This window comes from Mirounga leonina, unplaced genomic scaffold, assembly GCF_011800145.1.
Source record: "Mirounga leonina isolate KUSES-001 unplaced genomic scaffold, KU_Mleo_1.0 Mir_366, whole genome shotgun sequence".
NCBI classification, from domain to species: Eukaryota; Metazoa; Chordata; class Mammalia; order Carnivora; family Phocidae; genus Mirounga; species Mirounga leonina.
Genome location: NW_023270709.1, coordinates 10,243,260 through 10,387,438, shown reverse-complemented (window position 1 = coordinate 10,387,438; position 144,179 = coordinate 10,243,260). Strand labels below are relative to the sequence as shown.

Here is a 144,179-nt window from a genome sequence, read left to right as displayed (position 1 = left end):
AAATCAAAAAGGCTATTAATGAGTGCAATCAAATATGGGGGCGCTAACTGCTAAGATAAATGAGGCAGAAGAAAGAATCAGTGATCTAGAAGACCAAATGATGGACAATAAAGAAGCTGAGAAAAAGAGAGATAAACAACTACTGGATCACAAGGGCAGAATTCGAGAGATAAGCGATACCATAAAACGAAACAACATTAGAATAATTGGGATCCCAGAAGAAGAAGAAAGAGAGAGGGGCAGAAGGTATAATGGAGCAAATTATAGCAGAGAACTTCCCTAATTTGGGGAAGGAAACAGGCATGAAAATCCAGGAAGCACAGAGAACCCCTCTCAAAATCAATAAAAATAGGTCAACACCCCGACATCTAATAGTAAAACTTACGAGTCTCATAGACAAAGAGAAAATCCTGAAAGCAGCTCGGGAGAAGAGATATGTAACCTGCAATGGTAGAAACATTAGATTGGCAACAGACCTATCCACAGAGACCTGGCAGGCCAGAAAGGACTGGCAGGATATATTCAGAGCACTAAATGAGAAAAATATGCAGCCAAGAATACTATATCCAGCTAGGCTATCATTGAAAATTGAAGGAGAGATAAAAAGCTTCCAGGACAAACAAAAACTAAAGGAATTTGCAAACACAAAACCAGCCCTACAAGAAATCTTGAAAGGGGTCCTCTAAGCAAAGAGAAACCCTAAAAGCAACATAGACCAGAAAGGAGAACAGACAATATACGGTTAACAGTCACCTTATAGGCAATACAATGGCACTAAATTCCTATCTTTCAATAGATACCCTGAATGTAAATGGGCTAAATGCCCCAATCAAAAGACACAGGCTATCAGACTGGATTAAAAACAAGACCCATCGATATGCTGTCTGCAAGAGACTCATTTTAGACCCAAAGACACCCCCAGATTGAAAGTGAGGGGGTGGAAAACCATTTACCATGCTAATGGACACCAAAAGAAAGCTGGGGTGGCAATCCTTATATCAGACAAATTAGATTTTAAACCAAAGACTGTAATAAGACATGAGGAAGGACATTATACCCTACTTAAAGGATCTATCCAACAAGAAGATCTAACAATTGTAAATATCTATGCCCCTAACATGGGAGCAGCCAATTATATAAGCCAATTAATAACAAAAGCAAAGAAACACATCGACAACAATACAATAATAGTGGGGGACTTTAACACCCCCCTCACTGAAATGGACAGATCATCTAAGCAAAAATCAACAAGGAAATAAAGACTTTAAATGACACACTGGACCAAATGGACTTCACAGACGTATTCAGAACATTCCATCCCAAAGCAACGGAATACACATTCTTCTCTAGTACCCATGGAACATTCTCCAGAATAGATCACATCCTAGGTCATAAATCAGGTCTCAACCAGTACCAAAAGATTGGGATCATTCCCTGCCTATTTTCAGACCACAATGCTTTGAAACTAGAACTCAATCACAAGAGGAAAGACAGAAAGACCTCAAATACATGGAGGCTAAAGAGCATCCTACTGAAGAATGAATGGGTCAACCAGGAAATTAAAGAAGAATTTAAAAAATACATGGAAACCAAATGAAAATGAAAACACAACTATTCAAAATCTTTGGGATGCAGCAAAGGTAGTCCTAAGAGGAAAGTATATAGCAATACAAGTCTTTCTCAAGAAACAAGAAAGGTCTCAAGTACACAACCTAACCCTCCACCTAAAGGAGCTGGAGAAAGAACAGCAAGTAAAGCCTAAACTAAATAATAAAGATCAGAGCAGAAATCAATGAAATAGAAACTAAAAGAACAGTAGAACAGATCAACGAAACTAGGAGCTGGTTCTTTGAAAGAATTAACAAGATTGATAAACCCCTGGCCAGACTTATCAAAAAGAAAAGAGAAATGACCCAAATCAACAAAATCATGAATGAAAGAGGAGAGATCACAATCAACACCAAAGAAATACAAACAATTATAAGAACATATTATGAGCAACTCTATGCCAGCAAATTAGATAACCTGGAAGAAATGGATGCATTCCTAGAGATGTATCAACTACCAAAACTGAACCAGGAAGAAATAGAAAACCTGAACAGACCTATAACCACTAAGGAAATTGAAGCAGTCATCAAAAATCTCCCAAAAAACAAAAGCCCAGGGCCAGATGGCTTCCCAGGGGAATTCTACCAAACATTTCAAGAAGAATTCATACCTATTCTTCTGAAACTGTTCCAAAAAATAGAAATGGAAGGAAAACTTCCAAACTCATTTTATGAGGCCAGCATTACCTTGATCCCAAAACCAGACAAAGACCCTATCAAAAAAGAGAATTACAGACCAATATCCCTGATGAACATGGATGCAAAAATTCTCACCAAAATACTAGCCAATAGGATCCAACAGTACATTAAAAGGATTATTCACCACGATCAAGTGGGATTTATCCCTGGGCTGCAAGGTTGGTTCAACATCTGCAAATCAAAGAATGTGATACAATACATTAACAAAAGAAAGAACAAGAATCCTATGATCCTCTCAATAGATGCAGAAAAAGCTTTTGACAAAGTACAGCATCCTTTCTTGATCAAAACTCTTCAGAGTATAGGCATAGAGGGTACATACCTCAATATCATAAAAGCCATCTATGAAAAACCTACAGCGAATATCATTCTCAATGGGGAAAAACTGAGAGCTTTCCCCCTAAGGTCAGGAACGCGGCAGGGATGTCCACTATCACCACTGCTATTCAACATAGTATTGGAAGTCCTAGCCACAGCAATCAGACAACAAAAAGAAATCAAAGGCATCCAAATCGGCAAAGAAGAACTCAAACTCTCACTCTTTGCAGATGATATGATACTTTATGTGGAAAACCCAAAAGACTCCACCCCAAAACTGCTAGAACTCATACAGGAATTCAGTAAAGTGGCAGGATATAAAATCAATGCACAGAACTCAGTGGCATTCCTATACACCAACAACAAGACAGAAGAAAGAGAAATTAAGGAGTCGATCCCATTTACAATTGCACCCAAAACCATAAGATACCTAGGAATAAATCTAACCAAAGAGACAAAGGATCTGTACTCAGAAAACTATAAAATACTCATGAAAGAAATTGAGGAAGACACAAAGAAATGGAAAAACGTTCCATGCTCATGGATTGGAAGAACAAATATTGTGAAGATGTCAATGCTCCCTAGAGCAATCTACACATTCAATGCAATCCCCATCAAAATACCATCCACTTTTTTCAAAGAAATGGAACAAATCATCCTAAAATTTGTATGGAACCAGAAAAGACCCCAAATAGCCAAAGGAATGTTGAAAAAGAAAAGCAAAGCTGGTGGCATCACAATTCCAGACTTCCAGCTCTATTACAAAGCTGTCATCATAGATCACATAGACACATAGATCAATGGAACAGAATAGAGAGCCCAGAAATGGACCCTCAACTCTATGGTCAACTCATCTTTGACAAAGCAGGAAAGAATGTCCAATGGAAAAAAGACAGTCTCTTCAACAAATGGTGTTGGGAAAATTGGATAGCCACATGCAGAAGAATGAAACTGGACCATTTCCTTACACCACACACAAAAATAGACTCCAAATCGTTGAAAGACGTCAATGTGAGACAGGAGTCCATCAAAATCCTGAAGGAGAACACAGGCAGCAACCTCTTTGACCTCAGCGAAGCAACTTCTTCCTAGAAACATCACCAAAGGCAAGGGAAGCAAGGGCAAAAATGAACTATTGGGACTTCATCAAGATAAAAAGCTTTTGCAAAGCAAAAGAAACAGTCAACAAAACCAAAAGACAACGAACAGAATTTGCAAATGACATAAGACAAAATTGACAAAAGACAATTTGCAAATGACATATCAGATAAAGGGCTAGTATCCAAAATCTATAAAGAACTCATCAAACTTAACACCCAAAGAACAAAGAATCCAATCAAGAAATGGGCAGAAGACATGAACAGACATTTTTCCAAAGAAGACATCCAAATGGCCAACAGACACATGCAAAAGTGCTCAATATCACTCGGCATCAGGGAAATCCAAATCAAAACCTCAATGAGATACCACCTCACACCAGTCAGAATGGCTAAAATGAACAAGTCAGGAAACAACAGATGTTGGCAGGGATGCGGAGAAAGGGGAACCCTCCTACACTGTTGGTGGGAATGCAAGCTGGTGCAGCCACTCTGGAAAACAGTATGGAGGTTCCTCAAAAAGTTGAAAATAGAGCTACCATATGATCCAGCAATTGCACTACTGGGTATTTACCCCAAAGATACAAAAGTAGGGATCCGAAAGGGTACGTGCACCCCAATGTTTATAGCAGCAATGTCCACAATAGCCAAACTGTGGAAAGAGCCAAGATGTCCATCGACAGATGACTGGATAAAGAAGATGTGGTATATATATATACAATGGAATATTATGCAGCCATCAAAAGGAATGAGATCTTGCCATTTGCAATGACGTGGATGGAACTGGAGGGTATTATGTTGAGCGAAATAAGTGAAGCAGAGAAAGACATGTATCATATGACCTCACTGATATGAGGAATTCTTAATTGCAGGAAACAAACTGAGGGTTGCTGGAGTGGGGGGTGGTGTGGGAGGGATATGGTGACTGGGTGATAGACACTGGGGAGGGTATGTGCTCTGGTAAGTGCTGTGAATTGTGCAAGACTGTTGAATCTCAGATCTGTACCTCTGAAAAAAATAATGCAATATATGTTAAGAAAAAAAAAGAAGAAGGTAGTAGGAGGGGAAGAATGAAGGGGGGGGAAATCGGAGGGGTAGACGAACCATGAGAGACGATGGACTCTGAGAAACAAACTGAGGGTTCTAGAGGAGAGGGGGGTGGGAGGATGGGTTGGCCTGGTGATGGGTATTGAGGAGGGCACATTCTGCATGGAGCACTGGGTATTATGCACAAACAATGAATCATGGAACACTACATCTAAAACTAATGATGTAATGCATGGGGATTAACGTAAGAATAAACAAAAATTATAAATGAAGAGAGTAACATCAGCAAGATGGCAAACAAGGAAGCTCCAGGGCCTTGTTCACCCAGAGAAAACATTGGGAAAACAAAAACAAAAATGGAGATGGACTCAAATAACTTGATAGGAAAACTAGTCAAAGCTATAACCACTAAGTAAATACTCAGCGAAGAAAAAGCCACATTCAAAATAGCATTTTACTCTCCTTTGTCCCACCTTCTGCCCAGAACTGCACAATCAGAAAGAAGAAGCAGAATAGAATTTATTGGCAACATGTCTGTTGGTTCAGGGGGAATGATTTCTGTCTTGTTAGAATTACAGTTTTCTGATTCTGTATCAATAGGTTGCCTCTCAATCCTCAAAGAAAAGCTCAGAAACAGATGGCTTCACTGGTGAAGTCTACCAAACATTTAAAGAAGAATTAACACCAATCCTTCTTGAACTCTTCTTGAAAGAAAAAATCAAAGAGGAGAAAACACTTCAAAATTCATTCTATGAGGCCAGCATTATCTGATACCAAAGCCCGACAAAGACACTACAAGAAAAGAAAACACAGACTCGTATCCTTAATGAATATTGGTATAGAAATACTACCTAACTGAATACTAGCAAATATGTTCAAGAACACATTAGAAGAACTACACATCATGAACAAGTCGGATATGTTCCTACAATGCAAGGATGGTTCAACATATGAAAATCAATAAATGTAATATACCACATTTGCAAAATGAAGTAAAAAAACCCACATGATCATGTCACTTCATGCAGAAAAAGCATTTGGCAAAATTCAACACTCTTTCATGATAAAAACACTCAACAAACTAGGAACAAAGGGAAACTACCTCAACACAATAAAGGCCATATATAAAAAACCCATAGCTAACATCATCCTCAATGGTAAAACACTAAAGGCTTTTCCTCTAATATCAGGAACAAGACAAGGATGCCCATTTTTGTCACATCTATTCAACATAGTATTCAAAGTCCTACCCAGAGCAGTTAGGCAAGGACAAGATATAAAAGGTACCCAAATTGGAAATGAGATAAAAGCATTTTTTCTTATATGCAGAAAATCATAAACTCCACCCAAAAAATCCATAAAATATTAAAACTAATAAATGAATTCAGCAAAATTGCAAGATACAAAAAGTTGTTTTTATACACTACTGATGAACAATCCAAAAAGGAAATTAAGAAAACAATTCCATTTACAATAGCACAGAAAAGAATAAAATATTTAGGATAAACTTAACCTAGAAGGTCAAAGACTTGTACCCTGGAAGCTACAAAACATTGCTAAAAGAAATGAAAGTAGAAAAAATAAATGGAAAACAATCTATGCTCAAGGACTGGAAGTCTAAATATTGTTAAGATGTCTATACTACAATGCAATTCCCATCAAAATCCTAATGATTTTTTTTTTCAGAAATAGAAAATGTCATCCTAAATTTCATATGGAATCTCTAGGGACCCCCAAATAGAACCAACAATCTAGAAAAAGAGGAACAAAGTTGGAAGTCTCACACTTTCTGATTTCAAACTTACTGCACAAATATACTAGTCAAGTGGTGCCAGGGTGATGCCGTCAGTTAAGTGACTCTTGGTTTTGGCTCAGGTTGTGATCTCAGGGTCATGAGATCCAGCCCCACATCAGGCTCCATACTGAGCAGAGAATCTGCTTCTCTCCCTCTCCCTCTCCTTTTGTCCCTGCCCCCCCCCCAAATAAATAGATAAATCTTTTTTAAAAAAATTACACTAGCCAAAACAGTGTGGTACCAATATAAAGACATATATAGGCCAATGGAATAGAGAACCCATAAATAAATGCTTACATATATGGTCAAATGATTTTTGACAACGGAGTCAAGACCTTTTTCAACAAGTGATGCTGGGAAAACTGGATATCCACATGCAAAGAATGAAGTTGGACTCTTACATCATATACAAAAATTAACTCAAAATGGACCAAAGACCTAAACTAAGAGCCAAAACTATAAAACTCTTAGAAGAAAACAGAGGAAAGTCTTCATGACATTGGATATGTCAATGATTTCTTGGATATGACACTGAAAGTACAGGCAACAAAAGCAAAAGTAGATAAATTGAGCTTCATCAGAATTTTAAAACTTTTGTATATCAAAGGACATAATCAACAGAGTGAAAAGACAACCCATGGATTAGGAGAAAATATTTACAAATCATATATCTGATAAGGGATTAATATCTAGAATACATAAAGATCTTCTACAACTCAACAATAAAAAACAACTCAAATGAAAAATAAGAAAGGGCTTGAATGGACATTTCTCCAAGGAAGACATACAAATGGCCAATAAGCACATAAAAAGATATTCAACGTCACAAGCACTAGAGAAATGCAAATCAAAATTGCATTGAGATACCACTTAACATCCATTAGGATAGTTATTACTTTTTTTAAAAAATCTTAAAATAACAAGTGTTGGTGAGGATGTAGAAAAAAAATGGAACCTTTGTGCATTGCTGATGGAAATGTAAAATGGTGCAATTGATGTGGAAAATGATATGGTGGTTCCTCAAAAAATAAATGTAGAATTACCATATAATCCAGCAATGCCACTTCTGGGTATATACCCAAAAGAATTGAAAGCAGGTATTTGAACAGATATTTGTACAACTATGTTCACAGCAGCATTACTCACAATAGCCAAAAGTTTGACACAACCCAAGTGTCCATCAACAGATGAGTGGATAAACAAAATATGTTGTATACATACAATGGAATATGATGCAGCCTTAAAAAGAAAGAACATTCTGACATAGGCTACAACATGGATGAACCTTGAAGACGTTATGTTCAGTGAAACAAGCCAGACACAAAAGGACAAATACTATACGATACCCTTATCTGAGAAACCTAGAGTAGTCAAATCATAGAGACTGAGAGTAGAAGGGGGTTGGCTGGAGGGTAGGGGGGCAGGCAGTATGGGCAGTTAGTGTTCAATGGGGGCAGAGTTTCAGTTTGGGAAGGTGAAAACATTCTGTGGATAGTGGTGATGACTCCACAGCAATGTGAGTGCCAGCCACATGAAGGCACCGAACCGTACACTCGACAATGGTTAAAGTAAAAAAATTTAAGAAAGAAAAAATAATAAAAAAGATCTGAATCCTTTTCACATTATCAAAAATACTAACCATATGATAGTAACTGCTGAAAGAAAGTTTGTGCTATAGATATTAAAAACTCAAAAGATGAATGGATAGAGTCTATCCTACACGCAATGGTGTGCACCATTCCTGGCCGACAGTATCTCGCTGAGTTCAATGGTCATACCTCCACGTTTCATATCTCCATAGTTTCCTCCTATTTTCAAACATATTTTACTAAACCATTGACCTGGAGTAAAAACGAAACAAAACAAAACAAACAAACAAACAAAAACCCCTCTACACTGAAGAGCTAGGTAGCATTAAATTATTAAGATCAGAATGAATTTGCAGAATTTGTCATCTTGTAATCAAGTGGAATCATGAGAATTCAGCCCTAAAACAATCAAAATTAGCAGACCATTCTGCAAAGAAAAGACAGATTCAAGTTTTAAAGAATGTGATGCTAAAGGAGCAGCACCTGGGAGTTTGGAAGTTTATGGAAATGGTTTTCATGTGCTTGTGGTTGCACGAATCTCTGCATGTGTTAAAATTCATACAACAAAAAGGAGTCAGTATAAATGTTTTCAACAGCATAGATCCCTGTGTTTAATTTAATCATTTCTGTCTTTTGCATTTTTCTTTCAGTCATAGAATCCACATCCGAGGCCTCTCCATTGGCCACGAGAGTCTACTTGTACTTCTGGAGGATAAGCGAGAATAGCTAGTAACCACCCTCAAGTACTAAACAAACACTCCACGATCTCTTTAAGCAACTGAAAGAAAGTTAATCTGAATTAAGCATATGATATGACATTCCACTCTTGGTCTCTCCTAGTTCTTGAGCTCTCTGAAGCTTCAGAAGTGTGCACCCCATAAATATTAACCACCAGACATAGACCAGCATCTCCCTGTTCCACAATATGCCTCTTGTCAGCTCTCCTTAGGATATAATCAGACCTACATTTAATATACTTGTAACAATAGCAAAGCGCCTCTGGGATATGATGTGAAAAGTAAAAGTCAGAAATCATTTTTGCTTTATTTATTATGCTGTCATTTACTGTCATGTGGTAAAGGCCAAAGAATCTAATTCCCTTCGCTACTGGGATTATAGCAGCTTGTCTTTTTTTAATGCAGATTTCATATTTGAAAGATGCTTAACTGGGCTCGCATTGTTACCTGATATTGGTGATCTGGTCTTCCCACTGTCTGGGTCTTACATAGACAAAAGTGAATTCAGCCCGAGTCGTCTTGCTGTACCTCATCATCTCTTTTGGTGTCTGCCTGAGACAAAACTGAAATATAGCATTTTTATGTGAATATATTTACATCCGTGCCCTTCATTAGATGCATTTTTAAACTTAGCTGATTGTTCAGATGTTGACAGCAGTACCATGCCAGACCACGCTGGGGCAAAAGGAAAAATTGGTAATGCTGAGCCTGTATTTAAAATTTTGATATTTTTGGGGTGCCTGGGTGGCTCAGTCATTAAGCATCAGCCTTCGGCTCAGGTCATAGTCCCAGGGTCCTGGGATCGAGCCCCGCATCAGGCTCTCTGCTCAGCAGGAAGCCTGCTTCTCCCTCTCCCACTCCCCCTGCTTGTGTTCCCTCTCTCGCTGTCTCTCTCTCTCTCTCAAATTAATAAATAAATCTTTAAAAATAAATAAAATAAAATTTTGATATTCTGTACACCATGGCTTTCTTACATTAATTTTAATCTTTTAAAAAAATATTGGGGCACCTGGGTGGCTCAGTTGGTTAAGCGACTGCCTTCGGCTCAGGTCATGATCCTGGAGTCCCCGGATCGAGTCCCGCATCGGGCTCCCTGCTCAGCAGGGAGCCTGCTTCTGCCTCTGACCCTCCCCCCTCTCATGTGCTCTCTCTCTCTCATTCTCTCTGTCTCAAATAAATAAATAACATCTTAAAAAAAATATATTGCCTCAGAATGCTATTTACCTTAATTGTTGAGTTTTTGGCAGCTGAGTAGAATGCCAAGTTACTCCCCTCTCTCTGGTCCCAGATGGCAGTACAAAAAATTTAGATGGAAAGTCATAGAATTTCCTTAAGAAAAAATTCAAAAGACTGAGAAACATAACTTCTTGATTCTGCCATTCAGAATTGTTTTACCAACTATATTCTTTTCCTAGGGCTGCCATTACAAAGAACCACAAACTGAGTGGCTTAAAACATCATAAATCTATTGTCTCATGATTCTGGAGGCCAGAAGTCTGATATTAAGTTATCATCCAGGGCCTTGCTCCCTCTAAAGCCTTTCTAGAGAGACTCCTTCCTTGTCTCTTGGCTTCAAGTGGTGGCAGGAAACCTTTGGCTTTCCCTGGCTTGCAACTACATCACTCCATGTTTCATCTCTCCCATCACATGGCCTTCTCTCTATGTGTCTTCATATCATCTTATAAGGACACCAGAGGTATTGGACAAAGGCCCTACCATCCTCCAGTATGACCTTATCTTACCTAATTACATCTGCAATGACCTTATTTCTAAATGAGGTCCCCTTCTGAGCTACTGGAGGTTAGGTCTTCAACATGTCTCCTCAGAGGACAGATCTCAGCACATAACACCCACCAAAACAGTTGATAATTTTTATGTAACTACTTATTCAACCTGCCAGCACATCAAGTTGCTTGGTGGGATTTGTGTGGGATGTGGCAGCGTGCTGGTGGCCAACGAAGGTCTCCTTGGCTGCCTGATGGTCCCACTCTACTTTCTCAATCACTAAATACACTCCCTCCACACCCCCTCCTGCTCGCTTTTTCCTCTTCTCCCTCTCCGCTCCTACTTGCTGCCTGTTACCACCTACCCTCATCCACTCTGTTCCCATTTGCAGTCCAGCTCCCTAATATCTTTTCTTTTCCCAGGGCCCCATGGGTGCAGAGCCTGTAGCCTGTTCTCATTCAATTGACCTGAGTCTCCTACTCAACTCAAGTGCCTAAACTTTGCTCAAGCTAGGTTGTGCAGACCTCATGTGAGGTGATTCTCATGCATGCTGTTTTCTAATGACTTCTTTTCCTCACCACATGGGGAGTCTCCCAAACTCCTCACGCCAGCCACCATCAGACTCAAGATTCCATGAGGGTTTGGGGGAACAGGAAAAGAGAGAGAGCCAAGACAGAAATGCAACATTTGTCTACCAGCCCCACGCACTGGTTTTCTATTCTTCTTGGACGGCCACTACCTAAGAGCAGTAAACCATTTGTTTAATCACTTTGCTTTTCCCCGACTGCTAGTAATGAAATGCTGCCCTCTCTAAAATAATTTCCTGACTATTTGCTAAGATTCATCTCTGACATTTCATTAAATATGATCATTTAACTGTACAAGTACAAATGCATTTTTAATTTAGCTTACTGCAGATATTACAGATGTGGGGAAATGAATTAGTATTGCTCTAGGACAAATATATCATTCACATATGCATGCGACAAAAGAACAAATTATTAAAAATTACTGAAACTTCCATGAAGATTTATATTTAACTTTCCCATTTTCAATCTCCATGTCATTGTGAAAACATATAGCATGTCACTTTGTCAGACATGATTCTATGAAGAATGTGGGGGGGATTCCATAAGGATCTTGATCAATAGCCTACATCTCTGTCCTTGACACAGTGTGGTATTAAAAGAGATGGAGACCAGTTTCAAGTGTGAAGTGATGAGGTTAGTAGTCTTATCACTAAAGCAGCGGTTGTTTGCCTTCTCTACAAAAAAAAAAAAAAAAAAAAAACAGCAATAGGAAGTGTGTCTCCTCTCCCGTGGACTGTAAATCAAACTATCATACACACTAAAGTTTTGTTTAGTAGGAAAGTACTCAAAACGTAAACTGACATTCTTGGGGCGCCTGGCTGGCTCAGTTTGTAGAGCATGGGACTCTTGATCTCAGGGTCATGGGTGTGGAACTTCATGCTGGGTGTGAAACCTATTTTTAAAAAAATGTGAACTGACATTCTTGAATGTCTTCTTGGTGTCTCTTGTCATTGGACTCAAAACTGACCAATGAAATGCACAAGGTTGGCTTTTTTGGCTTCAAGCTACAGAATCTATCACTTAAAAGTCATGAGCTAACAATCGTTATCCCATAGGATGTTCAGTGTTTCCACAGAATGTACCTTTATCACTGTGGAAAGAAATAAGCTTATTTTCAAAAATCACTGTGGCATATTTTAGACAGAAGATGAAAGCAAAATAAAAGAGGTTTGAGGCAGAAGAAGAAAATTGTTTCCAAAGTGGGAGTTCGAAGCTTGTCATTTTCAGATATCAAAAAGCTAAAAGAACTCAAATAATCCTTCACACTTAAGACACCAATAAAATAAAAATAGTTTCCAAATCATCTACTAATTACAAGATTTGAAGTTTGGAAGGGACCTGGGAGATCATGTAAATTATGCCTACTTGGTTGTTTTATAAATAAGAACAATGAGGCTCAAATAACTTGCACAGACACACAAGAAGTGGGTGGCCGAACCGAAATGAAAAGCCAGGGCACCCAGTTCCTGGTCAGCACATGATCCTCAAGGAATTCCTAAAGGCCACACAGGCAGGGAATGTAAGCCTCACTTTGTTTGAGGATAGGAAACTCTACAAGCAAAGGACCAGTATGCAGCTGAGTGATCAGCCTTCAACTGAGTGACCTGTGGCTCACCCACCCACACTGGCAGGGGTAAGAAAGGTTGTGTGATAACAGGGAGTTAGAAGAATTTGCCTCATCAGCCTAGTGAAAAAAGCTTATCTCATAGACCTCCTGATTACCAGTTTAGTACTTTGTTAGTTGATGCCTGTGATAGTTATGTTTATATGTCAGTTTGACTTTGTGTACCAACCATGCCATTCTGGGTGTGTCTTTAAGTGTGTTTCTGGACAAGATTAACATTTGTATAGGTAGACTGATTAAAGCAATTTGCTTTCCCTAATGTGGGTGGGCCTCATCCAATCAGTTGAAGGCCTGACTAGACCCAAAGGGCTGACCCTCCCAGAGTCATAGGGAATTCCTCCCATCTGATTGTCTTTGAACCAGGATATCGGCTTTTCTCTGCCTCCAGACTCAAACTGAAACATCAGCTCTTCCTTCAGATGCTATACCATTAGCTCTCCTGAGTCTCCAGCTTGCCAACCGTAGACCTTGGGATTTATCAGTCTCTATAATCACACGAGCCAATTCCTTACAGTAAATCTCTTTCTCCATATATATGAATCCTATTGATTTTGTTTCTCTGGAGAATCCTGCTACAATGTTCCTGGCATCTTCCTTTTTTAGAGAGAGAAAGAGACAGTGCAAGAGAGGTGGGGGGATGGGCCAAGGGAGAGGGAGAGAGATTTTTAAGCAGGCCCCATGCTCAGGGCTCAATGCGGAGCCCCATGAGGGCTCAATCTCACGACCTGAGAGTCTGACCCAAGCTGAAATCAAGAGTCGCTGCTTAACTGAGGGTTCTAGAGGGGAGGGGGGTGGGAGGATGGGTTAGCCTGGTGGTGGGTATTGAGGAGGGCACATTCTGCATGGAGCACTGGGTGTTGTGCACAAACAATGAATCATGGAACACTTCATCTAAAACTAATGATGTAATGTATGGGGATTAACATAAGAATAAAATTTAAAAAAAAAAAAAAAGAGTCGCTGCTTAACTGACTGAGCCACACAGGCACCCCTCCCTGGCATCTTTCAATTTCACACTATTTATAATTGTGTTTTTTTTAATTTCCAAGTCTCCATTCAGAAGAAACTTTAACTCGGGCAAACACTGTAGCAACCCAATGCCCAAAAGAGTTTGCAGAAATACAAAAGCTTACATACCAGGGTTATTGGATTATAGTTCTAAAATTGATGCCACATAAATATCACATGTAAAAATTCTCCCTGTGACCATGAGAACACTGTCATTCTCTGGCCTCTGTTGAGTGTGAAACTGACCAACCCAACCATCTTCTTTTGCCAATGGAGGGGGTTTTGCAATATCACACTGAGTGATCACACTACTTGCAAGATTACTAGTCCTGCTTCAGTCACTCATATTTGATTTGGTTTTTCTCCCTTCTAATGAACAAAATATTTTTTTTCTCCCTCACCAAGCTGTGAAGGGGGATGTTTCCAGGCACAGTGTGTTAAAATGCAAGTTCTCTTACTTTTGAGTGGTAGCGTAGGATCACCTTGTTATGTGATGAAGCACTTAAACCTGCCAGGAAGAGCCTCATGCACTCCAGGCTGGTAAATACCATCATTTACAAGTGTTATTTTTCTGCTTCAGTGACGGCATTGAATGAGACTGCATCCTGTGAGGACTTTGCTCATTGCCAACTAGGGGGAACGAGGGGCGTAGGAGCATCCCAAAGTGATAAAGTTGAAGTGAAATGATCACTGACAAAGATTTTTTTTTAACACAGGAACAAACATGTCAGTTTTCAAAAGCTGAACCACAATCTGCTAATTCAAACAGATATTTGCATGCGACGTGTCAAAACATGAAGAGAATAAGTCTGTCTCTTCAAGACTTAGCACACAGCTGGACCCAAGATAGAAGTGAACAACTCTCCTCCCAAAAGTGTTTGTTTTCAAATATTTGTAGCGCGTAAGGCTACTGCTGAGTGTCACAAGCAAACACATACTAGTGAGGGCTTGTACCCCACCTTTCATGGAAGAAGTCTGGTGGCAGTCTCGTTTGGCTTTGATGAGAACAATAGCATTGCTGCCATTAACTTGTAATGTGCACAAGGAAACTGCATCCTCTAATTGCTCAAACAGAAATTTTCCTTTTTATGATGAGTGGTAAGGAAGGAGCTGCTGTATTCTAATGGAGGTGGGAATAATAGAAATGATCCACTCACCTGAAATGAGACTTAGCTGTAACCCCCTATAGCGATAACCCAAGGGGAAGTAGCAGTAGGCTTATCTTGACTGCATTTTCATCCTCTCTTCCTAAGAATTTGGAGTGCCAAGCAAAGCCTTATATGGGATAGACAGCTTGACCCCATCACCAACCCCATTCAGCAGCAAACAAGCCTTCTGTAAAAGGAATGCCTGCAGTTTCCCAATCCTGATGCAGTTTGGTCCAGAACTGCCACATCTCCTCAGTTTGATCCCATACATATCTTGACTGTTACAGATGTCTACTGTTTTGTCAATCACACCTTTGGTGCCCTCCCTCTATCCCAAGCTTGATGTTAAAATTTGCTACCCACACCCCCCCAGCCCTTTGAATTCTGATCTCTTCTGTCCCCATATCATGAACTGATAAGACTGATAATGACCTCACTGTTGAGAATCAACTTCCCCACCTGGGTACTACTCTTGCAGGTAACTCCTTTTAGAAATGAGTCACGCTTTGGATGCATATGAGTGGTCACAAGGTAGAAGTTAGTGGGCTCTTGAAGATAGAAATTGAGCTTCCCATCCAAACATAAATCCACACGAGCTTTCCCCACCCATTTAAGCAGGTCATCCCAACCTGGAAAATGTACAGTATCAGCAAAGTTCATCTCGATAGGCCCAGCCTCCCTCTTGTGTGCTCCTATTCATCCTCCAAAGCCCTGCCTCTCCCCATCCTCTTGCAGGCATCAAGACTTTCATTGCCTTTCTGCTGGTCCTGCAACTTTCTATCAGCTTCCAATTTCAAGAAAGGATGTACTATCAATTCCAAGCACCCCAGTGTAAAATCAAGTTGTGTTGCCCCTAATGATCAAACAATTATTTGGTGCCCAGGAAGTGCACTGTTCTGTCTAATAAGAGAAGCAGTGGGTGGAGATCAGACTGTACCTGCTCAGAGTCCAGAAACCTGAGCACAAGCTCAGCCACACTAACCAGTTCTGCAGCTTTGCCTTTGAGAACTTCAGTGTCCCCATGTCTTAAACAAGAGCACTGGCCTAGGCAATATGTAAGAGATCTGTCCTTCTGTGTCCCTGTGGACTTACTCTGCACAGTATTTTATACTTTTCAACATATTTTCACTTATATATTCAACATATATTATCTCATCCTTAGCTTCAAAACAGCCTGTGGGGTAGATTGGGAAGGTATTATTAGTAGTAACTCCCATATTATAGATGGGAACTTTAAGACTCAGTCTGATTAAATGGCTTCTACTAAGTTATGTCTCTGAAGAGACTCACTGTGTAGTTAGAATTCATGCAAAAAAGAATAAATAATAATGAAATGTAATATGTTTTGTAAGGCATGAATACTGTGGGAATTCAGAAAAACCACCCCACCCTTTCAAACCCCAAGTCTCATGAGGGACAGCTTTAGTTGGAAAAAAATACCTCCCAAGGGGAAGGACAGTCTGCGCCAGACCAGAATGGAAAAGCAGGTTTTAGTAAATGATGGTGATCCAAAAAGGCATTTGTAGTGAGGAAAACAGCATGAGCAAAGGTCTAACGCGTAATTATCATTTTCCTAGATGTATACTTGGCAGAGGATCTTCCTTTCAGTTCTACCAGGAAACATGTTGATTTCCAAAAGGTAAGAAGTAATTAAAAGGCTATTTCTGGACCATAAGAGAAGTGCCCACCGAGTTCTAGAGTGCGGTGGCACTTAAGATAAATAGAAATCAGGAGGAGAGAACATATTCACTGACCCAGATGAAGTCAAATACCTTGCCATGTATCAAGGGCTACTTTTGATCACCAAAGAAATGACTATCCCCAATTTACCATGACTGCTGTCCAGCCAAAGGAAATAATCCCACTTTCATAAAAATTACTAAGATAATTTTTAAAAAGCTGTCAGTGCGGCTGAAATACCCTATCAAGTGAGACATCTGTTTCCCTTTTCCAAAGCAGTTCCTAAACTAATGCCCCCCTACCACTTCCCTAAGTCTCTCTTCAACAAATTAGAGGAGGGATAAAAGCATTCTACTGCCACCCACTCTGGATAAAGTACACAACAGTTGGAGTTTTCCTTCACTCCTCATCCTTTAAAAAAAAAAAAAATGTTATATGTAAAGGCAAGGTTTCATTTCTGCAATCTAAGCTCTTGTTTATTCTTTATTCAAAATGTAACATTTTATTGTTAGCCTATGCATGAATCAGTTGCCTTGAATTGCATGACCGAGAGGCAGGACTGCATGCATTTATTTCCATTTTTATGGCATTCCTAGTGCTACTTCACATACACCAAGTACCTAGTGGCAGTGCGAACACGGACAATGCTGGTGAAGACAATGCTGGGGCAGAGGAGGAAGAGAAGGACGAAGAGGTTTACAATGATTAATGATAAAGTCTTCCTCTTTGGTAGCTTCTGCATCCAATATAAGCCATTTTTCCATAGGTTTTGAATTTCTTTCCTCCTTGGTGACACCAAGTTTCACTAAAAGGCTTTCACCTGCCCTTCAGGATGGAAATGGGAAGGCGATCATCTTCAGGATGATTTGGTGGGACAAAAGAAAATAAGAAGTTGTCCATAACTCAGAAGAACTCCTGCTTCATCACCAGGGAATGCTGCAATAAAACATGTCAAGTGGGATAAAGGAGAAATTGCAGAAGAGAAATAAATCAGAACGAGCCTCAGATGACCTTCTCTGAGTAAGAGGACGATCAAAATAGAACAGCAAATAATGCAGCAAAAAAATGCAAGAAAGTTAAGTTTTGCTGATAAATGTTTGAAACTTGAGCCCTTCTAAGGAGATGCTGGAGGCAAAGATGCCATCGGATAAGAGCGATAAGAGCACTGGGTCTGAGGAGGCAGGACAAGTCCACCTCTTCCCATCAGGCAGGGCCAGAGCTGATTAGCTGTGACAGGTAGCTTTGAATAATTGCTCTAATCGCTTCAGTGAGCTCTCTACCTTGTCCTAGCAGAGGAGTGATGCTTTAGTCAGCTTCAGAGGCCAGACGCCCCTAAACCTGACATCTCTAACAAAGATGCATTTATTTTAATGCAACCATTACTTGATGTCGCTCATCAGAAGAGGAGATGCGAAAGAGTTCTTTGGAGACCTCAATGTTGGGTATAGATACAAGGGCCTCATTAAATGACTCGGGAGTTTGTATTTGCAAGTTGACCTGATGTGATGACCGGTCAGCGGAGACTGATAATAGCAAGAAAGGCAAAAAGATGTCACCCAGAATTGGCTTGTGGATTCAGCTCTTCCAGAGAGTAGGGATAATTAGGGCGGTGTGTCATCAAAACTTTTCATGTCAACTAAGGAACGCACTCGCTCTAAACAAGAAACTGTCAGATCTGCTTAAAGCTATGAGCGACAGAGACTTAGTTCCAGACTATACCTTCTCTCTAGAAATGCCAACTTACTTTAGAAGGCTAAGTGGTGAGATGCTTCACTTGTTTCTTGGTCTCCTGTGCATTTGTCTGTTTTGTTACTAAACAAAACACAAATAATAAAACTTCTTCACCCTTGAGGAAATTGAGTGTCTATGGCTTTCCCTTACACTGAAGCATTTTTGCCTCACTACCAAGATAATTTTTATAGAAGCCTAAATAACTGATTCTGAATCTGAGCAACAAATTACCCCAACCGTCCATCCAATGGCGAGGAATTTTCGTGGGGGAAGAGCATTGTATCAAAAGCTCTGTAATGTACTAGTGACTCTTGGAGCTCAGGAAGCTTCATCTGAGTAATCTTTGTAGTGTAATATCACCCATCCGCTCACCAATGTGCAGACTCTTCTTTATTTCAGAACTTAGTATATCTTATTGGAGATAATTATTTTTGTATCTGTTTCCCCACATGAACTTGAGCTCCTAGAGGGCTGGAACTAGTCTGCTCACCAAGTAATCCCTGGTGCCTACCCCAGCAATTAGTAGGTGCTAAATAAATGTGGCACAACCAATTTTTCTTTAAAGCCTGAATCAATTACTTTGGTTAACACGATACCACATAATCATTTTAGTTAAACTTGTGCTTCCAAACCAATTTTTATGTTACGTTGACACAATTCCTTTATTCTTTTTTTTCTTCTCTTTTTTCCTCCCTCTCTCCCTTCCTTTTCCCAGGGTTTCATTCATTCTATCTCATTCATTATGAGGCGAACATGAGATTTTCCTTAAGGGAAGAGTATGTCAGAGAAGAAAGTGAAAAGGAATGGATATTTATTGAGTGACTATTATGTGTGATGGAATGCTAAATGTTTTTACACTTTATCTCATTCAATATTGACAAAAAGAGAGGTGATTAATGCTATTTCAACTGAGAAACTGGGTCTCAAAAAAGACTGAGAATTTGCCCTGTGTCTATTCCAACTCCAAATGGCATAAGCTTTTCCCTGTACCAAACTGCAAGGAAATAAAATAGGAAAGTTGCTAACTGAAGTAGGGTAAAACATGTTCTAAAAAAAGGCTCAAAGTTCCAGTGGATTCCTTTATTATCCAACCAAATTTTCTATACCTCTCTTCTAAGGAAACTGAATTTTGGACCAACCAAAGCTCTTCACATCTGCCTTAAGCCTTACTGACTATATAAATGTGGAAGCTCACAGCATCTGCCACATAAAAGAACGTTTTAGAAAATACACATCTACTCATGTAACGCCTCTGCCCTTCTTTCCAGGAAACCTATAAAAATTCTATGTCCTTTTATAGAGGGGAGAAGGTAAAAAGGCACGAAGAAGTGCAATCCATCTGCAGATTAGTTAACATCACACTTTGAATTGTAGAAATGACTACTGGTAGAGCATACCCCTAAAATTTGATTATAGCTGCTTTTACAAGTATAACACATGGTAAAAAAAAAACAAAAAAAAAAAAAAACAAAAAAAAATGGATTCTATTTTGGTAGTGAAGAAAAATAAGTCATTTTCACTATGAAACATACTGTTACATTAAGAGCTTTAGTCAAGGGGTGCCTGGGTGGCTCAGTCGGTTAAGCGGCTGCCTTCAGCTCAGGTCATGATCCCAGGGTCCTAGGATCGAGCCCCGCATCAGGCTCCCTGCTCAGTGAAGAGTCTGCTTCTCCCTCTCCCTCTGCCTGCCTCTCTGCCTACTTGTGCTCTCTCTCTATCTCTCTGTCAAATAAATAAATAAAATCTTAAAAAAAAGAGAGAGAGCCTTTAGTCAAGAATTGGAAGGCCTCCAATGCACATGAGTTGACACAGGGGCTGTGTTCTCATGGAGACCAGCATCACAGGATTGCTTCCCGGTTGAATGCAGCCAGGCTGCAGATCCGCTGGAGCGTTTGGTTCATAACCTGACAGTTATCTGAAAAACAGGACATTAGAAAACATAACCTTGAGTGAAATAACTGCATTTTCTCTTCAGCACCGAAAGACTACCTGAAGGCCCCCTAAAGCCGGGAGACACAAAAGTCACACAACTCTGGGCTTCTATGTAAACAAGAACCTTTTTAAATTTTTTTAAAATATTTTATTTATTTATTTATTTGAGAGAGATAGAGAGAGAGGCAGAGACAATGGGCATGAGCAGGGGGAGGGGCAGAGGGAGAAGGAGAAGGAAACTCCTCGCTGAGCAGGGAGCCTGACACAGGGCTCGATCCCAGGACCTGACCTGAGCCAAAGGCAGACGCTTAACAGACTGAGCCACCAACCTTTTATATATATATTTTTTAAGATTTTATTTTTTAAATAATCTCTATACCCAACATGGGGCTTGAACCTACAACCCTGAGATCAAGAGTTGCATGCTCTCCTGACCGAACCAGACAGGTGTCCCTAAATAAGAACGTTTTTATGGGGATTTTACTCCAATTGGTGCCCAGCTCTCCTACTTTGACCCTGTACCACAAGGAGAAGGCACAAACTTGTAAGCCACTCTGACTGGCATTCTGATGAACAGATTGCAAGCTATTCTGCCTTTCGAAGATAGCAGTTGGCTTTCTTCATCTGTGCATAACCTCAGACCACGTCCACTAACATTTAAAAAGACATGAATGTATCTTTTACAATTCTTATGCCATGACCACGTAGGTTTTTTTTTTTTAATCTATAGGCCAAATATTCAAGAACTTCTTCAAATAGTTTCAGGATGATAAGTACATAAAATATCTAAAGATTTGGAAATGGAAAGCAAGATCCCTAGGAGAAAACATGCCTTTTCCGTGACACAGGAAAGACGATTCCTCGCATGCCATGTTTCCATTCCATAAAATCCACCATAGACTTCCCTCTAAAGAACTCAAGGAAACCATTCAATCTCCCTTATAAATCTATGGAATTATACATAACACGCAGCCGTAAACTTCTCCCTCTAATTTTCTCTCTTACTTACAGCAACTAGTGACATTTGCCGAAAAGACAACCCTTCAGCTTAAAGATTCATGATCCCAAATCTTCTTTTCTGATTCTCTCAGCAACAAATGTTCAGGCCTCTTTTCTGCCTGCCTTCACTACTTTTTGGATCAAAGTTCCAGCTGTACAGACCTTGCTTTATAAACTTACCACTGCTGCTATCCCCCGAGCTAGACCCAGGCCACAGGATCAGAGCCCGTGTCTTGAGCTGCTCCTTCCTTCAACTACTCCATTAGCGTTCCAGACATAAAACAACACAGCACGTGGATGCACGGGAAGGCACAAAAGGGCACAAAATAAGAACAAACATTTTATAGTCACCACCAAGAACCAACTCACATAATAAGATAGCCGTAACTGCCATGCAGGGAACTTTAACAAACAGGAAACCAAACCTACCCATGCAATCAAAGACTGGAATTTAAATGTTACAACTCCTTAAAAAGGACAGAAATATTGACACATGACCCCCCCCCCAAAAAAAGGGATGCATATTATTTGCTTGAATTTTGCAGACTTTCACTAAACCGTTCACGATTGTGTCATTTGAGCACCCGTAAACTGGATGCAGATACTCCCCCTGCCTATGGTACAGAATCTGTAGACAGATAGGCATCTTAAAGCAAAGTGCCTGGGTGCTAACTTCATGTCAGTCCATTTATCGAAAGCAACAAAGTCATGCATTTTCATGGGGAATGCTTCCAACATATCTCCCTCTGAGCTTAACTAGGAATGAGCTAGGAAGCTGGAGGGAAAGGGAGATGGGCAAGGAGGGTAGCAGCCTCCAGATACAAGGGGAGGTCTGAGAGGGAGGTTCCCTGGGCCACATCTTGGTCTGGAGAAAGCTCTCTCTCCTCCTCTCCCTGGCTAACCTATCACCCTCCGTTTTCTTGTGATGGCACACCTAAATGCCTGGGAAGCATCCGTTTTCATGCAGAAGCCAAGTTAATCACTGTTTTCAGATTTCCCATCTCCATAGGAAATGGAGATATTTTAAAGCTCCATATTTTAGATAATATTATTTTATGATGTAATAGAGTTATGTCCATCAGAACAGGTTATGCTGGGGTAACAAACTGTACCCCAAATCTCAGTGTCTTGCACTGATCTTTTGATCATTTTTGGTCCACAACATGTCACCTAAACACGGGGAGATTATAATCCCACCAGATTTTAAATGTATGTGTTTTCATCTTTAAGTCATTAACCATTGAGTGTTTTTGGTATCATAATTATTCTTTTTTTAAAAAAAAAGATTTTATTTATTTATTTATGAGAGAGAGTGCATGAGCAAGAGAATGAGAGAGAGTATAAGCTGTGGGGAAGGGCAGACGGAGAAATGACACCCCGCTGAACAGGGAGCCCAGCGTGGGGCCCCATCCCAGGACCCCAGGATCATGACCTGAGCCAAAGGCAGACGCTTAACCAACTGAGCCACCTAGGCACCCCTCATAATTAATTTTTCAATGGAGCATGGGTAGGAAATAAACCATGGAACATATAGAATTTCCAGTAAGTTGAAATTTTCTGATAAAATTTTAGTGTATGTGGGCGCCTGGGTGGCTCAGTTGGTTAAGCGACTGCCTTCAGCTCAGGTCATGATCCTGGAGTCCCTGGATCGAGTCCCTCATCGGGCTCCCTGCTCGGCAGGGAGCCTGCTTCTCCCTCTGACCCTCCCCCCTCTCATGTGCTCTCTGTTTCTCTCATTCTCTCTGTCTCAAATAAATAAAATCTTTAAAAAAAAAATTTTAGTGTATGTTAGTGATTTCTAGTTTTCCAGGAAAAAAAAAAAAAGCAATTGTGTTTAATGATGTTGGATGCCAACCCATGACCTGAAAGGGGATTTCGCTGAGCTAGTTATATGTTTCTTCAAACAAATGCCTCGACCAATGCAACAGACCCCTTTGATCTGTCCCTTGCAGGACAGCCCACAGAGACCATGTGACCATGTTACTCATCTGCTTACAAACCTTCAGTGGCTTCCCAGCGCTCTTAGACCACACTTCCTGTGGTTGCTATAGCCCATCTCACGTGGTCCCAGGTCCCTCCTCCAGCCTCATCTTTTGCTGCTCCCAGCTCCACCTAAACACACCTTACTTCTACCTTACCTCCCTCCACCTCTGATTTGCACATCCCCTGATACTCAGTACTTCCTCTACCACAGCCCTTATTAGGCTTTATGCAAATTGCTTCTTTAATTGTTCACCTCCTTCAATAGACTCTTAAGGGAAAGTAGTAAGAGAACCAATAGCCCATGGAGGTCTGGGGTCAGTTCAAAGGGATCTCAGAGTTCAGGGATCACCGAATTCCCCAGCAGGCACTAGGAGGATGCCCAAGGCCCATGCAGAAACTGCCATATTTCAGCAGATCCCTGTCAAGGTACAAAGTGGCCAGGAAGGAGTGGACACCTCAGCGCCCCCAGGAGGATTTATGGGCTTCTCTCTTCATTCAGATGCCATCTGGAGAAGAGTGAGTGACAGGAGAAGACCCTGCAAGGGAATTTTAAGTTTTTGCATTGAACCAATTTATCTGAAAAGGACTATTTTAAAGAGAAAGAGACCATTATATTTAGTTGTCAAATGTAAGTGTCTTCTGGGGTGTGCCTGGGTGGCTCAGTCAGTTAAGTGTCCCATTCTTGATTTCTGCTCAGGTCATGCTGTCAGGGTTGCGAGATTGAGGCCCGCGTCAGGCTCCACAGTCAGTGCAGAGTCTGCTTGAGATTCTGTCCCCCTCTCTCTCCCTCTGCTCCTCTCCCTGCTTGCTCTCTCCCTCTCTAAAATAAATAAATTAATAAAATCTTTTTAAAAATGTGTCTTTTAGCATCAATGAGAATAGGGCTCAAGAGTAATACACATTTAAGTTAAAAACAATAAAGACAACTACATTTTTTTCACACATCTACAGTATAGTGTATTCAATTTGAAACTGCTTTATCAACAGGTAAATTATCAACTAAACACTTCTGACCAAATTATTATATTTGAACAGTACAGATGTGTGAAGAGTAAGTAAATTCACACTTTTAAGAAATACTCATCATCCTTAAGGAGGGCACTTGTTATGATGAGCACTGGGTGTTGTATGTAAGTGATGAATCACTGAATTCTACTCCAGAAGCCAATATTGCCCTGTATGTTAACTATCTAAAATTTAAATTAAAAAAATAAAAATAAAAGCTATCAGCCTCAAAAAAAGAAAAAAAGTACTCCTCATCCTTAACAGAAACTTCCTTATTGTGATCAATTCATGTGATATATTTAGAATTCTACAAAATATAACATTTACTGGGTGCTTACTATTTCTCAGGACAAGCATTTTCATGTTGTAAATGAAGAACTTGACGTGGGGGAGGGGTAAACATACTGCACAAGGGCCCACAGTAGCGTGTGGACTTTAAGCCCCGATATGCTCAATTACAAAACCTGTGCATGTTCTACTTTTTCCAAAAATTTGTAACAGGAGTTTCTGTCTTTAAGGCATGAGGTTAAAAACATTTTTTTAACCTCTAATACAAGATTTGAAGTTCTATAAGTACGGAGTATCATCTATATAAGTAAACAGCATGATTTTCTAAAAAAAAAAAATAGAAATTTCTATTTTAGGAATCAAAAGCTTGACTCTTCTATGGATATCTATGTGACACCTTGGACAAGTGATTTAACCATTTTGAGTCCAGTGTTTCCTCAGTGGTGAGATGAAAGGAATGATACTGACATCAAAGGAAGGGCTTGAGGTATAGTAAACATTAATTGACTCTGCCCTTGAACTCCTCCTTTCCCTGGGGGAGTCAAGAGGAAAATGAACTTTGAAGAGAATGGCTGTGGATCATGATGTGTCCATGGCTTCTTCCATCTGACTGCACCGTGCTGCTCAGGTTGTTGACATGGTTGGTGTTTCCGTGGGAAAGGCAGTCCTTGATGCCCTTCCCTCTCCTGTCCCTCTTTAGCAGCAGGAGCACCAAAGATGGGCTATTTCTCCCCACCACTGGTTTTGAAGCTTATAAAGCAAGAGCAGAGCTTGGCTCCATGTCCATAGGGTCAGAATTACAGAAGAAGCCCTTGTACACGTGCTTCCTCATCTTCCTGCTGCGGTTCTCAATAGACTCTCGTTCCGTGAGCGACAGAATGCAGGACCAGAGAGAGAGGACAACCTCACTACGGCACAGAAGAGTGCAGCACATTTAATGCTGCCATCGTGATTGATTAAACCTGTTAACAGTATAGTGATTTTTATGTGGTCTTTGTTCACTGTTGAGAACATACTTTCCCAAAACTTCACATTAAATTAGGCTGATCTGGTGATAAAAACGTGGTTGTCCAGATGATATTAACCAAGCCTGGGCTATAACAAATACAGTTGACCCTTGAACACCATGGGTTTGAACTGTGTGGTCCACTTATACATGTTTTTTTTCCCAATAAATATAGTACAGTACTATAAATGTGTGTTCTCTTCCTTAGGATTTTCTTACTAACATTTTCTTTTCCCTAGCTTGCTTTATTGTAAGAATACAGCATTTAATTGTTATATAACTTACAAAATATGTGTTAACCAACTGTTAATGTGATTGGTAAGGTTTCTGGACAACGGCAGGCTATTAGTAGTTAAGTGTTGGGGGGGAGTCAAAAGTTATATGCAGATTTTTGACTGCATGGTGGGGAGGGGTTGGTGCCCCTAATCCCAGTGTTGTTCAGGATTCAACTGCATACATTCTTCAGGATGGCAGGCACTGTCTGTTGGTTATAATCCTACTGGCTGGTATTAATAGCAAAGAAAGAAAAAGTCTTTTAAGCTTAAAAAGAAAAGTCACTCATGTTTAAATCAAGAAATCAATTTTTTTAAATAAAATGAATAATCAGACAACTTATGAAATATATTATTTTATATCTATTATTTTCAGGGCTTTTTAAAAATGCAAGTCATAGTCCAACACATAGGTATCACCTTACCATCTTATACATGTTTTAAGTAAAAATCAGAAGCAGTTCAAAGAAATTAAGTGTAAAATAGAACTCCAGAGTTAGAATCAGGGCCTTTGTTGTTAAGAATTAAGGAGGAGGTTTTCCCTAAACATACACTTGAGTTTGAGGGATGTTTGACAAATAATATATTATTTGCAATAGGAAATAAGTAGAATAAAAACAACAACAAGGAAGTTTCCTCATAAGTAGAACCAACATTTCTAGAAAGAAAATTAAGTGGTTGTAACGGTGATGATTTAAGTTTTCCTACATAACCTCTAGGTGGCATGGTAGAGACCAAGCTTTTTATTCAATGATTATGACCTAAAATCTACTGTAAAAAAAAAAAAAATTACTTATTTACCTCAAAGCACTGATTTCACTTAAAATACAAAGCATTTAAGAAGGGGTACACTTTAAGCTTTTATCAGTCATTTACCACTTAGTATAAGTTATCTCCTAAAAGCAAGTGTTGACAGCAAGAATGTGTAGGGGAAATAGGGCAGGTAGAAAGATGGAATGGGGTCTTAGAGGCAGTAGGTCCTTATAAGGTGATGTCTAGAACACTAACCCAAAAAAAGGAAATTTACCCAAAATGATGTCTACCTCCTGAAAGCCAACTTCTTCTATTTAACATTTTTGCCAAGTCCAAAGCAAATGCTGAAAGAACTAAATAATCCCCAAGTAACTTTAGTGAGAGGCAACTCAAATCCATTTATAATGTCCATTTATTTCCTTTTTGAATATGGCTCAAATGACGACAACTATTCACACCCTTTCTGACATACTGCACATTAGTTTTTATCAGTTGAGCAGAGGAAGCAGAAGGAACCAGGGAAAGGTCTCCCTGGATAGATGGGGAAAAGCTGGATCAGTACTCCATCAAGTGTTGCCCTCTGAAGGAGGGTACCATCTCTGCCTTCTTCAATCCTATACTCCCCACACCAAGCACAGACCTGGGGCATGGTCCTCAGTAACAGATCATATGAATAAATATGTTTAATGCCACCATTAAACCCCTATAAAATACGGAGGGTAGGTATGATTTGGCCAATGAGGATACTGAGACTGAAAGAATTTAAAAGATTTCCCCAGAGTCACCCAGGACAAAAATACAGGTGCTCCTGCTTCCTCCTGCAAAACAGTTCTATCCAACTGGGTGCCTCTCTTAATGGACTGAATGTTTTCTTCCTCCCAAAGTTCTTATGTTGAAGCTCTAAGCCCCAGAGTGTTGGTATTTACAGATGGGGCCTTTGAAAGATAATTAGTTTTAGATGAGGTCATGAGGGTGGAGTTTCCATGATGGAATTAATGACCAGAACGCTTTCTTTCTCTCTCTCTCTCTCTCTCTTTCCAGATACAGCAAGTAGGGACCTTTTGAAAGCCAGGAAGAGGACCCTCCTGATCAGGAACCAAGTCCAGATTTTCAGGTTTCTTGATCTAGACTTCCAGCCTCCAGGACTGTGAGAAAAAAAATGTCTATTATTTAAGCCACCAGTCTGTGCCATTTTGTTATAGCAGCCTGAGCTAACTAATACAGCCTCCAAATTTACCTTGAATTTATATGAGTGACTTATTACTACCTGATACAGCACCATATTTCATAGAATCTAAAACACTATTGAGACATGCACCAGGATTTTATATGTACCACTGAGAGAAAAACTACCTCCATTTCCACTAGGAAACACTGCTTCCTTACCTCACAGAAAGTCATTTTATATTCATTGAGAGAGCTTTTTTAAACCAAATCAGGCATAGATTTTATCAGCTATTTCTTTTCCACATACGTTTGTAGAAAGTGAAATAAATTGGTTGATATCACTAAAACTTTTTCATAGAGTGCAAATTTTTGTATCATTTTTTTACACAGACCTATCCTTTTATGTTTTAAGTTTTTATTGAAAACCCAGACCCGGGCGCCTGGGTGGCTCAGTTGGTTAAGCGACTGCCTTCGGCTCAGGTCATGATCCTGGAGTCCCGGGATCGAGTCCTGCATCGGGCTCCCTGCTCGGCGGGGAGTCTGCTTCTCCTCCCTCTGACCCTCCTCCCTCTCATGCTCTCTGTCTCTCATTCTCTCTCTCTCAAATAAATAAATAAAAAATCTTTAAAAAAAAAAAAAAAAAGAAAACCCAGACCCATCTTATGTTTATGTTTTGCTATGCAATGTCATCTTCAGTGCCTTAAAGTCTTTGGCCATGGGCACCTGGGTGGCTCCGTCGATTAAGCGACTGCCTTTGGCTCAGGTCATGATCCTGGAGTCCCGGGATCGAGTCCCATGTCTGGCTCCCTGCTCAGCGGGAAGCCTGCCTCTTCCTCTGATCTTCCCCCCTTCTCATGCTCTCTCTCTCTCTCAAATAAATAAATAAAATCTTTAAAAAAAAAATCTTTGGCCATGCAACATTTCTTAAAATAAATTCATGGGCTGGGGTGCCTGGGTGGCTCAGATGGTTAAGCCTCTGCCTTCCGCTCAGGTCATGATCCCAGGGTCCTGGGATCGAGTCCCGCATCGGGCTCCCTGCTCCTTGGGAGCCTGCTTCTCCCTCTGCTTCTCTCTCTCTCTCTCTGTCTCTCATGAATAAATAAATAAAATCTTTAAAAAAAAAAAATCTTTGGCCATGCAACATTTCTTAAAATAAATTCATGGGCGACCTTAACTCATTGGACCTGGGCTCCCACCCAGCTTCGTATCACGCACTGTGGGCCTATTTTGGACCCTTCCTCCTGGAGGCTGCTTTACATTGCTCAGATTCATCACTGTTCCAACTCCCACCCCATGACCATCCATTCACAGAGGTTAAAAGACTGATGATACCCACTGTCTCTAGAATTTTCTTCCAAGCTCTTGACTCTCATTGTGCGGTCTCTGATGTCACAAGTTTCAGGCAGTGACCAATGCAAATCAATGGTGACTATAAGATGCAACTCAGTATCAAAGATATTTCAACAATTATATGCATTTGGAATCAATGAAATACACTTTTATGGATTTCCTCTTTGCTCTGTGCTTCCTCACTAGAACGTGAGATGAGGGATTTTGCCTATTTATTTACAGCAATGTCTCCAGCCCTAACACAGTCTTGGTGTGATCAGTGCTCAATAAATATTTAATGAAGACATGATTGAGTTAATTTATTCGTACATTCTATTAAGTTACCAATTTAGGAGAAGCTTCCTTCTTTTCAGTTAAGATTTGTTCTTTGTTGGAAAGCAGTATTTATAGTATGATCTCTTCAGAGAGAAATAAAGAAAAGATAAATAATCCTATGTTGAGTTGTAACTGATTTTTCTTCCTTTTATTTATCTATACTTTCTAAACTTTCTAACATGGTATTATGCTACTAATTTTATAATAAACGTATAATATCTGCACATTATTTTAACTTGCATTACTTTAATTTTGTTTAGTAAAAGGCTAAAGTCATCTATACTACAAAGCAAAAGCACAATCTCAATTCAATTGTTCTTGCATTAACTCTATTTTCTTTTTTTTTTTTTTAATTTTATTTATTTGACATAGAGAGAGGGAACACAAGCAGGGGGAGTAGGAGAGGGAGAAGCAGGCTTCCAGCCGAGCAGGGAGCCCGATGCGGGATTCGATCCCGGGACTCCAGGATCATGACCTGAGCCGAAGGCAGTTGCTTAACCGACTGAGCCACCCAGGCGCCCGCATTAACTCTATTTTCAATAATTTAAGTTTTAGAGCATCTTGGTATAGGGTTCCTAAAAAAATGCATATCTATAGCCTGAGGATAAATGGAAAGAGTCCAAGTTAAGGTACTTTGGGATCAATCAAAATCTCATTATGAACCCCAGGCCTGAGCCTCGGCTCCTAGTGGCTTAAGCAGATCCCTGTTGTCCCAGGTTCTGTGGTCTTCAGGGGGATCCCTGGACATCCAGAGGTTCCCTGAGATCTCATGGTTGTGAAGAGGCTATTGGCAAGTCTATTCTATGCTACTCAAAAAGACATAAAGAAGCTAAGGAAATTGGGAAACATATTTCTGTCGAATCATCAGCATCCCAGATGAGTAAGGGGAGTGGAAAGAGTATTATAGGCTGAACTGTTTTCTTCCCTCAAATTCATATGTTGAAGCCCTAATCACCAGTACCTCTGAATGTGACTGCACTTGGAGACCTGCCTTTAAAGAGGCGATTAAATTAAAATGGGGGGCCTTGGGGTGGGTCCTAATCCAATCTAACTAGTTTCCTTGTGCAGAGAAGAAATTAGGACATACAAGAGAGACACCAAGGATGCTCACCTGTACAGAGGGGTGGCCACGTGAGGACACAAGGTGAGGAGAGGAGCCTCAGAAGGAACCAATCCTGCCTGCGTCTTCATCTTGGACTTCTAGAACTGTGAGAAAATAAATTTCTGTTGGTCAAGGCACCCAGGCTGTGATACTTTGTTACAGCAACTCTAGCAAAGGAATGCAGGAGGTGTGCAGTTAGTGACTGTGAGTCAGTAGGACTCTTCTTTTAATACAACTTTAAACTTAAATTTGAAGTGATCCCCTGCAGGGGCACCTGGGTGGCTCAGTTTTGTTTAAGCATCCAACTCTTGATTTTGGCTCAGGTCATGATCTCAGGGTTGTGTGATCAAGCCCCACATCGGGTGCAGAGCCTCCTTAAGATTCTCTCTCCCTCTTCCTCTGCCCACGCCCCTCTCTCTTTCTCTAAAAAAAAAAATTAAGTTAAATTAAAATAAATAAGTAAATAAAGTGATCCCCTGTGGCCTCTGAGAACCTGTATATGATTTGTCGGCACGGATAGGAAGTGATGACTCTAAGTAATTCCAAAACTCTTATTAGCTCTTCCTCTCAACCTTCCCCCATACCAAATCCCCATGGTTTCTAAAACTTTGTGACCAAGAGACTGATTTGAAGTCTCAAGTCCAGCTGGGACTCTGTGATAGCCCAAATAGATCAAGGGCAGGCACAGAAAAGGATACAGGACATAAGTCTAGAAAATACACCATCCAGTTAATCAGCCCCTTCATAGATAGTCCTAAGTTAGTTGTATCTAATGATGGAAATGAAAGCTTATAGCGTAGGAAAAAGAAACTGACAGATTATTAGCCTGACACTCTCCATTTGCTGAACAGAGATAATAGATTCATTATCTCGGCCCCCTCTCCTTAACAGTATGGGTTTGATTGCCCTCTTGCCTACAGGTAATTCTCCATCAAAATTAAATCCGTCAGCTAGTTCTCAATTTTATAAACTATGCAGGCAGGGGGAGAGAGGAGGTCGGGGCGGAAGCTGGCACTGGGTGGGAGGGAGGTTATCTTTCCCGGGGCGACTAGAACGCCAACCCAAAGTTTCTCTGAACCAAGGGTCTTGAAACCAGCCTGCATTCACGGTCCCATAGTGACATCAGCTGGTCAGATCCCAAACAACACCCTAGCTACGGAGGACACGGTTCAGGAACATGTTTAATAAAAGTCAGCTATAGCCAGGAATCACTGGGTAAACATATTTTTTTCAGCACCAGCACATGTGCTAGATTTTCATATTTCTTCCAGATATGTACGGGCAGACCTCATTTTATTACACTTAGCTTTACTGTGTTTTTGCAGATACTGCGTTTTCTACAAATCGAAAAAAATGTGGCAATCCTAGGTCAAGCGAGTCTATCAGTGCCATTTTTCCAACAGTATTTGCCCATTTGGTGTCTCTGTGTCACATTTTAGTAATTCTCACAATAGTTTAAATCTTTCATTAGTATTATATTGGTTATGATGATCTGTTATCACTAATTATGACTCACTGAAAGCTCAGATGATAGCATTTTTAGCAATGAAGTATTTTTAAATTTAGATATGTACATTGTTCTTTTAGACATAATGCCATTGCACACTTAACAGACTATAGTAGAGTGTACACATAATTTTTATGTGCACTGGGAAACCAAAAAATTCATTTGACTTACTTTATTATGACACTCACTCTATTGCGGTGGTCTGGAACCAAAACTGCAATACCTCCTGGGTGTGCCTGTAATATTAATAGCTGGTGGTAAGTACAAATTTAGAAGCCAGCTCCTAGAAATGGGACTTTAAACCTTCCAGTGACAACAGTATGATAATAAGTCCAAATTAGCTACGTGAATTTTATGGATCGGGAATGATTTTTAATGTTATGATATTGAGTGACACCTGAGTGCAAGTGAGCTAGGGTCTCCGACAATGGTTTGGGGTTTTTTTTAAGATTTTATTTATTTATTTGACAGAGAGAGACACAGCAAGAGAGGGAACACAAACAGGGGGAGTGGGAGAGGGAGAAGCAGGCTTCCCGCGGAGCAGGGAGCCCGATGTGGGGCTCGACCTCAGGACCCCGGGATCATGACCTGAGCTGAAGGCAGACACTTAATGACTGAGGCACCCAGGCGCCCCTCTCTGACAATGTTAAGACACAAAATGACTCCTTTTGGAGAGTTGCATAGCTCAATTAGCCCAGGCCCAGTTTAAAATACAAGAATACTAATGATTCAGGGATTTGGCCATAAGAAAATATAGCAGAGCCTATCTTAGACCTCTTTGATTGGTTTACCAGAGGAAAGCCTTTGGTAGGAATTTTGGCACAGTGCTGATAATTTCTTAACCCTGTGGTTTCCTTTTTTTTTTTTTTTTTTAACAGTACAGGAGATTCTTTGGTTGAAGCAGAACTAGAAGGCAAGGATGGAAGAAGAATCTAGAGCGCTATGCTTATAATTCACAGTGGGGAGCAGAGGTGAGATTAAGAAATATTCTTGGTATCGACAGAGCACAGTTTGAAAACAACTGTCTAAAACCTACCAGTGTACTGAAGAAATGAAATCAGGTGACCAAGTATTAAATGAAAGAAGCTAGGCACTCAGGAAATGATTTATTTCTTAATTCACAAACTCATTTTAAAAGTAAAGGAAATATATTGTTAAAGAAAGAATAAGGAGATTGATTAAAACTGGTAAAAGCCTTCAAATTTAGATATCGGAATGTTGTGTTATTGTAAAAACACAACCAATAATTCAATCATTTGAGTTGATTTTCTTATGCAGAAGGTAGCTAAGATCTTACTTGTAACTACTGCTACAATAACAAAGATTTCTTGCTCACTATCCATCTCAGACACAAATCTGCACTTGTTCTGTTCTATATGCCTCCTTCATTCAGATTCTAGGCTGAAGAAGTGTCCTGTGTCTAGGACATGGTAATCTTGTGGCAGAGAAAGGAGCTAAGATCAAACCATTCAATGGTTTTTCAAGTTTCTGCTCGCATTTCATTGACCAAAATAAGTCAAACATCCACCCCTAACATCAGTGGGGTGGGGAAGTATAATCCTCCCATAGAGAGACACTGCAAGCCACATGGCTACAAACAAGAATATATAATGCTCTTATAGAAAGAGCAGAAAACAATTAGAAACAATAATGTAATCCACCATTCCACAAAATGCCCAGTGTCTAACACAAGGTCTTGTGCAAAGTAGATGCTCAATAAATGCTTTGAATTAGTGTGTGAATGACTTACCATTGACAGTGACCTCACACTAAATGTAGATAAATTTATCTGCTCTGGTACAGAGTTTTATCCCATGGAGTGTTACAAAATAAATTCCCCTTTTCTCCCACAAATGTCCTACTAGGAATGAATCTCACAAACATAATGTTGAGCAAAAGAAGCCAGATGCCAAAAAGTACTTAAGGGCAGGCACAGAAAAGGTGCATGGATAAAGAAACTCCAGTATATCCATGCAAACAGGTGCATGGATAAAGAAACTCCAGTATATCCATGCAAAGGAATACTACTCAGCCGTTACAAGGAATGATCTTTTGATACACCCAACAGCATGGATGAGTCTCAAAATAGTTAAGGGGAGTCTAAAACAAAAAAGAAGAGCACATTCTGTAAGATTACATTTATATAAAATTCTAGAAAATGTAGACTGATCTGTGGTGACAGAACATGATGGCCTGGGGAGAAGAGAGGTAGGGCTGGGAGAGAGAGTGATAAGGAAACTCTGGGGATGATGGATATGTTCATTATCTTAATTGGTCTCATAAGTGCATTCATATGTCAAAACCCATCATATTGTACACTCCAAATATATGCAATTTATTTGTGTCAATTATGCCTCGATAAAGCTTTTAAAAGAGAACTTGTCATATGATTACATTTATTTGACATTCAACAACAGGCAAAACTAATCTATGGTGGTCCCTCTTGGGATAGGTCATGACTAGAAGGGATGCAGGAGATCTGGCTTCCTGATCTGGATGCACATTCAAGTTACACAGGTGTGTTCTACTGATGAAATTTCATTGAGCCACATGTTTATGATTAGTGCACTTTTCTGTAAGCAAGTTGTGCTGCTATTCTTTTAACAAATAGTAACAAATACCAACCATATTTTTTTAAAGATTTATTTATTTTAGAGAGAGAAAGAGAAAGAGAGAGTGTGGGGGTGGGGGAGGGAGAGGGAGAGAAGCAGACTCCTTGCTGAGCGTGGAGCCCTGACATGGGGCTCGACCTCACAACCGTGAGATCATGACCTGAGCCGAAATCAAGAGTCAAATGCTCAACTAACTGAGCCACCCAGGTGCCCCCAAATAGCAACAGTCTTAAAAATATGAAAGAAAGCCACTCTCATCAATAATTTATTTATGACAGAAAAATAATAGTTATGGTAATTGCATTCAGTTATCATCTACTTCTGAAATTCAATTCGAGCGTGGTGAGTGGATTTTTTCCTGCAAGTCTCCATGATTGAAGACAGAACAAAAAGATTTGTAGGCTATAGACAAAGGGACCAGTGGGGGAATGCATCAGCATGTTGACCGTGGGGGCAGTATCTGTCCCCAAAAATGTGTAAATGCTCATGCTTCTGCTCTCTTTTGTGTCACTAATTTTAATTACTATCACTTGCACTCTCTTTTTATGCAGAGACATGGGGAAACTACATATATACACAAATGGTGCACAGGCACCCAAAACAACTCAAAAAGCAAGTGAGATATATATATATATATATATATATATATATATATATATACACACACACACACACATATATATATATATATATATATATATATATATATATATATATATATATGTATGGGATCATACTATTGCAGAAGGCGGAGCTAAGATAAGAAATGAAATTTTCCAGACATTTTTATGAACTCATCCTTTTCACCATTTAATATATTTAAAAAAGAAAACCTCATTCCCACTGATTGATTACTTTAATGAATAAATATAATGTAGAGTCAATGGTCTGATGGTCGAAGTGGATTAAATTCCACTTCCTGACGAGAATGAGCTTAAATAAAAATGTATTGAAAATTTATCATTTTCAGCAACCCCCACCTCCCAAACAAAGATAGAAAATCAGTCTGAATACCAAGTGACTCTGATCTTTGTATTTATTTTATAAACAATTACCTGGTCACTGTGAATGCCCCTATGGAGTAAAAACAAATTACAGTGTCTCAAATTGCTTAAGTAATTTTAAATTACCTAATAATTTGTAATAAGTAATTAGTAATAAGTAATTTTAGAAGAAAATTTTTCAAAATGCCATTGATCTGTTGTAAAAACTACTACACTCTTCTCATGCATAAAACTTTAAGATAAGCTCCATCTAATAAAAGAAAAATGAAAATAACATAACTACTACAATTATCACTAAAAATGTGAAAAAGACAAAAATAAAGAGCTCGCAATTCCATTCTGCATCAGATATCCACTACCTACCAGGTGCTGTGCTGTGGATGACATGGATAAATTACAAACTGATCTGGGTATGCAGAAGTGGGGTACTGCCCTAACAAAATCCTAGAATATATGCAAGTTTTCAGGACAGAATGGTTGGTAGAAGTCCTGAAGGCCAAGGGGAGGTCCTTGAGCAGAATCTTATCGATGGCCCCAAGGAGGCAGTTGCAGAGATCTCAAAGGAAAATGAAGAAAATGTCCTAAGAAGCTAAGGGAAAGGGAATCTTCAATGTAGTATCAGAAAATTTAGCAATATTGTTGCTATGCAAAGGTAGAAATGTGTGTCTGAAATGGATAATCTAGGTAAGGAGATACCAAAGCATAGTACTGAGAATGCCACCTGCCTCTATTCACAGTGTAGAGTAAAATGTGAGTACAGAAATAAAGTAAATTAAATAAACTAAAGAACTAATACATATAAAGGATCCAGGACTTGCTAGGTACAAAAATAACACTCTTGGGGCACCTGGGTGGCTCAGTAGGTTAAGCCTCTGACTCTTGATTTCAGCTCAGGTCATGATCTCAGGGTCATGAGATCTCCAGCCTCACATCTCTCTCTCCCTCTCTATAAATAAATAAATAAATAAATAAATAAATAAATAAATAAATAAATAAATAAATTTTTTTAAATAAGAAATAAAAATAAAACTTTCCCATTCCCAGCCTTTCCAGATGGCAAATGATGATAAGACTAAGAAATACCTTTTGGACAAAGATTGAATCCAAGGCATGATCAGGAAAACATAGTCTAAAGATGAAGCCAAGGTTGTGACTGTAAAGTCTTTTGTTAAGGTCTCAGAAGACTTTCAAATAGGGAAAAATCTCAGGTCTTAAAAGTCATTGTCCCTCAGCTTCCTTTCAGGGAATCTAAGCTGTAGAGGGATTCGTTCAAGAGATTTGGAGATCAATGGAACAGAATAGAGAGCCCAGAAATGGACCCTCAACTCTATGGTCAACTAATCTTTGACAAAGCAGGAAAGGATGTCTAATGGAAGAAAGACAGTCTCTTCAACAAATGGTGTTGGGAAAATTAGACAGCCACATGCAGAAGAATGAAACTGGACCATTTCCTTACACCACACACAAAAATAGACTCAAAGTGGTTGAAAGACCTCAATGTGAGACAGGAGTCCATCAGAATCCTAAAGGAGAACACAGGCAGCAACCTCTTCAACCTCAGCTGCAGCAACTTCTTCCTAGAAACATCACCAAAGGCAAGGGAAGCAAGGGCAAAAATGAACTATTGAGACTTCATCAAGATAAGAAGCTTTTGCACAGCAAAAGAAACAGTCAACAAAACCAAAAGACAACTGACAGAATGGGAGAAGATATTTGCAAATTACATATCAGATAAAGGGCTAGTATCCAAAATCTATAAAAAACTTATCAAACTCAACACCCAAAGAACAAATGATCCAATCAAGAAATGGGCAGAAGACATGAACACACATTTTTCCAAAGAAGACATCCAAATGGCCAACAGACACATGAAAAATGCTCAACATCGCTTGGCATCAGGGAAATCCAAATCAAAACCTCAATGAGATACCACCTCACACCAGTCAGAATGGCTAAAATTAACAAGTCAGGAAATGACAGATGTTGGTGGGGATGTGGAGAAAGGGGAACCGTCCTACACTGTTGGTGGGAATGCAAGCTGGTGCAGCCACTCTGGAAAACAGTATGGAGGTTGAAAATAGAGCTACCATATGACCCAGCAATTGCACTACTGGGTATTTACCCCAAAGATACAAATGTAGGGATCCAAAGGGGTACGTGCACCCCAATGTTTATAGCAGCAATGTCCACAATAGCCAAACTGTGGAAAGAGCCAAGATGTCCATCGACAGATGAATGGATAAAGAAGATGTGGTGTATGTATACAATGGAATATTATGCAGCCATCAAAAGGAATGAAATCTTGCCATTTGCAACGAGATGGATGGAACTGGAGGGTGTTATGCTGAGCGAAATAAGTCAATCAGAGAAAGACATGTATCATATGATCTCACTGATATGAGGAATTCTTAAATCTCAGGAAAGAAACTGAGGGTTGCTGGAGTGGTGGGGGGTGGGAGGGATGGGGTGGCTGGGTGATAGACATTGGGGAGGGTATGTGCTATGGTGAGCGCTGTGAATTGTGTAAGACTGTTGAATCACAGACCTGTACCTCTGAAACAAATAATACATTATATGTTAAAAAAAAAAAAAGAAGAAGAAGAAGATAGCAGAGAGGGAAAAATGAACGGGGGAAAATCAGAGGGGGAGATGAACCATGAGAGACTATGGACTCTGAGAAACAAACTGAGGGTTCTAGAGGGGAGGAAGGTGGGGGGATGGGTTAGCCTGGTGATGGGTATTAAAGAGGGCATGTACTGCATGGAGCACTGGGTGTTATAAGCAAACAATGAATCATGGAAAACTATATCAAAAACTAATGATGTAATGTATAGTGATTAACATAATGTAATAAAAAAAAGAGATTTGGGGTGTTGTTTTTGTCTAATGGAATGGATTATAAACCAATTCCCCCCCAAAAAATCTATGAATTTTTTAAAGGAATAATATTAGCTTGAATTGAGGGAGATAGACAGTACAAAATGAATGCTAAAACTTGCACAGTTAGGATGTAGACTGAGGAATTACTCAGCTTCAAACAAGGGCCACATCTGATGGACAAGGAAAGCTATTTCAGAGGACGGTGTCAAGAGCCACAGTGATTCACTCCCAAGCATTAATCATGGAACTGGTCTTAATCATGGAACTGGTAACACTCACCCAACTGGATTTCAGGATTGTTGTGAACCTGTAAGGGTGGATGTATCTTCACCTTTCTGAACAGGAATGTCTACAATGGTTATCCCATTTCTATTCCATCATTGCATGTTGGGTTAAGTGGGATCTAGGTAATGTATTACAGTATTTACAGGTGTTTCAGTTAAAAAGAAGAGTTCTCAAGGAGTTGTTTCAGATGTATAATGTTCAAAAGCCTCATCCTCACCTGGATAAGACTTAAATGATGGGATACTGGACATTGAGTTGGAGCCTGTGCTCCAGGAGAGGCTTTGGGGCAAGTGTAGTTTCCATACAAGGAAGACTTGAATTATTGTGGCCAGAATGGAGACTAGTAGATGGCATTTCCAAAAATGGCTGCAACAATAGTTTTAGTCCCACATGCTCTTCCAGAAGTTTGCGGCTACTCTTCCAGAGGTAGAGTCTATGTCCCCTGCCCCTGAGGCAGGGCACCCCTGATTAATAAACTGAGCCGCAGGCAGACGCTTAACTGAGCCACCCAGGCGCCCCCAGCTCTTTGTTTTTAAGTCTTTTTCTAATTCTCATTTTTATATTTACATTTTATACATATGTTCTTCATTTTTGGCTTCCTTTCACTGTAGTTGTCTATTGTGTACTTCACTGGGGTTGTGGTTGATATGTTTGATTTTATTCTATCGTTCATCTATTCTTCTCTGGGCAAAATGACTAGAAGGAGAAATTCACAACAAAAGAAAGAACCAGAGGTAATACTCTCTGTCATAGATTCAATCAATATGGATATAAGTAAAATGACAGAATTCAGAAAAATGATTATAAAGATACTAGCTGGGCTTGAAAAAAGCATAAGAGACACTAGAGAATCTCTTAATGCAGAAATAAAAGAACTAAAATCTAATCAGGCTGAAATTAAAAATGCTTTAACTGAGATGCAGTCTAAAATGGACACTCTAACGACTAGGGAAAATGAGGAAGAAGAGAGAGTCAATGACATAGAAGACAAAATTATGGAAAGTAAGGAAGCTGAGGAAAAGAGAGAAAAACACTTACTAAAAATTTACACTTACACTTACTAAATACTTACCATTTACATTGACATGGATCATGAGGGGAGGCTTTGAGAAATCAGAGACACCATAAAGCAAAACAATATTAAAATTATTGGGGTCCCAGAGGGAGAAGAAAGAGAGGAAGGGACAGATGGTATATTTGAGCAAATCATAGCTGAGAACTTCCCTAATCTGGAGAAGGAAACAGGCATTCAAGTCCAGGAGGCACAGAGAACCCCCCTCAAAAATCAATAAAAATAGATCAACACAATAGATCAATATAATAGTGAAGCTTACAAATCTCAGAGATAAAAAGAAAATCCTGAAAGCAGCTCAAGACAAGAGGTCCTTAACCTACAAGGGTAGAAACATTAGACTGGCAGAAGACCTATCCACTGAGCCCTAGCAGGCCAGAAAGGGCTGGCATGATATATTCAGGGTACTAAATGGATACTAAATGAGAAAAACATGCAGCCAAGAATACTTTATCCAGCAAGGCTGTCATTCAGAATGGAAGGAGAGATAAAGAGCTTCCAGGACAAACAGAAACTAAAAGAATTTGTGATCACTAAACCAGCCTGCAAGAAATATTAAAGGGGATCCTGTAAGCAAAGATAGAGCTCAAAAGTAACATAGACCAGAAAGGAACAGAGACAATATACAGAAACAGTGACTTTACAGGTAATACAATGGCACTAAATTCATATCTTTCAATAGTTACTCTGTAAATGGGCTAAATGCTCCAATCAAAAGATATAGGGTATCAGATTGGATAAAAAAGCAAGACCCATCCATATGCTGTTTATAAGAGACTCATTTTAGACCCAAAGACACCTCCAGATTAAAAGTGAGGGGGTGGAGAACCATTTATCATGCTAATGGACACCAAAAGAAAGCTGGGGTAGCAATCCTTATATCAGACAAATTAGATTTTAAACCAAAGACTGTAGTAAGGGATGCAGAGGGACACTATACTTAAAGGGTCTATCTGACAAAAAGATCTAACAATTATAAATATTTATGCTCCTAACTTGGGAGCAGCCAATTATATAAACTAATTAACAACAAAATTAAAGAAACACATTGGTAATAATACAATAATCATAGGGGACTTTGACACCCTACTCACAGCAATGGGCAGATCATCTAAGCAGAAGATCAACAAGGAAACAAGGGCTCTGAATGACACATAGGACCAGATACTTCACAGACATATACAGAGCATTCCATCCTAAAGCAACAGAATACACATTCTTCTCGAGTGCACATGGAACATTCTCCAGAATAGATCACATACTGGGTCACAAATCAGGTCTCAACGGGTACTAAAAGATTGGGATTATTCCCTGCATATTTTCAGACCACAATGCTTTGAAAGATGAACTCAATCACAAGAGAAAATTTGGAAGGAATTCAAACACTTGGAGGTTAAAGAGCATCCTACTAAAGAATGAATGGGTCAACCAGGAAATTAAAGAAGAAATTTAAAAATTCATGGAACAAATGAAAATAAAAGCATAACTGTTCAAAACCTTTGGGACTTCATCAAGATAAAAAGCTTCCGCACAGCAAAGGGAACAGTCAACAAAACTAAGAGGCAACCCATGGAATGGGAAAAGATATTTGCAAATGACATTACAGATAAAGGGCTGGTATCCAAGATCTATAAAGAACTTCTCAAACTCAAAAGGAAAGATAGAGCTCAAAAGTAACATAGACCAGAAAGGAACAGAGACAATATACAGAAACAATGACTTTATAGGTAATACAATGGCTCTAAATTCATATCTTTCAATAGTTACTCTGTAAATGGGCTAAATGCTCCAGTCAAAAGACATAGGGACTTCTATCTTGTTTATCGGCCATCCTCCAAGTGTGGCTTCCTCCTCATGGTCCAAGATGGTTCTTCCAACACAAGCCATCTATATCTGCATTCCAGCAAAGAAGGGAGAGCTCCTTCATGTGGCACTTTAGCTTAAATCATTCTAGCCAGAATGTGGTCTCCCCTATATACATGAGAAACTGGGAAATGTGGTGTTTATTCTGGACAAACAAATAATCCAGTTAAGAAATGGGCAAGACATAAACAGACACTTCTCCAAAGAAGACACACAAATGGCTAACAGACATATGGAAAGAATGTTCAACATCACTAGCCATCAGGGAAATACAAATCAAAACCACAATGAGATACCACCTTACACCAGTTAGAGTGGCAAAAATTAACAAGGCAGGAACCAATGAATGTTGGCGAGGATGTGGAGAAAGGGGAACCCTCTTACACTGTGGTGGGAACACAAGCTGGTACAGCCACTCCAGAAAACAGTATAGAGGTTCCTCAAGAAGTTAAAAATAGAGCTACCCTGTGATCCAGCAATTGCACTACTAGGTATTTACCCCAAAGATACAAATGTATTGATCTGAAGGGGCATCTAAACCCCAATGTTTATAGCAGCAATGTCCACAATAGCCAAACTATGGAAAGAGCTGAGATGTCCATTGACAGATGAATGGATAAAGAAGATGTGGTGTGTATATATACATACACAATGGCATATTACTCAGCCATCAGAAATGATAAATACTGGGGCGCCTGGGTGGCTCAGTTGGTTAAGCAACTGCCTTTGGCTCAGGTCATGATCCTGGAGTCCCAGGATCGAGCCCCAGATCGGGTTCCCTGCTCAGTGGGGAGTCTGCTTCTCCCTCTGATCCTCCCCCTCTCATGCTCTCTGTCTCCCATTCTCTCTCTCAGATAAATAAATAAAATCTTTAAAAAAAAAAAAAGAAAGAAATGATAAATACCATTTACATTGACATGGATGGAATTGGAGGGTGTTATGCTAAGCAAAATAAGTCAATCAGAGAAAGACAATTATATGGTTTCACTCATATATGGAATATAAGAAAGAGCACAGAAGATAATAGGGGAAGGGAGGGAAAACTTAATGGGAAGAAATCAGAGAAGGAGAAAAACCATGAGAGACTCTTAACTATAGGAAACAAACTGAGGTTTGCTGGAGGGGTGATGGGTGGGGAATGGGGTAACTGGGTGATGGGCATTAAAGAGTGCATGTGATATGATAAGCACCAGGTGTTGTATGCAGCTGATGAATTATTGAACTCTACATCTGAAACTAATGATGTACTATATGTTTTCTAATTTAATGTAAATTAAAAAAAAAAAAAAGACTGGGTGGGCCCAGATAAATGAGAGGCAATCTCCTCATATAGTTCACTGACAGAAGGGACAGAATGTGATCCATTATTATAACACAATGTAAGAAGAGCTATGAAAGATGCCCACATACAATGCTTTAGATATAAAATAGGACAACAAATAATTCTTTTTGAAGAAGACCAAAAAACACTAGTTTCAAAGAGATTATATCTGAATTAAGTGTTGAAGGATGAATAGGCATTTTCCAGGTGGGCAAAAGTCATCCACATAAAGGTCCTGAAATAATTAGGACTAGGTTTCACTATGTGTGTGACAGGAAAACACACAAAAAAAACAAAAATAATTTGGCTTAACAAAACAAAATTTTATTTCTCTATGACAAAGAGGCATCTGGAGCTAGTACGGTATCTCTATGATCATCAGTGAGTTGGACTTCTATCTTGTTTATCTGCCATCCTCCAAGTGTGGCTTCCTCCTCATGGTCCAAGATGGTTCTTCCAACACAAGCCATCTATATCTGCATTCCAGCAAAGAAGGGAGAGCTCCTTTATGTGGCACTTTAGTTAAATCATTCTAGCCAGAATGTGGTCTCCCCTATACACATGAGAAATTGGGAAATGTGTGGTTTTTATTCTGGACAGTCATAAGTCCAGGTGAACATCAAAGTTTCAATAACTGAGGGAGAAGAGGAGAACACTAAAAGATCTAAGAGTCTCTGCCACAGCCATGGAGAAATTAAGGTGTGTGGCCCATGGAAGGAGCTGAGAGAAATTCAGCATCTTAAAAACATAGTGAATGAGAAAGTTAAAAAGGCAGCTGGAAGATAGGTGAGGGCCACTGATGATGAGTTCCTGGCTGAGCTAGGGAATTTTAGAATGGCTCTCTAAACACCGGGGAGTAACGTGGAGATGTTTAAGCAGATAAATGACACGATTAGAGCATTGTTTTATGATAGCTGGCAAGAGTGAGGTGATGGCTCTCAAAGTGAGAGAATACAGGTAATATAGTACATATTCATCACATGTGGCCAACTGGTATCTCCGAACATCTGCCCTACATTATGGTAATTTCTCTAATTATGAGTTCCACCTTCTCAAAGTAGAAGCCAGAAACTCTCAACCCCAAACTCCCTTGGGGCTGCTAAGTGGAATCCAAGTCCCAACCCTTGTGAAATTGAATCAATCTATGGATGGAAGAAATTAGTTTAGGATCTGGGAATGCCCATGAGGGTATCCTGGGTATGTTCCTCAGGAAGGGTATAACTTCTGGGAGAGGGACAAGTCCTTGTACTGACAGGCCAGTCAAATTTGAATTCAATTTTATCTTTCTTCCTTTTGTTATAATTCCCTGTACTTGCTTTGACCTTTCAGTAAAATCAGGTGGTATGAAAGAAAAAAAGTAAGAGACCAGAAATAGTTGTGGAGCGTGCCTATCTTCACTCCTCCATAGGCATGTAGAGCGGAAGCAAAATTTATCAAAAAATTGTATCCAGCAGAGAAATGAATAGATGTCCACAGGAAAGATGGGAGCAGAGATGAAGAGGACCAATGGCCAAGAGAACAGCTCAGGAAGAGTACAAATCAAAATCTTCTCATTCAATTTTACCAAGACACTTCAAGACAGGAAAGCTCAAGTTGCCTGTAAAACTGAATCATGGGAACTTGAGACATCACCCAATCCAGCAGTTTCTTAATTCACATTCAGTGGCAGCACCTCTCTTCAAAAGAAATGTTATTGTTGAAACTGAGGGATTGGTAATTGGGATTCTTTATATTATTCTACTTGGTGTATGTTGGAAATTTTCCATTAAAAATATTTTAAAGAAATATTGCATTGAAACATAATCTACAAAGCAAACTGAATGCATGCAGCTTAAATACTGTCAAATTATGCTTCCAAGATTCAGCATACTTGCTAAGAATCATTTCCAAGGTGGTCTACCATATACCAGAATGATAAGGAGCACATTGATTTTGAGGCACTCAGAGTTGGATAGCTCTGCTTGTCAGAAAATGCTGATATTGATCCAAAGTATGACCTCTTGTAACTTCAAATGAGAACCAGACAGTTCCCCCATCAAGAAATTATATTTACCCTTTTTGCTGCATTCAGTGCATTTTCAAATAATCCCAAATAATGGGCAAAGTTTGATATTCTGTATCACACTAATACATGCTACAAAGTCTGCTAGAGAGATGCTGAGGGCCATGTTCCAATCCTCTGGGTTAAAGAGATGTGAGCAAAATATTTAAGTTAAATTAAGACACCTACAGGCAAAACCTGACAAAGTGTTTTACATTGTGCTACATAACAGATTGAGATTTTTTTTTTTTAATATCATGGTACTCTCCATCTTCACCTACCTGTCAGCTCCACATCATTTGTTATTAATCTAACACCAGAGAGCCTGGAAAGAGCTGCAAGCTAGTGAGGGCACACAAATCAGGAGCAAAGACGGCAAAGCCTCTCTGGTGATTCTTGTTCACAAACTTTAAGGGAATTTGAAAAATGCCTCTCAATTTGGAAAATGCTTGATATGAAATCAAAGAAAGTCTAGCAACACAAGTTTCAGTTGCTTAATCTAAATGCATCAACTGAAAATAAAGTATAAGCAGCCAGGTCATCTGTGGAATTCCAAGACCACTGTGGGAACACATATTTGTCCTCCTGATTTTCTTTAGCATCTCCTTCCTTAATTACATGGACCTATTTCCCAGACCAGCTGATTCTAAGCCAGGGACATCTCTTGTGCATCTCAGCTTGGAGGATGAGTTGGAGGAAAAGATGTGTCTAGTTTTCAGACTGATCTTTATAGCAGTGCTCCTTTACTAAGAATCACAGTTGGCCTTACACTGAAAAATTATATGAAACATGCTTGTCCCATGTCCAGTCTCAGGTGAGTGGTGTTCATTCCAATACATGTCTAAATTCCAGCCTACTCTCAAAAATGTTTTAAAGGAAATGACACATTAGTGTCAAGTACATGGAAAAGACCCATCTCTATTAAATTTCCTAATCGAATCCTATCTACTTAGGTTGGCATGCATATATATCCATATATGTTGAAAGTCAAGGATAAAATCTAAAGGTTGGCACTGACCATCATGGGATAGCAACTGACTAAATGTTCAGCAAACCTGTTTCCTCTTCTGCTGTCAATCAGGATTCTTGCAGGAAACAGAACCCAGCTCTGATGATTCAAGAAACTTTGATGAAAGAACTATTTACAGAGGTGTGGAAATGATTAAGAAAATCAATAAGGGATGCTGAGGCACCCAGGGTCTAGCAAGAAGAGAAAGTCATTACCACTGCTAGGTTGCCAACTGCTCTAAGATAGCATAGCCTGTCTTCTGGTCATCCCATAGACATAGGATGGACGACTCCTCAAGGCTGGCCATCTTGACTGATGACACTTCTTCATCCACCAAGAGAGCTGGAAGGAAGTCTATTACTCACACCCAAAGGACTTCAGGCGAGAGAAAGGTAGGTGCAAGGTGGTCTAGAATAGCAAGAGCAAAGAGCAGAGAGTTGCTTTGGCCATGATGCCTAGGGTATCAGAGTGAAGAAGGGTTCCCATGCCCAAACTAGGACTATGAGGTTCAAACTTCCCATTGATGTCAAGAGCTCAAGGAGGTGTGTGGAATTTCCTTTTGTAAAGTACCAGATGTGTGCTGGTAGGGAAGAGTTAGCTAGAAGCCTAAAAGCTGTCAGCCATCAAACATCAAAAATTGAGCAGACTTTATCAGACAGCCAAATAAATGCAAGAAGGGAGTAAGACATAGAAACTCCAAACTCTAACCCTTCAATCCCCTGCCTGTGCCTCCCACACTGAAACTTTCTGGAAGCCAGAGGGTGAGAATTCTTGGGTAATGTCATCCATAGGGTTATGTCACTCTTCGGGGGCCCAGAGCAGAGCTAAAGAGAGTGGAGAATGGAACCTGGGGGTAAATGCCAAAGAACCAACAGATACACAGACACCATTATTCAGCCTCTCCTCAGTTAGATGAAACTTCACAACAGACTTCTAGCCAATAGCACGTGGACAGAAGTTGATGTGTGACAATTTCAATCCTAGCCCATAGCTCTTGACATGGCCCTCAATGTTCTTCCAGTGTTTTCATCTATAGTTCAGATTGAAAGGGTCCAGAGAAGGATTTTGAGGTCTTCAATGATCATGGAGCTACTAGACTAGCTGAGCCTGAGTTTTTAAATGACTATCAATCCCAGAGACCCACACTCAACAATGACATGAATGAGAAATCAATTTGCATGTGCTAAGCTTCTGAGTCTGTGGAACTGTTATGTAGACAACTGTAACCAATACATACATGAATATTGTTGGGAAAGAAAAAGTCTAAAATGAGCTGAAGTTTGCAAAAGAGACTTAAAATAACTTTTTAAAATCCATTCTAAAAATTATTAGCAATAAAGGACCATGAAATAATAGGTTACCTACTTGGGGCCAAAATGATCAAACCTTTGGTTCATTAGTTTTGCCTCTGTACTTTCTGCCAGTATTATAGAAGGTGTGCTCTATTGTATGGAAGAAAAGGAAGGAAAATAGCTTTGGGGTAGGAATCCAACCATATCTGCCATAAATCGGGACAAGTGGGACCCTTCAACACCAGCATGTAGACTGCTAGTCCTTGCATGTGTGTATAGTTTGGACCACTGTAAAGCCCATCTTCTTTCTTCAATGCTATTCTGTCTCCCTAATATTTCATTCCTAGGATGACTATTCATTTAATCTTCATTAACTCATTCTAGAAACATTTATCGAATGGCAACTCTGTGCCAGCCACCTTCCCAGTGACTTAGTATCTACTTGGAAGAGTCCTAGATGTGAAGTGTAGCAAGTGCTTTGTTGGAAGGACCTCTAGGGTTCAGTGGGACCCCAAAGGGGGGATGACCAGCTCTGCCTTGCTCAGGAGCAGGGGTATGGATGGATTAGGAAAGTCTTCAGAGAAAAGGTGACCCAGAGCAGGGGGAAAGGAAGTAGCTATATGGGCACATGTGCTTCTAAAAACCTGTGCTCCTCTTATGAGAAAGAATTAGCTTGCCCCAAGAGATGGGTCCGTGTATGCTGGTCACAGACTAACTCTTCACTTTAAGGGTAGCAGAGAGGACACGCTTCACCTTTGGGCCTTCCTCCAGAGACGTTGGGCAGATACTCTGCTGCTACAAATCTTGTGATTATCTGCATCATCGCCCCGGGGCTGAGGTTGAAGCTGTGCCAACAGCTCTTCCCTAACACATTCTCAGCTCAGCAACAATGTTGGCACCAGCAGCAGCTGCTAGAGGGCAGACAAGCCACCACTGCATAGCAGTGACCCCTGGATGGCTCTCAGGCCAAGCTCTAGCTGAGTTCTAATGAAGTGCTATCCCCAGGAAGAACCTAGAGCTTCATTGAGTTGCCACTGAGTCTGAGAGGTCTGAAGCTGCAAGGAACCCATCCAGCAGGGGTGGGCCTCAAAACCTAGGGGAAATTGGATTCTTTCATTCTTCTAAGGTACTTCCCTCTCTGAATGCTCTGAAAATGCATTTTCTTACCTTCATTGGAGCCTCAATTTTCTCCTCTGTAATACAGGGTTCATAATAGTATTTGCTTCAAAGGTTGTTGTGAGGATCCACAAGCTAATACGAGTAAGGAGCTTAGCGTGGTGTCTGGGGCACAACAGTGAGTGACAAATGTCTGAAAGTCCAATGATGAGTATGACAGTGAGATGGGGCTGATGAGATGATAAATGGCCATTCCTGAGCCCAAAGAAGGTGGTTCAGGTGATCAGTAAATGAGTGATTGGGGGCCGCTGAAGGAAATGATTTTTCCTTGAGGAAACTGCTTGCCAACTCCCAATTTGTAGTTTTCTGAATCATTTTATTTGCACTGGCCTACTGATCACATATGGATTTCTTGCTTTTGGGTTTTTAACACTTACTTAAAAGCAGAACTCTACCATATCCTCACAACTTGAGTTAATCATTTGACCCATCAGCCTAGCTTTCCACATCATTCTGTACCTCCATTTTTTCATTCAACAAATGAATTTATCCCCACTACTGTCCTGAGCCTTGTGTCAGGTGTTGATGACTCAGCAATAAACAGGACAGAGTCTATGCCCTCAGAAGTTTTGCTGGTGGCAGGCAGAGAGACAAGAAAGTGGTTTCAGTGCAGTGGGGTACTTCTTGTGGAGGGAGCATCCCAAGGCTGCTGTGAGAGCTCAGAGCCCAGCCCTAGATGAAGGCAAGAGTAGGAGGGCGGGGGCATTTCTGGTGGGGACAACCACAGATGCAAAGGCTCAAAGGCAAGAGGGCACAAGGGGCTTTCAGGACTGTGAGGAGACAGGCAGGGTTGGAGAAGACAACATCAGGCAGGAAGTGTCAAAAGATGAGTCTGAAGAGTCAATGATGGTCAGGACCTTAGTTGCTGGGCCAAGGAGTCTGGACTAAATTCTCAGGCCTTAGCAGGGCACTGACAAAATAGACAGGTAGTTTAGATAGACGTCTAGAGCTGTAGAGTTGAGGACAGAGGGAAGAGGACAAAATGGATACTGGGACCCCCCAGGCAGGAAAAAAGCTCCCTAGGTAGGATCTACTCCAGGTAGCTAAAAAATTTCAAATGGTCAATGTTGGTGATCATAAGATAAGGCATGAGTAATGAGGATGGGGAACAGCAGAGCAACATTCATGGGGTAACAGTGACCAGAAGGCAATCTGGGCCCAAACACAGATTCATTGTAGACCCTCTTAGCCAGTCTGCCTATGCTGCGGAGGCAGGAGAAGGAAGATTGTCTTGGGCCTTGAATCCACCCTCTGTTGCCCACATGGGAACATGAAGGAGAAGTAAGTCAGGGATGGCACCTGGACTTCTGACTTGGCCAAATGTTTGCACGTCATTCAGTGAGATAGAGATAGGAAAGGAGTATCCCTGAGGAAAGGGCAGGAGACAGTACAGTGAGCTCACTTCAGACATGCTGAGTTTGAAGCACCTAAGAGACTTTGGAGTAAAGACTTCTGAATGCAGCTTACAAGGCCCTTCTGATCCAGCATCTCTTACCTGTCCAGCCTCCCCTCTCATTACTCATCTTGGGCAGTTCCTGCAAAGAATCATGTTCTCCTCACATATATAGCCTTTGCACATGCAATTCCCACCACCCAGAACTCTCCCCCAACACCATGCCACCCTACCTCTCTCCCAAACGACCTGTTCATCCTTCAAGTCTTTGCTTGGGTACCAGGACCTCCTGGAAACTTCCCTGACCTCCCCCAGTTCCACGTTAAGTGTCCCTTTGTGTGTTCTTGCTATTCTCCCTACTTCCCAATTGTTATCTACCACTGGGTTGTGATTATCTGTTTTCCAGTCTCTTCCCTCAAGATGCCCTAAGCTTGATGGAGAGGGGGGATGCTCATCAATGTGTCCCTAGTGCTTGATCAGTGCCTGGCACATAGTAATGGCTTAACAAATAGAGAGGACACCCATAGACGTGAGAGGTCTCTGTGACAAAGAGAAACCAGCACATGTGGCACATACATCACCTATTTACCTCACACTTGATGTCACTTAAACATGGGTTCAAAACTCAAACATGTTCTGAAATAGAAAGTTACACTCTCCTAAAACTGAAAATTGGTGATAGGCACCGCTAAGAGCAATCTGATACAGTAACAGTTTCTGGCATATGCAGCTCATTTTAAAAGATGCCAATATGACATACAGAAAGCTGTCAGGCCTGCTCCAAAAAGGAAAGTCAGCCAGTTCATGTTCCACTTGCCAAATTAATTTCATTTGACGTTCAATTTGTATCCTAAGGTACTGTGGATTTAAAACAGCAGATTAGAGAAGTGTTCCATCTGACAAAATCAAATCCTCAAGTTATTTTTATTGTGAGTAAGGCTGTCTTAACAGGGATATCTCCAATCAAATATGCGAATCATCTAATAAATATATTCATTGATTTTTTCATTTTTTTATTATGTTATTTTAGTCATCATACAGTACATCATTAGTTTTTGATGTAGTGTTCAATGATTCATTCATTATTTGCATATAAGACCCAGTGCTCATTACAACACATGATTATTTTAAATAAAATTTACCTTTCTCCTCTTTCTTATGCCTAGCATAGGGTGAAGAGCATGCATCAGGGTCGCCTGGGTGGCTTAGTTGTTAGGTGTCTGCCTTTGGCTCAGGTCGTGATCCCTGGGTCCTGGAATCGAGCCCCACATTGGGCTCCCTGCTTATGCGGAGTCTGCTTCTCCTTCTCCCTCTGCCCCTCCACCACAGTAGTTCTAGCTCTCTCTCTCAAATAAATAAATAAAATATTAAAAAAAAAAAAAAAAAGAAAGCTGAGTTGAAATCTCAGATCCTCTGTCTAGTAAAGGGAGTCTCAACCCTAGCTGCACATTAGAATCACCTGGGCTTAGGGGTACCTGGGTGGCTCAGTTGGTTAAGTGTCTGACTCCTGATTTTGGCCCAGGTCATGATCTCATTGTTGTGGGATCGAGCCTTGAGTTGGGCTCTGTGTTCAGTGTGGAGTCTGCTTGAGATTCTCACTCTCTCTCTCCCTCTGCCTTTGCCCCTCCCCCCGTTCAAGCACTCTCTCTCCCTCTCTCTCTCCATCTCTCAAAATAAATTTAAAACAATCTTTAAAAAAATCACCTGGGGTTTGTTTTTCATTCTGTTTTCTTTCAATACCAATACCTGACTCTAACCCAGATAGAGCAAATCAGAATCTTCTGAAGTATGGTATGACATTTGCATTTTCTTAAACTCCAGGTGATTCATGCGTGTGTTTATTAGCTATGTGAATTTCGGGCAACTAATTTAATATCCCTGGTATACAAAATAAACTGTAGTCAACATCCACCACCGTAACGGCTGATCACCCAAACTTTTCTCTTAATTTAACAGTTTTTTGCTAGAATTAGGCTTAAGAAAATATCCATACATTGCAGATAAGGAGCTGAGATGCCAGAGTAGTAGAGGGACCCTATGCTTTCCTCTTCACTTGAACACAGCTAGATAAATATCAAATCATTCGGAACACTGGAAATCAATCTGAGGACTAAAAGAACAAACTGCACAACGAGAGGAACAAAAGAGGCCACACTTTGGAAGGTAAGAGGTGTAAAGAGGTGAATTGGGGGAGAAAAGAATTGCAGGTGCTGTGGTGGGGAGGGAACCCTGATCACAGAGACAGGAGAGAGGGGGAGAGAGAGAGAGAGAAAACATTATTTGGGGGGATTGCACAAGAAAAACACTTCCCCAAAATCATTGACTGGAAAAATGAGAGGGGCTGATTATCACAAATTTTTATAAGCAGCAGAGCTCAAAGTCTGAAGTTTTAGAAATCTGTGCCACTGCTGGGGTGGAGCCTGGTGGGAGTAGTGGTGCTTCCGTGGAGGAGGGCAGAGGCCTGGGAGTGGACAGCTTGGTCTGAGGATCCCCTGGGTTGCACTGGGAGAAACAGTTCCCCTTCTTGGAGTGCATTTGGGAGAGGTGGCATTGCCTCTCATGGGACAAAAGACCCAGCAGGCGCCATTGAGTTGATTCATACATCAGCATAGCAGCAGAGACACCTGCTGACGAGAGCTAACCTGGAAGTCAGCTTTTGGCTGCACTTTACCATAAATTCTGAGCCCCTACATGGTCATGGGACTACTTTTCTGGGACAAACTAGCACTAGCCACAGCATGGTGAGACCCTCCCCCAGAGGATCAGCGCAGATCTGCGTTGTGCCAGGTCGCTAAAATGTGGAGTTTTGAAACCCAGCTGCGTGCTTGAGATAAAACACAGGAGCACTGTGCCGCCAGGTGGGCAAAGGGCTCAGACACAGACAGGGTGACGACAGGATTCTGACAGAAGCCTGGGACAAAAGAGGGGAGACTGTTTGCTCTTCTGTGAGGGCTTCCTAAACAGCGACAGGCACAAACTCCCCTCTCCAGGGAAGAGAGCAGGCCCATGCCATTTTTTTGCCCCTCCCATCAGCATGGATGGACTTCAACAAGTGGCACAGCACACACAGTGGAAGCTTGAGCTGCTTGCACCAAGCCCCACCCCCTTGCACTCTGGAGGTGCTTTTTACTAGAGCAAGTGTGGTTGAGAGCCATGGCTGCAGCAGACCCCTCCCCCAGAAGACCAGCACAACCCCCCACCCCCACCCCACACACACCGGGTCTACTGATCAGAGTGCTGCAAAGCTTCAGCTCTAGTGGAAAGAGACCAGGCATAGGTTTTACTAACACACAAAAGCCAGAGACCTAAGCAAAATGCCAAGACAGAAGAATTCATCCATCCCAAAGGAAAGAACAAAAAGAGGTCATAGCCAGGGAGCTAATCAAAACAGATATAAGCAATATGCCTGAATCAGAATTTAAATTTTTTTTTTAAAGATTTTATTTATTTGACAGAGAGAGATACAGCGAGAGAGGGAACACAAGCAGTGGGAGTGGGAGAGGGAGAAGCAGGCTTCCCGCGGAGCAGGGAGCCCGATGTGGGGCTCGATCCCAGGACCCTGGGATCATGACCTGAGCCGAAGGCAGACGCTTAATGACTGAGCCACCCAGGCACCCCCTGAATCAGAATTTAAAACAACAACTAGCTGGGCTTGAGAAAAGCATGGAAGAAACCAGAGAGGCCCTAACTGCAGAAATAAACAAACTAAAAACTAGTTATGTCAAAAAAAAATGCTATAATTGAGATGCAAAATCAACTAGATGTAATGACCACAAGGATGGAAGAAGCAGAGGAACAAATAAGTGATATAGAAAATAAAATTATGGAAAATAATGAAGCTGAGAAGAAGAGGGAAAGAAAAATATTGGTGCACAAATGTAGACTTAAGGAACTCAGCAACTCCAAAAAGTATAATGACATTCATATCATAGGAGTCCCAGAAGAAGAGAAGGAGAAGGGGGCAGAAGGTTTATATGAGGAAATTATAGCTGAAAAATTCCCTAATCTGGAAAGAAACAGACATCCAAATCCAGGAGGCACAGATCAAAATCAACAAAAGCCAGCCAACACCAAAACATATCATAGTAAAATTTGCATAATACAGAGATAAGGAAAACATCCTGAGAGCAGCAAGGGAAAATAAGTCCTTAACTTACAAAGGAAGACCCATATCTATATCAACAGAAACTGGGCAGGCCAGAAAAGAATGGCATGATATATTCAATGTGCTGAATGGAGGAAAATATGAAGTCAAGAACACTTTATCCAACAAGGCTATCATTCAGAATAGGAGAGATAAAGAGTTTCCCAGACAAACAAAAACTAAAGGAGTTCATGAACACCAAACCAGCCCTGCAAGAAGTATTAAAGGGAACCCTTTGAGTGGGAAAGAAAGACCAAAAGCAACAAAGATTAGAAAGGAACAGAGAAAATCTCCAGAAACAGCGACTTTACAGGTAATACAATGGCACTAAATTCTTATCTATCAATAATTACTCCAAATGTAAATGGACTAAATGCTCCAATAAAAAGACATAGGATACTGGTTCCTGGGTGGTTCAGTCGGTTAAGCATCTGCCTTCAGCTCAGGTCATGATCCCAGGGTCCTGGGATCAAGCCCCGCGTTGGGCTCCCTGCTCAGCGAGAAGCCTGCTTCTCCCTCTCCCACTTGCCCTGCTTGTGTTCCCTCTCTCGCTGCATCTCTCTGTCAAATAAATAAATAAAATCTTAAAAATTGTTATAAAAAATAAATTTAAAAAAAGACATAGGATATCAGAATGGATTAAAAAAAAAAAAACAAGACCCATCTATATGCTGCTTACAAGAGACTCATATTAGACTTAAAGACACCTCCAGATTGAAAGTGAGGGAATGGAGAACCATCTATCATGCTAATGGATGTCAAAAGAAAGCTGGAGTAGTCATACGTATATCAGACAAACTAAATTTTAAACCCAAGACTGTAACAAGAGATGAAGAAGGGTACTATATTGTAATAAAGGGGTTTATCCAACAAGAAGATCTAATAATTGTAAATATTTATGCCCCCAACTTGGGAGCACCCACATATATAAAACGATCAATAACAAACATAAAGGAACTCCTTGGCAATAATACAATACTAGTAGGGAACTTTAACACCCCACTTACAGCAATGAACAGATCATCTAAGCAGAAAGTCAACAAGGAAACAATGGCTTTGAATGACACGCTGGACCAAATGGACTTAATAGATATATTCAGAACATTTCACCCTAACGCAGCAGAATATACATTCTTTTCAAGTGCACATGGGACATTATCCAGAATAGATCACATACTGGGTTACAAATTGGGTCTCAACCGGTACCAAAAGATCGGGATTATTCCCTGCATATTTTCAGACCACAATGCTTTGAAACTTGAAGTCAACCACAAGAGAAAATTTGGAAAGACCACAAACACATGGAGGTAAAAGAATATCCTACTAAAGAATGAATGGGTCAACCAGGAAATTAAGTTAAATTAAAGAAGAAATAAAAAAATACATGGAAACAAATTATAATGAAACCATGATGATCCAAAACCTTTGGGATGCAGCAAGGGCAGTCATAAGAGGGATGTATATAACAATACAGGCCTACCTTAAGAAGCAAGAAAAATCTCAAATACCCAACCTAACCTTATACCTAAAGGAGCTAACAAAGGAGCAAATAAAGCCTAAAGCCAGCATTAGAAGGGAAATAATAAAGATTAGAGCAGAAATAAATGATATTGTATATTGAATTTATTGAATTTATAAAATTGATAAACCCCTAGCCAGACTTTTGATAAAAAGAAAGGAGAAATAACCCAAATAAATAAAATCATGAATGAAACAGAAGTGATAACAACCAACACCACAGAAATATGAACAATTACAAGAGAATATTATGAAAAATTATATGCCAACAAACTGGGCAATCTGGATGAAATGTATAAATTCCTAGAAATATATAAACTACCAAAACTGAAACAGGAAGAAATAGAAAATTTGAATAGACCAATAGCTAGCAAAGAAGTAGAATCAGTAATCAAAAATCTCCCAACAAACAGAAGCCCAGGGCCAGACGTCTTCCCAGGCAAATTCTACCAGACATTTAAAGAAGACTTAATACCTTTTCTTCTCAAACTGTTCCAAAAAATAGAAATGGAAGGGAGACTTCCAAACTCATTCTATGAGGCCAGCATGACCTTGATTCCAAAACCAAACACCCCACTAAAAAGGAGAATTACAAATCAATATCCCTGATGAACATGGATGCAAAAATTCTTAACAAGATACTACCAAATCGAATCCAACAGTATATTAAAAGAATTATTCACCACAATCAAGTGGGATTTATTCCTGGGCTGCAGAGGTGGTTCAATATTTGCAAATCAATCAATGTGATTCACCACATTAATAAAAAGAAAGGATAAGAACCATAATGCAGAAATGCATTATGCATTAATGCATTACTCAATAAATGTAAAAAAAGCATTTGACAAAATACAGCATCCATTCTTGATAAAAACCCTCAACAAAGTAGGGATAGTTGGAACATACCTCAATACCATAAAAGCCATGTACAAAAGATCAACAGCTAATATCATCCTCAATGGGGAAAAACTGAGAGCTTTTCTTCTAAGGTCAGGAACATGACAGGAATGTCCACTCTCACCATTGTTATTTAACATAGTACTGGAAGTCCTAGCCTCAGCAATCAGACAATGAAAAGAAATAAAAGGCATCCAACTGGCAAGGAAGAAGTCAAATTTTCATTATTCACAGGTGACATTATACTCCGTGTAGAAAATCTGAAAGACTCCACCAAAAAAAGTGCCAGAACTGATACATGAATTCAGCAAAGTTGCAGGAATCAACATTCAGAAATCTGTTACATTTCTATACACCAATAATGAAGAAGCAGAAAGAGAAATCAAGGAATCTATTTCATTTACAATTGCACTGAAAACCATAGACACCTAGGACTAAACCTAACCAACAAGGTAAAAAATCTGTACCCTGAAAACTATACAACACTTACAAAAGAAATTAAGGATGACACAAAGAAATGGAAAAACATTCCATGCTCATGGATTGGAAGAACAAATATTGTTAAAATGTCTATACTACCCAAAGTAATCTGCACTTTGATGCAATCCCTATCAAAATACCACCAGCATTTTTCACAGAGGTAGAACACAAAATCCTAATATTTGTATGGAACCACAAAAGACCCCGAATAGCCAAAGCAATCCTGGAAAAGAAAAGCAAAGCTGGAGGTATCACAATTCCAGACTTCAAGCTCTATCACAAAGCTGTAGTCATCAAGACAGTATGGTACTGGCACAAGAACAGACACACACATCAATGGAACAGGCTAGAAAACCCAGAAATGGACCCACAACTCTGTGGCCAACTAATCTTCAACAAAGCAGGAAATAATATCCAATGGAAAAAAGACAGTCTTCAATAAATGGTGTTGGGAAAACTGGACAGCCACATGCAGAAGAATGAAACTGGACCATTTTCTTACATCATACACAAAAATAAATTCAAAACAGATGAAAGACCTAAATGTGAGATAGGAAATCATCAAAATCCTGAGGAGAACACAGGCAGCAACCTCTTTGACATCGGCCATAGTGACCTCTTACTAGAAACATTTCCAGAGGCAAGGAAAACAAAAGCAAAAATGAACTATTGGGACCTCATCAAGATAAAAAGCTTCTGCACAGTGAAGGAAACAATCAACAAAACTAAAAGGCAGCCTACAGAATGGGAGAAGATATTTGCAAATCATATATCTGGTAAAGGGTTAGTAACCAAAATCTATAAAGAACTTATCAAACTCAACACCCCAAAAAACAAATAATCCAGTTAAGAAATGGGCAGAAGACATGAATAGACATTTTTCCAAAGAAGACATCCAGATGGCTAATAGACATATGAAAAAATGCTCAACATCACTCAGCATCAGGAAAATACAAATCAAAACCATGATGAGATACCATCTCACACCTGTCAGGATGATTAAAATTAACAACACAAGTAACAGCAGGTGTTGGCGAGGATACAGAAAAAGGGGAACCCTCTTACACATTGGTGGGAATGCAAACTGGTGCAGCCACTGTGGAAAACAGTATGGATGTTCCTCAAAAAGTTAAAAATAGAAGTACCCTACAACCCAGCAATTGCACTACTAAGTAGTTACCCAAAGGATACAAAAATACTGATTCAAAGGGGCACATGCACCCCAATGTTTATAGCAGCATTTCAACAATAGCTAAATTATGGAAAGAGTCCATAGCCCATCAACTGATGAATGGATAAAGAAGATGTGGTATATATATATACAATGAAATGTTAGCAGCCATTAAAAACAATGAAATCTTGCCATTTGCAAAGATGTTGATAGAGCTAGAGTGTATAATGCTAAGCGAAATAAGTCAGTCAGAGAAAGACAAATACCATGTGATTTCACTCACATATAGAATTTAAGAAACAAAACAGATGAACATAGGAGAAGGGGGAAAAAAGAGAGGGAGACAAACCATAAAAGACTCTTAATGATAGAGAACAAACTGAGGGTTGCTGGAGGGGAGGTGGGTGGGAGATGAGCTAAATGGGTGATGGTATTGAGGGCATGTGTTATGTTGAGCACTGAGTGTTATATGTAAGTGATGAATCACTAAATTTTACTCCTGAAACCAATATTACACTATATGTTAATAACAAAAATTTAAATAAAAATTTGAAAAAAAAAATATCCATACACTGCAATTGGTTATGTCCTTAGAACTCTTTAAATTTATAAGTTCTACCTGCCTCCTTTATTTTTTCTTTCTAATTTATTTAATGAAATAGATCATTTGTTCTAAAGAGTTTTCTATGGTAGAATTTGCTGATTGTCCATGGTGCTACTTAACATGTTCCTCTTTCCCCCATTACTTCCTGTAAATTGGTTGCTAGAGCAAAAGGCTTCATCAGATTCAGATGCAATTGGCAAGACTACTTCAATTGTCAAGACTACTTGTTAATGTGTGATGTGAGCAATTATTAATAATCATTGCCTAGGTCCATTATTTCATTGGGGGGATGCAAAACAATGATATTCTATTGTTTTATCTTCATTTATTAGCTTGAGCACTTCCATAAAGAGAAATTTATCCTTCATCAGTATTTGGTTTCCCTGAAATACAGTATCAATAGAATAATCAAGAAAAAAATGTTTATTTGTTCCCATTATTTATCACGTTTCAAAATAATGAACTGGATCACTAGAATTATCCAAAGGTGATCAACTTTTTTTTTGTTTTTTAGTACCTCTATGACCTCATAGATCCAAATATATTTAAAGTGTTTTAATCCATTACAGTTATTCTTACTGACCCTCAGATCCTATCCCATCCTTTGACACTTCTTCATTACTCTTTGATAAGTTCTTTGCTTTCTGCTATGACAAGATGATCTAGGCTCATCTTACACATGTCTTGTCCCAGATCTGGAATCAGTTCAGGAAAGAACCATTATTCCCTTTAGTGGAAACAGTATTTGAAACTAGAATCTGGGTACAATTGGCTCTCAGTGTTACGGAGTTGTCCTTGTCTCTAAGACTTTTAAGTCAGCAGAGCTAGATAGGAAATACTTTTCATTTTCTTTAAGATAAAATCATCATGAGCTCATATTGATATTTCAGTTAAAATTCAGAACTGAAGAGTTCTGATTTATCTCATTATCTTACATCTGTTTCTCTTTTCTGCTGTACCAAAACCCCTACTTACTAGCAACACCACATAATTACTCCCTTGCTTTGTGCCACAGTGCATATGCCTTAGTACAAAGTTCATAGTATACATGCCTTGGAATATAACACATGCCTTGGAATACAACACTTAGAGTCCAGCACTGCCAATATGCTAATCAAACAAAAACAAAACAGATTTTTTCATGAATTTTTTTCTTTAGAGTGTATCTCACTAAGAATGTACAACTAAATTATTGTGTTATAAAGGCATTAAAAAGAGTTCCACACTACGTGATTGTGCCACCAAATTGACATGCCATTTGCTTTATTTTGCTTTCAGTTTTTCAAGGATAAACTTTTTAAATTTAATATGTTTATAATTATGTAAAAATATGTACCTGGTTCCAAAGTCAAACCTTTAGGAAAAAGTATAGTCACAAAAGTCTAGTTTCTATTCCTGTTACCTTCAATTTTTTTTAAGTTTTTGGTTTATCATTCCACTTTTTAAATAGACGCAAAAGTGTGTGTATATTTGTACTACCCCCTTCTTCATTAGATGAATGGTAGCATGCTATTAACACTTTCTCCACCTTGCTTTTTTCACTTAACAATATATTCTGGAGATCATTCTATATGTACCACCATATAGAGATGGTCTTCATTCCTTTTGGGAGCTACGTAGTATTTTGTACCCTATTTCTTCAACCTGTCTGCTATTTAAGGACATTTGGGTGTTTATAATTTTTGTTATAATGAACAGGATGGCATTCAATAGCCTTATACACACATAGTTTTTGTTGCCATGTTTTTGTCAGTATTCCATGAAATCAATCCTAGAGGTGGAATTTCTGGGCCAAAGGCTAAACATGTTTGTAATTTTGCTAGCCACCACCCAATTCCCCACATAGGGATTATATCAGCGTGCTGTCACCTGAAATGTATGAGTTCCCATTTCTTCACATAGCCTACATGTTCTCACAACTTTGCATTGTTGACAATATGATAGACAAGAAATGATAACAATGTGATTATAATTTTCATTCCCCTTATTATGAGTACATTTTGTGTTATTATGGGAACATAGTGTAAGTACAAATCACCCATGTTTTCTTTCGGTACTCATAAGCTTTTATTTAATACATTTAAATCTATGATATATTTGGAATTCATCTGTGTGTGTATAGTGGGAGCTATTGAATACCATTTATTAAGAAGTCCATCTTTTCCCCCCACTGATTTGAGATGCTGCTTTTATTGCATATTAACAAATATGGCTGGGTCTATATCGGGATTTTCTATACTGGTCCACTGATCTGTCTCTTCATATGTCAATACCACCTTGTTTTGATTACAGAGGATTTATAATAAAGTTTTAAAGGGCTCTCCCAGCTCCCACCCTTCATTGCTCTTTTTTCACCCACAGAATTTTTATGTTCTTTTATGTTCTTTCTTGATGCATTTTTATGTTCCATTCTTCTGAATGAACTCTTTACTTATCCAGTTCCATGTTTAAAAAAAAAACAACTGTTATTTTTTATTGGAATTTAGTAATTTATAAATTAATATGGCATGTCTATCCATTTGTTCAACTGTACTTTTGCAGCTTTGTGTTTTTATATTGTTATTGATATGACTAACATTATGTTTTTCATATCTCCGTTTTTTAATATTTAATACAAATGGTATCTCTTTAATTGTAACTTCTATTGATTTTTTATTTTCCTATTATAATCTGCTGCTTTGATAAATTCTCTCATTATTTGTAGTTTTTCCATTGATCATCTTGAGTTCTCAAGATATAAAATCAAATTCTCTACAAACAGATTTTGACCTCTCATTTCCATTTGAATGCATCTAATTGCTTTTTCTTATCTAAGAGCATTGGCTAAAACTCTCTCACACAATGTTATGAAATAGCTGAGAGGGAGAGCTCTCTTTTTTCCCGACTTTAACAAGAAAGCTTCTGATGTTTTTCCATTAAATAAAAAGTAAACTCTACCTTTGGGATTTTGGCACACACATGTGCATGCACACACACACTCACACACATGTATATATTAATTCCTATTTTATTGAGTGTTCTTAATGTGAATGAGTATTAAATAATGTCAAATGATGTTTCTGAGCCTGCAGTGATGATTATATGATTTTTCTCCTTAGCCATATTAACATGATGCATTATATTAACAGATTTCCTAATGTTGGACCACCCTAGCATTCTTGGAATGAATTCCATGTATTCATGATGTATTTTTTATATGTAACTGGATTCCATTTGCTAATACTTTATGATTTTTATGCATATATTTATAACTGAGATTGTTCTGTAGTTTTCCTGTTTAGAGATATAGTTGACAGGTTTAGGGATCAATGCTTTAGTCTCTTTGTAAAACAAATTTCTAAGTTTTTCTTCTTTGCTCTGGAGTAGTTTAACCAGCACTGAGATGATCTGATCTTTAACTTTGGTAGAATCCCACTGTGAGTATATCTGGAACTGGTACTTTTTGTGAGGCAGCTCTTTTACTACTTCCTCTACTTCTTCCATAGTAATTACTATGGAATCTTTAGGATATCTTTCTCGCTGGTGTCAATTTGATTACATTACACTTTTCTAGAAAAAAATTCAGAAAGTTTTTGTAGGAAACTTCATCTAAATTTACATTTATTTGCAGAGACTTATACAAAATAAATCTCTTATGATTTCTATAATTCTCTGTTATGATGGTTATTGCCACTTTTATTTTTTTTAATTTTTTTAAAAAGATTTTATTTATTTATTTGACATAGAGAGACAGCCAGAGAGGGAACACAAGCAGGGGGAGTGGGAGAGGGAGAAGCAGGGAGCCCAATGGGAGCAGGAAGCCTGATGCGGGGCTCGATCCCAGGGTCCTGGGATCATGACCTGAGCCAAAGGCTTAACGGCTGAGCCACCCAGGCACCAACCTCCCCCACCGCCGTGACTTTTAATTTTGTGTATTTATGCTTTCTCCTTTTTATATTTTTCACTACGTACTAGCTAGTGGTTTGTTAATTTTGTGAATTTTTCAACTTTTGCAACTTGAATTTATTCATAAGTTCTACTCTTTTGTTGTTATTGTTGTTTTCTTACACATTTCTTTTATATTTATCACTTCTTTCCTGGTGCTTTCTTCTGGCTTATTTTTAAATTATTTACATTTCAATTTTATTTTAATTCATTTTTCATTTTTATTTGTATAAATATTTCACAGAATAAATTTTCCATCAAAACTGCATTCATAGATTCACGAGATTCTGCTATTTTACCCTGTGTTTCCTCATTGACCCAAGAGTTGCTTATTAAAATGTTTTTACATTTCTAAAAGAAGTCTTTTTAAATTTTTATTTTTATTAGTTTCTGATTCTACTGCATTGTGGTCAAAAAATTATTTTTATTCTTTAGAATTTGTTACTTTTCAAATTTATTTTTTTTCTTCATGATCTAAGATGCAACCAATTTTCATGAATGTTCACGTGCACTCAAAAGGAAGGTATGGGGGGCTGACAATGGCCCCCCAATATCAGGTCTTATCCCTAGAACCTGGAAATATATTACTCTATAAAGGAATACAAAAAAGGGTCTTTGCAGATATGATTAAGTTAAGGACATATAGATGGGGAAATTATCCTGGATTATCCAGTTGGGCCCTCTATGCAACTACAAGGGTCTTTATGAGAGAGGAACAGAGGGAGACTTGACACACACAAAGGAGAAGTGTGTGTGAAGATGGAACAGAAAGAAATCTAAAGATGCTGGCCTTGATTGGAATGATGCAGCCTGCCGACACCTTGATTTTGGCGCAATGAAACTAATTTTGGACTTCTGGCCTCCAGAATGCAACAAAATGAATTTCTGTTGTTTTAATCGACCAAGATGGTAGGAATTTGTCACAGCAGCCAAAGGAAAACTAATACATAAGGTGTTTCCTCTGTTTATCAGGTTTCAGAGATTTGTACATATGTATATGTTCTACATTACTGCTTATCTTTCTGGATTTTCTATATTCTTCCTGATTTTTTTCCTACTTGTTCTGTCTCAGATTGAGGGAGATATACTACAGGCTCCCCATTATTCCTGAGTTTCTACGTCTCCTGCCATCTCCTGTTGTATCTGCTTGGGTGAAAATTTTGTCACATTTTTGGGTACATAACATTAATCACTATTTTATTTTTATCCCATATTGTAGCCGTTAGCATTATAAAGTGCCCTTTGTGCTGTTTTGGATGTGCTCTTGTAAACAACATCATGTGAATTTTGCTTTGTTAGACAATTCTAAAATCCTTTTTGGGGCACCTGGGTGGCTCAGTCAGTTACATGTCTGCCTTTGGCTCAGGTCATGATCTTAGGGTCCTGGGATCAAGCCCTGGGTCAGGTTTTCCTGCTCAGCGGGAAATCTGTTTCTCCCTCTCCCTCTGCTTCTCCTCCTTGCTCGTGTGCACTCTCTCTCTAATAAATACAAAAAAATCTTAAAAAAAATAAAATCCTTTTCTTTTAGAGTGAATTAAACCTACATATTTATTAATATAATCCATATACTTGGCCTCAGTTCTGTCCTATGGGTACAGCTAGACATACAGCCACCCACTTCCATGGTCTGCTTTATTTGCTTGCATTCTCTCTTTCTTTTGGTGCTTAGGAAACTTTATATTTTTGCTCTAAGTTTACCTCTAGAATAATACCTTTATATAATAACCAAATCCTCTCTTCTTTGGGATACTGCCTATCTGAACAATTATGAACAATATTGGAATTTGCTAGAAATCTTTTCTTTCTCCTTCCCTCCTGCTCCTTCAGCACCTAATGTGAAATAATAGCTTTTTTTTTTCTTCTAATCAACACCAATTGGGCAATCTGCAAGCTAGTCTCATTTCCATATGTTCTTCATCTTATCTCCCTACTTTTGGTAGTTACACAAATCGTTATAGTTTTTGGTAGTTACACAAATCATTATAGTTTTTGATAGTTATACATTTTTTATAGTTATATTGTTCCTACAATGCAGAGCAGATAAGCATTGTACAATGACCACCTCCTTTATTTCGATCATTTAGTCATGGTACTAGAGATAAAGATATAATCAATTCCCCTTGAATATGGAAGTCAAAACTCAATTTCCTGGATTAACTTACAGCCTTGGACACAAGCAAGTGACTAAGTCCCGCCAATCAGAACTTTGATCCAGAAGTGAGGAATGTTAGGAAGCCACTGTGCATGGTGGAAAAGCTAGTAGCCCAGGCATCCAGCTTGCACAGGCAATGATGAAAGAGAAGTTTCCCAATGATTTAAAGGTCGTGTTCCTGAGCCGAAGTGACATATTGTTGGTAGCAGTAGTAGCTGCAGTAACATATAATTTCTGGTGTTTGTACTTTGTAGACATGACATAAGTGGTAGAAGTTTCCTAACAGGCCAATTCTCCAACTTGGTTTTTGAACCCTAGGGTTGAGATTATTTCTCTAGCCTCCAGCCTAACATTATTGTGAACTTCCTAAAATCCTTTCCTGTATTCCCCGCCTCTGCTTAAATTAATCAGAGCAGATACTGTTGATTGCATCCAATGTCCTGACTTGAATCATACCTGGAGGGTCACACATCTCCTACTATTGTTGTAGAGACAAATGATAGAAGCTATGCTAACACACTGAACACACACACAATAGTGCGCAGCAAGGATTAGTTTCCCTCTGGGTACCTGAGAAGGCAAATAGTACACGGGCAGCCATGGTAGATCATGTTGAAGTTTCTGAAATAGATCTGCATTTATTAAAGATATATTTGAGCACTGGACATGGAATGTCCAAGCCTCAAACGCTTCTTGGAATCTTTTTAGTCTATTAAACTCAAGAGCAAAGGTAACAAGCTTTACATGCATGACGGGCTATATAAGTCATGGGGCCCACTGCAAAATGAAAATGCAGGGTCCTTTAAAAAAAAAACTATAATGAGGGGTGACTGGGTGGCTCAGTTGGTTAAGCATCTGACTCTTGATTTTGGCTCCAGTAATGATCTTGGGGTTGTGAGATCGAGTCCTGCATGGGGCTCTGAGCTGGGCATGGAACCTGCTTGAGATTCCCTCTCTCCCTTTCCTTCTGCCCTCACCCCCTGCTTACACAGGCATGTGCATGTACATGCATGCATACTCTCTCTCTCTCAAAAAAACAAATATATTTTATATATATAAAATATTTTATATAATATATTATTTTATATATAATTATATATATATAATGAAATTCAAGATGGCAACAGCAGAGCATTAAACCAAGCACAGGACCCTTCCCAGCATGCATGCCCATGAAACCTGCAGGTCCTGTCTATATGAAGCACTTCTGATTTCTTTCTCAACTGTTGGTGTTAAGAATAGAGAATATGCCAGGGACATCTAGATCCATGTCTCTATTACCACCCCTAAATTCTGCTTAAAACAAGCAAGCCGTGATATTTATATATCACAATTGGCCACAACAAAAGGTTTTCCAGCCAACCATATACAAAATTACTTTAGTGGTGCAGTTACATTTCAAAATTACAATTACAAAATTACATTAGTTGTACAAAAATACATGTTCACTTTAAGGTAAAAGTATACAAAAATGCATGTTCACTTTAAGGTAAAAAGTGAAATACATGTGCTCACCTTAAACACTGAAAGATATAATGTCATCACCAAAAGGAACCAGATAGAATCCAAGCCCACTGGGGTTATATTTGGGGAAACTGAGTCTTAATGAGGCTAATTGCCTGCCTAGAGCGACACAACCAGCTAGTGCTGAATAAAGAATAGAATCTCTGGCTCCTGGAATCCAGTTTAAATTTGCCTCTTTTATGTGGCACCTCCTCCCTTCCCTTTCATTTCAGAAGCACTGCAGTGGTTAACCAATTCCCCCCACCCCCATTCATGAACATCCACAACCAAAGTAAGAATACCAGAAAATAAAAAGAAATTCAGTATTAAAAAACTTCAGGGCTTGAAGGGAAGAAGCTTCTATCTACATTAAAACAAATTTTCTTTTTAATTACAAAATCCATTCGCAATAATTCAAACTGGATAAATTAAAAGGTGATATTCTACCCATTTATCCAATCTTACTCCCCCAAATTATCACTTCTATCATTTGGGGGAATATCCATTCAGTTATTTTTTTATCCTGGAACTCAAATCACAGTTCAGGTCATTTAGGTCAAGCCTTATTTTAAATATACCATCCACTGGAATTACATTAACTGTGGAATCTTTAAAAATGTTTTATTATAAGCAGAAACTGAACCTAAACACTGAAAATAGGTGAATTTTCTCAGAGGACTGGCCATTTTAGAAGTAGTGAAATAGTCATTCAATTCTCTGTATATGGAAAATAGAAAATCAATGTGCAACAATCCACTTACACTGGAATTTCCTTTGTATTTTGTTTATGTTGATTTGGCCAAATTTCCTTTTCCTTACATTTAATTCTGCTGCCAGTGTTAACTCATTAAGTATTTGGGTGAAAGGATGGTATCACACAGGGACAGCATTTCCCTATGAAATGTCCATATTTCTGAATTAGTGATGAGCTACCTTGTAGTACTTCTTTTCCATTTCTCTCAGACTAATACACATTTTGTTCATTCACTTTTCAATGTGGAAAAAATTTTTTTCCAGAAATCTTTTGCAAGTAGTCCAGGCTTCAACATACACTACCCATTTTCTACTTTAAAGACCTAAACATACAACAGCTCAGGGGGAAAATGTTATATGCATTGCTTATTTACAAAAAAGCTACATAAATTACATCACTACTTTATCTTTGTGGTATTGCAAATAAAGATCATTAAGACTATTAATGGCTGGGCGCCTGGGTGACTCAGTTGGTTAAGTGACTGCCTTCGGCTCAGGTCATGATCCTGGAGTCCCGGGATCGAGTCCCACATCGGGCTCCCTGCTCGGCAGGGAGTCTGCTTCTCCCTCTGACCCTCTCATGCTCTATCTCATTCTCTCTCCCAAATAAATAAATAAAATCTTAAAAAAAAAAAAGACTATTAATGGCTGATTTTCTTGGGGCACAGGAATTGCTTGATGGTATCTAACATACACAGTGCTCTACAAATAATCTTTAAATTTTAATGTTACTGCTACTATTGAGCTGTAGATTGAATGAAGAAAAATTTGTTTTTCCAATACAATTAAAATCCCCATGAATAACACCGTTAGAAATTCCTAATAGATTGTGAACTCTTTGCTATTCAATTTGATTGTTCAAATTCGCAAATTCCCAAGCCAAGCTAAGGTAAATCTCGATTCCAATTATGCATAAAAAAATCTCTTAGCATGCCAAATCAGCTAACCAGTTAACTCTGGCAGCCAGGACAACAGCCTGCTGTCTAGGAGTTGGCTGACTCCGTCGACTGCAACACCAAAGCCCGTTATGCCAATAAACCCTCAGGAGCTCCAAGACTCACAGAGCTGTTTGCCACCACCTCCCCACCTGTCTTACGCCCACCTTTCCGCCCCGCCCCTTACCTTGGCCTCGCCTCCTGCGCTCAGGCGCGTTTTCCACGCCCCCTGCGTTCAGCCAATAGCTGGTGACGTTTGTGGGAGCGGGCCTTCCCTCCCAGCCAATGCAGGAGATCCTTGCTGTCCTAGTCCCTCCCCTGCCAGGAGCGCCTGCCGGAAGATGGCGGCGGCCGCAGAGCTGACGCTGCTGGAGAAATCCCTGGGGCTGAGTAAAGGGAACAAATACAGCGCTCAGGGCGAGCGCCAGGTGAGAAGCGGGGCTGCCTGGAGGGGAAGAGGTGGACAGGAGCGGGCCCTGCTGAGCCCAGGTAAGATGGGCTAGCCGGCAGAGGCGGAGGATGCGGCTGTTCTCCTCCCCCACGTGTCTGCGCCGCAGGGCGGGCTGCCTGGCGTCTCTCGGTCTCCCGCGGCCTTGGCTGCTGGAGGGTGGAGGGCAGTCTGCCCCGTTCGGGCTTGCCCTGACCTTTTCTCCTGGGAAATTGTCATCCTGTTCTGGGAAAGCGAGGAGAGCTCTCAAAGAGCCCTTAGACCAATCTGGAGGTCCCGTATTTGCGTACAGTGACAGCACTGACTATAACACTACCTTTCATTCAGTGTCACGCAGCTACTCCAGAGAACTAACGGGGTGCCAAGTAGCACTGTGCTGGGACTGGGGAATGCAGGGGTGGTTGAGAAGGACACCCTCCTTCCTCCCTAGGAAGCTTGGTTTTAACAAGGTGGGCAAATATTGTTGCTATTTTAATTACAATAAGTGAAAAGTGCTGTATTGAAGCCGAGATGGCTGAGAGAGCACATAAGTGGTCTTGGTCCAATCTGGAAGATTCAAGGAAGGTTCTTCTGAGTTGTTCAAGTTCAGTGTATGACGTGAAGAGAATGAAGGGGAAGATTAATACAGTATGAAATTGGTAAGATATAAGGACTCCGATTTCTCAGGGCGGTGAAGAACGTTTGTGTTTCGTAAATATCGTTGACGTCGATGGGGAATGCATTAGGAAAGGAGAATAATTGTAGGGAGACTACTTTGGATAGATAACATTTTTTTTTTTGCCTCCTTGAGATTTTTTCCATGTGACGTTTATTTTTTGTTCTTACTTTTCTGTTTTTTGTTTGGTTTATGTTAAAAGCAGTCCTAGTGTAGTTCTTTTTTTTTTTTTTTTTTTTAAAGATTTTATTTATTTTTTAGAGAGCGCGCGAGAGAGAAACAGCATGAGAGGGGAGAGGGTCAGAGGGAGAAGCAGGCTCCCCGCTGAGCCGGGAGCCTGATGTGGGACTCGATCCCAGGACCCTGGGATCATGACCTGAGCCGAAGGCAGTCGCTTAACCATCTGAGCCACCCAGGCGCCCTGTCCTAGTGTAGTTCTTACACTTAAGTTCAGCTGAAGCATAGAAAGGTCTTGGGGCTTGTCCAAGATGAGCCCACTGACTGGAGACAAAGCCTCCTGCTTTTGCTTTTTCCTCTGGCCACATGCTAATTCCTTCCCTTCACCCACTGCTTCCTCGTTTGGTTTCTGTTTTTTTAGAGAACATTGCCAAGACATGAGTCTTGCCTTCAGGAAGCTTACCTAGTATAAGAAACAGTCATGGACAATTAATTTAAGGCAAGACAGAATATATGCTAAACGGAGGAGACATTGTTGAGGAATGTGGACGAGAAAGTTAATTTTGACTGTGAGAATGGATTTGTAAACTTCACAGAAAACCTGGTGTTTAAAGTGTGTAAGGCCAAAATTATGAAAGATTGGGAAGTTTGGGGCAAGAAGTAGACCAATATGAAAAGTGCTACAATGCAAAGTAAGCCCAAAATTATAGTTTGAGGGCAGTTGTGAGGGCTCTGGAGTTCATAGTGTGGTTTCTTACTTTAATTAAAGCTTTTTTTTTTTTGGTCTTAGCAGAGGGCAGCTATTGAAAGTTTCTATTTATATGTTTGGGGAAAGGGATGGGAATAAATGAAAAAATTCGGTCTTTTTTTTTTGGTGAGGCAGGGAGACAACTGATAGCAGTAAGCCAGCAATGATGTGAAAATATTGGGGTTTGGGAGTAAATGGTCAAGAAAGAATTCTTGAAGCATCTTTTGTGCAAAAAGAGTGGTTTTATTAAAGCACAGGGACTGGACCTGGGGGCAGAAAGAGCTGCACTGGGATTGTGAGGAGTGACTGATTATATACTTTCAAGTTGGCAGAGGGTTAAGGATAGCGTAAGTCTCTAAGGTATTTGGAAGCAAGGTTTCCAGGACCTTAAGGGGCTAGCTATTGTTAGGAAAAGATCATTTATTACTGTCTAGTAAAACCTTAGTCATGAGACCCTTCAGACCTATATCAGTGGGCCATATGCTTGGAGTATGAGTGCTAACATATATCTTGGGGGTAGAGATAAAGGAGGTTTCGAAGGGGATTTTTAAACATTAAAGGAGACTTACAGGATCCTGGAGGTCAGGCTAATGTTAAGCTAAGGTTGCCTTTTGCCTTTAGCAGAGTATTAACATCGATGGAGGCAGTTGAGTTCCTAGAGGAATGTCACTCTACCTGTCTTGACTTGTCATTGGGCTGTTAAGTTGTAAGGAAATTTAATTTTTTTCTTTTGCCTTTGTTCTCCACATCAAGCAATAAGGCCTTCTCTGCAACATTACCAATTATACAGTAGTCACCCATCTGTGTACCTCCTCCCCATCCATAGTTTCGATATCTGCCATTTCAGTTACCCATGGTTAGCCATATCCAGAAACAGATGATCCTCCTTCTGGCATAGTGTCAGAAGGTCAGCTGTAGCCTAGCACTATGTCACAACGCCTACATCATTCACCTCACTTCATCTGATTATATGGGCATTTTGAAATCTTGCATCATCACAAGAAGAAGGGTGAGTACAGTAGAATAGGATATTTGGAGAGAGACCGACCACATTCACATAACTTTTATTACAGTATATTGATATAATTGTTCTACTTTATTATTAGTTCTTGCTGTTAATCTTGGACTACTGTGCCTAATTTATAACTTCAACTTTATCATAGGTATTTATGTATAGGAAAAACATAGTATATGTAGGGTTTGGTACTATGCGTGGTTTCAGACATCCATTGGAGGTATTGGAACATATTCCCCACAGATAAGGGGAGACTGTAATTGAAAACAATCCATGGTCGCCTGGCTGGTTCAGTTGGTAGGGGATGCGACTCTTGATCTGTCGGGGTCATAAGCTCGAGCCCCATGTTGGGTATAGAGATTATTTAAGGAAATAAAAGAAAAAAATTTGAAAACAATCCAGAGATCCAGCTTTCGGAGAATGGTTTGTTAAATTATGGTACATCAGCATATTATAATATTACTTATTAGCCATTGACGTTGATTACTTAGAAGACCATGCCATCCTAAAATGAATGTGGAAAAAGTATGTTTCCCACGATTGCAACTACATAAGATTTGTGTACTTTAGGTTGTATGAAGGAAAGAGAAGGGACTTTCGAGGCAATCTTAACTTTATCCAAACCCTGATTCTGCCATGACAAAGCGAGTGACCTTGGTTCTTTGTTTGTAAGATGATGATGAAATTACTTACCAACTTAGAAGATGTAATGAGAAGGTAACTGGGAAGTTTTTGACTTAGCAATGTAGGATTATGGATAATTTATTTTTACAAATAATTCTCTTTAGAATTAAATGTCATTTCCCCCCACATGCTCATTGATGGCAAGTTCTTTTTCTGTTTTTATTTTGTTTTGTTTTTTAAGTATAACATACCTTCAGAAAAGCAAATAAATCCCAGCGAGTTTCCACAAAGTGAACACAGGTAGGTAACCACACAAGGAACCAGCCAGCAAGGAATAAAACAGTAGAACCAGCACCCCCAGAGGGTTCCTTAGTGTTTTCTTTCAGTGCATTTTTTAAAAGGACACTATTGGTGATCTTAGAGGTAGAGGCTTCATTTGAGTGTGAAGGCAAAAGTGAAAATTCAAGGAGCTAAGTGGTGAATGAGAAGTGGAAAACCAGAGAGTACCCTTCGTTACTTCCTTTGACTTGTAGGAAGTAATCTTTGAATCTGTATCTGTAAAATGTTAATCTGTCTGTATACTTCACAGAGTCCTGTTGACCTAGATGTGAGTATGAAAGTGTCCTGCGAAGTGTAAATCACTTTACAAGTACAAGATATTTAGTGACTGCAAAAAGCAGCTGTCTTCCCACGAAAATACTCTTTTTTTGTTTGTTTGGGTCATTTAGATTCTATGTTATTTGTAATTGGTCAGTCTCCTCATCAGATGATACCTTCCATTTTCTTTTAAATTTCTCATAGTGCTTTGCTTGGTTGTGCATCAAGAACATTTAAATTAATTGTCAATTTCTTATAATCTGAACCTTGGTATTGCTGTTTTTTGTGGGTTTTTTTTAAGATTTTATTTATTTATTTGACAGAGCACAAGCAGGTAGAGCAGCAGAGGGAGAGTAAGAAGCAGGCTCCCTGGCTAAGCAGGGAGCCCGATGTGGAGCTCCATCCCAGGACCCTGAGATCATGACCTGAGCTGAAGGCAGACGCTTAACCGACTGAGCCACCCAGGCGCCCCAATATTGCTGTTCTAATAAGGGAAACAAAAACAGGATTATTTTTCAGATGATTACCTGAAGCCCAGACTATTATCAGTGGCCCCAATTATATTTTGGAATGTTTTTTAAACATGAAATATTGGCCAACAGTGACTTCACTCTAAAAAATTGGTGGATATGCAATTCATGGCAACCAAGTCACTGTCACAGTCCATACCTAGTTAACGAGATATAATTATATTAGATCACATATCACTAAAATCAACCCATATCTCATTTGGTGGTTCTAACTACATCAGAATTAAGTCAGTGTTACTGTAATTATATCCTTTTGTTGTTACAGAAGTCAGGTTTATTTAAGTATGTTCATCTTGCTAACATAGGGTATTGGTAAACTTGATCCAGACTACTGCAGTATTATTAGGATTTCCATTTTTTCTTCTAGTATATGCACAGTTATGAATTATGTAGAAACATTGACTTTTGCAATGTTACTACTGTGTCATTTCAAGCATCTGTTCTCAAATTGTAAATAACATCTTAACTACTATTTTCCTGATTTTCATTTGAATGTAATTTAGTATCTTAGAGTAGAATCCTAGGGCGTTTGAGAAAACAATGAGGGATTTAGCAACTCCTTAGAACTTAAGGTCATGTTGGTATTTGTTTTTTTAAATTTTTCAGAAGAACTCTTTTTTCTTTTTAAGATTCCAGTTCTTCAAACAAACAATGGTCCAAGTCTAACAGGACTGACTACTATAGCAGCTCATCTTGTCAAGCAGGCCAACAAAGAATATTTGCTTGGGAGCACTGCAGAAGAAAAAGCAATCGTTCAGCAGTGGTTGGAATACAGAGTAACTCGAGTAGATGGACACTCCAATAAAGACGATATCCGCACTCTGTTGAAGGTATTGTGACTTCTCTTTAGAGGCTAAAATGCATGAACTGTTAGTAGCAGGAAGCTCTCTCCTCTGAGATTCACTAGCCAAAGCCATTGGCCTTCTTGTTTCCTTCTGCCTCAGGGTAATTTTTACCTGTTATTACCTGTGCTGGAAACAGACTCTGCCTGCACTCCCCCTTCAGATCTCAGCTCAGATGCCCCTTCACGAGAAATGTTCTTGACCACCTTTCCCTGAACACATGTGGGTCCTTGTTCTATATGCTTTTTCTTCCTAACACTCACCAGTCAACAATTATTTGTATGATTTTTTTTTTTTTTAAACGGGATGTCTTAATACTTAGTTTCTGCACTCAGCAGTAAAGTACTTTCTCGAAGGCAAGAAGGGAATCAGAATCTGATTCTGAGCTACTGAAAAAAACTGTTAGATTGATCTGAAAAAACTCACATTTTTTTCCTTGAGACTTATTGCTTTAAGATCTGTATTTTCTTTCCAAAGAAGCAAATCAGAATAAAAGACTCTATCAGTATAAGGTATAAGCTGAATATGGCTCCAGAGTCACCAGCAGTAAAAAATATTCCAAATGATACTTTTTGTTATTTATTTACATAAAAATAAAGCAGATCAAAAAAAGTTTTTATAGTAGCTTAGAATTTAAAGGAACCTAGAGATCATCTAGGCAACCACGTATCACTGCAGGAATCCCTACTGTTTTCTGATTTTATTCCCAGTGTCATATAAATTGGTAGTATGAGTTGTGCAAGAAGGTCTCATAGAACTGAAAGCTTTTCAGTGATCATTCTGGGGAAATGGTTTTTTAAACTGTATTTTTGATAGATATCATAAAGAGAACTGATAAAAAATAAATTTCAGGCTTTGTTCCTTTATAGGTCTATCCTGATCAACTATTAATGCTTAATATCCATACTGACCCCTCCCACTGGCCTCTGCCATGCTCATCAGCCTTTCTAGAGGGAAGCAAGCATGTCTTTCCTCTACGTGAATGTGGGATTTCAGGCAAATAAAATATAACTATCTCTTACAATTTTCCAGAAGAAAGGATAGTAATATAGTACTTCATTCTGAAAGATATGAACAGGATTTCACTGAATTGGGTTTATAAGTTCAAAGTTGTATTCAGAGATTGGGTATTAAGAACATAGAAGTAATTCCACCAAAATGTTGTATCTGGGATATGTAAATATTATTTGAAATTGCAGTCAGGAGAATCTGGCGATATTACCATTTTTGAAGTGTACAGGGGGACAGGTGATTTGGTTGTCATCCTTGCTCTGCCAGTTTCCTTACCTGTACCTGTACCTGCACTGATGTGCCTGATGCAGTTTTAAGGGCCAGTGGTCCAGTGACCCAATAGACACAGTCCCTGCCTGTACAGAACTCAGACCAGTGGGGGAGACAAATGTATGTATAATGGATTGCAGTGTGATTTTTGGCCATATAAGCATAGATGAGGAAGTGTTGTTTTCTGTTTTGCTTTGCTTTTGGCTGTTTTTATCTTAAAGGCAGTAAATATTTATTATAGAAGTTTAGGAAATATAAGTTAAGGAAAAAAAATTTCAAGCATTAGTAGTTCCACCAAGAGAGAAGTGCTAATAGCACTTATGTTTGGTCATCAAATATTTATTGAACTCCCTTCATGTTCTTTCCATGCTTTTCCTTTCCGTATAGACGTGTGTGTGTTTTGTTTTAAAAGTGGGCAGCTATTGGCCACTGTGACTTGCATTTTTGTTCACTGACAGGGTGTTGTGAATACCTTTCATGTCCACAGAATATTCCTTTATACTATCTTTCTGATAACCTGTTAGTATTGCTTCATAGAGGTGTATCAGGATTTAAATCATTTTAAAAATTTCCTTGTATGCGTTCTTTTTAATACTGCTATTTATCTTTGTATTACTTATTTTTACTTCTTACTCTTTAAAGTTCCATTTCGGGCTAAAACCACTATTCTAAGTTTAAATGGCTCATAATGTAATACATAATTTCAAAATGGCAGGCATTACAAAACACTAACATTTGTTGAATCTAGATGGAGAATATATAACTGTTTATTATACTGCTTTTTCAATGTTATTAAAAAGTTTAATACTAATAGGGAAAAAAGCCTCAGAACTCTATAGGGGGAAATATTTGATAATAACTTTGGCCATGGGAAAGACTTGTTTAAAACAAAGGAAATGGACACTGAATATTAATTCTGTGAATATTCTGAATATGTGAGATTCTGTGATATGGCAGGGAAAATTTGAATTATATCACTAATCAGAAAAATACTAATTATAAAGACATTTTAAAGACAACAACCTTGAGAGTCTCTATAACAAAAACTTACACATGGATTCTATTTTAAGAATATATACACTGTACAAACCAGTGTTAAATTATTGTTTCAGGCCTTTTTAAAAAATGCTTCTTAAAATTAAATTGAATATATATTTTATTCTTAAGCTTTATCCAGGGTGTTTCATTTGAAGACACTGGAGAGAAACCATCTCCATTCACAGATCACTCTAGAATTTAAGTGGTAGCTCCTTATATACCAGTCTATTTCACCCTCTGTACCCAAATTTTATTTTGATTTTCCTGCATTTGTCTCATTTTTGTCCATATTCCTTTATGCCTTCATCTGTAGCACCCCTAGCAGTTCCATGCTTATATAGCATTTTGAAAATTACTGTCTTTAGATGAAGACGTGGGCAGACTCAAAGACATTAAATTCAGTTCAGCAGATATTTACTATCTACAGAAATACCATGGGCCAGGCATTTGGGATGTGATTTGAGAAAACAAAATGTTCTCTACAGTTTAAGGAATTTTTCTGGAATATATGCTGTTGACCACTGAGCAGTGTTCTAAAACGAGTCCTTAGAGAAGCCTGTGAGAATATCTGATAATAATCCATGTAACTGATTCAATAAACCTTTGTCTAAAGGTTATATGAATCTTTTGTCTCATTTGATTTGAATGTAATGTAATAAATGCAGCATGAATTCCTGTGCTGTGAAATTACATGTTAATTTTGAGAGGAACCCAGAGTATTCATACAATCTTTCTTTTATCTACATTTTTTTCTTTTCTCAGGGAGGTAATTGATTCATTCATGCTGTTCTGTCAGACTTTACTTCTAATTTAGATTAGGATCTCTTAAGATTTTTATTTCATTTTTTAACATGTACTTTAATTCTTTTTTTCCTTCAAAAGTGCTTATTCACCATTTAGGGAGCTCAGTGCTTACTCATATTTTGTTGTTGTTAAAGATTTTAAATGAATTCTTTTGTGTACATATTTAATTTAACATTGCCTTTTGAAAATTGATGATTGTGTCTGGAGAACAAATGGCAAAGAACTTTCTGTGGGTTTAAATGGTGTCTGAAACTGGAGTTTTAGGGGTGGCTCAGTCGGTTAAGTGTCAGACTCTTGGTTTGGCTCAGGTCATGAATCATGAGTTGTTGAGATGGAGCCCTGCATGGGGCTGCGTGCTCAGCACGGTGTCTCCTTGAAGATTCTCTCCCTCTGCCCCTCCCCGCACACCCACGTGTGCATTCTCTCTCTCTCTCAAATAAATTAATAAATCTTAAAAAAAAAAAAAACCAAAACTGGAGTCTCTGCAGGTATTGGAAAAACTAGATCTCCAGTTATAAAAGAATGAAATTGAAGTTGGAATGTTACCTTACACAATATATACAAATTAACTCAAAATGGATTGAAGTCCTCATTGTAAAACCTAAAACTATAAAACTCTTAGAAGAAAACCTAGGGGAAAAAATATCATGTTATTTGATTTTGCAGGGATTTCTTGTATATGACACCAAAAACACAGGCAACAAAAGTAAAAATGGATAAATTGGACTACATCAAAATTTTAAACTTCTTTGCATCACTGGACACAGTCAACAGAGTGAAAAGGCAACCCATGGAATGGGAGAAAAATACTTGCAAATCATGTAACTGATAAAGAGTTAATATCCAAAATACATAAAGAACTCCTATATCTCTGGGCGCCTGGGTGGCTCAGTTGGTTAAGCGACTGCCTTCAGCTCAGGTCATGATCCCAGGGTCCTGGGATCGAGTCCCGCATCGGGCTCCCTGCTCTGAGGGAGCCTGCTTCTCCCTCTCCCACTCCCCCTGCTTGTGTTCCCTCTCTCGCTGTGTCTCTCTCTGTCAAATAAATAAATAAAATCTTAAAAAAAAAAAAAAAACTCCTATAACTCAGCAACAAAAAAACTAAGAAGCCAGTTAAAACTGTAAAATGGGGGCGCCTGGGTGGCTCAGTTGGTTAAGCGACTGCCTTCGGCTCAGGTCATGATCCCGGAGTCCCGGGATCGAGTCCCGCATCGGGCTCCCTGCTCAGCAAGGAGCCTGCTTCTTCCTCTGACCCTCCTCCCTCTCATGTACTCTCTCTCTCTCATTCTCGCTCTCTCAAATAAATAATCTTAAAAAAAAAAAAAATGTAAAATGGTACAGTTGCTATGAAAAACAATATGCTGATTCCTCAAAAGATCAAAATAGAATTGCCGTATATCCAATAATTCCACTTATGGATGTATACCCAAAATAATTCAAAGTAGGCTTTAAAGAGATATGTGTACACCCACATCCATAGCAATATTGATAATAGTCAAGAGGGGCCCATTGGCAGATGACCAGATAAACAGAATGTGGTATATATAAACAATGGAATATTATTTAGCCCCAAAAGGGAAGAAAATTCTGACTCATGTTAACAACATGGCTGAACCTTGAGGTTGTTATGCTAGGTATAAGCTAGTCACAAAAAGACAAATGCCCTATGCTTCCATTTACGTGTTGTGTCTAAAGTTGTCAATTCATAGAAATGGAAAGAATGGTCGTTGCCAGGGTCCGGGTTGAGGGAGAAATGGGGTGTTGTTTAACAGGATAGAGTTTCAGTCTTGAAGTGTGAAAAAGTTCTGAAGACTGATTAAACAACAGTGTATATCCCTGATATTTACTGAATTATACACTTAAAAGTGGCTAAGATGGAAACATGATTGTATTACAATTAAAAATTTTTGAATATACGTATATAAAAATACAGCAAACCAATAAATTATAATCCTCTTAAGAGAAATTATTGAAGAGCTTTTTATATTTTAATGGAAAAATTAAATCTAACATGAACATAATTTATAAAATGATCTCCACCCCCCCCCAAAATTGGTGTCTTTCAAATGGTCATAGATGACATTCTGAATAGCATTTTTTAATGTTTTCTTATTTCTTTAAAATAAAATAAGACTAATAACATTTACCTTATTTTTAAAATGAGGTGATTAGTATATGATCTGTTCTTTGAATGAATCTGAATCTATTAATGTCAGATTAAATTTATCAAATTAAAAGTCATTGTTTTGTTTTTTAATAGTCTAAATGTTTAAAGTCCAATGATATGGTAGTTAACTTTATTATTACTGTTTTTTTTTTTTTTCAAAGATGTTATTTATTTGATAGAGTGCACACACCCGTGCGTGAGTTGGCGGAGGGACAGAGGAAGAGGGAGAATCCCAAGGAGACTCCGAGCTGAGCGTGAAGCCGATATGGGGCTCAGTCTCACAACACTGAGATCATGACCTGAGCTGAAATCAAGAGCTGGATGCTTAACTGGCTGAGCCACCCCGGGACCCCAATTATTACTGTTTTTTAAATGAAATTTTTATTTTTTTCATTTTTATTTTTTAGGATCTTAATTCATATCTTGAAGATAAAGTCTACCTTACAGGATATAACTTTACCTTAGCAGATATCCTATTGTACTATGGACTTCATCGCTTTATAGTGAGTATTTGAATAGTTGTTAGCTTTTTTCTCTGTAATGTTCAGAATGATTTTTTTATTTGTCTTGAATTTAAATCAAATTTGCATTTTCACCTTCTCAAATGAAAATGAATTATTTTTATACAGGGTACCGTATGCACATATTCCTTCCACATTTCCATCAAATATAGTAGCTTCCTGTTCCTTGACCTGTTTGCTTCCTGTTGTTGTTTCTACTCTTGTTCGCACCTACTTCTCTTGCCACCCTTTGAGCTTGATCGTCATCATCACCTGGCCCCTGTCATCAGCATCCCACTCTCCTTCTAACATCTTAATTGCATACTCCATATTCTATGAAACCTCTAATCCTTAGTTTGTAATCTCTTAACTCACTAATCCCATCATTGTCTGAAGCAGTTGGATTCCTTCCCATTTCCAAACCTATTTACTTTTTCCCTATCCAACCTAGATCCCCTTTTGTGTAACTTCCGATACTCTTCTTAGTATCTGCAGCTTCTTTGCTCCACTGCACATTCACCACCTTTGTCTGTAAATCCCATATCCTTGGTCAGTTCTCATAAATGCCTTCAATCCCATATCCAAGCTGAGCTCTGTTGGAGAAATCCCAAAGCTACAGATTGGTACCACTATAAATTTATACTATCCATTTTCAGCCAGGCTCTCCTATGGATCAGCTCTTTCATTCCTGCCAGGCATACTTCCAGACATTTAGCACTTTCCTTAACCCCATCCTTTCCCTCCCCCTTTATCTTAGTCATTATCATGGAGTCATCCTCCCTCTCTCAGCTAGAAATTGGAGACTGTTCATTTGAATGCCTTCATCTTCCAGCCCACTGGATGCTTATCCTTAACCATCTTGTCTCCTTTCACTGCCCTCTTACTTGAACTCACCCTCCTGCCCTGTTTCTGGATCTTGTCCCAAATTTTATATCCTTTCTTTCCCATATGTGCAATTTTCCCCTTTATCTGGTCAGTCTCTTTATTTTTTTTAAATTTATTTATAGAGAATTTATGAGAGAGAAGTGTGAGTTGGGGGAGGGGCAGAGGTGGAGGGAGAGAGAGCATCCTCAAGCAGACTCCCCGCTGAGTGTGGAGCCCAACTCGGGGCTCGATCCCAGGACCCTGAGATCAAGACCTGAAGTGAAATCAAGAGTCAGATGCCCAATCAACCAAGCCGAGCCACCCAAGTGCCCCCTGGTCAGTCTCTAAATTGTATCCCATCTTAAATTTATTTACAGTTAAATGGCACTCACTATGTTCTCCATGCTTCATAAATGTTAACTCATTTAATCCTTAAAACAGCCCTGTAAGGTAAGTATTATTATTATCATCCACATTTTACAGATAAAGTAAGAGAGGCACAGAGAGGTCAGATATCTTCTTTGAGATCACCCAGCTTTTCCCCTGTGGAAAAAAATAACCCATAGATTTTTCAGTATTCCGCGCCTCATGCATCCAATTAATCAGGTACTATTGTTTCCACCTCTTGGATGCCTCTCGCATGTGTCTTCCTGTGATCCTGGGTGACATTGCCCTAGTTCCAGAATTCATTATCTTCTGTCAGGGCTATCAAAATGGCCTCCTGCCACCAGTTTCATCTCATACCGTCCATCTTCATGGCCAGTGGAGCGATTTTTCTCATGAATGTGTCTTTCTCAAAATAAGTAGTTCCTCACTGCCTGGGCTGGGAGCCCCTTCTTCATGTTGACCCTGCCTCCCCTGCCAGCCTCATCATCCTTGTTCGCCCCACACTCCCCTCTCTCAGCCTTAGCATACTCCCTGGTCTCTCCTCCTGTGCTCCCTCTGCTCAAGGTCCTCGTACTGCTCTTCTCTTTGGCTCCCTGGGCCCAGCCCTTTTCTCCCTCCCAAACTGGTTCACATTTCAGCAAGTGTCACTCAGCTGCAGCACTGACCTCCTGGTGAAGCCCTCTCAGGCTCCTGAAGCATACTGAAGAGCCCTTTCCTCTGTTCTCTGTGCCTCACAGCCTCCCTCAGCTTCGGTTTGTTTCACTTTCTACTGTAACTCTTCTTGGAAAATTTCTCTCTTTTAAATCGTAAACTGTTTGAGCCAGAGACTGCAGCAACTCATATTTGTAACACTACCGTCTCACGTAATTCCTCCCACATGCAAATAGTCTGCATTCCCCTCCATAAACATTGAATAACATAACGGATTCCTCTAGATTTTTCAGTTTTATGTATATTTTCTCTTTGTACCTCATAACTCGGAAGGAGATGGTATTATCCTCCTATCATAGAGAAGGAAGCTAGGGCTTGGAACACCAGGTGCTTTGTGCAAAGACACAGCCTGGGTTTTGGAGGGGCCGAGACGAACTTCGCCTTCTGCTGCAAGCGTCGCAGTGTATGGGGACACCCTTCATACACCGTCAAATAACATAATGTATGACCAAAAAAAAAAAAAACCATAATGTATGACAGTTTTTCTTCATCCCCCCTCAAGCTCTAATTCCTCAGTGGATTTACTCGACTTATTAAGCATTGTTTCTCTAAAATCCCTAAAGTTTTGTGCTGAGTTCTATAACATCATCACTGTAACCACCTAGTATGATCCTTCGCTCAGCCTACTAGTCTCTATTATTACAACTATACATATTGAGTTCATTATATGTGTCTATAATACTATCCTTGAGAGACATAAAAAATATAAAACCCTGTTTTCAACTGTTGATCTCTTAGGAGAGATAAGACTGTTTCACATGAAAAGAATTGAATAAGGCAAAGTGCTAATTTCTCGTCAGAATATTACAGAAAAGTTAAAGAGGCAAGTAGAACAAAGTAAAATGTAGAATCATGAAATTGTCAGAAAAATATCTGCAGGATTCGGATGCCTTTGGCTATTTAAGGGAATTTGTGTTGTTTTAGAAAGCTTAGTGATAAGTTTGAATATAAATCTTGCATGTGAGTAGGATGACCATCTGTTTTCTCATCCAAAACACTTTTGACAGTGAAAGGAGGGCTATTAATAATTATTGGTACAACAGGAATAAATTAGGACAAATGTTCCTTGTATTTTGAAGAGATAAGACTCAATTTTAAGCAAAATAAGGGGATTGAGGAGGATCATGTCCTATTTCTCTTTGTACCCCTTCCAGCTCTTAGCACAATGCATCATACAACTAGATGCTTATTGAGATCAGCAATGCTTAGCAATCTCTTCCTCTTTGTATTTCCTATTTTAGGTTGTATATCTTTATAGTGTAATCTTTAGTTTTTGCTTCAATATGATTAACTCTAAAACCTTATTTGAATGTGAAGACAGTTTAAGTAGAGCTGAAATAATTTGATCTATTCCATTCTAGATTCAAAATATTTTAGTAACTTTTTGAATGTAGAATGGTGACGTGGCATGGTATACCTCATTTCAAAATACAAAAGCCTCTAGGCTAAAGAGAGTTTGCTGTTATGGTATCTACCTATCTTTATCCCAGTGACAAATCTACAGTCTTTCAGCTAGGAGGTGTCCATAACTTGACTTGAGAGTGAGTCCACTGTTAAGAGCATGGCTACTTTCTGGAGGAGCATAAGAACAATTTATATCTAACAACAACAGCGCCCTTGTAGACATTTTTTTTTTTTAAAGATTTTTTATTTATTTATTTGAGAGAGAGAATGAGAGAGAGAGCACATGAGAGGGGGGAGGGTCAGAGGGAGAAGCAGACTCCCCGCCGAGCAGGGAGCCCGATGCGGGACTCGATCCAGGGACTCCGGGATCGTGACCTGAGCTGAAGGCAGTCGCTTAACCAACTGAGCCACCCAGGCACCCTTGTAGACATTTTTAAAACATTTAAATGTGGCATTACTTAATTTTAAAGCTTAATATTAGGAGAAATGTCATCTCTAATCCTATGTGTGATGCTGTGAGCAGGCTAGTGAAGGCCTGTCCGGACCATCACTTGGCTAGTGAAGGCCTGTCTTCTTGTGGCAGCGACTCTCATTAAGAAGGACAGCATTTCTCCCATGTAATAAAGTCTAACTCTTGCAAACCAAGTGTGTATTTATGTTTTTCTCTCTCCTGGCTTATGCAGGTCATGTGGTAGGGAAAGGAAATACTCAGAAGGAGGGAGCTTGTCTGGAATTTCTTGGCTAGCAGAGTGAACAAGGTCATAATTCTAATAAAGCGAAATCGTGATAGCACAAGCTGCATAGTTATTTAATTATGAATCCAGGTGTCCTGGAGGGCGTTGGGTTTTCAGGCAGGTTAGAAGTGTTCTGTTCAGTTCAGCATGTTAAAACTCGGGTTACATTAACAATATTTAATGATATGTGCCCATTTATATTTCCTGTTTTGGAATGTATGTCCTCTTTACATGTAGTGACTAGGATATTATGATGAAGGATATTATGCTTATCTTTTTCAAAACAAAAGTGAGTAGAATGATATGTAAATCATTCAGCTCACCATCCCTTTGGGTTCGTGAAATGAGTCCATAACCAAAGCATCTCTCCCACCCTGGTCCATGTGCAGGCAAAGTACATCAGAGAAATAAACACCTTCTCAAGGAACTCCTCACCGACTCAAACCTCTACTGTGATAGAATTGCACAGTGGTGTTAAATGACATCATCCCTCTTGAGTTAGGTGTAAATATATCCAGATGAGAAAAAGGTGATTATTCAGTATTAAATTCAGGCAGAATCGATGTAAAGCTCAGATTGGCTACCTGCTCATGTTCATCAGACAGTTTCTTGTGCTTCTTTGCTTTGGCAGTATATTTATTTTTGCCCTCATGCATTCCTTCATTTATTTGTTCCCATTATTAAATACTTAATATGTAATCAGCACAGGGTACAAAACAGCAGTCAGGGAACCTTCAAGTCATCAGATAATCCCACAGTATTTTGTTTCATTGTGAGCCCAATTTTAGTTGTGGCTAAGTTACTCTAATTTTAAGATCTGGTCTATCTTAATTCCTTTGAGGAATATTACGTTGTTCTTCCTTTGTGAAACTGCCAGTTAGCGTGGCTGTTTATTATCATACCAGTGATTCATTGCTTTCTTAAAGTGATTTCACTCATAGATAGCAGTCCCTGTGAACACACTGTTACTCAAGATTATTGAAATCCTTTGTAGCATTATGAGCTGCTTGACTATGAGATTGTTATCAACTAAAATACATTTGTTTTGAAGTTAGGAGCACCAGTGGAGGTATGTCGTTCTTTTGGAAAGAAAGGAAAAGTACAAGAAACGGCTAAGTGCAGTCCAGCAGCACCAGCCATAAAGAATGTCCCGAAGGTAGCAAACCAGCCTCTCACCCCGATCTGGAATGGGTCACTTAAAGTGGTGCTCACATGTCTCCATGGGAAATTAGTGGCTAAGAATATTATCTCTTTGGCTTTGAAGGTTCAGACTAGGTATAGAGAGCCAATATAAATAAAAAGGGATGATTAGGTAGAAAGAGCCAAGAATCATGGCTGTAGACACAGTGGCATGTGGGCCAGTAAGAAACAGGAAGTGGTGACTGGAAAGTCGCATTGTGTTTCCTGTTGTAAGAAAGGAAAAGAAACTAGCCGACTAGAGAGGGATGCTGGAAGACCAATGTTGTATGTGAAAGGACCTAGGGGGTCCCATCTAAAAAGTTCTAAAAAATTCTAAGGTTTTTTTGGGGGGGGAGGAGGGGCCTGTTTTGTGTTTATTTACAGTAAATTCAGAAATAAAATGCCTACCAAAAATACAGCAGAGCTAACAAATTGAGATCAGTCATAATTTTCTCAGATTCATGGGACAAGCTCCAAAATTTAAACTAAAAGGAGGGTCAGTGGTAACCAGCACCTTTTGGAAAGGTTCTTGTGTATTTCTGGCAAAATTTTCTGAGGGAAAATGAACAGATTTACATTCTCTGAAGTAGGTCATCTCGTTAAAAATTACTGGAATAAATTGGAAATGTTAGAAGAAGCTTTAGAAGCTCTTGGAATAAAAATTATTTTGCACCAGGGCTCCTGTGGCTCAGTTAGTTAAGCATCCGACTCTTGCTTTCGGCTCAGGTCATGATCTTAGGGTCGTGGGAGCGAGCTCTGCATCCAGCTCCGTGCTCGGTGGGGAGTCTGCTGGAGAGTCTTTCTTCCTCTCCCTCCCACTCACTTGCTCTCTCTCTAAAATAAATAAATAAACCTTAAAAAAATGTATTTTGTACCCCCCAAAAAAAACAAAAAATAAAAAATAAGTTCCTTTGTGCCTTGAGTCTATTCATAATCCTTACACTAGAGACTCAATGTGCAATTTTTAAGTTGGAGAATATCGATTTTGCTGTGTGTTGTGTCTTGTTTTGCCATTTTAAATAATAGGCCATACTAGTAGCAGCATTAACCAGCCTTCTGCAGTAGCAAATACTCCTCTGAAATGTAAATAGTAAACAGACACTGCCCTTTGTGTTTCAGAGTCTGAGTGAACAACTTGCACATAGATCAAACAAGCATTAGTACTGTATTGTTTGGAAATGCTTTCTTCTCAGTGTGTTTTAATTCATTCAGAAAAATAACATTTCACCAAGAGGCTGAGTGGAGACTTTTCAATGGAAGAGTTGTGAAAAGTAAATTGTAGAAGGTGGTGAGATTTGAATCCTGTATTTCAGCAACTGACATGAAATCAAGTTGGAGTAAAACTTGTTCGCTTTAGCTATCGGGAGAGGTTGCTGAAGTTGATTTCGAATGTATGTATGTATGTATGTGTGTATGAATGAAGAAAACTCACCCCCGATTTCCTGTTAGATTTGTAGCTGTGTATATGTATACTAGTGGTTGAGCTGGTGAAGTTCACATATGGGAAAGATTTAGAAAAAGAATGAAGTGTCAGCTCTTTTACAAAATGTGTTTTACCTTTTGAATAAACTGATACTCAGTTTATTCTGTAGTGGTTGTTTATTTGCCTCCTGTGTACAGACCAGATAGTTAGGAATAAGATAATTCTTCATATGTGAAGCCATGAATTCTCTTTTAATAAAAAGTAACTTTTATATTAAAAAAAGACATTCTTGGTCAGTTTTCTTGACTACTGTGTTAATTTTCTATCTCTATTAACGATATTGTAGGTGAAATAGTTACAGTAAGGTATTTCTGATAACTAGATGCAACCTTACACCGCCTTAAACAAGATGAGTATATTTTTATAATTTGTGTAGCAGCTTATAAGTAAGGACCTAAACCTGAAACTTAAATTTTTTTATGTAGCAGAAGCAGGAGATTTTCACTGCTAATAATTTTTTTTTTCACTGCTAATAATTTAAGTAAACTGAGCCTACAGAGTTGGACATCTGAGGCCACCAAAGACAATGTTAATACATTGTTGATAAAATAGTATCTTCATGTCTAAGGTAAAAAGGAAAGCAGGATGATTGTATAAATTTTTCTTTATAAATTGCCTTATAGTAAATATGAAATGGGAATATGAGTTCAGTTAAACATTTACTGAGAAAATACTACATATCTACCTTTTAATTTTATTAATACTATTTTGTATTCTGCAATACATTTTGCCTACTAGAGTGATTTGACCTTCAGTGTTGTTGACCCAGTAACGTAGCAGAGTCTTTGCCTGTAGACACAAGTATATGCCAAATTCTGAACAGCCACAGGACATCTGTTTCGCTAGACCTGCCTTCCAACAAGCAGACTGCTAATGGATGTGAACCACAGGAGGGGTTTTTTTTTTCCCTTGTGTAAATATTCCAGTCAGTTTTACAGAGACTTGTAATATCTGTTGAATAAATGTTGATTTAAGAAGAGGAAAAGGAGCTTCCTACTCTACTCTTAAACATGGGTCATAGCTGTTAGTTACTGCCCCGCTGGCGCTCGCTTTACCTGACAGCTCTTAATCATTCCAGTCCAAGATTTGTCTCAGAGAAAAGTCTCTGAGTCACCTACTTTGGAATTGGAGCCCAGTGAAATGATCGGCACCAACTGTTTTCATTGTGTCTTTCTCTAACCAAATCTCTGGGCATTCTTGAGCTTGACAGGAAATTGTGTGGCCTGCTACTTCCCCTGGAGAGAGAGTTCAGCTTTGTAGCAAAGCGAATTGAGAAGGTCTGTTCATCTGAGGCATATGCCACTGGAAATAGCCCTTCCTTCTTGTATTAGGCAATAATCACTTGTAATTAAGTGGGTCATCATCTTCTTGAGTACAGTTTTTCCCCAGAGCTTAAGAGGAAGGAAGTAATATACATAGAGAGAAAGGAAGTATATATATATATTCGGGTTTACATGGTATTCCCTTGTTAAGCATGTTAGGTCCTAATAAACCTTGCTTTTAGATTTGCTAAAAAATATTGTAGAGAGAACCAGTGTCTTAGCCTTTTAGAAGCTCTTCTCTTCCTTTCTCCTATCTTCCTTTCCAAAAAGTAAAAAACAAACTCTTTCTGTTAGGAGTTAGGTGGTCAGAGCCAGGGTCCCCAACAAGAAAGTATGGAGTCAGAACAGCTAAGATAAAACAGCACTAACATCCTGTTTTGCAGCTTAGGACCGCACCGACATTCTGCTTTGCAGCCTTTGCAGAAATGACTTCTGCAAAATGTCCTAAAATAAGACAGTTAAAGCATTTGTCACAAAAGCATTTGTCACAAAAGCATTTGTCAATATCACAGGCAAGGGACAGGTAAGACCTAAGCCCCCAGATGTCAGCAAAAAAAAGACCATCAACACGTGGACACTAACCTAATAGATATGTGACCAAAGCTCTGATGGGCACAACTCAGCACACCCTGATTGCTTAAGAAAGTTCCGCAGAAGAGCTCAATAAAAACCCCTAAACTTAGAAACTCTGAGGGCAACCCACTCGGGCCCGCCTCCCTCTCTGGGAACTTTATACTCTTGCTCAATAAACTTTGCTGCCCACCATTCTTCGTCTGGTCCACTCTTCATTCTTCAAAGCAGCGTGACCAAGAACCGGGGCACTAAGGGGACACAAATCCTGTAACATTTGGATCTCCAGGTGCTGGGTTAATGTAATTCTTGCATTTGTTGAAAATTTGAGATTTCCCTAAAAAGCATGTCTGGTGTTGAACTGAACATAAAATCATCAAACAAATGGCTCTTCTAAGTGGCTGAAACTTTTTACTCCTATCTAAATGTATTGGCTTTTGAGAACTGGAGTTTTTCTCCGAGTTTTTTATCTTCTACACAAATGGTATTGATAATTGTTCTTATGCAATGTCTGTGTTGTGTGTGTTTTTAATCTCTATTTAGGTTGACCTGACAGTTCAAGAAAAGGAGAAATATCTTAATGTGTCTCGCTGGTTTTGTCACATTCAGCATTATCCAGGGATCAGGCAACATCTGTCCATTGTTGTCTTCATCAAGAACAGACTATATACTAATTCCCACTAGGAGCTATCCATGACATACAGAAGCATGATCACAAATATTTTAAATGGAAAGTATATTCTGGACCAGAGAAATAACGTAAATGGATACACAGTCATTCTTTATTTGCTGAAGTTGGAATAAACTTATGTCTGAATGTTTATTTGTTCTTCAGTTGAAATTTTGCAGCTTTTATATAAAAATTCAACTGTCAAAACTTGAGATCAAGTTATAAATTAACCTTTTTTTCATAGATGAAATTTATTTTAGTAAAACTTGCAAATCAGTGGCTTAATCTTAAGGGGAAAAAAATAGTCCTTTCAGTGGTGACATAACTTGGCTATTTATCGACCTCCGTCTCATATTTTACAATTCATTTCCCCCTTATGGATATTTACAGTAATTTGTTTAATAACTATAATAAATTGTGCCAAGTATACAGAAAGGGAAGACAGATGGATTTGTTTTCAAATATTTATGTGAGCCAGTAAATGTGGTTGAAAAAATCTTTTTTGTTTGTTTCTTTCTTTCCTGTAGTCAGTATTCATTGAGGTGAAACTAACTACTGAACTGCCTTGGAGGGAGCTGGAATAAGATACATTCAGTGGAGCTAATGGTTCTTTTGTTGTGTTGGGTTTATTGGAATATGCAGTGGCTAAAAACAAGATGGGAAATTCCTGCTATTCCACTAACTTTAGACTTGACAACTACTAGATTTTTCTAAACTAAAAGCCAACTCAGGGCTGCTGCTGAAGCCCTCTAAAGAACAAGGACACGTGTTATTAACAAATCTATACATTTTATAACTTACTGGCTGAGTAAATAATTATTGAGAGCTAAAGAACTTTTATTTCCAAATAATAAGAAAAATAGAGCTTTTTAGGGGCACTTGGGTGGCCTAAGCATTGGATAAAACAAATGAGTACATACTTCAAGAATAAATAACTTACACACTTTAAATGGCTAAACTGTGGGGGGCACCTGGGTGGCTCAGATGGTTAAGCGTCTGCCTTCGGCTCAGGTCATGATCCCAGGGTCCTGGGATCGAGTCCCGCATCGGGCTCTCTGCTCCTTGGGAGCCTGCTTCTCCCTCTGCCTCTTTCTCTGTCTCTCATGAATAAATAAAAATGGCTAAACTGTGATATGTGAATTACAGCTAGGTAAAGCTTTTTTTTTTTTTTTTAAGGAATGGAATCCATCAGCCTCACCATATATTAGGAGACCTTGAAGAGTTCAGTGCACATGAAATCCCTCTTACGAAATAGAGATAAAAATTTCTGATCTCATGATTTAATTCGCAATGAGAACGTATAAAAATTACTTAGTGTGATGCCTAGCCCACAGAAAGTGATCGATACTGCTATGGAAGATCGTAAAATCATAACCCATAATTTTATAAACTCAAATGCTTGAACTAATTCTTTTTTTTTTTTAAAGATTTTATTTATGAGAGACACAGAGAGAGAGGGAACACAAGCAGGGGGAGTGGGAGAGGGAGAAGCAGGCTTCCCGCAGAGCAGGCAGCCCGATGCGGGGCTTGATCCCAGGACCCTGGGATCGTGACCTGAGTTGAAGGCAGATGCTTAACGACCAAGCCACCCAGGCGCCCCCTTAAACTAATTCTTAAGTCCCCTTCTGCTGCCCCTGAGGTGCCTGTGCAGCATGAGCCCATCTGAGATAACACAGGTGGGCAGAACATCTCGTGATTTTGGTAAAACACGCATTTGTCTTATGACTTACCAATTTAAAAATCTCTGATCCTCTCATCTTTCAAGCTGTTCAAAAAAAGGGACCGTTCTATTCATTGTTTTGTTTTGTTTTGTTTTCTAAAAGAACAGTGAGACGACTCTTAAAAAAAAAGTGGGGCAATCTTTGTGCATGCTATTTCTTCTGAAAAGTGAATGCCCCTTTAAAACCATTTTCTTTCTGTGATTCTCAGAAGTCTGCATCACTGATCATTCAATAATCCCTCAAATATTTATTTAGAACCTACTATGTATCAGAAACTGCTTGTCCCTGAGGATGACAGTGACATTACTGCTCACATTTACAATCTAATGGTCTGTGACCAAATTTCTGAAACAGCACGTAAAGTTTGGGAGGCTGCCGCCACTCAGCATTGCTTGAAAGTAAGTAGAAGCAATCAGATACCATTTACTGAATGCCTGCTCTGTTGCAGGCTCTGTACCAGGCACTACACATTCAAGTTATCTCACGTTAATTGAGGAGTTAGGATGAGGGCATAGACCAGCCCACATGCTAACCAACACCTCAGTTAAACCATGGCTGGAGTGAGTGGGAATTGGACAATTTCAGAGGCAGAGGACATAATCTGTCACCATATTATACACAGGGGTTGATTTGACTGCCCTGAGTAGATACATGGCCCTGTCTCCTTATTCCACATGCAACTTTAAGAACAGATAAAAAATTTCAAATAGAGAAGGAACATTTCATCAGTCCAGAATCCATGAAATTTTCATTCATTGAAATGAACACTAGTTTTAAAACAAAAGAGAAATAACAGGGCTGGAGGCAATATCAAAAGGTCATTTGCCTTTAGACACAGTTCTATCCAAAGGATAAGATGTCATGAAGTATTTTATGAAGTTGTGTGGTTTTAAACCTCAAGTAGCTGCTGTCGCAATATGGTAGGAAAAGTAACATAGCTTCGAGAATGACATAATCACCTGTCTTTCTGGTTAAAACTCCACTCCCTCCCCATCCAGACTCAGCAATAAGATTATTGGACTGAGGTTTTTAACAGATATGTGGGCGTTCTCATTTTTACTTACTCCCTGTTAAACATAGGTCCTCCATTGGCTCCACCCAATTAAATCTGAAGCCATAGGTAAGCATAGTCAGTGATAAGCACATAAGGTCTCCTGCAAGGATGAAGGCAGGAAGGTTGGAGCAAAATGAATGGGAGGTTCACCTACTGCAGGGCATCACATGAGAGCCCTGCTGAAAGTCCTTCCAGAAAAACCTCAGGATGTGTTGATAAAAATTTAAGCAGATCTATTGTTGGGAAAGAATGGAACTCTATTATAATCAGGTACAGATACATCACACTGGAAGATCAAATACGCAACTATTTGACAAGAAGTCAAATTAGAATTATTGTGAAGTATAGCTTTTTCATTTATATATATTTTTTCATTTGACTTCATTCCTTTAAAAAAAAAAAAAGTCAGACGTTACATGAACTTTAATATTAATCTAGCTTTGGCAGAGATGTGGTGGTTTAATGGATTAGAGCATTTAGCTTTTTACCCCAGAGAGCAATATTTCTTCTTTTTCTCCATAATTAGATAATCTGCTCCTACCCATTACCAGGGCACTAAATTTCAAATTCTCCATACACCTGAGCAGGCTGCTACATATATGGCCATCTTAATTTTAGTCTTGATTTATTGAAGCTGAATTACATTCCTAACTTCCTGGAGCTCTGGGTGAATTTTATTGCAAAAGCGATGGGGAGAAAGTTACCATCATATATCTCTCTTGCTGGGCAGAGCTTTTAAATACACAAGGGGCTCTATATCCCACTGCTCCATGTCTTGTATGCTGAATTTATAACACTTTGAAGCCCAGCTCTAGGGTTACATACAGGCATATCAGAGACGAGATGGGGAATTTGATTTTGCAATAATGATTACTTGTTGCTGGAGCCCACATTCCTGCAGGCTCTGCCTTTATTCCCAATACCGCTGGTGAATAAAACTAATTCCAACTGCTACCTAATCTAGCAAAACTCATCTTTCACTTACGAGAGAGGCCCAAAGAAGGTAGACAGGAAGTCAGGAGAATTTGAGATCTTGGCTATTTTTGCTATTCTGTCTCAAGGATTTCTGCTTCCATTATCGTGATTCCTTTAGGAACATTTTAATCTTTGTGGGGAGGATGAAAGCTCTGCATCTTTTCCAGCCTGGTGAGTTAATGTGATGGCTCATGCATGCTGTCTCTTCCACTTCAAAGAGCCTGGGTCCCTAGGGCTGGCCAATTGTATTATGGATCCTGCAGATTTGGCTTGCCATTCCTGCTGAGTGTCATCTGTCCTAACGGTCTAGCGGTGGATACTTCTTGTCCCCCCTAACATCATCTGCTTGAGAAATTTGTGCCTGGCAGGCCTGTCCGTCCAAGTTAAGCTTGAAATACAGTAGCCACACAACTAATTTGACAAGGCATAGCTCTGAACAACAAGGCCAGAGGCTTGCTTTGACCAAGACCACAAACTTCCAGTCATCGGATTACCAATTCCAAAGTTTCTTTGGTGCAGTCCATGAACCAGTCTGTTCACGTAATATAGTCCCTTACTGTCTCATTGTTCCTGACCTTCTGCAACACACACACCCTTATCTTAAAGTCACTTTAGAGATTTTTAACCCTCTGGCTGGCCTCATCAGCTCTGTAGTTTCTGACTGCTTTCAGCATTTAACTTGAGCCCTGTTCACTTGGATAAAAGAACTCTAGAGTTGACTATCATTGTCAGAAGTTTGGGGAATGCGTAACGGATATCACGCTAAAGTAGGGGTTCTCAGACTTTAGCGTGCGTGGTAAATCACCTAGCACCTCTCAAAACACACGTTGCTAGGCTCCAATCTGAGTTTATGTGATTTGAGAGGTCCAGTGTGGTGACCATACCACGAGGACCATTGTAGTACACCTGTCCAAAGCTGGGGTGACAGTCAGGCATAGAGTAGCTGTATCACTCAACAGCTGGTACTTCTGCGACATTTTCTGAAGGTCTGACCAGTGGGGGGATGGAGCTCTCTACGTTTTGACTAGTCAGCCCCATCACAGGAGCACAGATCCTCTTTGTGGTGGCCCTGCAGTTGGGTGCCTCATGTTCTCCCAAGTGGTGTAACTACAACAGAAGCATTTGCAGGGGTAAGAAGCAGGATTGAGGACAGGACTGTTGAGTGGTTGCCACCTGGAAGACAGCTGATCTCAGAGCACAACATGCTACTTCCACCAAAATCTCAAGTCTAGTGTGCCCGGTGCATTCCCGAAACTTCATGAGATGAATATGTAGTAATATTTACCATCTAACCCCCAAAGACCCTCTAGTCTTTTTCTCTCCTTTGCTTTCGTTAGTTTCTTCCATTTTTAATTTTTTTCATCTGCTTCAAAAATAGGTTAGACAAAAGGGGATAAACAGTAATGTCAACAGAAAATGTGCCAGAGGAAATCTCAGGAAGCAGATATGATAAAAAGCAAAATAAATTTAGGAAGTCCCTTCCCCCAGTTATGCTTATCCTTGATGAGCTTATACCAAGGAATGAATTTCAATTTTGTTCTCAGTATGTATATAATTAAGTGCTCATTTTATTTCTATTTTCTAATTTTCATAAGCTTCAATATGGTTGTAGCAGCTATTACCCTGAAGTCAGAACTTTATTCCTATTAAATTAATATTATTTCCATGATTTAGAAGTCTTAACTCTCAAAAAGCACAATAATTGGAAAAATCCCTTTACAATTCCATGGTTGAAAAATGTCTGATATTGAGTCTCTGGAAAATGATCTTGTAGGTATAATATGGTGAGAACAGCTATCCTTAAAACACAGAAGTAGTTAGTGTATGATTCCATGCATGTAATAACTTTTTTAAAACACCGAATTTTAGAAATGGAGGATATATTATAGGTTGCCACGGTTTGGGATGGGGACAGAGAGGAAAGTAGGTGTGATTACGAAAAGGCACCCGGGGGATCGTTATGGCCCTGAAACTGTTCAATATGTTGACTGTGATGATGGATACATGAACCTACAACCTAAAATTGTACAGAGCCAGGGACGTCAGAGTGGCTCAGTCCATTGAACATCTGACTCTTGGTTTCAGCTCAGGTCAGGGGGTCATGGTCTCAGGGTGGTGAGATTGAGTCCCACATGGGGCTCTGCGCTCAGCAGGGAGTCTGCTTGGGATTCTCTCCCTCTCCCTCTCCCCCACCCCGCCGTTAATATATAAATAAATATTTAAAGAATTGTGTAGAGCCAAACACACACACACACACACACAACCCATGAATACAAGTAAAATGGGAAAGGTGGGATAAGATCCATGGATTGTATTGATGTCAATATCCTGGTTGTGATATTAACAGTTGCAAAATGTTACCATTGGAGGAAAAGGAGGTGAAATGTAAAGGAAGCTATTATTTCTTGCAACTGTGTGAGAATCCGTAATTATCTCAAAGTTTAATTTAAGAACACAGAAAAACCTTGTGGATCCAGACAACAAGAGATGACACAAGACCTTTGGCAAGATGGCATAGAGTCCAAGGACATGCGCACAGAAGCCCTAATCCTCGCTGAAGTGCATCGTGCAACAGCACTGCTCATGTGACTCTTTTCAGACTTTTTGCTGCGGACCTAAGCATTCCAGACAACAGTATAACTCAGTGATATACAGAACAGAACAATCAAACAGCTAGAACATTTATCTGCAGACTCTAAGCAACAGAATTGCAGAAAAGTAATTGTATAGTGATTTAATACTGTTCCCTCCAGTAGACTGTACACTCATTGAGAGAAGGAAAAGGCTGAGCAGTCTTGCTCACCCCTGTATCTCAGCTCCTAGCACTGCACTTGGTACATAGAAAGTGCTCACTACACACTTGTTAAATGTGTTTGAATGAAAAAAATTTACAGCCCACATGTCCTTTTAGAGGTAGAATGGCTTCTCTCTTCCCTCCTTCCCAATCTCCCTCCCCCACTCTCTCCTCACCCACCATCTACAGGTAAACACACGCACAGGGACCAAGATAGTTTCTGCTACATGCAAGTTGGACAGTCATTTAACCTCTCTATGCCTCAGCCTCCTCATCTGTAAAATGAGGATAATAATAACAATAATACCTACTTCAAAGGACTGACATGAGGGTTAAATGAATTAATATGTGTGAGCACTTACGACATTATCTGGCATATCATGGGTGCCGTGTAGGTGTTTGTTCAGTTGCAACACAATTCTGACACTGATTACAGGAATTAGCTTAGACCCCACCCACAGGTAACAGACACCATTCTCTACAAGACTGCCCTCACGTTAGACACCAGGCACAAGCTCCAGGTTCCTAAGACACCCGTGTTTCTGACCAGCTGTCTACAAATTTTGGAGGTTCCCACTCTACCTCCTCGGGTTCAGTAATTCATTAGAATGGTTCATAGAACTCAGGGAAGTACTGTACTTAGGATTATAGTTCTATTGTAAGGGATACAAATCAGGACCAGCCAAATAAGTACATGCATGGGGTGAGCTCTGGAAACACGAATCTTCTGTATCCTCAGTATGCCCCATCCTCTAGATACATCAGTGGGAGATTACCAACTGGGAAGCTCACTGGAGCTTCTGTGTCCAGGAGGTTTTATTGGGGTTTTACTACTTAGGCATGGATGCTTGAATTATTGGCCACGTGACTGAACTCAGTCCCCAATCCCCCTCCGCTCCCCAGAAGTCAGTGTTATTTCATGGCTCAAAGCCCCAACCCTCTAATCACACGTTGGTCTTCAAGCATGGCCAGCTCCCATCCTGAAACCATCCAAGGGCCCTTGGGAGTGACCTCGTTAGCATAAACTCAGGCCACCACGAATAACAAAGACACTGCTATCACTTGAGATATTCCAAAGATTTAGAGGTTATCTCCAAGGAACCAGGAACAAAGATCAGCCCAATTCTTTATTATACAACATAAATAAAGTTTACTGAATTGAATAGGCAGAAAGGGCAAGAAAAGCATTCCAGGAAGGGAGTGTCTAAAGAGAAGCAGCAGAAATATGCCCGGCACAGTCATGGCACAGTGGAAAGACCCCGCCTAGCTGACTGGGCTTTGCTACGTTGAATTGCACCAGCCTTGTAGTCTAAAGACCAGAGTTCTGACGAAGGTTCTGCTATTTGATAGCTATGAGCCATCTCATGGGAGAATAGGGATCATTGTAACCCATCGTAAATCCTACCTAGGAGAGATGGGCATAACTGAAACACACACCATTTAGTGAATTTATTTATTTACTATTTCTCACCATGTATTATTTCCCCCCACAAAATTCATTATTTCTCACAATACTGTGGTTGGAATGTTATGGAACCTGGATTTCATCACCCCAGGGAAGAACCAAGCAGCACTCAGAGATCTTGGAGGATAGGAGGTTTATTTAACACCAGCAGGCTCAGAGGAGAGTGGTCTCCAAAGGTCTGAGCCGTGAGCACAAAGCGGGTAATTTATACACTTCTACTTCCGCATACTAGGCACTCTTGGCACGTGTGGGAAGCTGGGCAGGGAGAAGAACCCAGAAGAGGCCCGGGGCAAGGGCTGGGACTCCCTTGATGGGTCGGTCGGCCATCTTAGGACACAGATTTCCCTTATCAGGAGTAGGCAGTTTTCTGGCTTGTGTGGCGTTATTAGCTCCACTGCAGTTCATGAGATTGCGTTCAAAAAGGTTGATGGCTGGGATGAAAAGAGCCGAGAATGGCTCCCTCACACATCTGTGGCCTCATGCTGACTGCTTGCTGGCTCAGTTCTCACCCACATAGCCTCTCTCTACATGTGATGTCTCATCTTCCAGTGCTTCTCCACACGATGACCTTGCTACAGCAGGACAGCCTGGACTTCCTGACAAGAGAGCAAAAGTAGAAACCACCAGGTGTCTCAAGGCCCAACACCAGCCCAACATTTTTCCCACCATGTTCTATCTATCCAAGCAAGTCACAAAGCTGCCAGTTTTGAGGGGAGGGGAGACCAACTCCACCTGAGCAGCATGTTGCATGTGTACACACGGAGGGAAGGAATCACTGCAGTCACCTTTGGATACTCTAGCATGTTCTCTGACCCTCAGTTTACTCATCAAAGTGGGTATTTTAATAGCTACCTCAACTAGATTCATGAGAAGATCAAGAGACATGTCATATGATATTTGATAGCATTTTATAAATTGTAAAGTGCTAAAAAAAAAAGTACAAGATATTTTAGTGGTGGGTGGGATAAATGTGGATTAGAAGAACGAGAACAGATTTTACAGGGCTTTAAAAGGAGAGGGAGGAGGTTATAGTAGTCATAATAACATTTATTGAGCATTTGCTATGCGCCAAGAATTGTACTAAGTGCTTTATGGGTATTATCTTCTTTAATCATCACAACCTTATAAATGGATATTTTATTGCCATTTTACAGCAAAGGAACTGAAGGCAAGAGGCAGAGCCAGAATTTCAACCCAGTTCTGTCTGGTTCTGAAGTCTTTACTACTGCACCAAAATTCTTCTATCACTTATAGTCAATTAACAGTTGGGTAAGGGGAGGTAGCTGCTACCCCACAACTACTAAAACAGAATTTTTGAATGTGGAACCCGGAATCTGCATACTTAACAGCCACATCAATGTGGAAGAAGCATTAACCTCACTGTGCCATAGGGAGCCTTTTCAGATTTTTCAGTATTTCAAAGACACTGAGAAGACAAGCTGAAAGGAAATTTAGGCTTGTAGGTGCAGAAGAAAACTTGAAAAAGAAAAGTACTTAGAAGTGGGGAGAATAATGAAGGGCTTTAAAAAATAATTACATTTTCTAGAGGTTGATGCTAAAGCTGAGGGAACGGAATTGAGACTAGAAAGCTTACAAACCAGACTCAACAACTTGCAATTAATCAAGAGTACATTTCATGCATTAATTCATCTATTTTATGCCTCTTTGCCTTTGGGCTTGTTATTTCCTTCGCTAGAAAACCCCAATTTCCATCTTCTTCTCACCCAACCTGACCAACGTCTCTTCATTTCGGTTCTGAGGACAAATAGGTGCCTCCTCTGGGAAGTCTTTCCTGGCCACCTCCCACCCCCAGGTGTCCCACATGTGTACTGTACCTTCCTCAATGCTATCATTTATAGGCTTCATATTCTAAACGTTGTCTTATATTCCTTCTTCAGCACTAGACTGCAAGATCCTGGAGGGTAAGGGCTGTACAGAAAGAGAGGGACAAGGGGAGACTAGATGATTCTTAGAAAGAACCACTGGATGAACAGAGGAGGTGAAGAAGCCATTGCAAAGCTGCACATTGTCTGTACTTTGAACAAACATGAAGACTTACTGAGATTACAAGATGAACTTTATGGAGTTTAACAAACCGCAGCAATTAGATACATGCAGTTCCAAAGTTCACATTTCATGACCACAATTCAAAGCTGCCTAGCAAACCAGTCCCTTCCATAATTACATGTATTTTATGTTAGACCATATAACAACCGGTTGAAATTTTGTACATACAAATACCAAGAACAAATTTGTTTTTTCTTCACATGGGCACGAATGAGCCTAAGTGATTTGGGCAAGTTACTTTAACCCTATGTCATCATTTGTTAAAAAGAAATGGTAAAACCGTTTCCCTGAGTTGCTATGATGACTAAACGTGGCAATGCCCGTCAAAATGCTTTATAAAATATTGGTGGCAGGTAATAACAGAGATAATATACTTCTAATACTATTAATATTATTCTGCGACTGCATCTCCTCTCCCCCACCCTCTCTAAACCAGAATAAATTCCAGCGAATTTAAGGAGAAATAACAGAATTTCACAACAACGTTCCAATTCCGGCCGCTATCTGCCCTAATCCAGCATGGCGGCATCTGCTTCTTGATGTCCCCATCTCTGGCTACACTAACGCAATTGCCCGCTGGGTAGACTCGGCTTTTCCTACGCCCTTTGATGACGCCCCAAACCCGCGCCCGGAAGGCGGGCAGCGCAGGTCTGCGCAGGCGCAACGCGGAGGCGGGTGGGCGGAGTAGGTCGCGATGAGTGGCGGAGGGACGGAGACTCCTGTGGGTTGTGAGGCCACCCCGGGCGGCGGCGACAAGAAGAAGGATTCGCTGGGGACCGCGGGCTCGCCAGCGCATCTCATTATCAAGGGTACGGAGTGGTAGGGCTATCGCTGTGGTGGAGCTCGGCGCTACTCCACCTCCCAAGCGGCGCCCTCTGACCCAGGGCCGCTCCCCAGGGCGCCCCCCAGCTCCCGGGCGGCCTCGCATTCGTGGGAGGGTGGGGGAGTAGTGGCCAGAGCCCGCCTGCTTTCCTACGCCAGGTGCCTCCCAGTAACAACCAACCAACCCAGTCCCTCTTACTTTTTCAAAAAAGCCGCGGATGTGCGTCTTGGGCCCCGCCCCTTCTACCCTTTCCCTAGCGGGGGACCTTTGAGCGCGGAGCTGCCTTGGACGCTGCTTCACGACGGTCCTGTAACGCTTAGGGAGGCATGGAGCTTGGGTGTCGGGAAGGGCCTGCACCCCCCGGCAGGTCGCTTAAGAGTTGGGTGACTTTGGGTGGTCTGCTTTACCTACTCTGCTCCTGGGTCATGCAAGGAATAAATGAGATAACATATATGAAAGCATCTTAAAACACTAAAGCGCCGTACACGTGTAGAGATGTCCATTTGTCTTGTCTGCTTTGCGCTTTGAGGAGGTTACATCCTGGATTCTCACAGAACCCGAATACTTGATTCCCAAAGCTCACAACAACCCTATTTTCCTGTAGCAGGATCTTTGCCAGTTAGATACGGAATTTCTCATCCTCATCCTCATCCTTTTTTTTTTTTTTAATTTTTTATCCTTATCCTTTCTTAATCCAATGCTGATCCTGTCTGTCCCAACATCTTGCAGCGTTGAAGCCCTCGTAGGATGCCAGAGTCCTTTCACTACCAAGAGAATGACCTCTTTTGGTTGCTGCCGATTTCATTTTAACCTTACCTGTCAGGACTGTAGACAGCTCCAACACAGCTGGCTGTGGCTGTTTTTCTAGACTTCAGGTTGTCTCTTAAATCTGATTAGGAGTGTGGGAGTGGTGCGTGAGTGTTAGGGCTAGATTATAAATGTTTATATGTGCTATCTTAAGTGAACTGCTTCTTAAAAATGTTTTTTTTGTGTTTTTTTTTTTAAAGATTTTATTTATTTGACAGAGAGAGACACAGCGAGAGAGGGAACACAAGCAGGGGGAGAGGGAGAGGGAGAAGCAGGCTTCCCGCCGAGCAGGGAGCCCGACGCGGGGCTCGATCCCAGGACCCTGGGATCATGACCTGAGCCGAAAGCAGGCGCTTAACGACTGAGCCACCCAGGTGCCCCTTAAAAATGTTTTTAATTGCAGTGAAATACATGTAACATAAAATTTATCTTCACCATTTCTAAGTGTACAGTTCAGTGGCATTAGTACCTCCACATTGTTGTGCAGCCATCACCACCATCCATCTTCAGAACTTTTCATCCTCCCAAACTGAAACCCGATGTACCAATGAAACACTAACTCCCCATCTCCCCCTCCCTCTAGTCCCCGGCAACCACCGTTCTACTTTCTGTATCTGTATGTGACTACTCTAGGTAATTCATACACATGAAATCATAAAGTATTTGCCTGGCTTATTTCACTGTGTATAATGTCCCCAAGGTTTATCCAGGTTGTAGCATGTGTCAGAATTTCCTTCCTTTTAAAAGCTAAATAAGGGCACCTGGGTGGCTCAGATGGTTAAGCGTCTACCTTCGGCTCAGGTCATGATCCCAGGTTCCTGGGATCGAGTCCCACATCGGGCTCCCGGCTCAGCAGGGAGCCTGCTTCTCCCTCTGCCCTCTCCCCTCTCATGCTGTTTCTCTCTCGCTCGCTCTCTAAAAAATGAATAAAATCTTTAAAAAAAAATAATAAAAAATAAAATAAATAAAAGCTAAATAATATTCCACTGTATGTATAGACCACATTTTATGTATCCATTCATCTCTGGATGGACCCTTGGGTTGCTTCCACCTTTTGGTTATTGTGAATAATGCTGCTGTGACCATAGGTATGCAAATATCTGTTTGAGTCCTTGCTTTCAGTTCTTTTGAGTGTATGTGTACCCAGAACTGGAGTCGCTGGATCAAATGATAATTCTATTTTTAATTTTTTTGGGTAGTCACGATACAGCCTTCTGTAGTGGCTGCACTATTTTTACAGTCTCACTCGCAGTGCACAAGGGCTCCAATTCTACACATCCTCACCAACACTTGTTATTTTGTGTCTTTGGCAGTGGCCCTCCTAATGGGTATGAAGTCCTTCTTGTAGTTTTAATTTGCATTTTCCTAATGATCAGTGATGTTGAGCATCTTTTTATGTGCTTATTGACCATTTGTATATCTTCTTTGGAAAAATGTCTATTCAAGTCCTTTGCCCATTTTTCAATCAGGTTGTTTTTTGTTATTGAGTTGTAGTTCTCTATATAGTTTGGATATTAACCCCCTTGCTCATGGATGATTTGCATGTATTTTCTTCCATTCCATGGGTTGCCTTTTCACTCTGTTGATTGTATCCCTTGATGCATAGGGTTTTTTTTTTTTTTTTTAATTTTCATATATTATTTTTTTTAAAGGTAATTCAAGGAAAGTTTTTCAAGTTAATTGAAAATTGAGGTTTTAATTAAAAATATGTCCAGAATTTCCGTGGCTTTTCTTACGGAACCATTCACTCTTTTCATTCTGAAAATCTATTTTTAGTTCATTCTTATTTAAAGACCATCGTTGTGAACAGATCATTGTTGAATTTTATTGCCAGAGTCTAGTGAAAGGGAAACATAAATAAATGATTTCAGTTCTTGTGCCCTGGGTCTTTAAGGGTTTCTGGCCCATGGTTTGGGTGTTAGGAGGTAAGGACTGGGAAACAGGGAGGGTTTCCTGGACACTGTAGTGTCTGATCTGAGTCTTGAAGAGTCAAGTGTGAGCAGTTAAGAAAAGAGGGCAAGGCTATTTTGGACTTAGTTTGGAACAGCATGAGCAAAGGTGTGGAAGCATGGCATGTTTGGGAAGCTGCATGTATTGCTACAGTGTGACTCTGAGAGAGGTGGAGTTTGGTAGAAATCAGACCATAGAAGACTTCTCGCCTTTTTAGGGAATTGGACTTTTTCTTGAATGGCAGGAAACTATCCAGCAGTAAGTATAAGAATCATGTGGTTAGATTTACATTTTAAATAAAGCACTCAGGCAGATAACTGTGGATCCTCATCTTGTGCATTGGGTGTTAGTGAATTTGTCTAATTGCTAAAATGAATTTGTAACTCCAAAATCAGTACTGATGGTGTTTTCATAGTCATTCCCACATGCACAGAATAGAGAAAAATTTGAGTCTCCCTACATGCACATTTGTAGTTGAGACTGAACAAGGCAATGCTCTGCTTTTTGTTTTAGCTCTTATACTGTAAGTGTCCTTTTTGCTTTTTATTTAGTGCCATATTTTTCACATTTTTGTGCTTTTTGATGGTGATTTTGCTTTTTAGAAGGATCCCCAAGGTGTAGTGCTGAGTTCTCCCTCAGCACAAGAAAGCTGTGGTGCGCCTTACAGAGAAAATACTGTATTAGAGAAGTTTCTTTCAGGTATGAGTTAGAGTGCTTTTGGTGCGAGGTAAATGTTAAATGTCAACAATCCAGAAAAAGGAAGGGCATTCACCAATTTGTGTGTTAGGCCAGTCTGGAAAGTGCCAAAGTAACATTTATAGTGTGTGATGAAGTGATGGGAAAGCAGCTAAATTTGTGGATTCCTGAGATGATTGAGAGAGCGTAGTGGACAGCATTGTTGTGAAGCTGAAAGCCAAAGGAATTCATGGTCGGTTGGATAAGGTCAGGAAAATGTTAAACCCTTCTGGTCTAGGGCTGGCCACACTTTCATGGTTGGGACAGTGTGAAAAATGTTTGACTTGCAGGTGAAGTAGGTTATGCAGGTAAAAATAACTGGTAAGTGTTAATACAAGAGAAATTGTTACGCTGGAAGAGCAGATTTTGGAATGCCAAGAGTGGCATGTTTTACAAGGATGTTGGTAACCTTTGTAATACAAATGGCATTTTGGTTTGACAGAAATGTGATCAGAGGCCTGCAGGAAGCTAAGCCTATATTTCCTCTAGGAACAGTAGTTCAGTACTTGCTAGTTCAGTGTTCGAGGCAACTTTATAAACATTACTACTGCAAATGACAAGAACTCTGTAGAATGGGTTACAGAGAGGTGTGACTGTGTTCGAATAGCCCTAGTGAGACAAGGAGGGATGAAAACGAGGTAATGGATCTGAGAAGTAGTGAGGAAGAGTAACATCTGTTTGGTGATGCAAGGGACGTTATCAGAAAAATTGCAGTAAATTGTTCCATATGATATTACATTAAAGGCCTGGAAATTCAGGGCCAGAGGAGAAACTTCTTTTATTAGATAATGAGAGATCTCAATTGACCGTTTCTCCTTGTTCCATAGCCACAGAGCAGCATATTGATCTTCCATTAAAGTGCTCATCTCTATCTTTTGTGTGAAGGGATTTTTGTCCATCTCCCACATTAGAGTATGAATTTTTGGAGGACAAACGATTATATCAAACAATGAAAGAATGCTTTGCGTGTAATAAGGTTAGGGTGGAACTTATGTGAAAATCTGTAACTTATATTTGCACTATCAGATTTGGAGAATTTTAGTCCTTGAGACTCCTGCATTGTAATGTGCTTGCTTTGTTGTTATAATGTTATAACAAAACTAGTTAGTGGCTTAATTTCTGTGGTCATGTGTATTTTCTCCCTAGATCTTTACTCTCTTAAATTTTGGGGCCCAGTCAGGGTTTTAGAAGTGATCATTATCCACTTCTAAACAGAATTGAATTCTCTCTCCAAAGGTCAAATAAGTTCTCCTTATATCAGGCTCCCCAAATCAACAAGGCTTAATGGCTTCTCCATCACATAGAAAAATACATGTTAACTCATATGTCTTCTGTGGATGATATAAATAATTTGGTGTCTGAGATACTCCCTGGAAGAGAGATACAATTTTAGGACAACATAGTAAGTCGTATGATAGAAGTAATTGCCCCTGGTGCTTTGGGAGCATAAAGTGGGGGCTCTCCTTGAGACCCAGGAGGAAGCTGAATAGAATGAATGAAAATTTCGAGGAAGTGTGATGTCTGAGCAGTTTTGAAGGAAGAGCAGGGATTGGGGAGGGGTTCCAGAGCATGAACTATGGCAAGGACACGTGAGGAGCATGATGTTTTTGGAAAATTGCAAGTAGTTCAGAATTGCCAACATGGGGGGAAGGGTGGCTGGAGCCAGACATGGAGGACTGTGGGGCGGGGTGGGGGTGGGGGGGTGGCTACTAGGAGGCTTGAACTTCAGCCTGTTGGCTAGTTGTGCTTCAGAGACACTGGTGTTTACTGAAATGTGAACAGATACTCTTTGCCACATAGGTTCTCTTATCAAATAAGGTCCACACATTTCTGCATACTGTAGCCCTCACTTGGGCATTAATAGTTGATATAAGTAAACTATAGACTCCCAGCAGATCTGAGGTGAAGGAACCTGTCTAACTTGATTTTATCTAATTCCCAAACTTAGAATAGAACTTTTTTTTTTTTTTTTAATGAACTCCTATTATTTTCTTACAGAATTACAGAAGTGTTCTGGGTAATGAGTCATTGAAGAACTTAAGCAGAAGTAATACTTCTTTTTATATTTTTTTACTTAGCATATGTCCCAATATGTATCCTATTAAAACTCCTTAGAGAATGGAAATATTGCCCCATTGCGTGTCTGCAAAAATAAAAAAATTAGAGGAACAGGTTATGCTAGTAAATGAACATGAATGGTACATGTTCTTATTTGAGATTTAATTTCCTCCAGGAGTTTTGAGGTTTACCTCTTAAGCTATATAGTTGTTACAAAGTAGTATGAATAGAATGACTTAACAAAAACAGTTTAAAATTCACCACTTTTCCACTTAACTTTAACTTTTTCAGACTTACCAAAAAGTACAGAGACCTGTGGGGCGCCTGGGTGGTTCAGTCATTAAGCGTCTGCCTTCGGCTCAGGTCATGATCCCAGGGTCCTGGGATCGAGCGCCACATCGGGCTCCCTGCTCAGTGGGGAGCCTGCTTCTCCCTCTCCCACTCCCCCTGATTGTGTTCCCTTTCTCGCTGTGTCTCTCTGTCGAATAAATAAATAAAGTCTTAAAAAAAAAAAAGTACAGAGACCTGTAATGCACTCTCACCACCCATCTTAATAAATAAACATTCAAAGCCCACTGGGTACCTTGCTATAATTGCATTGCTCTCCTTCCCCTTTAAAGGTAACCACTGTCTTGGTTTTGCTATTTATTGTTCTCATGCATTTCTTTCTAATTTTATTGCTTTTGGTATGTGTCCCAACAGGAAGTGTCTTTTGCATATTTTTTAAGTTTATATAAAATGACTTTATCCTTCTGAAACTTGCTTTTTTGTTGAGCGTAATTATATTTGTGGGATTTATCCATGTTAGTAAATGTAACCCTAGTGTATTCATTTTTACCTGCTGATTTATAGTATTCCATTGTCTAAGTATATTTAGATTGTTTCCTTTTTTTCTTCTTTTGACATTACACTCATGCTGTAGTAAACATTTATAAATGTCTTTCATTTGTGTAAGAGTTTTTCTGGGACACCTAGGGCATGAAATTGCTGGGTATACATGTCTTGAGCTTTATCAGATATTGCCAAATTGCTCTCAGAAGTACATACTGTTTTACTGGCAGTGGATGAGATTTCCTCTCGGTCCAGTCTAAACTAGATTTTAACCTACATCTATTCATGAGAATTGGGAAGAGTAAAACAAACTAGAGATACTAGAGATTGTACCACGCAGCGTGGATTAACTCTGAATTTCATTTTGTCTTTATAGACCTTGGAGAAATTCATTCAAGGCTTTTAGATCACAGACCAGTTATTCAAGGTGAAACCCGTTATTTTGTGAAAGAATTTGAAGTGAGTATTTAAAACTTATTTTGTAAAAATACTGCCCTAGTTGTTAGTATGTTAATATACAGAAGGGGACTTCTCTGGTTTTAAAATCTCTGATTTCCATTCATGAGTTCATAAAATAGGCAAAGTAAAACTCATTAAGAGGCATTACCATTCATGGAAGGAGCTTAAGACTAGGCAGCAGGAGACTTGGGCTCAAGTGCCGGTGCCTACTCTGGAGTACTTAATATCTGTTGATCTCAGTTTTCTTCATCAGTAAAATGAGTATAGTGAAAAAAAGATTTTAAAGACTGATGGGTGTAGGTCTTCCAGATCCATTTTCTATATTTTTTTCTCAGTCGGAGCATTAGCACCCACCCAGAGTACTCAGGTTAAAATAGGAGACTCGGGGCGCCTGGGTGGCTCAGTCGTTAAGCGTCTGCCTTCGGCTCAGGTCATGATCCCAGGGTCCTGGGATCGAGCCCCACGTCGGGCTCCCTGCTCCGCGGGAAGCCTGCTTCTCCCTCTCCCACTCCCCCTGCTTGTGTTCCCTCTCTCGCTGTGTCTCTCTCTCTGTCAAATAAATAAATAAAAATCTTAAAAAATAAATAAATAAATAAATAAAAAATAAAATAAAATAGGAGACTCATCCTTGACTGTTCTTACCCGGTTAATGCCCACTTTCAGTGACCATTTCTTTTGGATATTACTCATAAATCTCCATCCCTTCTAATTTGTGTGCCTGCTTCATCACCCCAGTCAAGTCCAGTCTTTACCATGCTGCCAGAGTGCTCTGATGTTATTTTCCTTTTTAAAACCCTGAAATAATATTTGCTGCCTCCAGGATGAAATCCAAGCATCCTTCTGTAGGCCCCTACCTTGCTGGCTTTACCGTCTGCCACCCAGTATTTCGTGCCGTGCTGCATCCACGCTGACGCAGCAGCCTGCCGTCCTGTGTCATATTCCTGGTGTCTTACACGTGTGTCATCGCTTCATCGTGCCTTAAACAGCAGCGCCCGAGCTACTGTCAGATAGATGGTATGTGGTGTTGCACACAAAAATTTCATGGTTCTGTGTAAGTTGGGGTGCTGTTTTCAAATAAGACTCCAACCAAACAGGAAGTCTAAACCTGCCAAAAGGAAAGAACCTTTTCATAAATCCTTCTTAAAACTACAGAAAGCCTGTGGCACAGAGCCCTCAAGATGAGGGACAGAGCTGCAGCATCAGTTACCATTTCTGGATTCAACAGACTCTTACTTAAAATCTGCATAATACCTAATTGACAGCGTGGTTGTAAAGATTGAAGATAGGCATGTGCACACAATGCATGTGTCTGGATGTGTGTATCCTAGAATGTGATCTGGTATCTAGGAATAAGTAACTGTTAGCTCTGTTCGTCATCATTACTGTTTGGTGGGGTACGGATAGTCTGGGACACACAGAATATTATCCAGAGATGATTCCCTTATCATGCTATATGAAGATTATTACCAATTCCTTAGTTAGAATAAAGTCTGGGCGTGGCATGGCTGGATTCTATGCTTAAGAGTCTCTCAAGGCTAAAATCAAGGTGTTGGTCAGACATTGTTCTTATTTGAAGCTCAGAGTCCAGTTCTTTTCCAGTTCCCATTTCTTTTATTTGCTGTCAGCCAGGGGGCCCCTCTGAATTCCTAGAGGCCACTCACGTTCCTTGGCAGGTGGCCCCTTCCATCTTCAAAGCCAGAAATTGGGGGCACCTGGTTGGCTCAGTTGGTAGATCATGCGACTCTTGATCTGGGGGTTTTGAGTTCTAGCCCCACATTGGGTGTACAGATTAACTTAAACCAGAAAAACAAAAACAAAACCATAAGTCAACCTCGCTCACGTGGAGTCCCTCCCTCTCATGCTTGCCAGGAAGAGCCTAGACTCTAAAGGACTCACCTGATTAAGCCAGGGCCACTGAAGATAATCTCCCTTTCTTAAAGTCAGCTGATTTGGGACCTTAATAAATCTGTAGACTATGTATACAGTAACATTTAGATTATGGTTTGATTGAATAACTGAGAGAAGGTGTGTGTACACTAGGGGTGGGGGTCTTAAGGGCCATCTTAGAATTTTGCCTACCATAAGCTCTTGTAACTACCTGATATTTTTCTTGTTTGTTTATTGCCTGTCTTCCTTCATTAGAATAGACATACCATAAAAGTCAGGACTCTTCATTGTATAAAAATGCCTTCTTCTCCATTGTATTAAAAATGCCTAAACCAGGGGCGCCTGGGTGGCTCAGTCAGTTAAGTGTCTGACTCTTGATTTTGGCTCAGGTCATGATCTCAGGGTTGTGAGATTGAGCCCTGTGTTAGGCTCTGCACTCAGTGGGGAGTCTGCTTGCGATTCTCTGTCTCCCCCACTCTGCCTCTGTTTCCCCGCCCACACACACATACACACTCTCTCTCTAAAATAAATAAATAAATATATTTTAAAAATGCCTAAACCAATGTCTGATGCATTGTAGGTGCTTAATATGATTCAAAAGAACAAGCAGCAGAGCCTTGACTAAAACTTGAATTTTCTGATGTCTACTGATGTCATAAGTCATCTTTTTCATAAGTGTGAAAAGTTACACATTGCTAAATAGTGGCTGAGATATCCCTAGAATATGTGTCATTGTACTTACATCAGTGTTCTTTAAATAATGTCAATGGTTTCTATGAAAGGGCCATCTATACAAATGAAGCTGAGTGTTGAGTGGCAAATGAAAGAAGCGTTACATTTATGCGGTTGAATATCTTATGTTCAAGAGCTCACTTCCTGTAGAAGCCAGTACCTCTTTTAACTGGGATAGAAGATAGTTGCCGAGAGAAGATGGGCTTGTGTCTGAGAGGAGAGGAATTACTTGCACTCCACATCGTGAAGCCTTCCAAGGTCTTTTTGGAAAGGAGGCGATGTTGAGTGGAAAAAGAACATGGGCCTTGGAGCTTGACATCTCTGGGTTCAAATCCTGCCCCCCCCTTATCAGCTATGATTACCTGCTTTATTAAGGCTTAAGGTGCCTACTTAATAATGGGAGCAATAATGTATACTGTACAGTTTTTGTGAGGATTAAATGGTATGTTATTTTAAAAAATCCCTGACATGCAGGTGTTAGATGAATGTTAACTGTTACTATTAAGAGAAAGATGGTAGCAAGTACAGTGTGATAAAAATGTTTTAATTCAGAATTTGCAATAATGTGAATGAGATTGGGTTCCATTTTAGGGAAAATAGAGATTTGCTAAGCAAATGACATGAGCATTATATTAGAAAAATGTTTACTAGAGAATAAAATGATCACACCAGGTGTGATAGAAACAAGCTTATTTTGTAAGTGTCTCGAGCACTTATTTTGTGTGAGACATAATGTCAGGAACCAGTGCTGTCCTGGTGAAGAAGATAGGCACAGACCCACCCATGAAGCATTCTCATATTGTCCTTAAAGACTGGACTCTGAAGGACTCAAAAATATCTTGTCAGCTAAGTTTAAGTGGTTATCTTCAACTAAGTGTAACATAACTCCTTTATATTTTAAATGTTTTGTTTTTTTTTTTAATTTATTTGAGAGAGAGTGCGCAAGTGAGCAGGGAGTGGGGGGAGCCGGAGAGGGAGGGGGACTAGCAGACTGCGCTAAGCGCAGTGCCCTCTGCGGGGGCCTGATGGGGGCGCTGATCTCAGGACCCTGAGATCATGACCTGAGCTGAAACAAAGAGTGGGATGCACAACTGTCTGACCCACCCAGGCGCCCCCACTCCTTTTCTTGCCACATACCTGATCCAGGCTTTTTACATGATAACCTCCCTAGTTGGTCTTCCTGAGGGTTTAGAGTAACGTGGAAACCTTCCTGTGTATCAGGTTCGTCTACCTTTTCTGTGTACCGTGTGCTGACATTTTGCCTCAAATTAAAAGAAAAAAGCTGAAAGCATTTTAGAGGCTTTTGATTTGAATATATATCTGCATTATTTACAGCTCTTTTGTATCTTGGTCCAAACAATAACATCCTTTGATTCTCGTCCCCAGATGGCATGGTTGGGCAGAGAGGAATGGTGAAGCAGAGTTCTTAAGACTTCCTAGAACTTTCATCGCTCTCGCATTTAAATGTAGTTCACCCTAAGAAAACCTGGCTGGTATTTCAAACTAAAGTTGTTTATAGTTTTTATGTTTCAAAAAGTTAATGCACAGGGGAACAATCATCTTTTTCTTTACAAAATTTTATTTCTAGAAGAGGGGAGTAAGTGCCACATGGTGGCAGCATTACTTAAATTATTGAAGTTCTATTATATTTAAGCTCTCTTTTTGTGTTTGTTAGTATTTCTGGACAGTTGACTGTCTTTCTCCTGACTTTATGCAGATCCTTTATATCGTTGATTCCAGTGCACAGAGATCTCAGTAGGGCCCTTTCAGGGAGCATCAGTTCAGTAGGGTCTGTGGGTGTGGCATTGTCTGCGGGACCATTATCTTTCTAGCCACAGAGGAGATGTCATGGCCTCACCATGTAGAACAGTTAGTGAGCTTTTCTGGAGTGCTTTTGGGGTCTATGGTCCTATACAAGTTCCTTATTTCATTTTTTTCTTTTTTTTTAGTTGCATAAGTCTCTTTTTTGATGGAAAAACTTTTGTTATTGAATCATAGTTGAAACACAATGTTAACATTCATTTCAGGTGTACAACATAGTAATTCAGCAAATCTATATGTTATGCTGTGCTCCCCACAGGTGTAGCTACCGTCTGTCACCATACAATGCTATTACAATACCATTAATTATATTCCCTGGGCTGTACCTTTTATCCCCATGACCTGTTTATTCATTTCATTAACTGAAAGCTTGTGTCTCCTACTCCCCTTCACCCACTTTGCCCATCCCACCACCTCTTCCCCTCTGGTTGCTTATTTCATTTTTAGCAAATTTTATTCTTTGAATGCTTTATTGAACAGTTACTGATTACCTAGGTATATCAGTAAGGAATGTGTTTAGTTACTAGTAACAGATACCTGAAAAATAGTGACTTTTTAACAAGTATTTATTTTTCTCTCAATACCCAGAGCCTAGGGCTGGAGTTTGCTTTTTCTTCTAACTTTGCCTTCTACCTCCCTGGAGTGTTGCTCCTATTCTTATGCTTTCAAGGTGGCTTTGGAAGTTCTACCAATGACATCTGCATTTCATGTAACAAAAAAGGAGGCAGATGGGAAATAGCAAGCAGTCTCTGTAGAGGCACATTTGCCGCTCCAGATAATATTTGGGGATTGATGGGAAGAAAGGAGAATGAATCCAGAACTAATGTCAAGGAGATATATAAAAATAAATAACAGTCTACCTCCAGGAAGTTAACAGTCTAGGGGAAAAACGACATAGAAACAGTGAATTTTAATGATGGAATTATGATAAAATAAGCACAAAGCACTTGAGATCTCAAGAGGAAACAACTCCAGAAGCAACTCCCCACAGAGCTGGGAGGAGAATTTTCATAGAGGGGGTGGTGTTTGAGCTAAGAAAGAAAAATGGATGTTGGCCAGTAGGAAAAACAAAAATGGAGACAATGATTAAAAGTAGAGGCCAAAAAAAAAAAAAAAAAAAAGGATTCAAATAAGTACAGTAATTACAGAGTCAGAAGGGATTGTGTCCATGAGTTTGAATGTGGGTTGAATTGATGAAGAAAAAATTCCTTAAAAGGCAGGACAAACTAGAATTTCGCTTGACATCCTAATCTCTCATTTTTGGTTAGATTATTAGATTATTAGAGCCCGATCTCATCTGATCTCGGAAGCTAAGCAGGGTCGGGCCTGGTTAGTACTTGGTTGGGAGATTATTAGGTTAACTGTCAGATTATTAAATATCAGGATAAAGTCTGTCCCATATAGCATGCGACAGACACACACACACACACACACACACTACGGTTTTATTTAAATCTTGTGGGACTGACCAGTTTAGTGATTGAAAGAAAATTTTAAATTATGGTATTGGTCTCTCATTTCCTTTCTAATAGTATCAAATTATATCTTAAATATAAATATTTAGTGACTGTACTAATATTATTAATAACTGGTAGCATTTTTGTTTGTTTAGAGGGAGTGAGTGAGTGCAAGTTGGGTGGGGGGGAGGGGCAAGGAGAGAGGGGGAGAGGGAATCTCACGCAGGCTCTACGCTTTGTGCAGAGCCCGACAAGGAGCTTAGTCTCAAGACCCTGAGCCGAAATCAAGAGTTGAACGCTTAACCAACTTTAGCCACCCAGGTGTCCCCATTGGTAGCATTTTTAAGCAGATAGTGGCAGGTACTGTTTTAAGTACATTACCCAAGCGACATGTTATTAATTTTAACTTAAAAATTAACTGTATATGTAATTTTATGGGGTGTTACACATCAGAAACTAAGCTTCATTAGTGCTAAGCTTTGTTCTGAGAATTTATGCCCCAGAATGTATATATATATACACAATTAAATGGAGGGGTGCCTGGGTGGCTCAGTCAGTTAAGCAGCTAACTCTTAGTTTCAGCTGAGGTCATGATCTCAGGGTCCTGGAGTTGAGCCCCGCATCGGGCTTCCCACTCAGCGGGGAGTCTCCTTCTCTCCTCCTCCCTCTCCCTCTACTCCTCCTGCGTGCTGTCTCCCTCTCAAATAAATAAATCTTTAAAAAAAATAAATGGATGTTAATTTATAATCTTCCTTTTGTAGTAAGTGTCAACAGTACACTGTGGTCAAAAATATCAGCATAAATGTGAATTGTGCAAGACTGTTGAATCACAGATCTGTACCTCTGAAACAAATAATGCAATATATGTTAAGAAAAAAAAAAAAAGGAAGAAGATAGCAGGAGGGGAAGAATGAAGGGGGGGAAATCGGAGGGGGAGATGAACCATGAGAGATGATGGACTCTGAAAACTAAAGGTTCTAGAGGGGAGGGGGGTGGGAGGATGGGTTAACCTGGTGATGGGTATTAAAGAGGGCACGTTCTGCATGGAGCACTGGGTGTTATGCACAAACAGTGAATCATGGAACACTACATCAAAAACTAATGATGTAATGTATGGTGATTAACATAACAATAAAAAAATAAAAAAAAATATCAGCATAAAAACAAGCACATACCAGCGGGTTAAGTTTAAGGGCAGAGACTGTTTCTAACATCCTGTCTTATATAACACTATCATTGGGCCTATTTGTTGTTTAAATGAATGAGGCTACAAATTCTCTTTCTACAATATAAGACTACCAGTTTGCCTGCTAGAAGAAATAACCCTCTAAATAAGTGGTTCTTTTTTAATTTTTATTTTTATTGAAGTATAATTGACACATGTTACATTAGTTTCAGGTCTACACATTGTAATTCAACAAGTCTATATGTTGTACTATGCTCACCGCAAGCATAGCTACCATTTGTCACCATACAGTGCTTTAAATACCATTGACTATATTCCCTATGCTGTGCCCTTTATTAAACCTTGAGACTTATTCATTCCATAAGTGAAAGCCTGTACTTGGAACCCCTTCGCTCATTTTGCCCATCCCTCCTCACACTCGCCTCTGGCAACCATCTGTTTTCTGTATTTATGGGTTTATTTCTGCTTTTTGTTTGTTTTGTTTTTTTTAGATTCTACAAATAAGTGAAATCATATGGTATTTGTCCTTTTTTTGATTGATTGATTTGGTGGAGGGGAGGGGCAGAGGGAGAAGGAGAGTATCCTCAAGCAGTCTCCTCAGTGAGCATGGAGCTCCATGCCGGGCTCAGTCTCATGACCTTGAGATCATGACCTGAGCCGAAATCAAGAGTCAGATGCTAAACCAACTGAACCACCCAGGTGCCCCTGGCCTTTTCTGTCTGACTTATTTCATTTAGCATAGTACCTGCTAGGTTCATCCATGTTGTTGCAGATGCCAAGATCTCATCCCTTTTTTTATGGCTGAGTAATATTCCTGTGTGTGTGTGTGTATACACATTTCATATCTTCTGTATCTATTCATCTATTAATGGACATTTCTGTTGCTTCTATATCTTAACTATCGTAAATAATGCTGCAGTAAACATAAGGATGCCTGTATCTTTTCAAAAATAGTGTTTTCATTTTCTTGGGGTAAATGCCCAGTAGTGGAATTATTGAATATATGTTATTTCTATTTTTAATTTTTTGAGGAACCTCCATACTGTTTTCCACAGTGGTTGTACCAATTTGCATTTCCACCAACAGTGCACAAGGTTTCCTTTTTTCCACGTCCTTGCCAACACTTGGTACTTCTTCTTGATTCTAGCCATTCTGACAGATGTGATGTGATATCTCATTGTGGTTTTGATTTGCATTTCCCTGATGATGAGTGATGTTGAGCATCTTTTCATATGTCTCTTGGCCGTCTGTATGTCTTCTGAAAAAAAAAAAAAAGGCTATTCAGGTCCTCTGCCCATGTTTTAATTGGATTATTTGGTTTTTGGTGTTGAATTTTATAAGTTCTTTATGTATTTTGGATATTAACCCCTTATCAGATACAGCATTTGCAAATATCTTCTCCCATTCAGTAGGCTGTCTTTTCGTTTTGTTGATAAGTTCCTTTGCTGTGCAGAAGCTTTTTACTTTGGTGTAGTCCCATAAGCTTATTTTTGCTTTTGTTGCTTTTGCCTAAGGCCAGTATTAAAGAGATCACTGCCTGTGTTTTCTGCTAGGATTTTTATGGTTTCAGGTCTCACATTTAGGTCTTCAATCCATTTTGAGTTTATTTTTGTGTACAGTGTCAGAAAGTGGTCCAGTTTTATTCTTTTGCATGTGTCTGTCCAGTTTTCCCAGCACCATTTATTGAAGACTATCTTTTTGTCATTGCATATTCTTGCCTCTTTTGTCATAGCTTAATTGAGCATATAAGCATGGGTTTATTTCTGGGCTCTTTATTCTGTTCCATTGATCTATGTATGTATTTTTGTACCAGTACCCCATACTGTTTTGATTACTACAACTCGTAGTATATCTTGAAACCTGGGATTATGATACCTCCAGCTTTGTTTTTCTTTCTCAAGACTGCTTTGGCTATTCGGGGTCTTTTGTGGTTCCATGCACATTTCATTATTATTTGTTCTATTTCTGAAATATGCTATTGGTGTTTTGATAGGGATTCTTAACTTTATATTTTATTTCAACTTTGATAGTGTTTCTTAACTTTAGTAGGTCATGGTCTCCTTGGAGAATTTTTTTCTCCCAGGAAGGTGTGTAGAAGACATATATATTCAATTTGAGTACAATTTCAGGGGCATTCTGGAATCCCAAAGCCCATCCATGGACCCTGGAGTAAGACCTATACTTTGAGTAGAACTGCAGAACTCCCCTTTCTGTTCTTCATTGTCTTTGTATTTGAATTGAGAGACCACTCCTTTGCATCTTGATAAAGAAAAAATGTACCATAAGGAATGCAATAATCTCTATAGTCTTGATTCATTCAGATTCCAGTGCCGTGGGGGGAAGGTGACAGCAGCTATGACATAGTTGGTTTGTTTTTTCACTTCAATCTGGCTACAGAGATAGAGCAACTAGAATAGCAAAACCAGGCAACATCTGTAATAAAACCAGGGAGCAACACATCCCCCAAATACCAAATGACCAAATCACCAAAAAAGGCTTCTGTGGAATCAGAAACTGGAGGAAGACATGGAAGAATGGCTGAGGGTCTTGTGAAGCCTTGAATGCTAGAAAACCTCAAAATTACCATCAGGAATGCTTGAAGGGCCATTCTAAGGAGAAAGCAGAACCTTCGGAGGGGACTTCACAGGCTCTAATTTCTGAGTGAGTGATAGCAGACCACAGAAAAGTCTAATGGGCTGAAGCCACCTGTGAGTTTGAAACTCACAAACCAAAACACCCGTCTAGAATGGTGTTCTAGAGAAACTAAAGGAGATTGAATACTTTGTGAAACAGCAGGAAAAGGGAGTTCTAGACCTTTGAAGTTAGAAAGACTGTCCTGACCACCCCTCCCTTCTAGAAATAGAGGAAAACTAATTTCACTTAAAAGTAAGCAGGAGTCAAATCCCATAACAGTAATGTCCTTTAAGGCAATGAGTGTAGGTATGACCACAAAAAAAGGTAAAAACTGTAACCTAATACTTAAAATGAGCTTGGGAAGCATAAGAAAATTATTAGAAGTGAGGAAAAAAATGGTATAAATCAGAATCAGAAAAACTCAAAATTAATTGGCTAAAACAGAAATGGAAAAAACAAAAGCTAAGGTGAAAAATTCAGGAAAAAGTAATTTTAAAAATTATTTCAGGAATGAAAACTAAACTCGAAGGAACGTAAGAGTGAATAAACACAATGGATAGCCCTTATGTGAAATTTAAAAGACGGAGTGAAAGAGATAAAAAGAATTCAAGAGAAAGGAATAGTTATTGATAGTAAATACAGAAGATGCAGTACAATATATGCCTGATAATCAGCCGCTAGAGAAGAAAGCCAAAGCAGTGTAATAGAACAAATGTGAAAACTAAAATTCAAGAAAACTTTCCTGAAAGAAGGTACTAGTGAAATTTTATGGAAGGGCACACTGCTGTCAGGGAAAATTAACCCAGAAGAGCCTACACTGAGAAATTTTTTAATCTATTGGTTTTTTTTTTTAAAGATTTTATTTATTTATTTATTTGAGACAGAGAGAATGAGAGGGAGAGAGCACATGAGAGGGGGGAGGGTCAGAGGCAGAAGCAGGCTCCCTGCCGAGCAGGGAGCCCAATGCGGGACTCGATCCAGGGACTCCAGGATCATGACCTGAGCCGAAGGCAGTCGCTCAACCAACTGAGCCACCCAGGCGCCCTAATCTATTGGTTTTTACAGAAAAAAAATTTTTTTCTTTGGGCATATAGACAAAATGGGTGTCTTTTATTAGGGGAAGAAAACCTGATCTTTTTGGTTTTAAGATTTTATTTATTTATTTGACAGAGAGAAATAGCACAAATAGAGCGGCAGGCAGAGGGAGAGGGAGAAGCAGGCTCTCCGCTGAGCAGGAAGCCCGATGTGGGGCTCGATCCCAGGACCCTGGGATCATGACCTGAGCCGAAGGCAGCCGCTTAACCGACTGAGCCACCCAGGCGCCCCAGAAAACCTGATTGTTAACAGACGTTATCTGTCTTATGCCAGAAGACAATGGATTTGAACAGCCAGGGATTTTATGTCTAGCCTAACTGACCCGCAGCTATATAATCCACTGTTGCTGGGTCATGCAGGACTCTGCAAATACTGTTCAAATGAGCCTTTCCTGAGGAACCTATTATATAATCCACAGAGTGAGTTTCAGATGACCAAAATGATTGGCAAGACTTCTGCGTAACAAGAGTTGGTAAGCATTAAATATCTATTTACTTACAGAACTAAGACTGAATGGCAGTTGTTAAGGGAGAGAGTATAACATGCAGTGACTGCTTTCTGACCGTGCAGACTCGGTCTACCAGAAGGTGGAGGCTGAGGGAAGTGTATATGAAAAGGAGAATATGGTCCGGCTCTTGTTGCCTTACAAATATTAACTGGGAGTAAAAGGATACTGTTTCACATTGGATCCTGAAGGAGTGAGAAAGCTAGAGAAGGAGATGATCCTAATACTAATATTGCTTATAGTAGGGAACCAGTAGACAGTAACCAAAAAAGTGGAGACCAAGGGTATTATATAAAGTATGAATATAAATATAACCATGAGAACAAAAACACCAAATTCTTCTCAATACTAGAAAGAGATATCAAAAGAGAACAAATAGACCACATGACCACACCTGAAAATGTTATATACATTATGTGTGTGCGTTTATTTATGAAATAAGAATAGTCTGTATATCATGTTTCCATTTAAGAAGGAAGGAATTGGAAACATACATATATACTTAACACATACATATGAATAAATATGATGGGGAGAACAAAGGCAAAAGGGAAAAAATTAAATTTTCTTACAACTTGCAGCCCATTGACAAATCTTTGAGACAGGCAGAGTGACCTTCTTCTCGGAACTCAACTGCCTCCATGTTAATACTTTGCTAAGGGCAAAAGGCAGCCTTAGCTTTAATATTAGTCCAACCTCCAGGATCCCGTTAAGTCTCCTTTAACATAAAAATTCCTTTGGAAACTTCCTTTTCTCTACCCCCATATCTCTTTGTACGTTAGCAATCATCCTTCAAACATGTGGTCCCCTGATAAACATTTGAAGGGTCTCATGACTAAGGGTTTACTAGGTAGTAGTAAATCACTTTTTCCTCATAAGAGCAAGCCCCTCAAGGTCCTGGAAACCTTGCTTCCAAATTCCTTAGAGGAAGATGTCTATGGCCATACCACTCTGAATGTGCCTGATCTCAAATTCCTTAGAGGCTTATGCTCTCCCTAACCTCCTCCCAACTTAAAAGTATATAATCAATCAACCCTCACAACCCCCATGCAGTTCTTCCTGCCCACGGGTCCTGTCCCCGGGCTTTAATAAAACCACCCTTTTGCACTGGAGACACCTCAAGAATTCTTTCTTGACCATTCACTCCAAACCCCGACATTTTCACATCAAATACATCCACATCCACATTTATATATGCCTCTGTGTGTGTGTGTGTGTGTGTGTATACATATGTATGTGGATGTATATCCTTATACTTAAGACAGGGGTAGGATAAAGTTTTAAAATAATTACCTAAAGAGAGAGTTAGGAAGGAATACAATGCAAAGGACATGGATAAAAGTTAGACTTTTTTGACTGTATATATATTGTTTATAGATGTAATTTTGGAAACATGTAAATATTTTACGTAAAAGATAATTAAGTTTTAAGGAACAATCCCTAAAAATCAAGTAAAATGTAAAAAAAGCAAACCTGTGTTTCTGGATGGTGGCATTGCCATGCAGAGAGAAACTGTTCCAAGTAACGTTAAAACAGGGCAGTTTGACGTACGTTCCTAGTGGAATATCCCTTCAGAACAGCCGCCGCAACAACAAGCAAACAAACCCTTAAGCTGTTTTCAGTAATTGTGTTGTTGATGCTCATGTCGTCCTTGTCATTTGAGTGAAGTGGTGATAAAGCAAATGAGTAGTTCTGTTGGTGTTTTGACAACTACAAAGAAATGGGTAGGACAACAGTAAATAAAAACCTTATTTTTTGAGTATGAACTTAAAATGTGTCTTTTAAAAAGCACATAACCTATTTTGTAGCCTTATCCCCTGAAAGGCCTAGAAATAATGACTGACCCAGTAGCAGTGAACACCCCTAGTGATCATTCTCAAATACCATTTCTAAATATTAGTGGTGTTTAGAGACCTGCTGATTCCAAGTCTGAGTCCAGAAATGTACAAGGTGAGCCTGGTGCACCCAGTTATATCAGAAAGCAAAGAGGCTACTAAAGAACATAGAATTTTGTCTAAAGCATTGCAGAGCCGACCTGACTGGGCTCCCACTGGACAAAGATAGGACAGTTCGAACACCAGTAAGGAAAAATACTGTAATGGCTAGAAAACTTCAAATATGTTAATTCTGTGAGTCATAGGAATGCGTAGAAACAAAGAGAAACCTTCAGAGAATACTAGGGAACCAAATCATTATTTTTAAATCTGTTAAATAAGAGGAAATAATCAAGTGTTTTATTTTGCCTTTCACATGTAAGCATTCCTCAGAATAACCAAATAGTTGAGGGGAAATTTCTCTTTACAGAGGTATTTCTGCTGATAAATGAAGACGGAATGCTACCAACATCCTGCTGAAAGTACACAGCCCACCTCTGAAATATTCTTGCAAACAAAAAAACAAAACCCTGAATCTGATCAAGCCTCTAGTTCTAACTACTAATTTACAGGAAAGAGAACAGACAAAGGGATATGTTAAATTACACCACGGGGATTCATTCAGCCAAATAACAGACTGTGGGAAACTGCAGAACAGATGACTCACATTTTTTCAACAAATTGCAAAGAAAAAAGTGATGGAGGGGAAATCTATAGATTAAAAAAGATTTAAGAAACATATTAACCAGTTGCAATATATAGGTTTTAGTTCAATTTTGGTTTAAATGGGGATAAAAAAGAACATTAATAGGACATTTGAGGAAATGGGAATACTATGTTGTTATTTAATAGTACTAAAGAATTATTATTGAGTGTGCATGTACATGTGAGAGAGAGAGTGTGTGTGTGAGGAGAGAAGGGGACAGAGAGGTGGTCTTACTATATATTTTTTTTAAGAGGAGTCTTTGTCTTTTAAAGATGTTGAAATATTTACAGTTGAAATGATGTGCTGTTTGGGATTTGCTTCAAAAGAATCTAGGATTGTGGGCAGGAGAATGTATGCAGTGTTATAGAGGGAACGAAATAAGCCAGGAGTTGAGAATTGTTGATTGGTGGTAAGTACAGTATTCGCTTTTGATTCTTTGAGAAAGATCCTATGGAAAAAATTTTAGTAAAAAATCTAAAAAAATCTAAAAACAGTATAGTAAAAATCTGGCCATAGCTGCTCCATAAGAATGACTCAGAACAAAATAAAAACCTCAGTAATACAACTAACTTATTTCCCTACAATCAAGTTTACTACCCTTCTTTTTTAAATAAACTTTTTATTTTGTATTAATTTTAGACTGACAGTAAAGTTGCTAAGGTAGTATAAATAGTTCTCGTGTACCCCTCACTCAATTTCTCTCCCTATTAATATCTTATATAATGGGTAAAACATTGATACATTACTATTGATGAAATACCAGACTTTATTTGGGTTTCATCAGTTTTTCCATCGCAGTCCTCTTTTTGTTCTGGGACCTAATCCAGGGTACCACACTGCATTTACTTGTGTTTCTAGTCTGTCTTTCTAGTCTTCTTTGGCCTGTGACAGTTATCTTTCTTTGTTTTTCATGACCTTTACAGTCTTGAATACTGGCCAGTAGCCTGTAGAATGTCCCCCCAATCTGTGTTTGTCTGATGTTTTTCTTAAGATTAGACTGGGGTTATGGGTTTTGGGGAAGTGCCCTTGTTACATTACATCAGAGGGTATGTGTTATCACCATGACATCACTGATGATGTCAGCCTTCATTGTCTTCACTGTGAAGTCAGTATTTTTTGCTTTCCCTACTCTGTTCTTTGGAAGCAAGTCACTAAATCTGGCCTACCCTCAAGTGGTGGTGGAAGGGTAGTGTTAAAGTCTGTTTTCTGAAGGAGGGGTGTATCAGGGGTCCTCAAGACCACATCCAGGTTCAGTGACTGACTAACAGGCCTTAGCATATGGTCATACTGGTGGGTAGGCTTTATTACGTCAGGATGCAGAGCAAAATCAGCAAAGGGACAGGTGCATGGAGGAAACCAGGCAGAAGCCTCCAAGAGTCTTCAGTGGAGTCACACAGTATGTGCTACATTTCCCCAGCAATGAGCTGTGACAACACAGGTGAAATGCCTACGAGAAAAACTCACCTAAGTCTAGGAGTCCAGGGATTTTATTGGCAATTGGTCAGGTAGGCAGTCTGTGCCTGGCATGTATCAAAATTCTAGACTCCCAGAAGAAAAGATGTGCATTATCATTTATAGAAAGTTTTATACCAGTGTAGGGAACTATTTACTGGGCAAGTTTCCAGCCCCTGGCCAAAGGCCAGCCTTGCAAGCGGGCCTTTCTAAGGGGAGGGGTCAGTGTTAACTCTTTTCTGTATAGGGAATTATCTACATGTTGTTACCTTTACTGCACATTTTTGAGAAAAATGGAATTAGATTTAAAAACAGCATAATAATGGGAGCTATTATGTGTTTGATGTAAGAACAACAAAATTAAAATTAGATCAAGGGTGTCTAATTTCTTTGCTGTACAGAATAAAATATATGGCATTCTAGGCCTCTTTTTGTTCTTTTAGTGTTTCTCATGCCCGCTTTTAAACATTGCTATAAAAATATTACTCATATTGCAACTTTTGAAGCATTTCATAATAAAAAGAATACCTCCAGGTTGTGACTTCATTTATTGCCAAATAATTGGAAGAAAGCTGTGTAAATTTCATTAATAAGTAATAGCGTAACAACCGAAACCTGGCTGGAAATCCCAGAAAGTAATTATCGAGATTAAGACACAGTATGTATTAGTAATTTACTTTCTTTTAACAGGAAAAACGTGGTCTTCGAGAAATGCGAGTTCTTGAAAATTTGAAAAATATGATCCATGAAACAAATGAACATACTCTTCCCAAATGTAGAGAAATCATGCAGGACAACTTAAACCAAGTTCTCCAGAGATGTAAGCCTGCATTGTTGTTTTTTTATATATATATTGTTCTATTTCAAATGAATGCTATGCCAAAATGTATTTCCTTCAGTATTTTGGTAGTAGGTGGAGAGAGAATTCTTAATCGAAACATATAAATTGGAAGCCCTGCCACAGAGAACATTGACTATCTCGTGATTAATGTATGTTGCCATTGATGTTGAGAGCATTGATCTCCAAAGTGAGATGTGTGCATCTGGAGTCCTTTTAGGATGTGAGAAAATGGCAACACTTTTTACCTTTTTTGTTTTTTTAATTATCCATAAGAAGAAGTTTGGTAACTAGGAGTTAGGATATGAAATGAAACTTCTTTTTCAGACAGGATACTAGAGTTTTTAACTTTTTAAAAACATAATCCTATCATAAACGTTTGTATCTTATAACTTTTTTCATTAAGCAAAATATTGTAATGTGGAAGGATATTAAAAAAGAATCCTTATTAAACATATCAAATAATAATATAAAATAAAAGTTTTATTAATAACTGATTTTACTCAGGGCTTCTCCTTAGATCTATATCGACAGTATTCAGCTTGTTCAAGGATAGATAATGCTGGGAACTGAAAAAATATCTTTCTGGAGGGAAAAAAAACAAAACTAGCCAGTAATACAATGATCTATGAAGGAAAGCAACAGGGAGATTTGGTTAATAACTGAGTTAAGCCAGTCTTTGTATTCAAGTTCAAGTTAGTCTTGTGTAGTCTAATGCCTTTGGAGCTTGGATAGAATGAATGCCCCAAGATTATGTTTGGTTTCTTTGAGTAGAATAGTAAACAGTCTAAAATTGACTGTGGGCTTTTGCATTTTACTACAGACATCCCTCGTTTGTTTGTAGAGTGGCTTCCTTAACCCTGACAAACATTCTAGGTGTTATACTAACAGTATTACTAATAACAATTCTTATGAGTGCATTTGAGATGTGCCTATAACCTTCCTTTTCTACACTTTGAGTATATAAAAATAAGTTGGGTAAAACTTGATAATAATCTATGAATGACTATTTTAACTTACTTCATTCTTGGGCTAATGTTACTTCTGATTTGAGGACTAGCCTCTTAAAAGTAGAGTCTTCATAATGAAATAGAAAAGTATTGCTGGTAAAATGGGATTCAGACTGTACACATGTCCTGAAAAGAATTGAAACACATAAAATACAAAGTTGATAGTTAAGGTTTCAAAATCTGTGGACTACCCTGGGTGTAATTAACTCTATGAACCTAAGAAACCGCTTTCGGAGGTGTTTCCCTGCCAGAAGCAGGAAAGGCTTCTTCAGTAGGCTTCTGCCCAGGTATATTCTGGTAAGTATTATGAGCATGCGTAGAATGGAGATGATTATCTGCTTTAATTTTAAGGATTTGCCTGGGCCCAGCTGTCGTTCCTGGGGAATTTCACATTTAAAAATCTGCCATTTCAAGTCAGAGTGCTGGCTTGTTTATTTTCAATGGTAATTGATCAGGGACTTGTACAAAATCATGCAAGCAAGTTTATATGGAATATACTGGAATATATTTTGACCTAAGTAGCACTTTACAAACCTAGGGATGAGTTGAGTTTTGTTTTGTGCCTCTTAACACAACTGCCACATTTATCTCTTCCTGTGGGAGAGCTGTGTGCTCAGAACTCTGCAGGAGTGGCTTTAAGCTGGTGGTCCCACGTGTTGCGCAGAACTAAGTAACTGTGGAGCAGTAAGGTGCAGACATCTTGAATTACTGGAATGTAGAACTATGACGAAATCCTCAGCTTGGAACTGTTTCCGCTTTGGGCTGGGCAGCCACCCACCTTGCAGAGTGTCTCCGGATTCAGTGACTAGAAGCTTTAGAACAAAAACTGACCTGTGGGTCCTTAAAAATCAGAAAAAGTAAATGAGAGCTCTAGGAGAATACGAAAAAAGCAGCCTATAAAGTCATCAAGATGCAGCCTTTATGTTATTTTCATCCTGATAACAATAGTAGTGTCTGTGCCCTGCTTTCAGATTATTTCACAGACTCCTGGGCTTCACCAACTTTGTTGTCTGGAGATCTCACTGTAGTATTGAGGACCGCGACCTTGATTTGAGAGTAAGAAGGGCAGAGCCTCTCTGGGTTATTCCTTATTCACATTAACTAGCATGGTCATGGGAAGATAGTTTTTCTTCTTTCCTGCCTCGCTCTCTCTTTTTGAGAACATGACTATTTTTTTTTTTTATTACTTAAACAGAAGGATATATGTTTAAGTAATAAGGAAAAAAAGAGAAGAAAGCAATAAATTACCTTAGTAACCACCTGAAGATAACCATTGCTTTTTAACTTTGGGGAACATCATTTCAGACATCTCTGTATCTCCAAATAGAAGAACGGATAGAGAAATGATGGCTGAATGACTAGCTGGGAAGATACGAGGGGGAGAGAGAGAGTGTTTGATAAGAATGGGGTCATACACTTTTTAAGCTTAGGTATTAATTTTAAGTTTTATTTGAATTTAACAGAACAAACACAACTGAAGGGAATACCTTAAATAAGTGTTTCTGTACTATAAGAGATAGTAGTTACTAAAAGATCAAAGAAAAATAATTAGAAAAACAAAAAAATTACAAAAAACATTCAGAAGTTAGAGTCATGTTATTATTTCTGCATTAATTAATGCCTTGAGAGGTAGAGGCAACTTTCCCCTCCTTCCTCTCTTCCCCAACCCCTCACTTGAAAATTTTAACTTTATCAAGGTTTGCAGTATTTGCTTTCTGTCCTGCAGTTCTAGTGCTGCCAATTGTTTATTTAGTCTTGGACTGTTCAGTTCCTTCTGATTTATTTATTAGATCTGTAATGATATTGTCATAGTTCTCAGTTTGTTTCCTTAGTGCTGCAATTTCATTTTTCATTTCATGCAATGTGTTTGCTCTCTTTTAATAAGTTCATATTGTTATTTTGTATAACAAAGTACCTATGGAAAATTATATTAGGTTTTCTTTCAGAATAAGTGTTTTGTCTTATCTCTCTCTCACATGTTATGTACTTTCTCCACCCCCCAAATCTATTTCTGTACAAATTTAAGCATATTAGAGTTCTAAGAATTCTGTCAACTCATTTTCTCTTTCTAACTTTTGGGGGATGAAGTAATTACAGTGGGGTTAGGAGTCTCAGTTCTTGGCTGCCACATTTCAGAGTTTATAATATACAACTATAATTCATCCTTATTCAGTGAATGGTGGAATTTTTTACCTTTTGTTTTTCTTGACTTTTTATTTATTTTGTGAGTTATTTTAAGGGACTGAGTTTGCCTGGTTTTGCTTCACTCTCTCTCTACCTAGAAATCTTTAGGAATTCAACAGTTTAAAATACTAACCAATTTTTTATAGCACTTTACCAGTTAGAATTTTCTTCTTCACTGACTGCTTCTTCCTCTATCCATCTTGTCCTCTCCTCCCTTTTCCATTCTCCCCCTGGTCATTCCCTCACATGTATCTTACTAACATATTTTCTTGGCTCCACTTTGAGACTGTGACCAGACTCTGACCACCCTCATCACGTTCCTAACTGCTACCACCCTGGTCTAAGCCACAATGACCTCTCACCTAGATTGTTCTAGTAGCCACATAACTCATGTCTTTCCTCCCTGTAATCTGTTCTCCACATAGGAGCCGGAATGATCTTTTTGAAATGTGACTTGGCTCTTATCATTACTATATCAGGATCTCCTCACCTTGCTTAGAGAAAAGCCAAAATCTTCACAGTGGCCTGGACATTTCTACACGGTGGCCCCCACTCTGACTTTTTAATTTTCTTCCATTTTCTTTTCCCGCACTTCATTCTAGCTACTCTGGCCTCCTTATTCTTCTTCTAGTATGTGCCAAATGTGCTCCCACTTCAGGGATCCCTCTGGAATACTCTTTTGTCAGGTTTTTGTACATCGTCATTTCCTATAGATCTCCTCTCAAGTGTCCACAGTGAGACCCTTTTAGCTATGCTGTAATAATCGTTGCCCCTCACTCTGGCATTCTCTGGCCTCTTTACCATGCTTTGTTTTTCTCTGGAATATCCACCACCACCTGACGTGCTCAATATTTATATGTTGTCTGTTTCCCCAACTAAAACGTAAGTTCCATGAGCTCAGACTCTTGATTGTTCTCTGACACCTGACAGTGTCACATTGTAGTCACGAAGCACCTAAAACACCTAAACAGTGACACATTGTAGTCACGAAGCAATTATGCATTCATTGAAATGAGTGAATGAGAATTCAGCCAACATCTTCTGCTACCAAACCAAAATTATTTGCTTATGTATGTATTTGAGGTTTACATATATACACCGTGATAGAATGTATTTGCTTCTTTTCTGTGAGGACAGTCAGGATGTTGTTAATTGTCGTCTGTGGCACAATTACCGTATGTGGTGCTAATTTAAAAAAATCTTTTGATTGATAGAAAATAATTTGACAAATTCTTGATGCTTTAAAATCAGTACAGTCTCCTAAAACACTGAGACAACAGGGGAGACGGCTTCCTACTGAATTAGGAATAACACTGCAGTAAGTGATGTGGAAGTGATGGGTAGGTTTGCATAATGGGCCTTTTCCCTTGGGGTCTCTAATCATGAAGAAGGAATGTTTGGGATAGTCACATGATTTTTCTTGTATTTTAGAAAAGCAGATCTCATGAAATCTAGAAAGTAAGCCTTTATTATTGTGTGGCTAAAGAATTAAAAAATCAGTTACTTCTAAGGGGCTGAAATTTCTAAAAATGGTCATTCTGTCTGAGCACAAATATAAGGAACAAAAGTTTGCCTCTGACGCCTCTGTCAGATGTGTTCTAATTAAAATTTTAAAGGACATAACAAATGACAAAATAATGTCATAGTCTTGTAACTCTTCTTTTAGATTAAGCCCAGAATGATTTGAAAATGAAGAAGCACCCAAAGACCACAAAATGGATTTTTTTAAAGTTACGTTTGGAGTCAGGGGGAAAAAATCCAATCAGGAAATGATGGAACCACTGCTTGGGAAAAATGATGTAATACTAATATGCCACAGAAAGAAGGCAGATCTAATCAGCTCCCATTTTGTTTTGTTTTCATCTTTTCTGTTAGAACAAACAATGATTGGGAACATAATTTTCAGTCCTAAAATATTATCTTTGATATAACTAAAATGTTTACTGATAAAAACATTACTTTTGAAAAGCAGAATCCTCCTCTTTTACCATATTCTCACAGGGAGGGACCTAACATTTTTCTGAAAGGGAAATCACAGTCCCTGCCCTGTTATGGAACTTGTGAGCTATTTGGAGCTAGGTTTGGGTAGGATAGGAAGGCAGAATTGTAAAACACTAGGCAAACCTCTGTTTAAGCAATTACAGGATAAAGTGGAGTGATACACACCTACCTGATAAAGGAATTTCAAGTAAGAGAAAATCCTTACAGAGAAAGGATTAATCTGGGAGGGCTTTATTATGAAGGCAGTCAACCTTGAACTGTTCTTTGAAGACAAGTAAAACATTTTTATTAGAAGAAAGGAATACAGGAGAGCATTTTCCATAGGGATAGTACAGTAAGAAGAATAATAGTAATAATAACTTAACTCCTTGACTGCTTTCACTTTGTGAAGAACTGTTCTCAGTGGCATTAATATTGCAGTTATTTGTGAGCATAGTAGCTTCTGCCATATTATCTCATTTAATGTCAGTTCTCAAATGCTCGTATTAGTTCTTATGCTCATTCTACAGATGAGGAACTAAGGTGCTAAGGGACTAGGAGCCGCAGTAGTCACAGCGCCTGGCACATAGTAGGTGCCAGTATTAAATCCAGTATTAATTCAGTATTAAACAAGTGAATGAACGCGCAAGCAAACATGCCAAGTTATGCAACTAAGTGTTCAACTCTAGATTTGACCATGGCTCATTGTTAACCTGCATGCAGAACAGTGAAATAAGTGAAAACATTTGTGTACAGAAATACGATGGGTCCAGTAAATGAAAGGGTCTGAAAAACTGATGGATGAAGACCAGTTTCATTGATGAGATCATAAGAGGAGTAGAGTGTTGAGGGTATGAGCCAAGTCCTTAGAGGCAGGGGTCTGATTTTAAATCCTGCTTTCTGTACTTACGAGTCGTATTACCTTCTCTTTGTACCTCAGTTTTTTACAGATGCCAAAAATCTGTGAAATGGGACAGTGATCCTCTCCTAATAGGAAAGTGGGATTAAGACGACTAATACATGGGAAGTACTTAGCATGGGTCTGGGCATTAGTAATAATAAATAACTCTAATAATTATTACTAGTAGTTGTGGTCCATTAGAAAGGGAAATCACTCAATGAAAACAGCCCAGAGAAATTTGAATCTGGCAGTGGTAGCCAGGATGAATTAACAGATAAGAGAGGAGAAACAAGAAAGTTGTGGAAGCATTGTAGGTATCAAGCACTACCTGCAAGAGAGAAGTTCGTATGAATGAGAAAGGGGGGGAGGGAGGGTGAACGAATCAAAGAGACACTGTAAAGACATAATCAGAATGTAATGGTAAATTTATCAGGCATTTTATATCTTTTTGGAGAATTCTGAAGTCATTGTTGACAACTTGTCATTGGAATTAGTACTTAAAATGCCCTTGGCTTGTACCTCAAGCATACCTCAAGGCTCAAGAATGATGGTGGTTCTAATTATGGTATCCTGAATATACTGGTAAAACTTCTTTTTTCCCTTCTAGCCACCTCACCACGACCAAAATAGTATCAGTTCTTTTATCATGAGATCTAAAACAATCCAAGTTTTGGTGTGTTTTGTTTTGGTTTGGTTTGGTTTCAGGTAAGTCTTGAACAAGGGCTGCTGATTGAAACTCATTGTCTGTTTTATTTCAGTGCAAGCAGCTTCTGACTCGGTCTGTAGACTCCAACAGAGGGAGCAGGAACGAAAGAAGGTAAAAGTAGATCATTTGGCTAATGGGGCCTGTAACTCTTAATATCATCATATTGTTAGCATTTGCTTTTGATTTAAAAAATCTCCAAATTTATTTTCTTTATGCAGTGATTTAAAAATGGCTAATTCATTGAAGATAATGTTGAGGTATGAGCACATGATTGCCCCATCCATACTTTTCTAATTCAAATTGCAGACCTCTTTTTTTCCTTTTTCAACATTTCCATGTTTTCCCTGGAAGTGATATTTGTCTGATTGAGAACAGAGACTAAGACTTTTACATAGAACAAAAAATACCCACCGGATTGGAAATATAATTCTTTTATTTAAGCTTGAAGTATTGATGAGTATATTTCTCCTAGAAAAGGAAGCATTCATACCTGTGGATGGGTTATTTAATGAATAGTCCTAAGAGTATGTGAATCACTTGCTAGGTAGTGCTTTGCTTATTGAAAGTATATCTTAAATAAGTTCAGATATGGAAAAACAACACAAATTATCCTGTGATAATTTGCTGTTTTCACTTAAAATTTCCATAAAGTATTTTTATAACTTAATCATTGTTCTAAACTAATAAAGATATACTTTTTAAGAAATATTGAAAATACTAAATCACTGTGAATATAATGCCTTTTATGTATCAACAAGTGTTACTATCTCCATTTCTCTGGAATGGATTGTGGTTAATCCACAATAATAGTTCAGATCTGCACTGTATAAAAATGCAGTGAAATAAACCTTGCCGGAGTTTAAGTTTCTACACCCTCTGTTCAACTCTAAATATCGATACAGAGTTTAAAAATTCAACAATTTGGTGAATTGGGCCTTACTGAAAGGACTTGACACTTCAGGCAGGTGGGAAGACTGCCCAGGAGGAGTAGGGTCCTAGCAGGCTGCGTCAGGAAGCAGGGCCCCTGAGCGTGTTGATAAAATGGCAAGGCAAAGCCATGCTGGGAAATCTGTCAGAGTGTAGTGCTTGCAGTGTCCAGAGAGCACTGTAAAGGCAGGCACTGGAGCTCGTGTGGGCCATGCCAGGCTGGACAGCAGATATTTTTTAGTTCTCTACTTTGCGAGGTGCCACTGGGGATGAAAGATTTTAGTTTGTTAAGTTGAAGGCAGTTCATACACTCAGGAACTAACAGTCCAGAAGAGGTGTCCCAAACTACTAACACAAGTATGATGTAGGATAAAGTAAGAACTGTGGTCAAGTTACAAAGAACTTTGTAGGATCTTGGCAAAAGGAGTAATGTATTAGGAAGATGGTGGCATTCAAGCCCAACCTTGATCAGTGAGTAGGAATTCAGTTGATGGAGGATGGGAAGAAAGATATTTGTAGGGTGAGGGGTACAGTGTAAGCAAAGACAAAAGGCTGTGAAGTCAGTAGTCCCACGCAGCTGCTATGTAGAGGATATAAACGGGTATTTCTGGAGATGATTGTGGAGAATCTTGAATGCTATATTAAACAATTTGTGGTTGAGGGCACCAGGAGCATTTCTGGTTTTGAGAAACAAATGCTGTTTGATAGAACACTGGCTGTACTGGCTGTTACTGTAAATAAGCAGTTCTCTTGGTTTTCAGAATAAAAATTTCAAAAAGTGTTCTGTGTAGCATGTTACTATGTGATTTAAGCAGATTCACATCAATATGCACTCATACATTATTGGCCCTTCTTCCTAAGACATTGTCAGAACAGTTAGGATTGTGATGAAATGTCAATTCTTGTCACTCTTGAGCAGAACTAACCTAAAATTAAATTATAATTGGAATAGTTCCTCTTGTCACTTGGAACTTTCTCACATTTGGTGTATTAACTGTATATAAGTAGGAAAACGACCAGCTTTGGTGAGAAAATACCTGGAATCTTCTACTTCTGGTAGTTCCTTTGTTGGCTAGCTGTATCCCCTTACGCAAGTCCTTGAGCTTCAAGCCCCTCATCTGCAAAATACTTATTTTGCTTATACTTATACTTATCTGATAGATTGATTTTTTTCTACTTACCAGATAAATTGTATTATATAATCTACATGAAACAGCTTTGCAGATTGTATCCCACTCCTAGTGGAAGGCACCATTTTTCCCCTGCCAGCTCAATTATTGTTTAAGGTGGGTGAGAACCCTGCTGTGGTCTCTTAGAGTTGGTGAAGCACTTGAGAATCCCACCTATTCACGATTTCTTAAATTAAAAGATACTAAGTTACTGTACTGTGGTTTGAATAAAAATGGCCTCAAGAAATAATAACGTTCTTAGATTATGTGAGTCTTAAATATATTTCTTATAGGTATTATGTCAGAGAATGTTACTGAACTATTTCTTAATGTGGAATACACGTTAAAAATTAGTATTTTAGAATGTACTGAAATGTGTTCCACTAAGAATTGGTATGGCATGTACGAGGCTAGGTGTGTAAGAATCCACTCTGATTATTTTCTTTTCTCAAGATAATTTAATAAAATTCATCAGCTAAATGTTACACAAAGATGCATTTCTCAGACAGTGCTCAGAGAAAAGTAAACATTCTTTATATTCTGCAGGTCAATAAAGCTTTAGTCTTTGTTTTCTTTTTTAGTGCTTGTCTAGTTAGAACATTTGAAATATGTATCTTTAACGACCCTTTTTTTATACTGCTATATCTGATTTTTGCCAAAACTGACATGGCAGAGGTTTCGGATTACATATATATAAGAGATATAGACATAAAGTTTAAATTTTCATCTAGCAAATGTGTACAAAGCAAAATTGACCTTTAGCTGGGTTTTACAGTCTCATGTTAATTGTTGCCCTTGGTTATACTGCTGGCTAGCTACATTTTGTATATTTGAATGGCTCTCAGAACAAAGAAAGATGGGAGTAGTAATGGAATAAAATAGACTATTGCCATTAATCTTTAATTCTTTTATGTCAAGACAATATGTGGAATTCTGTGGGAAGTAAATTGTGATAAACGTCATTCATCCAAATTACACTTCCCACAATTGATACCCAAAAGTACATTCAGAAGAACAATAAATGCACATTCCCCAGTTATTTGACATATGTCTTGAAAACTACCCTCTAGTACAAAGTTGCATTTTGGAAGCTAGCATTAAAAGTAATGAAATGCAAATACAACTAGTTTGGAAAATTAAGTGACTTAAAAATATACCATCAAGGGAAACAACTGTTAATACCTGTCAGTAGTTTAAACTTAGGTTCATGCACACGTGTCAACTTTGGAAGCCATATCCGACCAGACTAGAGATGATAATAAAGTAAATACAAATCTTTTGATTCATCTTGTCTGCAGATACTTACTAGATTTAGTTACACCCCTGCATGGTTATTTTCATAAGAGCAACAAAATAGCATATACATTGTTCGTCACAGAGTTTGAAAATGCAAAGGAATAGCTCTTATTCTGACACTTCTTACTGAAGTAAATTCTTTTTTATTTTTTGGTAAAATTAATGACAGTGTATTACTGACAGATGTTTGAAAGGGCCTTTTAGGCCTTAGTTGGCTTATTCAGAGTTTTCCCATAGGCCAGGGTGTCTCAACTTCTGCACTGTGGACATTTGGAACAGATAATTCTTTGTTGTTGTGGCTTGGCCTGTGCTTTGTAGGACGTTTAGAAGCATCTTTGGCTTTTACCCAGTACATGCCAATAGCACTTCCTCCTAATCTGTGCTATGATAACCAAAAATTTGAGGGACAAGAGAAAATTAAATGGTGTTTAAACCCCCCCATTAAGAATCACTGATTTAGACTATAGTATATGCAAAATTTTGTTCTTATTATGTATCCAGAGTTCATTTATAGACCTATTCCTAGACATAGTTTGGCCTCAGGATTGGCTTCTCTTTAAATTTATCTCTAATGAGATTATCATTATATTTAAATTTATCTCTAATGAGATTATCATTATATATATATATATATAAATTATCAGTGTACAAGTCTTTTGCCTCCTTGGTTAAATTCATTCCCAAATATTCTTTTCAGTGCTATTGTAAATGGAATTTTCTTAATATCCTTTTTGGATTGTTCATTATTAGTATATAGAAATGCAACTGATTTTTGAGTTTTGATTTTGTATCCAGCAAATTTCCTGAATTTGTTCGTTCTAGTCGGTTTTTTTGTGGAACCTTATGGTTTTCTACATATAAGACTATGCTGTCTGTAAGCACAGATAAATTTGCTGCTTCTTTTACAATTTGGATGCCTTCTTTTTTTCTCTGCTAATTGCCCTGGCTAGGACTTCTAATACTATGTTGAGTAGAAGTGGCTAAAGCAAAATTTTGTTGTCTCCTTCCTGATATTAGAGGGAAAGCTTTCAGTTTTTTGCCATTGGATATGATGATAGCTGTGGATTTTTCACATATTGGCCTTTATTATGTTGAGATAGTTTCCTTCTATCACTAGTTTGTGGAGTGTTTTTACCACGTAAGGTAAAAAAAGTTCGTGTCTTGAACTTTGACTAACACGTTTTCTGCATTAGATTGAGATGATTAATGTGTTTTTTTCCTTCATTCTGTTCATGTAGTATATTTTATTCATTGATTCTCATGTGTTTTGAACCATCCTTACATTCCAAGAACAAAATAGTGTATGACCCTTTTAATATGCTGTTGAGCTCAGTTTGCTAGTAATTTATTAAGGATTTTATATCAATATTCATCAGGAATATTGATCTGCACTTCTTTTTTCTTATAGTGTCTTTATCTGGCTTTGGTCTCAGGACGTTGCTGGCCTCATAGAATGTTGGGAAGTCTTCCCTCCTCTTCAAATTTTTTGAAGAGATTGAGAAGGATTGGTATTAATTCTTCTTTAAATGTTTGCTAGAATTCACCAGTAAACTCATCTGGTTCTGATGTGACTTGATTTTTAATACCACATGCTCTCATAAACTCTTGCTAGAAAAAGAAAAACTATTTCAAAGTTAGTTGCACTTTTGTTTTGAAAATTAGCACATATAAATCCCTGAGTGGTTCACATTGTGTGCCTGTAGACTTTTTTCTGCCTATTCAGGCATATTCAGTCCGTTTTTTTAAAGCTCTTAATACTTTTGGAAATTGGAATGTGAAATACTTGTTAGTTTCTGTCATTTTTTAAAACAGTGCCAATCCTGAGACTAATAATTTAATATATTTGGTTTAAACAACATTATATAGCAAAAAAGAGTAGAAAACTGGATTTTTACTCTTCATTCTACCTTGTTCTAAGTGTGTGTCCATGGAAACATGTCTATATAGGAGCAGCATACATACCATATTTGACACCTAGAATAGACCATTTTTTACCACTCCTCCCAACAAAATTATGTTTAATATAATAAGCCTGATGTTAAAAAGTAATGACGAACAAAAATGCAGGTGGTGGTGTTTTTAACTTCATGTATGTAGTCACACCAGTAAAAAAATAAAAAACTTAAAAAGTACTGTAACACCAAAGAAAAAAGGTAAGAGATTAATAAATTTAAGTACATTGATTATTTAAAAAAAAAAAAAAAGGAAAAAAACCCTGTTATCTACATGTTGTCTGTTATGGTAATGAATAATAATATTACAGTTTGCTTTTGATTCTTACGCAGATTTGTTAATAACCTCATTGAATTGATCTTGACTATTCAAATTAAATAAATAGTATAGACAGATTTATTAATGTTTTGACTCACAGTTGATTAAAAATGCTTTTTTATTATAATTTTGAAAAATTTCTTTGACATGAAGCAATAGATACATAGTTCAGAAAAGTTTTAAGCATAAGTCTAGAAGAGCTTCATAAAAATCATGTGTCACAATAAATTCCAGAAATTGCAATACTATCTTTATTCTTTGGCAGTCATTCTAATGGCTCCCAGTATCCCCACAGTATAAAAATTTTAGGTATAAATAAAAACATACTCAAATTTAAGTCCAAAAATTGGTCATGTAGAATAATGGATTTGAACTGATTCACATTTTATCTGCATTTGCTCTACTGTCATTGTTTAAGTGCAATAATATTTAATTCCCCGGGGGTTGGAGGGGCTTAGTGTCTAAAGAAAGCTGAAATGATTCTGGACCGCTTAGTATTTACTTTGGAAATAAACATGTATAGCCAACTTCATCTTTGTCCAGGACTGGTTATGTAACTGGAAGTCCTCTAAATTAACTTCACTGTAAAATACAAAATTTATTAAAGGATAAACAATAAAAATGTGTTAATTTGAAACATATTATTAAAATTCAACAATAACTTCAGTAATTGTTTAGAGCTTTAGACCAGAGAAAGATTTTTGGTTTAGTAGGAGTATTTTATCACCGACATTTTTCAGTATCGTCAGTGGCTGGTGATGCTAAAAAACAGTCTTTCATTTGTTTGTGTCCTTGATGTAAATTCTCTACCGACAATACACTTACTGCTTGCACCCAGGGCGGGGCTCCCCCACCCTCCTGCTGTTGCTGTGCCCCTGGTACATGGTGTGTCATTACTGAAAAGAGAAAACTGCAGACCCTCCTGTGTAATGCGACTTCATTGTGTTGTTATTAAAGAGATGCATTTGTACAAACATCAGGAAATAATCTTTAGTACTCACTGAACTATTAATAATGCCAGGAAAAAGGATACTAGAGAAAGGATTTGGTGTGTATGTGGGGAGCTATCACTTCCTATCAGACTCAGATGAAGCTGTGTGACTCTAACTATAGTTAGATCGGATCATTGTTTTCAAATGTGTTTTAATTAAAGGAACACTTACTTCAGACTGAATCTCACGTAGAACCCCACTTCTTGAACATAAAAGCAGAATTGCTGTTTCTGAAGGTGATGTGCACAGGTGATGATCGTCTGCAGTTAGCTTAGTATTTATAAAAGATTTCTCCTTATTTCCAAGAGTTCTTTGTAGTTGTGAACAGATTGATTGGCATGTCGGGCCAAGTCCTTGGCTTCTGTAACTTCCTCGTGTATGAACTGGGGCGCACGCTGACGTCAGAATGGCTTCAGTGGAGTTGAGGAAGTATTGTGACAGTCTGTTAGGAGGGACCTTATGTGCTGCTTTCGATGAAGCAGCTGCTCAGCTCCTTGTCATTCTATTCCAGTGAAGTTGCAACTGGCCAGACTGCATTTCCTTACATTTTGAATAGCTGTACCCTAGTATAACCTTCACTCCTGTCATACAGTACTTTCTAACTTTTTGCCTAGGTGATATGTAAGATACAGCTAATTGGGGGTTTTTCTGCTCTTACATACAATAAAACCTTATGGGTCTAGGAATCTTAGAAAATGAAACATTCCATCTAGCCACGCTTACCACAAAGCTGAGGTTTTATCTTCTTCAAGCACACCACTTTTATAACTTTATTTTGGGGGGACATCTTTAAAAACGTATTTCATACTTTTCTGGTTTTCATAAAAAGAATTTTAGGCTAAATTTCTTTACGAATTAGGAATTATTGAGAATAGACAGTTTTACATTGTGGTGAATATGGGGGTGTCCTCAGGGTGTTAGAGTGTTTCTCTGTAGGAAATGCCCTCAAATACTGTGTGTTCTAAGTTTTTGTATCTTTCTTCTTCCCCACAAGGCTGATGCCTATCATTTCTTCCTACCTCATTTATCAGCATTTCTTTTCTAATTTGTGACTTTTAATACAGTGTACTTTTGGAAACCAGTTAATTAACATGGTTAGAACTGTGTGCAAAGTAAGGTAAGTTAATTCAGAATCAAAAGAGCTTTTCATGAATACTGCAGTATTTGTAATTGGACTTTTTGGTATCTTTTTTTTCTTTTGATGGATTAAAAGACTTACCATATAGTTCTCAACTAAATTTCAGATAGATGTTATTTCCAGGTAGTCAAGTGTTACTTATTTATGCAAAGAATTGTCAGTACATGAATGTAGAAACTGCCTTTTTTTTTTTTAAACTGATTGTTAAGAATGCAAGATTGCATGACACTTATTTTTTTTTTTTTATTCATTTGAAAGAGAGAGAGCACAAGCAGGGGGAGAGGCAGAGGGAGAGGAAGAAGCAGACTCCCCGCTGAGCTGGGAGCTGGATATGGGGCTTGATCCCAGGACCCTGAGATCATGACATGAGTGGAAGGCAGACACTCAGCTGACTGAGCCACCCAGGCGTCCCTCATAGCACTTACTTTTATTAAAAGTGAGAAGCTAAGATAAAATAAGAGTGACTTCATGAACTTCTTGGTAAGAAAGCAAGACTATATTTTCAGCTGGATTAGAGAGTAGTCAGCATTCAACTTCTTTTCTTGGAAGTGATCTATCTTACATGAAAAAGCTAGTTGGATATATATGTTTTTAGTCATAATATTCTGAAACTACAAAGTAGACATACTGATAATTAGTGACATCTTAAATTCTTTTCTTAGAGCCAAATGGTAAATAGTAGAATCATCAAGGAGGATTGAATTGAGAATAGGAACCGGGAAGGGGAAACTCACTTTTATTTGAGTTGCCTGTATTGTTCAAATTATTACAAGAATCTATTGCTGAAATTGAATTATTAAAACTAGGAATGCCTCGGTGGCTCAGTCAGTTAAGTGTCTGCCTTCAGCCCAGGTCATGATCCTGGGGTCCTGGGATGGAGCCCCGCCTTGGGCTCCCTGCTCAGCCGGTGCCTGCTTCTCCCTCACCCTCTGCCCCCTCCCCCGACACATGTGTGCACGCGCACACGCAGGGTCTCTGCCTCTCTCAAATAAATAAAATCTTAAAAAGTAAATTATTAATTTATTAAATTAAAATAAAAAATTATTAAAATTAAAGGTCAAAAAATGGGGAAGATAAAAAGTGGTTTGATCTTCCTTCTAGATGTTTTGCTTATAATTTGTATAATAGTGATACTAATTTTCATTAAGTTCCACAGGCAGTGAGCTAGGAACTTGACATGTAATACCTCTGGTCTTCATAAATATTTATTTATGAGTATAAAGTATTTTCCTCATTTTAAAATTAAAGAAACTTTAACTTGCTCAGGGTCATGCAGCTGGTAGCAAGTGAACCAGAATTTGAAGTGAGGTTTATATGCTTCCCAAATCATCATTTTTCCATTGAGTAGCACTGGAAAAAGTGCTCTCTGGTGGGAAGTGGAATCAGGGCCGTTGCCTTGTGGTCCAAATCACAGGGTCGGCTGAGCCAATTATGGTGCATATCTTAAAAGAATAAAAAGAAAAGAAAAATCTATTAAACAACATCTGAGTGTGCATGTTTAGTATTTTCTGTATTTATTAAAAAATAATTTACAGCTAAAGCAGGATCCCATTTTGAGAAAGTTTATTTGCATTTTCTTCTCTCTTTAGTCTGACTGTGACTTTTCTCTTAGAATATAATAGTTTTTGCTAAAGGACCATGAAAAGAGTTTAATGAACTCCATGTTTTGTTCATCTTTTGGAGAATTACAATCCGTGAGGCTGAAAAGTTAAAAAGTAAAGTTCTGAATTTTGTTTAACCTGTTTCCTAAATTTATTGCCACCAGCAAACCCCTCCCTAACCCTCTCTCCCCACCACTGTAGTGCCTGTGCAGATCCTAAGGGTCTGTGGCACATATTTTAGGGGAATGTTTGACTTTAACGCAAACTTCAGACTCACTCCAACAACTTCTTTTCACTTGAAAAGCCTCCATGCAGAGGAAGGTCAGATCACGTTGGCAGGAAAAAGCTCTTGTAATAGTTGTTTTTGTCTTGTAAAAGAGACTTTTCCTACCTGTGTAAACCTTCCTCTGGAAAGATCCAGTTCACACTTTGGATAAAAAAGGCATAGATTGGGTGTCACAAAGACCTAAGTTTGAATCTGCAACTTAATAGCTGAGTGACCATGGAGAAATACATTTACTGTCCTTAAACCTTAATTTCTTCATCTGTAAAGTGAAAATAATGTAATTTTATAAGAGCAGTTTTTAGGAGTAGATAAGATATGCAAAACAAGTAGCAAAAACATGCATTTCGGAGCTACTTAGAGAATGATGGATTTATCCACCTTTTCATCCTGCTTATCATCATCTCAGATGAGAGAGAAAATGGAGCAGCAAGGACACGATGACAGCATGAAAACAGTTCCCATTTTTTTCCTATTAGCTATCTTTTTGGTGTGACCAAGCATCTGGGCACCAGTATGTGAGTATACCAGGTGTCCTGTTTTCATTAGAGTTCTGGAATTTATAATGATTTTAGGTACTTTATAACTTTTTATGGTTTATATCTGTCACAGTTTTTGTTTGTTTGTTTAATAGAACTTAGTCTGTATCCAGACTTCTAAAGACATGTATGTAGAACATTTAAGGCAGGGATATAAAGCTATTTTTCATACTCTCTTTTCCTGTTTAGCTTTTCTTTGTTGTACATATTCAAAGATAATTGAAATTGTACTAAACTTACGCCTTTTTCACTTATACATTGTTTTATCTTTAGCATGGTAGTCAAAAGAAAATTTTTTCATCTTCATATAGAAATATTAAGGGACATCTCAAGAACTTAAGATATTTGCACAGATGCTTTTGGTATTTATTTACTTTAAGGAATGGAACTGAGCCAGAAGAGATGTCTTGAGTTCTCTTCCAGTGATTAATAATCTATGCCTCTAAATCTTTTTTAGATTTAAAATCTGTTTTTAAATTTTCTTTAAAAGATTTTTTATTCATTTATTTGACAGAGAGAGAGAGTACAGCAGGGGGAGGGGCAGCGGGAGAGGGAGAAGCAGGCTCCCCGCTGAGCAGGGAGCCTGATGCGCAGGGCTCTCCATCCCAGGACCCTGAGATAATGACCTGAGCTGAAGGCACTTAACCGACTGAGCCACCCAGGCACCCCAAAATTTTTTTTGAATTTAAAGTCTTTTTTAATGCATCGAAAAAATATTTTATGTAAGACATGCATCTTGACTTCTCATAATAATGATTCTTTGGGCATATATTCTTTAAACTTGATTTAAATATTAAATACAGTTAAGCGGAATTTGAGAAGAAATAGGCATGAAAATGTACTTGGGTTTTATTTGATTTTATCATTTAAAGATACTAGACATTATTGAAAATTCAGAAATATGATTACCCATCCATGTTCAGTCATAGTAAAGAAGCCTTAGACATTTCTAATTTGTCATGTTCTTGTTGGACATTAAAACTGTGATGCAGTTTTAGCACTGTGACTTTCAAGCTGCAGTAGCCACATACCAAGAGGTAAAGTTATGTTTGTCTCTTCTGCATAGAGGAATAATTGTCTGGACAATGTCATGTGACTTTCAAATTTCTTTTCTCAGATTCTTAATGACCATTTAATAGCTAGTGAAAAACAGCATATAATCCAGTGGGAAGATTTCATGAAAGAACAACACAGCAGACAGGCTGAAGTGGATGAAGAACACAGAAAAGCCACGGAGAGGCTTAAAGAACAATATGCCGACATGGAGAAGGACCTAGCAAAATTTTCAACCTTTTAAGAACTTTAACCATAACAGTGACAATTTAATAAGAAAACATTGACTTCCCCCAAAAAAACTGTTCCCACCAAACCATTTAGCCTCTGCTTCAAGCTTAGCAATATATTCAGTGGCACTCTTATATCAGAAGAAAGTAAGTCCTACTGGAGTCTTAATTGTTTAATAGAAGAAGAGTGCTACATCTTTCCAGTTTTAAGTGCCTATATATGATTATTTGAATGGGGAGGATAGGAGGAAAAATGGGATAAATTTGCTTTTTGTTAATCAGAATTGGGTGTCTTTTCCATTGATTATCTCGGAGGACTGTAAGTATAGACTTCTTAGAAAAATAATTTAATTCTTTCTCATAGAGGGTGAGTATTAGTTATTGTGGCTTAGAAGGCAGATAGAATAGCTACTGTCATAACGTCCTTGGTTATTGGAAGAATGTATACAGTGTTATTCCATGAGTAATGTGGACAAAAACAACGTCTTTAGAGCAGAGATCATATTTAAGAGAGGTGAGAGGTACAACCTTTTCTCTGCTGAGACAAAGATGGCCACGTTGGTCTTTGAACTGCCCATTGGGAAAGGTTACAGATTTTGTAGTACGGCATAATGCCAAGTGTTTCACTGAATGACAAAACACACTTGCTAAGTTTTGTGGCCTTCCAGCACTTAATATTTTCAGCTTTTAAAACATACTTAGAAGGAAAAGCTTACCAAAAATATATTTGACGTTTAGCCTTTCCAAGAACCATAATCTTGTCCATGGTATTTACCTCATTTTTGTGTCTGTTTTGCTGTGGGTAAGCTTTGTAAGATAAATAACGTCTATACGTGTTTCAACTGTTTAATGAGTAATCAGCAAAATCTGCCAAGGAGTCCCTCTGGAACCGTATAAAGGTTCTGGCTCTGAATAAACGAGAAGTGTTTGCCCACATGGCAAATGATCCATGTTAAATGTAAATCCTTTTTTAGTGTTTAATGTCTGTTCTCATAAGCAGGTGTATTATGATGAAACATGTACCAATTCTGTCATCACTGTGATCTTTAAAAAATCTGCATTTAACAGTCTAATTGAGAAACTAAGTTGATTTTTTTATTTGCCATAAACCAAGCAAAATTAAATGCAATAATTTCTGAGATTTATGGCGAATGAATTCAAGGTATGGATAAATCTTTCAAATATTTTTTATTGCTCTCCAGTAAAGAAAGGCACAAGAAAGAAAACACCCAACTCTCTTGTGTTATCTCAGTGTTGCTACTGCAGAAAAGTGACAATGCTTGCTTGTGTAAATTTATGGCTTACTGTAAAGCTTCATTCTTGGCTGCATGTTGAAAATGTGATTAAAGTTAATAGAGGAGATGAAATAAGTATTTGAGATTTCTTTCAATAACACTGAACTTCTGCCAACTTTCTCTGTCTGCTACTGTAGGCTTGACAGGTTCATCAATCATTCTCTGGTACCTGGACTAAAAAGAGCACTTGCTGACACTAAGGCATGTTGGAATTTTCTTAATTCTCTTTCAGTGGATGGAAAAAAATAAAACCATACTTCCAAAAATAGCCCACACATGAAAAGGGAGGGGAACCTTAAATGAAAATTCCCTTTGTACTGTAGGCAGTTTTTGGAATGCTATTAATTGCCAGCGCACCATTTGAGCAGATGCGAGAAATCAGGACTGTGTGTGTGAGAGCAAATGTGTTCGCAAAAGTGGCCATTCCTCTTGAGCAGCAAAGGTTTCCGATAGTGTTTGTTCCTCTCATACGATAATAAATACTGTATAAGTTGGTATATTTTATATAAGGATCTAAAGGACTTCTTAAACCCAAATGAATTGGTAAGCTTTTTGAACTGTCAGCATTAAGATACTAAATTCTTCCTTTGTAACTTTGTTAGCTAATCAACATAGTGTGTAAAAGAGACGGTTGGTTTGCCTTCCCCTTAATATTTTCACTTATATTTCCCAGTTTCCAAATCACTTTTGATAGATATTTTATTTGCATATAAAAATTAACTAATAATTACATAATTTACAACATTTCTGTTTATGCTGTTGAGCAGAGATAAAATGGGTTCTGCATAGCTCACAGGATTATTTTGTAATGATCAAGTGAAGTAACATTCTGCCTTTTTAAAGTATTATAAAAATATTTTTGGGCGCCTGGGTGGCTCAGTTGGTTAAGCGACTGCCTTCGGCTCAGGTCATGATCCTGGAGTCCCGGGATCGAGTCCCGCATTGGGCTCCAGTCCCACATCGGGCTCCCTGCTCGGCAGGGAGTCTGCTTCTCCCTCTGACCCTTCCCCCTCTCATGTGCTCTCTCTCTCTCATTCTCTCTGTCTCAAATAAATAAATAAAATCTTTAAAAAAAAATATATTCTTAAGGTCTAAGTATTTTCCATTTTTCATTATGATTTTTTTTTTGACTTACGTATTTATGGGTGTTTTTTCATTTCTTAACCTGTAGATTTTTAAATTGTTCTTGTTGATTTATTCTTTAATTGGATTGTGGTTAGAGAATGGTTTGGTGTAAGACTGATACATTGAAATTCTTTTATTTGCCTTATGACCTAAAATATTGTTAGTTTTTGTGTTTCATTAGCACTTGAACATATGCTGTTTTCCAGTTGTTGGGTATCCATTAGACCAAACTTACTGTGTTGTTCCAATTATCTCTGTTTTACTGTTGTTTTCCTTCTGTGTAATCCCTCAGATTCTGAGATGCCTTGAAATTTCATACTCTAGTCAGTTTTCTAATTCTTCCTGTAATTCTATCAATTTTTGTTTTCTGTATTTTGAAGCTTTGTTATTAGGTAGATACAACTTTGGAATTTTTTATCTTCCAAGCTTAGAACTGAATCTTGTTGACATAGCCTCTATTTCCAGTAATGTTTTTATTTCATTTTTTATTGCTTTTAATTCTGTGGTTTTTTTTAAATTTACATAAGCTACACACATCAGCTAGTTAGTATTTGTAACTTAAAAATCATAACTGGATTTTTTTTCTTTCTATCTAATCCATTTAAATTTGTTGAAACTATTAATGTATTAGGATTCATTTATATCATCTTTTGTGCTTTTGGTCCTACCTTTTCTGTTTCCTCACTGCCCATTGTTTTGT

At 38.9% G+C, this 144,179-nt stretch overlaps 2 protein-coding genes and 1 long non-coding RNA gene across 4 annotated transcripts; 2 read left to right on the top strand and 1 right to left on the bottom strand.

Annotated features, from left to right (window-relative positions):
• The first annotated feature begins 68,406 nt into the window (after window positions 1-68,406).
• Window positions 68,407-89,349, top strand: EEF1E1 (eukaryotic translation elongation factor 1 epsilon 1). 2 transcript variants are annotated; one of them, XM_035030822.1, is made up of 4 exons: window positions 68,407-68,531; window positions 73,527-73,727; window positions 79,437-79,532; window positions 88,727-89,349. In XM_035030822.1, the coding sequence occupies exons 1-4, from the start codon at window positions 68,445-68,447 to the stop codon at window positions 88,865-88,867; spliced, it is 525 nt and encodes a 174-aa protein (XP_034886713.1). In that variant the 5' UTR covers window positions 68,407-68,444; the 3' UTR covers window positions 88,868-89,349. The 2 variants fall into 2 exon arrangements, with proteins under 2 accessions (XP_034886713.1, XP_034886714.1); XM_035030823.1 differs by lacking the exon at window positions 68,407-68,531 and adding an exon at window positions 70,709-71,140.
• A 7,726-nt stretch (window positions 89,350-97,075) lies between these two features.
• On the bottom strand, window positions 97,076-99,489 carry LOC118027444. The gene is made up of 3 exons (XR_004683827.1): window positions 98,922-99,489; window positions 98,698-98,791; window positions 97,076-97,458 (listed from the first exon to the last, which is right to left on the bottom strand). It is a non-coding gene; the product is annotated as an uncharacterized LOC118027444 (long non-coding RNA).
• A 132-nt stretch (window positions 99,490-99,621) lies between these two features.
• Window positions 99,622-142,429, top strand: BLOC1S5 (biogenesis of lysosomal organelles complex 1 subunit 5). Its single transcript, XM_035030821.1, has 5 exons — window positions 99,622-99,738; window positions 106,510-106,592; window positions 122,632-122,761; window positions 129,613-129,671; window positions 140,894-142,429. The coding sequence occupies exons 1-5, from the start codon at window positions 99,624-99,626 to the stop codon at window positions 141,071-141,073; spliced, it is 567 nt and encodes a 188-aa protein (XP_034886712.1). The 5' UTR covers window positions 99,622-99,623; the 3' UTR covers window positions 141,074-142,429.
• Window positions 142,430-144,179: the final 1,750 nt, after the last annotated feature.

Excerpts from the sequence above, each read along its gene's own strand:
- EEF1E1 (XM_035030822.1), top strand. The coding sequence starts at position 68,445 with ATGGCGGCGGCCGCAGAGCTGACGCTGCTGGAGAAATCCCTGGGGCTG. Across the intron at positions 68,532-73,526 it reads GCGCTCAGGGCGAGCGCCAG|ATTCCAGTTCTTCAAACAAA; the intron begins GTGAGAAGCGGG and ends TTTCTTTTTAAG. Across the intron at positions 79,533-88,726 it reads ATGGACTTCATCGCTTTATA|GTTGACCTGACAGTTCAAGA; the intron begins GTGAGTATTTGA and ends ATCTCTATTTAG.
- BLOC1S5 (XM_035030821.1), top strand. The coding sequence starts at position 99,624 with ATGAGTGGCGGAGGGACGGAGACTCCTGTGGGTTGTGAGGCCACCCCG. Across the intron at positions 106,593-122,631 it reads ATTTTGTGAAAGAATTTGAA|GAAAAACGTGGTCTTCGAGA; the intron begins GTGAGTATTTAA and ends TTCTTTTAACAG. Across the intron at positions 122,762-129,612 it reads AAACCAAGTTCTCCAGAGAT|TGCAAGCAGCTTCTGACTCG; the intron begins GTAAGCCTGCAT and ends GTTTTATTTCAG.